The 144,179-nt window shown below is 41.6% G+C and overlaps 1 protein-coding gene and 5 long non-coding RNA genes across 7 annotated transcripts; 4 read left to right on the plus strand and 2 right to left on the minus strand.

Moving 5' to 3' along the window:
- The first annotated feature begins 23,635 nt into the window (after positions 1-23,635).
- Positions 23,636-59,519, plus strand: LOC146407130 (uncharacterized). Of its 2 annotated transcripts, XR_014825639.1 has the most exons (6): positions 23,636-23,730; positions 23,944-24,041; positions 36,284-36,425; positions 37,170-37,284; positions 44,190-44,232; positions 48,777-51,297. It is a non-coding gene; the product is annotated as an uncharacterized LOC146407130 (long non-coding RNA). The 2 variants fall into 2 exon arrangements; XR_014825640.1 differs by lacking the exons at positions 23,636-23,730; positions 44,190-44,232 and adding an exon at positions 57,461-59,519 and having other exon boundaries at positions 23,956-24,041; positions 48,777-49,390.
- LOC146407131 (uncharacterized) lies at positions 29,523-32,723 on the minus strand. The gene is made up of 2 exons (XR_014825726.1): positions 32,282-32,723; positions 29,523-32,241 (listed from the first exon to the last, which is right to left on the minus strand). It is a non-coding gene; the product is annotated as an uncharacterized LOC146407131 (long non-coding RNA).
- Positions 59,520-63,509: 3,990 nt separating the features above from the next.
- Positions 63,510-108,933, plus strand: RAD23B (RAD23 homolog B, nucleotide excision repair protein). Its single transcript, XM_001927866.7, has 10 exons — positions 63,510-63,939; positions 78,907-78,988; positions 82,874-82,953; positions 83,865-84,133; positions 89,225-89,280; positions 95,509-95,636; positions 98,429-98,561; positions 100,540-100,667; positions 101,372-101,542; positions 107,568-108,933. Exons 1-10 carry the CDS (start codon positions 63,874-63,876, stop codon positions 107,679-107,681), a joined length of 1,227 nt encoding a protein of 408 aa, XP_001927901.1. The 5' UTR covers positions 63,510-63,873; the 3' UTR covers positions 107,682-108,933.
- On the plus strand, positions 68,969-73,061 carry LOC146407132 (uncharacterized). The gene is made up of 2 exons (XR_014825706.1): positions 68,969-69,979; positions 70,904-73,061. It is a non-coding gene; the product is annotated as an uncharacterized LOC146407132 (long non-coding RNA).
- Positions 79,650-83,989, minus strand: LOC146407133 (uncharacterized). Its single transcript, XR_014825683.1, has 2 exons — positions 80,111-83,989; positions 79,650-79,790 (listed from the first exon to the last, which is right to left on the minus strand). It is a non-coding gene; the product is annotated as an uncharacterized LOC146407133 (long non-coding RNA).
- Positions 108,934-118,854: 9,921 nt separating the features above from the next.
- Positions 118,855-128,753, plus strand: LOC146407134 (uncharacterized). The gene is made up of 3 exons (XR_014825684.1): positions 118,855-119,028; positions 119,577-122,027; positions 128,326-128,753. It is a non-coding gene; the product is annotated as an uncharacterized LOC146407134 (long non-coding RNA).
- Positions 128,754-144,179: the final 15,426 nt, after the last annotated feature.

Here is a 144,179-nt window from a genome sequence, read left to right on the forward strand (position 1 = left end):
TAGGTCACAGACACAGCTCAGATCTGGCATTGTTGTGGCTGTGGTGTAGGCTGGTGGCTACAGCTCCAATTTTGACCCCTAGCCTGGGAACCTCCATATGCCGCAGGTGCAGCCATAAAAAGAAAAAAAAAAGTATTCTTAATATGTAGACTAGCTAAAATATCTCTACCGTCCCACAATCAGGGTATCAAAATCCAGAGAGCCCCATAGCCCACAACCCTTGGAAGACATGATTGCCAAAAGGTTCTATACACTGATGTGTGGCCATAGATGTGGAATGTCCTTGTTGTCTGATATTGACTGAAAGGGTGACAGGATCCTGCTTGTGCAGTCTTGGCTTTTGGCTCTGGTGAACAGAAGTTTATGCAAGGTGTTCACTGGACCATCCAGAAGTCCAGACCGAGGCTGTGACGTCATCATGCTTCCAGAATACTGTGAGCTGTTTTGTGGCTGCTTGCCAGGGAACGTCTGCTATATGGCAGAACTTGGTCTAAGACTTGCTTTCATTATAACATGGTGGTGAGGTATGTGGGAGGGACAAACAGTCTCCCACCTCAAACGTCTTTGGATGATCATGAATTCTTTTATTTAAAAAAAAAACAAAAAACACGGAATTCCCATTGTGGCACAGTGGAAATGAATCCAACTAGTATCCCTGAGGATGTGGGTTCAATCCCTGGCCTCATTCAGTGGGCCAGGGAACTGACACTGCCATGAGCTGTGGCATAGCTCAGATGCTGTGTTGCTGTGGCTGTGGCGTAGGCCCGTGGCTATAGCTGGGATTCGACCCCTAGCCTGGGAACGTCCATGTGCCGCAAGCACGGCTCCAAAAAGACCTAAACAAAAACAAAAACAAAAACAAAAAAACAAAAAAGCTGTTTCTAAATTGATTAATAGGCCCCTATGTTGCAAATATGTGTGGAGAGCAAGATGTCTTGGAGAAGCAGGTCCTTCAGAGGTGAATGGCTGACAATACGACCAGCAGAACAGATGTATAGAGCATGTGAGTATCCTCTTGATGCCCAGAATTCAGTTGGTCAGGAAAACTCAGCAGAGGAGGGGTCATCAAAGGATGGGGACTTGGGGTCATTTTCTCTTAGATCATAAAAGCAAATATGACCTGATATGGTAGTCAGAGGCTAGTGAGGCCTGGAAATCCTTAAGTCACATTTGGAATCACCGTACATTAAAAAGAAGGCTTTTGTTTGCATTTCACTCTATTTAAATATTGGTATTTTCCTGTAAAGTTCATTTTCTCAGGATAATATTGTGGGAAGAAATGTGACAAGGCTGCATTGGAGACTAAGATATAACCACTGCTAAGTTTCAGACAGTCCTGATGAGTCAAAGAAGGGGAAAGGGCATAACCAAATAACCACTGTGGAAGGGGCGTTCTGAATTATGTGGTTATTTGGAAGTAGCTAGTGGAGAAAGTTTGAAGTGTCCAAGAGTGGTGAAGATGAAATGAGGGATTTGAGGTCTGCTTAGACATCGCTCCCTGGCCCCATCCTTGGACTATGGGTCTGGTCTGATCTCTCTGAGATGCAGGCAGAATCAGAGGAGATGTAAGGATATTGTTCCCAGTGTCCTGGACTTGGGGAATGAAGTGGAACCCATATAGGAGAGGGATCATCTCTTCATTGCTGTATGGATCCAACACAAAGAAGATTCAAAGGAGTACAGAGCTAGACTGTCAGGGTTTGCAGCTTGGGTATCACTTGGAGACCAGAGACATCAGTGCTGTTACCCAAGGCCCTGGCATCAGTGACAGTACTGAAGCATGACTGCTGAGGGGTTTTTGACTGGTGGATTCTCATTGTATGAGCCAGAGAGAAAGAGATCAGTATCTGTAGACTCTAGCAAGAACTAAAAAAAATGTTGGTCATTATAGATGCTGAGCTCCACTATATCTATTTATGAGGAAACGGATTAAATTTGGGAATCTTATTAGAATTTTAGTGATTCTACATCCTCCTTCAAAACTAGAGCCTGAGGCAAGGGCTTGTGTGTGAGCAGTTTATTTGGGAAATGATCCAGAAATATGAGGCCAAGAGGGAACAGTGATACCAGAATATATTATCAAGTTGCTCACTGCTGTGTTACTAGTTTTTGACCCACAAAGACCCTCTGAGGAGCCATACAGAACTTGCCTCATTTACCCACCAGCTCTAATTCCCCATTAGAAAAGAGATGACCATTGGCTTTTACTCCCCCACCCTTTCAGGATCCATGTGCCTGAGTGGGTTTCTATAGTTGTTTCATGGTGCAGGATTAAATAAGACTTGGGGCAGGAAGATATGCCTCAGATGAAGTGGGGTGCTGTCAGGATATACTTGTACAAAGGTAGTTGCTACAGCAGTGGCTGGAGTAAAGAGTGGGCTAAGCATATGTGAGGATGTGAAGTGGCACCCACAGAGTGTCTGATATGGTGTATCTCTTGTACAGTTCAGATACACATTTGCTCGAAGTTAAGTCCCTTCATCAGACAGCCTTCAGTGTGATGGCTTTCTACAATCTCTACAAAAGACCTAATACAGGAGGCTTCCTGGAAAAAAGCTATAATCCCTGCTGATGCAACTAGTATTGCAAGAAGTGGTCCCATAGAGTCAATCTGGTACCAAGTGCCTGGCTGATACCTTCCCCATACCTTCACAAGAAAAGGAAATTGTCAACTATGTGAACTGCAATTCGGTTTCAAATAATAGATAATTGACTACAGTGGCTTAAACTAAAAAGGGAATTTATTGGCTCATTTGAGTGGTAGATTCAGATAGGGCTGGATGCAAAATATATGTGGTATTGCTGCCATGGAACAGAAGATATTGATGCAAGGCAGGAAAAAAAAAACAGGTGTACATTACATGAGTATTTTAAAACTTTGACAATTCAATAAATGAAAACAAAAATAGCATTTTTGGCCACACCCATGGCATGTGGAAATTCCCAGGTCAGGAATCAAACTCACCACTCAATTGCAACCTGTGACACAGCTGCAGCAATGCTGGATTCTTAACATACTGTGCCACAAAAGAACTATCAAAAACAGCATTTTAATTTGCATTTCCCTAACCACTGCTGGTCTGGTGGTTGAAGTGGAATTTGAACACAAATTCATATTGTGACTCAGAAATTCATATTTTTAAAACACCCTACGTGATATCCTTCACATCAGCTTCATCTGAAAACCTGAACTAGAAAAAGGCAAGAAAGAAAACACTGTCTATTATCAGATCTAGGAAGATGACAAAAGATTTAAAATTCTGCCTGGGAAAACAATGGAAATGGGGATTGTTTTCCTTTTTGCTAAATCTGTAAAGGCTATGAAATAATGTAACTTGTCAAAACCACTTAAGGGTTTAACTACTGCCCTTTACTGAAGGAGAATCATGAAAAATTCTGGAGGATCCCAAACAAGATGGTGAAGTAGAAGGACCTGAGCTCACTTCCTCTCATGAAAACACCAAAATCACAACTAACTGCTGAACAACCACTGACAAAAAAGACTGGATGCTACCAGTGGGCTGGAACCAGTCCCTCCCACCAGGAAGCATGAACAACCTCACTCACTACAGAGCAGACACAGGGAAGCAAGAGGAACTACAATCCTTCAGTCTGCAGAAAAGAGACCACAAACACAGAAAGTTATACAAAATGAGATGGCAAAAAAAAAAAAATGTTCTAGATGAGGAACAAGATAAAACTCCTGAAGAACAAGTGAAGTAGAGATAGGCAATCTACCTGAAAGAGAATTCAATGTAATGATAGTAAAGATGATTCAAGATCTTGGAAAAAGAATGGAAGCACAGATTGAGAATGTATAAGAAATGTTTAACAAAGAGCTAGAAAGTTTAAAGAATAAACAAACAGATGAATAATGCAATAATTGAAATGAAAAATACACTAAAAGTAATCAATAACAGAATAAATGAGACAGAAGAACAAATAAGTGACCTAGAAGACAGATTAGTGGAAATGACTGCCACACAACAGAATAAAGAAAAAAGAATGAAAAGAAATGAGGACAGTCTCAGAGATCTTTGGGAAAATATTAAATTACCAACATTCACATTATAGGGGTCCCAGAAACAGAATAAAGAAAGTGGGACAGAGAAAATATTTGAAGAGATAGTAGTCAAAAAATTCCCTAACAAGAAAGGAAATACAAGCCCAGGAGGCACAGAGAGACCTATACAGGATAAACCCAAGGAGGAACATGCTGAGACATATTAACCAAACTGAGAAAAATTAAAGACAAAGAGAAAATACTAAAAACAACAACAACAAAAAAATACAATGGAATCCCCATAAGGCTATCAGCTTATTTTTTAAGCAGAAACTCTGCAGGCCAGAAGGGAATGGCATGATATATTTAAAATGATGAAAGGAAAATTCTACAACCAAAAATACTCTACCCAGCAAGGCTCTTCTTCAGACTTCATAAAGAAATCAAAAGCTTTACAGATAAGCAAAAGCTAAGAGAAGTCAGCACCATCAAATCCTCTTTACAACAAATGCTAAAGAAACTTCTCTAGGTGGAAAAGAAAAGGCCAAAATTAAAACGAGAAAATTTTGAATGGGAAAGCTCAGTAGTAAAGGCAAACACAAGTAAAGGTAGGAAATAATCCACACACATACATGATATCAAAATGAGCTATTGAGAGGAGAGTACAAATGCAGAATACTGGAAAGGCATTTGAAAGTAAGAGACCAGTAACAAAATAATCTTGCATATACATAGACTTCTATATCAAAACTTCATGGAAGTTAACGAACCTGACTAGCATCCACACAGGTTTGATCCCTGGCCTCACTCAGTGGGTTAAGGATCTGGTGCTGTGGTGAGTACTGGGGTAGGTTGCAGATGCAGCTTGAATCCTGCATTGCTGTGGCTGTGGCATAGGCCAGTGGCTACAGCTCCGATTCGACCCCCAGCCTGGGAACCTCCATATGCCATGGGTGCAGTCCTAAAAAGCAAAAAAAAAAAAAAAAAAAAAAAAAAAAGAAGAAGAAGAAGAAAAAGCAATCCAACACAGTTGTAAAGCAATCCAACACAATAGTAAAGACAGGAGTTCCCGTCGTGGCGCAGTGGTTAACGAATCCGACTAGGAACCGTGAGGTTGCGGGTTCAGTCCCTGGCCTTGCTCAGTGGGTTAACGATCCGGCGTTGCCGTGAGCTGTGGTGTAGGTTGCAGACGCGGCTCGGATCCCGCGTTGCTGTAGCTCTGGCGTAGGCCGGTGGCTGCGGCTCCGATTAAACCCCTAGCCTGGGAACCTCCATATGCCGCGGGAGCGGCCCAGGATATGGCAACAACAGCAACAACAACATCAACAACAACAGACAAAAAGACAAAAGACAAAAAAAAAAAAAAAAAAAAAAAAAAAAAAAACAATAGTAAAGACAGTCATCATATCATAAGAGAAGAAAACAAAAGAGGAGGGAAGAAAAAAGACCCATGAAAACATCCAAAACAATTACAAAATGTATAAGAACATACATATACATAATTATTTAACATGTGAATGGATTAAATGCTCCAACCAAAAGACACAGACTGGCTGAATGGACACAAAAACAAGACCCATATATATGCTGTTTACAAGAGCCCCACTTCAGTACTAGGGACACATACAGACTGAAAGTGGGGGAATGGAAAAAAGTATTCTACACAAATAGGAATCAAAAGAAAGCTAGAATAGCAGTATTCATATCAGACAAAACAGATATTAAAATAAAGACTGTTTCAAGAGACAAAGAAGGACATGACATAAGAATCAAGGGATCAATTCAAGAAGACATAAAAATTGTAATAACAATTGAGGCACTCTAACATAGGAGTACCCCAATATATAAGGCAAATGCTAACAGCCATAAAAGGAAAAATAGAAAGTAATACAATAATAGTGAACTTTAATGCCCCACTTATAACAATGGACAGAGCATCCAGGTAGAAAATCAACAGAAACACAGGCCTTAAATGATACATTAGACTAGATAGTCTTTTTTTTTTTTTTTTAATGGGCCATACCTACAGCATATGGAGGTTCCCAGGCTAGAGCTTGAATCAGAGCAGCAGCTGCTGGCCTACACCACAGACACAACAACACAGGATCCAAGCTGAGTCTGCAACCTACACCACAGCTCACAGCAACGCCAGAGCATTAACCCACTGAGCAAGGCTAGTGATCAAACCCGCATCCTCATGGATATTAGTCAGGTTCATTTCTGCTGAACCACAGTGGGAACTCCTAGATTAGATAGTCTTAATTGATATTTATAGAACTGTCCATACAAAAGCAATGGAACACATCCTTCTCAATCTCACATGGAATGTTCTCCAGGATAAATCACATGCTGGGTCAAAAAGCAAGTCTCAGAAGTTCCCACTGTGGCTCAGTGGTAATGAACCCAACTAGTGTCCATGGGGTTGAGGGTTCAATCCCTGACCTTGCTCAGTGGGTTAAGGATCTGGTGTTGTTGTGAGCTGTGGTGTAGGTTGCTGACAACAACTTGGATCCCATGTTGTTGTGGCTGTGGCATAGACCCCTGATTGGACCCCTAGCCCAGGAACTTCCTTATGCCACAGGTGCAGCCACAAAAAGCAAAATAAATACATTTTTTTTTTAAAAAAGCAAGCCTCAGTAAATTTAAGAAAATGGAAATCATATCAAGCATTTTTTTCTGACCACCAATACTATGAGATTAGAAATCAACTACAAGAAAAAAACTATAAAAACAAAAACAAGTTGAGACTAAGAACAATATATTACGAAACAACCAATGGATCATGAAAAAAATCAAAAAGGAAATAGAAGCAGTATCTATAGAAAAATGAAAATGAAAACACGATGATATAAAACCTATGGGACACAGCAAAAATAGTTCTAAGGGTAAGTTTATAATATAAGCTTACCTCAGGAAACAAGAAAAATCTCAAATAAACAACCTAACCTTGCACCTAAAGCAACTAGAGAAAGAAGAACAAACAAACCCAAAGTTAATGGTTGGAAAGAAATCATAAAGATCAGAGCAGAAACAAATGAAATAGAGACCAGGAAAACAATAGGCAAGATCAACGAAACTAAAAGCTGGTTTTTTAAAAAAAGATAAACCAAACTGATAAACTTTTAGCCAGATTAATCAAGAAAGAAAGGAAGAAGGAGTTCCTATTGTGGCGCAGTGGAAACAATCCAACTATGTACCATGAGGTTGCGGGTTTGATCGCTGGCCTCGCTCAGTGGATTAAGGATCTGGCATTGCTGTGAGCTGTGGTATAGGTCGCAGACGTGGCTCCAATCTGGCATTTCTGTGGATGTGGCATAGGCTGGCAGCTACAACTCTGATTCAACCCCTAGCCTGGGAACCTCCATATGCCATGGGCGTGGGCTTAAAAAGACAAAAGAAAAAAAAAAAAAAACAAGGAAGAGGGTTCAACTCAGTAAAGTTAGAAATGAAAAGGGAGAAGTTACAACTGACAACACAGTAATACAAAGGATCTTAAGGGACTACTACAAGCAACTATATGCAAATAAATGGACAACCTAGAAGAAATGGACAAAGTCTTAGAAATGTACAATCTCCCAAGACTGATCCAGGAAGAAATAGAAAATATGAACAGACTGATCACAAGTACTGAAATCGAAACTGTGATTTAAAAATTTCCATCGGGACCAGATGGCTTCACAGGGAAATTCTACCAAACATTTAGAGAAGAATTAACACCTAACCTTCTGAAACTGTTTCCAAAAATTGCAGAGGAAGGAATACTCCTAGCTCATTTTATGAGGCCACCATTACACTGATACCAACACCAAAGACATAACAAAAGAAGAAAGTTACAGTCCAACATCACTGATGAACAGAGACACAAAAACACTCAACAAAATACTAGCAAACCAACTCTAGCAATTCAGTGAAAGGATCATACACCATGATCAGATGGGGTTTATCCCAAGGATGAAAAGGATTCTTCAATATCTGCAAATTGATCAGTGTGATACACCACATTAACAAATGGAATAAAAACCATAAGGTCATCTCAATAGATGCAGAATAAGCTTTTGACAAAATTCAACATCCATTTATAATAAAAACTCTCCAGAAAGTAGGCATAAAGGGAACCTATATGAACATAATAAAGGCCACATGTGACAAACACTAACAGCTAACATCATTCTCAACAGGGAAAAGCTGAGAGCATTTCATTTAAGATCAGGAACAAGAGAAGGATGTCCACTCTCACCACTTTTATTTGACACAGCTTTGGAAGTCCTATCTACAGCAATCAGAGAAGAATAAAAAATCAAATGAATCCAAATTGGAAAAGAAGAAGTAAAACTATCACAGTCTGCAGATGGCATGATTCTATGTCTAGAAAATCCTAAAGATGCTACCGGAAAATTACTACAGCTCCTTAATGAATTCAGTTAAGTTTCAAGAGAACAAAATTATACACAGAGATTTACTGCATTTTAATACACTAACAAAAGAAGATCAGAAAGAGAAATTACAGGAACAATCCCATTTACTATCACATCAAAAAGAACAAAATACCTAGGAATAAACCTATCTAAAGAGGCACAAGACCTGTACTCTGAAAAGTATAAGACACTGCTAAAAGAAATCGAAGATGATACAGATAGAAAGATATACCATGTTCTTGGACTGGAAGATTCAATACTGTCAAAATGACTATACTACCCAAGGCAATCTACAGAGTCAATGCAATCTCTATCAAATTCCCAATGGCATTTTTCACAGAACTATAGGAAAAAAAATTAATTTGCATGGATACATAAAGGACCCCAAATATCCAAAGCAATCCTGAGAGAAAAACAGAGCTGGAGGAATCAGGCTCCCTGACTTCAGACTCAATACAAAGCTATAGTCATCAAAACAGTGTGGTACTGGCACAAACACACATGCAAAGATCAATGGAACAGGAGAGAAAGCCCAGAAATAAATCCATGCACCTATGGTCAACTAATCTATGACATAGGAGGCAAGAATATACAATGGAGAAAAGACAGTCTCTTAAATAAATAGTGCTGGGGAAAAAGGACACAATATGAATAGTGCTATATGTAAAAAAACAAAATCAGAACATTCTCTAACCCCATACACAAAAATAAACCCCAAATGGATTAAAGGCCTAAATGTAACACCAGATACTATAAAACTCTTAGGGAAAATATAGGCAGAACACTCTTTGACATAAATCACAGCAGTATCTTTTTGGATCCACCTCCTAGAGTAATGAAAATAAAAACAAAAACAAACAAGTGGGACCTAATTAAACTTAAAATCTTTTGCACAGCAAAGGAAACCAGAACCAAAACAAAAGGACAACCCACAGAATGGAAGAAAATATTTGCAAATGAATCAATTGACAAGGGATTAATCTCTAAAATAGACAGCTCATATAGCTCAATATCAAAAAACAAACAACACAATAAAAAAATGGGCAGAAGATCTAAATAGACATTTCTCTAAAGAAGATATACAGATAGCCAAAAGCACATGAAAAGATGCTCAACATCGCTCATTAGAGAAATGCTAACGAAAACTACAATGAGGTATCACCTCAGACCAGTCAGAATGGCCATCACCAAAAAGTCTACAAATAATAAATACTGGAGAGGGTATGGAGAAAAGGGAACCCTCCTACACTATATTGGTGGAAATGTAAATTGGTACAACCACTATGGAGAGCAGTATGGAAGTTTCTTTAAAAACTAAAATACAGGAGTTCTCTTTGTGACTTATAAGAACCCAACAGGAAGATATGGCTTTGATCACTGGCCTCACTCAGTGGGTTAAGGATCTGGCATTGCTGGAAGCAACAGCATAGGTTGCAGATGCAGCTCAGATTCAGCTCAGATGTGGCTATGGTGTGGGCCGGCAGCTGCAGCTCAGATTCTACCCCTAGCCTGGGAACTTCCATATGCTGCAGGTGTGGACCTAAAAAGAAAACTAAACTAAAACACACACACACACACACACACACACACACACACACATGTATGACTAAGTCATTTGCTGTGCAGAAATTGGCACAACATTGTAAATTAACTATAATTTTTGGAATGGATTAACAATGAGATCCTGCTATGTAGAATGGGGAAATACGTCTAGTCACTTATGATGGAGCATGATAATGTGAGAAAAAAGAATGTATATATGTATGTGTAACTGGGTCACCATGCTGTACAGTAGAAAAAAAATAATGTATTGGGGAAATAAAATAAAAATAAAAAATTTTAAAAAACATTAAAAACAGAACTATCATATGACCCAGTAATCCCACTCCTAGGCATATATCTAGAGAAAACTATAATTCGAAAAGATATATTCACTCCAATATTCACCATGGTACTATTTACAATAACCAAGACATGGAAGTGACTTAAATGTCCATTGACGGAAGAATAGAAAAGAAGGTGTGGCACATATATACAATGGAATACTACTCAGCCATAAAAAAGAATGAAATGATGCCATTTGCAGCAACATGGATGAACCTAGAGATTATGATACTAAGTGAAATAAGTCGGATAGAGAAAGACAAATTTCATATCATATCACTTAAATGTGGAAACTTCAAGAAATGATATGAATGAACTTATTTATAAAACAGAAACAGACTCACAGATAAATAGACTTACAGATACCAAACAGGAAACAAAGGAGGTGGGGAGAGGTAAATTAGGAGTTTAGGATTAACATATACACTATATGTTACTACAGTATAAACTACACTGCACTATATATAAAATAGTTCCCTGGTGGCTCAGTGGGTTAAGGATCCAGAGTTGTCACTGCTGTGGCTCTGGTTACTGCTATTGTACAGGTTTGATCCCTGGCCTAGGGACTTCTCCATGCCAAAGTATGATCAAAAAAAAAAAAAAAAAGATAATCAACAAGGACCTATTGTACAGCACAGGGAACTACTCCATATTCCATAATAACCTATATGGACAAAGAATTTGAAAAAGATTGGATATATGTATATGTATAAGCATTACTTTGCTGTATACTTGAAACTAACACAACATTGTAAATCAACCATACTCCAATAGAAGGTAAAAGTTAAGTTTAAAAAAATGATTCTGACCAGCTGGCAGAAGAGGAGAGGGACTAAATTAGAGCCAGAGGGCATCAGTTTAGTAGCAACAATTACATTTCTCAACAGAAACGGTATAACACAGAGCTGGGTATAAGTAGATCAACACTGTCTACCATGCATCATCCCTGGTCATGTGGTCCTGATGGAACTGTGACCCTCCTCTCAACTTGAGAGTGGTCCTGTGGCCCAGGTTAACCTATGAATATGCTTATCCCTCTGGTCATGGTGAGTGGTTCAAAGATGGGCATGTGCTATAAGCAGAGCCATGATGAGTGACATAAAAATAGAAAGCATATGACACATTTAAGGATACCTAAGGATCTATGCCCATACCACAGAAAGGAGGGAAAGAAAGAAGAAAACAGAAGTAATATAGAGTTACCTCATGATTTTTGTGGTATGTAATAGAATATGACATGCAATAATGCAATTTTCTTCGTAGTCTAGCAAGGCAAATCTAAGTGGAGTCCTCCCTAAGACTTTTCTTGCCAGAGTAATCAGAGTACCTCTTTCTCATTGGGGTTGATAACCCCAATGGCATCTGAAGTCAGCATCATCCCTAAATTTCTAAATCACATGAGTCAAAAAATTTCCCATTTTGCCTGAGTGGATTTGTTCAGATTTCTGTTTTCCAACAAGTTTTTAACCAGTATACTAGTTCACTCTCAAATCTCTTATAGATCCATTTTATGACCCTATTTATGTAAGACACTTTGTGTGCAGAAGTAGGATGGCTAGTTGACACCTCTAGAGACGGGTCCCCTCACCAGATCCCATGGAGAGGGCAACAGAAAGAAAAATGTGTTCAGGGCAGGTGCGAGTCTCATTTCAGATTTCAGGAAGTGCATTCACTGCCCTCCCATTCCTTAAGTATGATTCCAGAACCAGTAAGTGAAGGACATTTAAGTGATTTACAACATCTAAGCTATAACCCTTTTTCCTTTGCTGCATGAAAAACGAAAAGTTGATTCCTATTTACAATCATTTACACAACTAGATGGTGGGCCAAGTGTCAGCTGTTGTGTGATCAGCAAATACAGTACTTTTTCATTTTTCTTTTTATTTATTTAGGGCCATACCTGCAGCATGTGGACGTTACCAGACTAGGAGTCAGATTGGAGTTGCAGCTGCTGGCCTATACCACAGCCACAACAACACCAGATCCAAACCACATCTGTGACTTACACCACAGCTCACGGCAATCCTGGATCCTTAACCCACTAAGTGAGGCCAGGGATTAAACCTACATCCTCATGGATATTAGTCAGGTTTGTTACTGTTGAGCCACAATGGGAACTCCCAATACAGTGCTTTTTTTTTTTTTTTTTTTTTTTTTTTTTTGCTTTTTAGGGCTGCACCCGCTGCACATGGAGGTTCCCAGGCTAGGAGTCTAATTGGAGCTACAGCTGCTGGCCTATGCCACAGCCACAGCAATACCAGATCTGAGCCATGTCTGCGACTATACCACAGCTCATAGCAACACCGCATTCTTAACCCACTGAGTGAGGCCAGGGATCAAACCTGCAACCTCATGGATCCTAGTCAGATTCATTTCTGCTGCACCCATGACAGGAACTCCTACAGTGCTTTTTAAACATTCCTTTTTAAAACTTGTCTAGTAGAGCCAATGTATCAATCAGGATGTGAATTGGAAGCAAGGCTGGAATGAAGACTAACGGCAGCTAAATTGAAGTCTTTCTGAGAGCCTTCAAAAGGTGGGGTTTCAAGGGAACAGAAAAAGGAGCTGAACTGAGACTCTGACCCAGAGGTGCTTAGGTTCCTTGGAGAAGGGGAGGGACTTCGAGCCCCAATAAGAAAGGCTACCCTTTGTGGGGCTGCTTCTCCATGCTAGGCACGCTGCATGTCTTATCCCAGTTGATGCTCACAGCTATTTTATAAAGGAGGCATTTTTAACACATGGATATTCACATGGAGACATTGAGGGTGACAGAAGTCAAGGTTTTCCCCAAGTTGTATAACTGGTCCATGGAGGATCCAAGAGTCAAGCTCATTTCAAGCTTGTCCAAGGCCTGTGGTCTTCCCAAAGCCCATATTTTGTCTACAGCACTATGTGGCCATTTATAGCTGAGTTTATTAACAGTTTTGCAGTTAAGGCATTCCTTCAAGAACTAGGCATCTAGTCAAGACCTCTGAAGGCATCAAACTATACCCAAAATTATTACAGTGTTGCTTGGTCTTCTTTTCTAGAAGGATGCTCTTCTAGAAGAACTGTTTACTGCTCTGAAATACTCGCTTATAAAATCTCACTTCAGGAGTTCCCGTCATGGCTCAGTGGTTAACGAATCCGACCAGGAACCATGAGGTTGCGGGTTAGATCCCTGGCCTCGCTCAGTGGGTTAAGGATCCAGCGGTGCCATGAGCTGTGGTGTAGGTTGCAGACACGGTTCGGATCCTGAGTTGCTGTGGCTCTGGTGTAGGCCGGCGGCTACAGCTCCGATTGGACCCCTAGCCTGAGAACCTCCATATGCTGCGGGTGCGGCCCTCGAAAAGACAAAAAAAATAAATAAAATAAAATCTCACTTCAAAGGTTGAGTGTGTCGCAATAAACAAATAGCTTTTTAATTCTCTGCCACCAGCTTAAACAGTACATTATTGTCACTCACAAGTATGGAAAGTAACATAAGGTCTTTCCTATCAAAGGAAATCTTGGTTAGTCCGTTTTGCTCCGGTTTTGGCTGAAACACCTTCCTGTGACCCTCCTCGTCTTTCCTTCTTCTCCCAGTAACAATTTGTTTCAAATTAGCCAACCGAGAAGAATGAGTGCCCTGACCTGACCAATGGGAAGGGGACAGGTACATCACCTGTGCTAGGGATAAACAGGGAGGGTCTTTTCTTTACGGGCACTTTTTGAGCACCCGCGCCCTTCTGCAGAAGTAAAGAGCCTTGTCGAGATCTCCCTGTGTTCACGTGTCTCATTTTTTGATACTGACAATCCGAGCCATGTGCCCAACGCAAGAGATCATATCTTAACCTATGGTAATTCACATGATATACTCAATTTGTACTATAGCTATTGCCCTAATTATAAGTATTCTTAACCAAAATGTATAGACAGTTGTGATGGAATCAATTTTATTAATTTTGCAGAACCCACAGATTTCCTCTCTCACCCAGTCTGTCAAAGAGATCCTGTAATTAATAACTTGCCCAGTTTTCCTCCGTAGGAGACAGGAGACGTGAGAAGATGAAAAAAGTTTCCTCTAGTTACTTTGTGTTTATTTGTGCCTTTATAGATTCAACCCTTCTCCAAGACTAAGTCACTTGGGACATTGCTTACATAGAGCTGGAGAACAACACCTGTGAAAAGCCAGCACTACACCAGGTACAGAACGACACATGCCTAGTTGCATGGTGAGGTGGGATGAATCCTGGGGCCAGACCAGCCCTTATGTGTTCTTCACAGTGCTATCAGGGGGATTATGTGAAACAATAGACATGAAAATTCTTTCCTAACTACAAAACATTGTGTAAATGTGAGCTGTTATAACCAGGTGGTGTGTGCAGTGGAGATTACCTTTAGCCAGGGGGAAGCATTTCAGTTTATATAACGCTTTGCATTTCAGGAGCCCCAAACTCTTCTGAATATTGTCCCAAGAAATATCACTCAAAATAAAATGCACATAAACAAACAGTCTAGCACATGCAGGAACCAATTATGCTGACAAGGATGAAGGTCTTAAATGAGACCGTCAACATCTTGACACGTCAACTCTCAAGGATGTTGCCACTGTAATCACAACACTTTCTGAGGGGAAAATCAATTCTCTACATTAAAGTTTCCCATCCGTGCTGACTGTTGGGTGATGGGGGAGAGGGAGAGGAACAGAAGTGGGAAAACATTTTAAAATATGAATTTTACTTCCCATGGCAGTATACATCAGAAAACTCAAACAGAAATCCATGACTCTTTCAAGAGTTTCTCTTTGTCTTCTGATGGTAAAGGAAGAGAAAATAAGCTGTCATTATCAGAATGATCAAATGCAGAGAGAAAAGAGGCAGAGGTAGGTAAAGCACCAATTACAGCGCTGCCAATCTGGAGAAGCTCCGCTGCTTCCAAACAGCAGTGCAAATGGATCTGAGGATGTGGGGAAGGGGAGGTGGGGTAGGGAAGAGAGAACTGCCAAAATACAAGACAGGGAGGTGTAGAGAAATTGCCCCCTGGGCTCTGGCAGCCGTTGTAAATCAGGCAGAGCCTTGTACGTTCCCAAGCACCGATTCCATTGTGTGCGTTCACTTGCAGATTTGGCTTCTGGCTCACTCTCTTTGTTTGGGTAGCTAGGCATGAAAAAGAATCATCCGCAACTAGAGCTCCACTTAATTCCCAATTCCTCTCTGGAAACTATCTGTTGGCATCGTGAAATGTTCTGTGTAGAAGGCCAGGCTTTGGCCAGTCAAAAGAGAAATTTCAGACCCTTCGCCAGGATTCTGGTGGATAAAGCTAAGTCAATTCTTGGAAACTGACAGAAGACTCCGCACCTCTGGAATAAGTGGTGTTGCCCCAGTGTCTCACTATTCTTGCCAGGGACAAACAGAAACCCCTGACAAATGTTCTCCTCCCTCCTGGCAAAGGCAATGATGGAACAGCTGCTTTCTCACTATAAAAAGACAGTCACTCCTCTCTGTCATTCCAGCCTATAGTTAAAGTTCAACTTACATTACTGATTTAACTACCATGTATCATATAAAGAAGTACAAAAGAAATTCACCAGGAGATGCTCTAAGATTCCTAATCATTTTCTCCGTGTCCCAGCACCTAAACCTGGGCATGTACTCACACGTTTTTGAAAGAATGAAAACTAAGGAATTTGGATAAATATTGCATTACCTGCAGTTTTCAGAAATCTTCATGCAGGGTAATCCTAATCCCTGCCTTTCATCCCCAGGGGTCAGGGAAGCCACTCTGCCATATTATAACTACTTTTATTTGCATCAAGTATGTGGGATTTCAAGGCCTCTCTAATGAGATAAACTCAAAGAGCCTCTGGTCAGGATAAAAATTACCAGACTCTTATCACCCCACCAGTCTCGGTGCAACTGTTACAAAGTCCTTGAGCCCCTCCTGGCTTCAGGACCTGGCCTATGCCCTCCTGTCCTATATTAGTAAAGGTATTTGGCCTGTTCCAACAGGGAAATTATATGCCCCTAACCAAGAGTTTTGTAAGATCTCTCCTCTCTCCTTTCCCTGGACTATGAAAACACACCGGGCACTCAGGGTTGGCTCTCCCTGATCATCAGGAAGTTGTTCCACTGCACTAGAAGCATTTTTTGCCTCAGTAAACTCTTATTTCTCTTCACCTTGCTCTAAGTCTGGAAATATTCTTTTCCAAACCACACACAGACCACAACAAAGCACTTACTGTGTTCAAGATACATTCAGGAGTGCTCTGAGAGACATAATAAAAACTGGAAGAAAGAATAAGTGAACAGACTGAAAGGTTATACACACAATATGCCTTTCCCTTGGAGTTCCCACTGTGGCTCAGTGGGTTAAGAACCTGACATAGCATCTGTGAGGATGTGGGTTGGATTCCTGGTCTCACCTAGTGGGTTAAGGATCCCACTGCCACAAGCTGGGTGTAGGTCACATGCAGCTCAGATCTGGCATTGCTGTTGCTGTGCCATAGGCCAGCAGCTGCAGTTCTCATCTGACCCCTAGTCTAGGAACTTTCATATGCCACAGGTGTGGCCCTAAAAAGAGGAAAAAATGCCTTCCCCTTCCCAAACCCCTCTAAAATGGCAGTTAAAAAAAAGAAAAAAGAAAAAAAAACAAAACAAAACATGAACCCACAAAAACAAAGAAAAGAAAAGCAGATGACAGCAGATTACAGACAGCTACAATATTTTGGAAATGGAAACCCAAGGAAGGAAAGGAAAGGAGGAGGAGCCAGCTAGAAGCAAGCCAGTTCACGCCTCAGAGCCCCTGAAAGTCTCAGGAATTGAGGAGGCCAGGTGCCTCCCGAGGAAGAATGGGAAGACTGCTGAGTGGGTTTGAAAACAGGACAACAAACTGCAAGTCTTATGAGGAGTAAGCAATCTCCCAGGCCCCTTCACCAGCTTTTTGTGGCCAGGCAGCCACAATCCTAGCCCCAGTGGAACATCAAGGCTGTCCCTCCATACATGCTGTGCAGAGGTGTCTGTACTAGGAGACATCAGACACAGCTGAGAAGGGAGAGAGGCACCACAATTAAAAGAGAAGACTGTGTGATAAATCACACAATAAACAGTCCAACCCAAATCCATCCTCTTTTTCAGGGTAGTTTTCAGAAATATCGCCATTCAAGCTTAAAACTGCAGACAGGAGAGAGAAAACTAGTCACAAAGAAGTAGGGATAAGAATTGCATTGTCTTCTCAATAGCTTGATCCTGGTTGACTCTCCTTCAATCCCACCCTACATTTCTCCACACGCTTGCTTTGGAAGCTTTGATTCATACAGACGATCCCACAAAATATTAGTGTTTGCTACTGTAGGTGCTTGGTGTGGCATATCCACACAACCCCTTCTTACCAAAGAAATGGCCTTAGTTCTCAACCTACAGAGATAATGAGGAATTGCCTTAGCAAAGAGAAGAACCAGCATGGACTGTTCCCTTGGACTCTCAGTTCTTTGGCGAGTACTTTACTCTCAGTTCCCCTTCTCCTCCTGTGTTTATAACCTAAGGTGCAATGACAGCAGCCAACTCCAAATATATTCCTGATTCCTGCAATGTAGCCAAAGACTGATGTCATCACTCTTTCTTTTTTTTTTGCTGGTGATTGGAGGAACAATTGGATCATAGGCTTGATATGATGAATAAATAAATGGCCTGGTGACATTTGGAGTGGCAGCCTTCCAGATCTGCAATTGCCATAAAACCGAAGGGACAAATAATGAGCCTGGGGTGGAAACACTGGGTTTAGGGACCATAGATTTGATATTACCTCACCATCTGATCATCAGCCTTGATTTTCCTCTCTTGGCTGCATGCAGGGGCTAAATGTCAGTTCCTTATCAACTTCATAATAGAGACAAGAAGGTGATGCTTGGAAAGTCCACCAAAGTTTATGAAGCCTGCAGCAACCGATATGCTTAACCTGTACTGTAATCTTGTTGTTCCAAGCGTCCTTTTATTATTATTATAATTATTATTTGCTTTTGCTTTTTGGGGGGGCTATACCCGGCGTGTGGAAGTTCCCAGGCTAGGGGTCCAATCGGAGCTGTAGCTGCTAGCCTACGCCACAGCCACAGCAATGCGGGATCCAAGCCTCATCTGTGACCTACACCAGAGCTCACGGCAACGCCAGATCCTTAATTCATTGAATGTGACCAGGGATCAAACCCTAGTATTGTGACTCAGTTTGTAACCTGCTGAGCCGCAGCAGGAATTCCCCAAATGTCCTTATAACTTAAAAAAGAAAGAAAAAGAAAGGAAAAGAAAAAAGAATAATCTCATCTCCTTAGGCCAATGGAGATGATCACTTTTGCTTTGAATATGTCAACAGAGGAGCAAGTCAGACCAAGGGAGGAGACCCTGGAGTTCCTGTCGTGGCACAGTAGTTAACGAATCCAACTAGGAACCATGAGGTTACAGGTTCGATCCCTGGCCTTGCTCAGTGGGTCGATGATCCAGCGTTGCCGTGAGCTGTGGTGTAGGTTGCAGACGCGGCTCGGATCCTGCGTTGCTGTGGCTCTGGCGTAGGCCGGTGGCTATTGCTCCAATTAGACCCCTAGCCCGGGAATCTCATATGCCTCAGGAGCGGCCCTCAAAAAAAAAAAAAAGGCAAAAAGACAAAAAAAAAAAAGAGAGGAGACCTTATGGTCTGAAAAGGAAAATGAGAACCTCATTCCTCTTCTAGGAAGAATTTAAGAAAGATGATTTTTTTTTATAATTTTTTTTATTTTCCCACTGTACAGCAAGGGGTCAGGTTATCCTTACATGTATACATTACAATTACATTTTTTCCCCCACCCTTTCTTCTGTTGCAACATGAGTATCTAGACAAAGTTCTCAATGCTATTCAGCAGGATCTCCTTGTAAATCTCTCTTTTCTTTTTTTTTTTAATCTATTCTAAGTTGTGTCTGATAAGCCCAAGCTCCCTCCCCCTCCCATCAGGCAGCCACAAGTCTCTTCTCCAAGTCCATGATTTTCTTTTCTGAGGAGATGTTCATTTGTGCTGGATATTAGATTCCAGTTACAAGTGATATCAAATGGTATTTGTCTTTGTCTAGAAAGATGATTTTTAAGGACTTGAATGGATACAACTCTATTGTGCCTCCGGTTCCTGGAACTTTGTGTTTTAACTTGGTCTCTGTGGCTCTTGAAATTTTTGCTGGTAAGGCCAACCCCACTTCACTCTTGAGGAGGAAATTTGTACATTTCCAAGGTTCAAATGCTTTGTGAATCAAGGAAGATAATGTTATTAACTGACATGTGCAAAAGAGGAGAAGCAGCCACTGAAGTAAAGAAGATGTTAAGTTTGTTTGGGGGCCTGGTGAGTTGGAGACACTTGCAGGACATTCATGCTGAGGTTCCTGTGAGCACTGAGAATGTCACAGGGTAAACGGAAAACTAGGACCTGTGTTCAGATGATCAACTAAGTTCAGTTCAGTAGATCGGATTCATTTGATTAGAGGATAAAGTTAAAGCTATAACCTTGAGCAAATTCATCAGGGAATAAGGTGAAGCATTTAAAAAGAAGAAGGTTGTTTCAGTCAGGGTAGAGCCAGATTATGCTGCAGAACAAACAATTCCCCAAATCTCAGTGACTTAATATCTCAAGGTTTATTTCTCATCCATGCTTTATGTCAAAAGTTGACCAGGAATTCTGTGCAATGTTATCTCGGTCTGGGATTTGGACTGATGAACCACCCCCCACCTGGAACATTGCTGGTCTCTGTAGCAGGAGGAAAGAACAGTCTTATACCAGCAATGAAATGCTAGCCCAGAAGTGACAGATACTGCTCCTGCTCATAATTCAAAGGCCAGAACTCATCACGAAGCCCTACCCAACCACACGGTAGGCAGGACTTGTCATCCAACCATGTGTCTGCAAGAGAGAAGCGCTGACATCAGGAGCTACATAAATGAGTACCTTGAGGCTGAAGACAGGCTTTGTAAAAACATGTTACTCCAGAGAGGCAAGTACTAAGAGTTGGCATGGAAAGAAGACAGAGAGAACAGTAAGGCAAAGGAGAAGGACCAAGAAAGCAAGAGTCACAGATGATGGGGAGGAAGGAGAGAGAGTGAAGAAAGGAGCAATACATCAGTGTAGAAGTTTCTAACAGAAGAGTATAGCAGGAAGAGGGGTTTAACAAGTTCAGCTGGGTCTCTCACCAGAGGCACTTCAAGATGGCACTCACTTCCTTGATGAATTTCTGAGTCACAATTTCTGTCCCTCGGCCTAACCCTAATCCCACATCTAACCTTATTTACAAGGATGCATACATAAGGCTGCCTTAGCCTGTGGCCACCAAGCACTCGAAATGTCTATCTCAAACTCCTTGTTCTGATTTCATTCTTACTATGCAAACTTCTCCTTATGATTTGCCTTTCCTTGAAGGTCTATATTCAGTAAGAGAGTGTGTTAGTTATATTCAAGCATTTTGGACCACATGACAATTCCACTGCTCATTTGGATTAATTCATTAATTAATTTTAAGCAATTTCTTTTACTGAAATGGATTCAAATCTCACTTTAATTCAAACAGCCATTTTATTTATTTATTTATTTTTTGTCTTTTTTTAGAGCCGCACCCATGGCATACGGAGGTTCCCAGGCTAGGGGTCCAATCACACCTGTAGCTGCTGGCCTACGCCACAGCCACAGCAGTGTCAGACCCAAGCCGCATCTGCAACCTACACCACAGCTCATGGCAACACCAGATCCTTAACCTGCTGATCGAGGCCAGGGATCAAACCTGCATCCTCATGGATGCTAGTCAGATTCGTTTTCACTCAGCCACAATGGGAACTCCCCACTTGGGTAAATTTAAACATCGACATTCTGATTCATCAGAGGGATAAACTTGGTATATATGAATCTCTCCTTAGATGGTCCCACCCTTGATATGCAGGTAGATGCATGATATGTAGGCAAATGCAAGGCCTATAAGCCTTATGTGTAATATCTTAATTTTTTCTACAATGAGCATTTAGAAGGAAAAAGTCAATAAAACAAACCTCATGGGAGTTCCCGTTGTGGCGCAGTAGTTAATGAATCCGACTAGGAACCATGAGGTTGCGGGTTCAGTCCCTGGCCTTGCTCAGTGGGTTAAGGATCCGGCGTTGCCATGAGCTGTGGTGTAGGTTGCAGACATGGCTCGGATCCCGCGTTGCTGTGGCTCTGGCGTAGGCCGGAGGCTACAGCTCTGATTCGACCCCTAGACTGGGAACCTCCATATGCCGTAGGAGCGGCCCTAGAAAAGGCAAAAAGACAAAAAAAAAAAAAAAAAACCTCATGTTGAAGAGAGACAGATGAAGGAGTAAAAAAAATTCAATAAAGGGAAAAGCTAGCTAATAAGGGATTAGGAAGGAAAGGAAAGAGGGAAGAGAGACTCAGAGATTGCAATTTCAGAAACCTACAGAGTTTGATGACCTGTTAACTTTTGCTGAATTTAAAAAAGGACTGCACCTGTTTACAGACTACGAAGTTGGCAATGTGGCAAATTTTAAGTTAAGGTTGTTGATGCTGGGGTGAAAATATCAAAACTGAATACATACCAGAAGCCAAATATATACTAGATTTGTCTATTTCTAGAAATAAGCAACTTGGGAATTGTTAAATAAATTACAACAGGACCAGATTATATATTATTATATTATGTAGAATATGCGTTATAATACAAAAAATTATAACAGGCTGTAATAGGAAGGAATATAGTTTTGTCACCAAAACACGATTGTTCAGGTTTTAAATAGCACAGGGAAAAAGATGGCCTCAACAGAATGTTCAGTGGGAAAACAGCAGGGTTCCTAAATGTGTGTGCATTATTATACCCAGTTTGAAAAACAGAAAAGGCTGGAAGAACTCAAGAATGAGTATGGAAGTAGTGTGTGATTATGGCTGATTTTTATTTTATTCTTTATACTTTCCTATAATTTTCAAATTTTCTATAATGAACTTAGAATTCCTTTAGATAATGTAAATGACTTGTATAGAGAAGCATGCTTCCATTAGCAACTCAGTTTTTCATTATTTTTGTTAGTTATATTGGAATTTAAAACTCATTAGATACATTAAATGTAACATATTTAAATGCTCAGGGTATATATGCTCCCGACTGCTTTTAAAATGAAATTGTAATTAGAAGGGATAAGAGAATTGAGACTAGAAAAGCTCTCTAAGGGTAGTGGCAAAGGCGTGAAATGCCCTATTTCAAATATTGTAAAATATTTACCATACTAATAGTAATCTTGTGGACATATTTCATAGAATGCAATGCATATAAATTAAGTCTTAACTTTAGATTGTCTCCTAAATTTTAGTACCAACAGGAAATTTCCAAATTTCAAACTGAGCTAAAAGTTTATTTTTACAATATATGAAAACAAGATGATAAGCAAACCAATATTGAAAATAAGATTATGGGGGGAAAATTCTACCTGCCTAAGAGAATAACCTGTAGTCAAACAGTGGAACCATCCCTTACATACTTACAATATCATGTGTGAATTAAAAATTAATACTCTTGAGTGTGGTTCTAAGCTTCACTTGGTGATGAAGAAATGTTGAAGAGTTTCCTTTCTTCTGATGAATTCGAATCTTTCTGCAAAGACCAAGGCAAGATCATCTAAGAGTAAGGGGCCAGCATGAAGTTCAGGGATCAAGGAAGGTAGAAAGTCCTAAAGTAACTTTGTAGAGAAGAGGAGAACACACCCACCAGAAAAAAAAAAAAATGTATAGCCAGGGCTTGAAGGCTGAGACCTAGCTGTGGATTAAGATTATTTCAGAGATAGAGTTGAATAATCTCATTGAGTAAGATGGGTTCCTAGGGTGCAAAGAGAAAATGACTTTATTCTTCACGTGCAACTGCCCATTTGAATACCCTCTTTGGGGTCAGCATTACCCTACCCTTTGAGTGAAATACTAGAAAAGTCTTCTAGCTCTCTGATCATCTCAAATAGCAAAATGTCCTCTGGTCCTTTCATCCCCAATTCACAGCCTTAGTTTATAAATATGCCCAGAACTACTGTAAGAAAACTTCACGGCAAGCTTAGATATGCTATCAAACGAAGGGCCTGCTGTGGGAAAGGAGGTTTTGTCTCTATTTCCCCCATTCATGTTAGTTTCCTCCACCCCTCTCCATTTCCACTGGGTCTTCCAGGACACAGCAGAGACTGAAGAAAGGCAAGGGAAAGGAAGGCCTTGTTTGACTGACACAAACAGAAGTTGGTGGAGCTTCCCTCTTGGTCTGGCTCATGTTTTGGCATTTGTTCTCTCATTTGAGCATCTGTGGCCTCCTTGGATTCCCCCGAGCTGGGCCCTTCCAGTTGGAATTCCTTCATCTCAGGCAATGCCTCGCCTCCATCCAGCCACCTACAGTCCTCTCTGGAACTTCCAACCCCTTTCTGCCGAGGACACCTCACTGATCGCAGGAAGTCCTTCAGGTCAGAATTCCTTTGGAAACAGCCCAAACTCACATTCCTTCCGTGGGTTTCACAGTTGATCCCCAAGAAAATTCACCTCTGGACTGGCATAGGCCAGAATGTGGCTATTCCCTAAATGCAGCCCTCTGCTCTACAGACACAGCTCACTTCAGTCAGCCTCTCATTAGACTTTCTCCTCTAGGCATGAATCTAATGCCTGTCTGGGTCCCACAGGCTTCAAAAGATACCTGTCAAAGATGCCTGTGAAGCTCCTACATGGCTAAGGTGGAGGGAAGGAGGGAGTGCCAGCCTGGAAGAATTCACAGCTCAAGGTAAGTGAAAGATAAAACTCAGGAAACCTGACTTTCTTCACAAGTCACGGAAAGGTGGGCCAAGTTATTTGCTTTGGAATGCAATCGTATTTGGCATCCTTGATCTTGGGGCCTCAGTGGAAACTGAACTGAGGATTCTATTTTCCTTTTATCTTCCCTCCGTGCAGTTTCTTCAGTTCTGCTCAGCCTCCCAGTTGAAGCAAAGAAGATGGCTGGGTTCATGTTATGTCAAACAGCAATGATGAGAAATACAGAAGGAAGGGGATGTGGGCTCTAGTAAGAGTCCCTGAGTTGGTGCAGCATGGACTCAAAGCTGGGGAAGGAAGGAAGGGAAGGGATCAGGGGCTACAGGGTCCAGGAAGTTGAATGTAGAAGGAACGTCTGAGAAAACGTTCTGGAAAGACTTTCAGCAGCTGATGACCAAAGGGATGGAGATGACAGAGTTGAACAGACTTTGGGGTCTGGAGCTTGTGGTCTGCCAATAATTTTGGAATCACTGGCAGGGTCAGAGGAGAGGTGGCTTTCAGGGCATGACGATGAATGCTGCTCTGAAGAAGCTGAACTTGAGAGGTCAGTGAGGCATCCAGGGACGTCGCTGGAGGGCTGGAGCTCAGAACAGCAGGGTTCGAGACGTGCCTTTCAGGGTCAGGATGAGACACTTTGGGAGTCACAGGGTTCAGTGACACCCCAAAGGAGAAAGACTGACTTCAGAGATCGAGGACCATCTGGGAAATGCATCTTGTGAGAAGAAGGGGGCATAAAAAGTCTGTTAACAGAGAGGAAATAAAACTCCGTCATCTCAGAGAAAGAGCTGTGTCTGGGAATCAGGCTCATCTGTTCTGAAGGGTGCTTCATCCAAGAACTCCTCCTCTTCCTCTCCCTTTCTAATCCCCTTTGTTGCCTGATGATGCAGCTAAATCTCCTCCACCTCTATGCTTAGTTTCCACATCTGTAAAGTCAAGTTAGCTTCTCCCTTCCAGGGCTGTGGTGAAGATACAGGTGACATGACTGGCACAGAGTACAAACCCAATTATTGTGAGCTATGCTTATTACTATCATTCTTTTTCATATTTGTCCCTGCTTGATCAATAATTACTCCTTTAGGAGTTCCCGTCACGGCTGATCGGTAAGGAACCAGACTAGGATGCATGAGGATGTGGATTTGATCTCTGGCCTCGCTCAGTGGGTTGGGGATCTGGCATTGCTGTGAACTGTGATGTAGGTCACAGATGTAGCTCAGATCCCCCATTGCTGTGGCTGTGGTGTAGGCTGGCAGCTATAGCTCCTGATTCAGCCCCTAGCCTGGGAAGAAACTCCATATGCCGCAGGTGGGGCCCTAAAAAGAACAACAACAAAAAAAATTACTCCTTCACATGATGAGTATATCAAACTTATTTCCAGGGGTTCTGATTTTATTTTTGTTTTTTGTTTTTTTGCCTGACTTTATCCCTTCCCTCTGATGCAAATGGCATGGAATTGAGAAACAGAGTAACACAAAGAGCCCACACTGCCAATGCCCTGGCACAGTTCAGATACTAATATGTTGCCATCATGATACTGGTTTGATTTTCAGATCTAATGTTCAGAAGTCACTATTTCCTCTTAGGGACTACGCCTAAAGTTTAGGCACATTGTCCCTGACTGGATGATGATTGCTGAATTATGACTTTTATTTACTGTTTTTTTATTTGTTTTCTATTGCTGTGTAACAAGTTACAATACACTTATTAGCTGGCTGGAAACACCACCCAGGTCTTAGCTCACAGTTCTGTATGGCTGACATCAGGGCACTGCAACAGGGAGAGGGGTGGGGGTGGTTCTCTGCTTAGGGTCTCGCAAGGCTGAAGTCCAAATTTCAGCTACAGTTCTCATCTGGGGTGCAGAGATGTCTTACAAGCTCACTAGTTGTTGGCTGAAGGTGGTTCTTTGTGGCTGTAGGACTGAGGTCCCTGTTTTCTTGCTAGTTTGTTGGCTGGGAATCTGTCTCAGCTCCCTGAGCCTACCCCTTTCCATTGGCAGTGCCTTGCATAGCTATATGCTTTCTTCCAGGCCAGCAGGAATGTTTCTCTCTGAAATCTTCCTTTGCTACCAGTCAGAGAAATCTCTATACTCTTAAAGGCCTTACCTGAATAGAGCAGACCCACCCAAAGAGAACTTCCCTTTTGCCTTTTAACATATCAGAATCAACAGACTGAAGTCTCATCTTATTCATATGTTCCACCCATACTCAAAGAGGAAGGGGTTATACAAAGGCAAGGATCATTGGAGGAGATCTCGGGATTCCGCCTGGCACATTCACTTATGAAGAGCATTTATGTTTCAGGCACTGCACAAAGCGCTGCAGGTACAAAGATAGATTAGATGCTGCCTTCCAGTTGCTCATCCTCTAGGCCTGTACCATTCAACACAGAAGCCCCTCGCTGCATGTAGATATGGAACATTCAAAACGTGGCTAATCCAAATTGTGGTATGCCATAAGTGCAGCATGAACACTGGATTTCAAAGAATTAGTACTCCCCTAAAAAACTTGTAAAATATCTCATTAATATTTATGTATTAATTACATACAAAATAATATTCAACATGCATTGGTTTCAATAAATATACTATCAAAACTAATTCTACCTGTTCCTTTTCACTTTTTTAAAAGTTTTTACTTTTTCCATCATAGCTGGTTTACAGTGTTCTGTCAATTTTCTACTGTACAGCAAGGTGACCCAGTCACACATACATATATACGTTCTTTTTCTCACACTATCATACTCCATCACAAGTGACTGGACATAGTTCCCAGTGGTATACAGCAGGATCTCATTGCTTATCTGTTCCAGAGGCAATAGTTTGCATCTATTAACCCCAGATTCCCAGTCCATCCCACTACCTCCCCCTCCCCCTTGGCAACCACAAGTCTATTCTCCAAGTCCATGATTTTCTTTTCTGTGGAAAGGTTCATTTGTGCATATATTGGATTCCAGATATAAATGAGATCATATGGTATTTTTCTTTCTCTTTCTGACTTACTTCACTTAGTAAGAGAGTCTCTAGTTCCATCCATGTTGCTGCAAATGGCATTGTTTATGGCTGAGTAGTATTTTGTGTACATATACCACATCGTTTTACTCCATTCATCTGTTAATGGACATTTAGGTTGTTTCTATGTCTTGGCTATTGTAAATAGTGCTGCAATGAACATGCAGGTGCATGTGTCTTTTTCAAGGAAAGTTTGTCCAGATATACGCCCAAGAGTGGGATTTCTGGGTCATATGATAGTTCTATGCATAGTTTTCTAAGGTACCTCCATACTGTTTTCCATAGTGGTTGTATCAATTTACGTTCCCACCAACAATGCAGGAGGGTTCCCTTTTCTCCATACCCCCTCCAGCATTTGTTACTTGTGGACTTATTAATGATGGCCAGTCTGGTGTGAGGTGGTACCTCATAGCAGTTTTGATTTGCATTTCTCTAATAATCAGTGATGTTGAGAATTTTTTCATGTGCTTATTGGCCATCTGTACATCTTCTTGGGAGAAATGTCTATTCAGGTCCTTTGCCCACTTTTCCATTGGGTTGTTGGCTTTTTTGCTGTTGAGTTGTAGAAGTTGTTTGTATATTCTAGAGATTAAGCCCTTGTTCATTACATCATTTGAAACTATTTTCTCCCATTCTGTAAGTTGTCTTTTTGGTTTTTTTATGGTTTCCTTTGTTGTGCAAAAGCTTGTCAGTTTGATTAGGTCCCATTGGTTTACTTTTACTTTTGTTGCTTTGGGAGACTGACCTGAGAAACCATTTGTAAGGTTAGTGTCAGAGGATGTTTTGCCTATGTTCTCTTCCAGGAGTTTGATGGTGTCTTGTCTTACATTTAAGTTTTCAAGCCATTTTGAGTTTATTTTTGTGCATGGTGTGAGGGCGTGTTCTAGTTTCACTGATGTACATGCGGCTGTCCAGTTATCCCAGCATCATTTGCTGAAAAGACTGTCTTTTTCCAATTTTATATTCTTTTTTTTTTTTTTTTTGTCTTTTTCTAGGGCCTCATTCATAGCATATGGAGGTTCCCAGGCTAGGGGTCTAATCAGAACTGTAGCCGCCAGCCTATGCCAGAGCCACAGCAATGCAGGATCTAAGCTGCATCTGTGACCTACACCACAGCTCACAGCAACACCAGATCCTTAACCCACTGAACGAGGCCAGGGATCGAACCCACAACCTCATGGTTCCTAGTCGGATTCGTTAACCACTGAGCCATAAAGGGAACTCCTCCCATTTTACATTCTTATAAAAATATGTATTTATATTTTTTCCATTCTATATTTTTGTGATCTTCCTTTGTTGAAGATTAATTGAACATAGGTGTCTGGGTTTATGTCTGGGTTCGCTATTCTTTTCCATTGGTCTGTATGTCTGTTTTGGTACCAGTACTACACTGTCTTGATTACTGTGACTTTGTAATATTGCCTAAAGTCTGGGAGAATTATGACTCCTGCTTAGTTTTTGTTCCTCAGGATTGCTTTGGCAATTCTGGGTTTTTTGTGGTTCCATATAAATTTTGGGATTATTTGTTTTAGTTCTGTGAAAAATGTCATGGGTAACTTGGTAGGGATTGCACTGAATCTGTAGATTACTTTGGGTAGCATGGCCATTTTTACAGTATTAATCTTTCCAACCCAGGAGCATGGAATATCTTTCCATTTATTTGAATCCTCTTTAATTTCCTTGATTAATGTTTTATAATTCCTCAGCATATGTCTTTCACCTCCTTGGTCAGGTTTTTTCCCAGGTATTTGATTTTTTGGGGTGCAATTTTAAAAGGTATTGTATTTTTGTATTCCTTTTCTAATATTTCATTGTTAGTATACAGAAATATGACTGATTTCTGAATGTTAATCTTGTATTCTGCTACTTTGCTGAATTCATTGATCAGTTGGAGTAGTTTTGGAGTTAATTCCTTACAGTTTTCTATATATAATATCATGTAATCTGCAGACAGTGACAATTTTACCTCTTCTCCTCCAATGTGGATGCCTTTTATTTTTGTGTTTGTCCAATTGCTGTGGCTAGTACTTCCAACACTATGTTGAATAAAAGTGGTGAGAGTGGGATTCCTTGTCTTGTTCCAGATTTTAGTGGGAAGGCTTTCAGCTTTTCCCCAGTGAGTATTGTATCTGCTGTGGGTCTGTCATAAATGGCTTTTATTATGTTAAGATATGTTCCCTCTATACCTACTTTGGTAAGTTTTTATCATGAATGGATGTTAGACTTTGTCAAATGCTTTTTCTGCATCTATTGAGATGATCATATGGTTGACTTTTGTTAATGTGGCATATGATGTTGATTGCTTTGCATATGTTGAACCATCTGTGTGAACCTGGGATGAATCCCACTTGGTCATAGTGTATGATCTTTTTTATATGTTGTTGGATTCGGTTGGCTAAAATTTTGTTGAGAATTTTTGCGTCTATATTCATCAAATGTATTGGCCATTAATTTTCTTTTTTGGTAGTATCTATGTCTGGTTTTGGTATTAGGGTGATGGTGGCATCATACAATGTCTTTGGGAGTGTTCCTTCTTATCTTTCTTCTTCAACTTTTTGGAAAAGTTTAAGGCGGATGGGTATAAGTTCCTCTTTGTATGTTTGGTAGAATTTGCCTGGGAAGCCATCTGGTCCTGGACTTTTATTTGTAGGGAGTGTTTTTATTACATATTCAACTTCATTTCTAGTGACTGGTCTGTTCAGTTGATCTATTTCTTCTTGGTTCAGTTTTGGTGGGCTGTGAGTCTCTAGAAAGTTGTTCATTTCTTCTAAGTTGTCAAATTTGTTGGCATATAATTGTTCATAGTACTTAAGCTCTCTAAGGCAGCACCTTTTTACTTTTTTTTTAAGTGTCTACAGTCGACTCATGAACAGCACAGGTTTGAACTGCACGGATGCATATGGAAATTTTTCAGTAGTAAGTATAACAGTAGTGAATGGTCTGTGGTTGGCTGAATCTATAGATGCCAAGGAACCTTGGAAAGGGAGAGCTGACTATGTTATACACAGATTAACCCCCTGATGGTCAAAGGTGTACTGTACTTAAGAAAACCTAAAATCACAATGTAGCTGGCACTGCTGGATGGTACTGATCTAGACCAAGAAGACAAGCACTGCCATGTGTCCCAGGTGCCATGGGAGGAGAAGCCAATGATGTTTTGGCACAGTCGAAGGAGCAGTCAGTTGAGGTGGGGAAGAGTACAAACAGGAAAAGCTTCCATTGCCTGGTTTCCCACTCGCAGCAGACAGGGAAGAGCACATTTTCCTATACACGAGTTCTTTTCCAATAGCTGGGAATTCCTTATGTAAAACTGCAAAGCTAGTACTAGGGACTTTTTAATTCTAGAAGACACACTTCAGAGCAAGATTTTAAAACAAATGCAAATGCCCAATTACAAGTTAATCCTTTTCTGACAAACCCTTAACTGTCCTCCATCTACCTGAGCCTCCCCCTTTTTCTTGGACCCTGGCAGGCAGAGCTAACTTTCTCTCTGAGCTACTTTGCAGGGTCAAAACTTCAAGGCTGTCAACACTGAGAGAAGCCTGTCTTCAGCTATTCTCACAGCCAATGATTCTCTGGCTTTTGATCTCTCCAAGAGAGGGCAACTATTACCAGCTAAATTAGAGAGCAGTTAATTACCTCCTAGCCCTCCTAATTCATTCAAAGAGCTCTTTTTGGTTTCCTTGACTTAACAACAATCAGAAAAAGAAATCCTGAAATGGAATCTACAAAGCTTTTTCTAAAACAGCCCTTATTCCCATGGGAGATACCCTGTCAATTATCTTTTTAGACCAGATCCCATGTCCCATATTGTTTACTCATTAGACAAATACTTTCATATGCAAATAGCTAATACTCGTTAAGCACACTTGTTAGGTATCAGAGGTTGTGGCTAAGCACTTACATCATCTCATTTAATATATACAACTTAAAAAGGTAGCAATAATAAGATGATACTAACAACTGCTGAGTGTTGCTAGGTGCCAGGTACTTTTCTAATCTCTTTTTATTTGTGGCAAAGTTAATTTAAGGATTAAATGAGATAAAATACGGGAAGTGCTAAGAATAGGGCCTGACACTGGAAGAAGTGCTCAAAAAGTGTTAACTAATATTTAATCCTCACAAAGGTCCTGTGTGATAAATATTATTGTTATTCTTTCTATTGTAAAAATAAAGGTAAGTCAAGTGAGCTTTAGAAGGCTTAAATTCCTTGCCCTAGATCGGTGTGTACCAGAATCACCTGGAGGGCTTAACAAAGATCGCTGACCTTGAGGTTCTGATACAGCGGGTCTGGGGTGGGGAGTGGGGAATGTTTCTAGTCAGTTCCTAGGGAGGCTCGTGCGGCTCAGGGATCACACTGCTCTGGCCAAGGGTCCAGAAAGACTTCACCCCAGTGGCCCACCCTCTTCACTACTCAACACTGCCTCTTTAACGAAGCTTAAAGCGTCTAAAAATCAAGCTAAGGTCAGAACTTAGACAACTTTAAACAGATTACAAGAGTTTTAAAAAGACAGTATAAAATGATTGACTCACACTACCTCCTGGAAACTCCTGAACCAAATAGAATATCCATTCTTCCAAGGACCATGCCATTCATAAATCCTCATTCGTAAGGGTCTTTGGCTCACTTCCAGCCACCCTATATGACAGCAAAGATGAGTACTATCTTGTCTAAATATGCATGTAGATGGGCCTTTCCATGCAAATTATGGCTTGTTCTTAAAGAGAAAGGATACATACCATCTTCATGATAAGAATTTTCTTTAGAGAGGAAAGGAGAGCTATGAGATTGAGAGGAATTTGTAAAGGCTTTAATTAGAATACCACTGTTTTTGTTCTTTTAAAAAATGTGAAACAATTCTGGCAAAATGTTGAGATTTGTTAGAGCTGGTTGATAAGTACCCAGGTGTTTATTACATTATTCTCTACAACTTTTCTGAATCTTTGGATTACTTTCTAAATATATGTGTTTAAAAGACTCTGTGCCTACTCATTAGTATAGAAATCACATGGAGGAAAAATAGACACAGCTCCACTCCTACAGGAGTCACTGCCAGTGAAGAAGGTGGCCCGGAATCAAACAATCGTAGATAGTTAGAGAGTTACAAACTGCAATTTGTTTCACAAAGCTAAGGTTTTAGAGTGCAAGGAAAGCTTTTAACTCTGGAATCTGAGCTAGACTCCGGAGTCAGGGAATGTGGAAATCCAGCTCTGAGCTTAAGGACTTGTAAATGTTAACTAGGAGCAGGTGGCCTGGAGCACAGAGAAAATCATAGAGAGTCCGAGTGTTGAGAAGGAGCAAGGAGTCTGCAAAGGAATGAAAGCATATCTGTGGTCTGTGAAGGCGGGAGCAAATAAAAGGATGCCATAAGACAAAGCTTATGAAGTAGGCAAGTGCCAGACCATGCAGAACCACATTTCGGATTCTGGACTTGATCAGTGCCTTAGCAGAATGTAATGAGCCTTCATGGTCACCTGCAAATTGGCTGAAACTAAAGTGGTATGCTGGCAACCTGGCTTTCCAGATTTAAAAAATAAATAAACAAAAAAGTCCTGGTTGACATGCTTGCTGATTCCTGTGGATACTCCCACATGTCTGATTTCTTTTTTTTTTTTTTCTTTTCTTTTTTTATTGTTATTTTCCCCAACACACTTTTTTTTCCCACTATACAGCATGGGGACCCAGTTACACATACATGTATACGTCACTGTCCTGCTGCATTTTAAGTATCTAACAGAGTTCTCAGTGCTACACAGCAGGATCTCATTTTTTTTTTTTTTTTTTTTTTTTTGGTCTTTTTGCGTTTTCTAGGGCCGCACCCACGGCATATGGAGGTTCCCAGGCTAGGGGTCTAATTGGAGCTGTAGCTGCCAAGGCCAGGGCCACAGCAACACAGGATCCAAGCCGCGTCTACACCACAGCTCATGGCAACGTAGGATCCTTAACCCAATGAGCGAGGCCAGGAATCGAACCCGCAACCTCGTGGTTCCTAGTCGGATTCGTTAACCACTGAGCCAGACGGGAACTCCAGGATCTCATTGTTAATCCATTCCAAGAGCAAGCAATAGTTTGCATCTGTTAACCTCAAACTCCCAATCCCTTGCACTCCCTCCCCCTCCCCCCAGGCAACCACAAGTCTATTCTCCAGACTTTCTTTTCTGTGAAAAGGTTCATTTGTGCTGTATATTAGATATCACATGTCTGATTTCAAGCCACCCATGTGACATTACAGAGCCTGGAGTTGGGAAGTAATGTGTAGACGAAGCTTGATATACCCTGGCTTCTGTTCACCACTAGGACTCAGTTCTAGACACATTCTGAATGAAATGATAGTGTGTACTTTGGTATTAGTGAGAAACAAACGGTTATTGACAGCAGAGAGAGTAGAGTACATTTTTTTTCACAGAGAATATAAGATGTTCTCCTCTCCTATTTTATGAAAAGTCACCAGGATGAATTTCGGGTTCTGTCACTTTACGTAATCAAATCAGAACTGACTTTTGATTTCAATCTAACCTTGAGTTTATAAGCCTCATTCGTCCTTTGTTTCCTGATGCATAAAATGAGGAATCCCTTGAAAGATAAAATCTTTATTATTTTATGAAATGAACTCTTTTATAACCAAGATCTAATTCATGTCCATTAAGGGTTATAGCTTTCCAGTTTTCATTGTTCGGTGTGGGGACACAAAAAAATCAACCATCTGCTGCTTACTAGTGGTTTCTGACTCACAAAATGAAAGTTCTCCCACTTCTCTGTATTGTCAGAGAATCACCACTGAGGCTGGTTAAGTGATTTGACTTTACATTTTCTTTTTTTTTTGTCTTTTTGTTGTTGTTGTTGTCTTTTTGTCTTTTTAGGGCCGCACATGGAGGTTCCCAGGCTAGGGGTGGAATTGGAGCTGTAGCTGCTGGCCTATGCCACAGCCACAGCAACTCAGGATCCAAGCCACATCTGCAACCTACACCACAGGTCATCGCAATGCCTGATCCTTAACCCACTGAGTGAGGCCAGGGATCGAACCCACAGCCTCATGGTTCCTAGTTGGAGTCGTTTCCACTGCGTTAATGATGGGAACTCCTGACTTTACATTTTTAATACCTAGTCGACCTCCTATGAGGATGCATCTAATAGGTCAAATGTCTGTATAACTAATATAAACCTTCTGTATGTCCAAAACATATTCCACCAGAACATAGGATTAACTCTACAATTAAAATTTTAGACATCTGATTTTCTATACCCACTCTCAGCGAGGGACTACTGTGTATGACATCCTCTGGAATCCATGACTTTCTAAAGAAGTTAAAAAAAAAAAAATCACTATTATCTCATGATCTCAATTTGATGAACCATAGGTGATTTCAGTACCTTTTATAAGGCAGATTATGCAGAAGGTTGAATTTCCTGTGAAGTTGTTTTTGTTTTCTTTTTTTTAAGACTGCAATAAGAGTGGTCTACTTAACAAAGGGTAAAGACAGGATCTTCCAGCCTCATTGGCAAGGGGCTACTATAATTTCCCTTAGAAAATATTCCTATATGATTCATTTATCACATGAAATTAAAATGAATGGTGGCAGATGCTTCCATGGAATACTGTTTGAAATCTCTCCTAGGATTGCTATTTCTTTAAAAACACTCCATTAGAAGTTCCTGTTGTGGTGAAGCAGAAACGAATCTGACTAGTATCCATGAGGATACAGGTTCGATTCCTGGACTCACTCAGTGGGTCGGTGATCCGGCATTGCCATGAGCTGTGGTGCAGGTTGAAGATACGATGTGGTTCGGATCCCCTGTTGCTATGGTTGTGGCTTAGGCCAGCGGCTGAAGCTCTGGTTTGACCCTGCCTGGAAAATTCCACATGCCACAGGTTCAGTCCTAAAAAGCAAAAAATACATACATACATACATACACTCCATAACAATCATTTATCATGAAATCTTACTAACTCACGCTTGCTTCAAGGGCTGTACTTGGATCCATAAAGAGCCAACGCAAGAGCACGTGGCCGTGGAAAGGCCATATTGCCGAAAGGTTTTCTAAGTTTTTATTACGGACATGAGTGCTCACACACACACCCCACATTAGGGAGAATAATAAAATGAATTACTGTGTACCTATCACCTAGCTTCAATAATTACCAATTCAGGCTGATCTTGTTTTATCTTTACCCCCCAACCCCTTGTCATTCATCCAACCCCACACTAAATTCCTGAGAGCTTTCAGAGGCATCTTAGCCTGTGGCAGTAACAACTGTTCACATTCCTTCCCGGAGACCAGACTTTCTTGTAACCTTACAGTCTGAGCACAGCCATCAAAGAAGGAATGAACATGTTTTTCCAAGGCATTCTATTTACATGCTCAGGGTTTTTCATCAATCATATAAAAGAGTGACATTTTCAGTTCAAATGAAAGTGACTCACCAAGCCAGAGGGTGGGTCAGTGAGGACATATGACACCTTCCAGTTTAACCTGCTCTTTGACTATGAACACCTGTACAGTCATCTTGCCATAAATCTCTCCCCAAGGCCTCTGTAATGAGAGATACCATTTACCAAATCCTGAGCCTTACTGGTACAGTAAGAAATGATTTCAAAAATTTATTGCAGGAAATTTCAATTTCTGGAAAGTTTAAAGTTTTTTTTTGTTTTTGCCTTTTTTTCTTTAGGGCCACACCCACAGCATATGGAGGTTCTCAGGCTAGGTGTCGAATCAGAGCTGTAGCTGCCTGCTTAAGCCACAGCCACAGCAACGCAGGATCTGAGCCACACTTGCAACCCACACCACAGCTCATGGCAACGCCGGATCCTTAACCCACTGAGCAAGGCCAGGGATCAAATCTTCGTCCTCATGGATACTGGTCAGATTTGTTTCCACTGAGCCACGACAGGAACTCCGAATGGGTATCTCTGAATAAACCTGCTTTCACTTTACTATGGCTCACTCTAGAATTATTTCCTGCCTGAAGCCATGGACTCTCAGTTAGTGCCCTATCCCAGGGATTTGCTCAAGACCTGGGGCATAACACTCTCGCTTCCACTCTTCTCCTGCAACACTAATTTATGATAGGCATTAATCACTAAAACTTTGCAGTTTCCCCCATTATTCCTAGTAAACCACTGTGTTTATAAACTGTTAAAAAAAAAAAGTAAGGTAAGATGAAGTCATACATTGTTTCGAACTATATTTGTTGATTTTCTATTGACCTAAGGCCTATACATCAGTATGAAGTGACTTTTATCCTATGGCCTGGGAGCAGTTTACACCTGAAGCAAGCAGAGAGACAAGCACAACGCTTGAAATCCTGGGCTTTCAAGTTTCTATACAAAGCGAGACCTTCGTAAACAAAACAAGTAAGCCAGCTGATTGTCCTATTGGGTGAATATAGAAAAACACACAAAAACATTTCATATAAATCTCTGGATAGTTCATAAAATTGTAGGGGCCTTTCTGCCTTAATTGATAAGATAACAATTTTTCCAGGTACCAGTTTTACTTGTGCTCTGTTAAGGCGGCTGGATTTACCTTAGAAAAAGTAAGTCACCAAGACATCACACTTCCAGGCATTTGAGCCTGCAATGAGCCTTTCAAAACATGACTATAACCATACAAAATGCAGTGAGGATAAATCAAAGATACAGTACTCACCACATCAGAGCCTCTGTGGACAAGGGTGTGGTGTTATGTAACTTGCTCCTGCTGAAAAACTCAACCACAGCCCCTGTGTGCAGGAAAAAGAATAGTCTGGAATTGGATTTTTGTGATCCCATTTGAGTCCTCCAAGGCTCCAAATTGTTTAACTGACTAGAAAATTCTGCTTGGCTTCTAGTACTGGTCTGTCCTCCCTGGCCCTCTCAACTACAGGCCTGAGCTCCATTTGGGGTAATTAAGTTCTGTCCCAAGTTCATCCTCTATCCCCAGTGAATCTCTGCCCCATCAGAGGGTGGGCTCCGGAATGGGTCTCCTGCCCTGTGGCCAGATGGGGGCAGGGAGCAGGTTTCTCAGACATCTGTTTTGGTTTCCTAACTGCTCCCCTGGTCAACACCTAGAGAGAAGCCTTCTGCTCTCAAACTTGGCCTTTATCCTTATTGCTCTAGTAACCACAGGCTGAGGTGCCTGAAATAAGGGACCACCTGGAACCACACTGCCCCCTGGTGGATGCCATCCTTCCTGCCTGGAGATCCCTGCAACCAGCCCACTGGCTCACTCCAGGTATGTCACCCAAATATCTCCTTTAGTGGGGATTAAACTGTAATGTGCCCACCTGTAAAAAACATAATGAGAACTGTGGGATAGTCCTCGGTGGTGTATCAACTGATAAGTTTTTAGGCTTTTTACCAGTAAGACTGTTAAACACCACCAGGACTAAAATTTAAATTGGGTAAACTTAAAATTACCTTACATTTTTTAAAAAAAGCCATAAATACTCAAAACTCATCACTTCTTAATAATCTTACTACATTTTACTATTGTCTATGCTCGTGAGTTATTTATATCTACTGTTATCTGGATAGTGGAAATTACTTGCCAAATCATGGCTGAGTTGTAACCATAGGTTGGCTAGGATACAAGAGTTCAGCAAAAATCATTGAAAGCATTCAACAAGAATCAATTGGCTATATGGAATTTAAAATAAAGAATACTGTATATTTTATTATTTTATTATCATTTACAAATTGTGTGCTATGCACCTTTTATATCAGTAAAATTTATGAATTGATATTTTTTTCCCAGAGAGGTAACATTTTGAGACGCACTACAGTGTCCCTTCCACCCACTCCAGGGCCAGTCCTATATTCCCGTTAGAGTCTCTTAGTTCTGCTCACATCCCATTACTGACGTTAAGAGCTGGTTGTACTACAGATGTGGTAAATTCATTTGAGTAATAATTAAAAAAAAAAAAAGCCGGTTGTAGGGTCTTAAGCTCATATCCATTTATTTATCATTTATCTTGCCTAGGTGTGGGGACATCCATTAGCATAACACACCTAACCTCTTCTGCTTGCAGACACATACCTTCCCTGGGGAGGTGAACTGACTTACTTGTTTGGTGAGTTTAGAAGGAGAAAGAAATCATGCATGGCCTAGCTCCTACTTCTGTTCCTTTTCTTAGAAGCTCCCACAGCAGGGCATCTTTCCCCACAGGGCAAAGCCTGACAAATTCTGGTGTTTTCTGAGGCTGAGGAGCAAGTTGGTCAAATTCCGGAGTTTGGTTTTTGTTTTCGTTTTGGTCTTTTGCCTTTTTAGGGCTGCACCTGCAGCATATGGAGGTTCCCAGGCTAGGGGTCTAATCGGAGCTGTAGCTGCCTGCCTATACCACAGCTCACAGCAATGCCAGATCCTTGACCCACTGAGCGAGGTCAGGGATCAAATCCGAGTCCTCATGGATTCTAGTCGGATTTGTTAACCCCTGAGCCATGATGGGCACTCCCTGATGTATGGTATTAAGAATTCTACTTTCTTGGAGTGGCTGAGCCCATTGTGGCTCAGTGGGTTAAGAACCCAACATTGTGTCCATGAAGATGCAGGTTCAATCCCTGGCCTTGCTCAGTGGGTTAAAGATCTGGCATTGCTACAAGATGCAGTATAGGTCCCAGATGTGGCTCGGAATGGCATTCCTGTGGTGTAGGCCTGCAGCTGCAGCTCTGATTCTATCCCTAACGTGGGAACTACAATATGTCTCAGGTGTGGCTGTTAAAAAAAAGAAAAAAAGAAAGAAAAAAAAAAAGAATTCCACTTGCTCAAAGATAGAAGCTATGCCCTGTAAAGTAGCACTGTAAAGTAGCCCTGATCAGTAATGAGGGCCATATATTGGCCTCTCTTTGCTAACTCCTTTGTCTTATTTCTCTTTGGTTCAAAAATTGAATGGGGCAGCTCCCTGTTGGCTCAGTGGGTTAAGGATCCAGTGCTATCGCTGCTGTGGCTTGGGTTACTGCTGTGGCGTGGGTTTGATCCCTGGCCCTAGAATTTTGCATGCTGTGAGCACAGCCAAAAAGAAAAGTTAAAAAAAAAAAATTGATTGGGGAAAAGGAATGCTCTTTATTGGATCCCTCAGAAACTCCAAAAGGCTCCTCTTCCATCGGCGTTTGTCCCTGAGGTCACAGAATACCCTGTAGCTGTGTTCATTTGTGTTGGGAAGCACAAGCCTTTTATGAGAATATGTGACTGGCAAGTTTACCAGATTCTAATTCCTTTTCTTTTTTTTTAACCAATATGTGTATGCGAAATGATAGTGCTTACACAGTTGAGCAACTTGTATGTGCCAGATATTGTACACAGGGATAGAGACCTTGGAAAACAAGTATTATTAATAACCTAGAGTGTTTAAATAACTTTCCCAAGGTCACAAAGTAACAAGCTAGCTGTCCGATTCTGAGGCCCCTGCTCTTTCCAGTACATTTTCCCTTGCTCCCCTTTTCTTCATCTTTCCTCCCACCCCACGCTCTCTGTTCTCATCCACTCTCTCTTCCTTTCACCAATCCTTCCACTCCTACTCTCCCTCATTTCCACATTTTCTAGCCCTTTGAGACCACAGGAAACTAAAACGATATTTGAAATCTCTTAATCTCTCAATATTTTAAACCCCTGAGATTTCAAACATGTATATATGTTACATAATGTTAGAATGTAAACATACAGTTTTATATATATAGTTCTAAATATATATAATTACTTATACATATTATAAATTGATAATATGTATGTGTAACTATGTATATAATTATATATAGTTATTATAGTTATAACTATATATATAAATCCTAAATAATAATTATAATAAAACTAAATAAATCAAAACTCTACAAAAATCTTACCTTAACAGCTGGGCCCTCAAGAAACTTGGCAGCAGGCAGTAGGAAAACCGCGGCTGTCTTTTTAGTGCCACCTCAGGTTTCTCATGAGGAATGTGCAGCATCCCATTCAAGATCCTGGGGGAGGAGGTCAAAAAGAAATCTGCATTGAGAGAGACTACAGGACTTTATCAAGCGAGGGTCTGTGCAGGCTTGACCTGGAGGCTGGGCTCTACGTGCAAAATGAAGCCTTTTCTCCAATGGAATGTTTTCTGTTACCTCCACATCAAAGTTTCTTTCCCTGAGGTCAACAGTTGTGTAATAGGTTCAGGGATTGAATAAACAGTGTAGAAATGACTTGGGGAATGACTATAGGAAGAGAAAAAAAATGTATATATATATATATATATATATATATATATATATAATGCATTCTCAATAGGGGTAATATCACACCCAAGGAGGTGAAAATTGGTTCTCAGGGGAGAGGGTGAAAAAAACTCATTCTTTTTATACGTAAAGCATGGCTAATAGGGACATACATATAGTCCCTAAACAAATACACATACATATAGTCCCTAAACAAATATTTGTGGTATTAAAATTTCATGCAGGGGATATTAAGAAAAACATGTCTAAAAAGGCTCCTTAGGGGAGCAACAATTTTTTTTAAATAGTTGAAAAACAATTGAGTATATAAAGAGCCTAGCAGACTACGTGACAAAACATGGGAACTATAGTTGCTATTATCCTATTAGTTGTTCTTAGGATTGTCCTACAAACTAACTAGAGATCATCCTGTCATGGTCAGGGTGGAGAAGGGGGGACTATGGTAAGTTCCCAGATGAAGTTAGTTTAGGGTGGATCCTGCATGAGAGAGATATCCTCAAAAATAAGCAAAGCAGATTCTTGCCCTCCCTCCCCCCAGGATGAGCTCTAGAGTGCTCAGAATCACTAGTGCAGGATGGTGTTAACACAATCCAAAGAACAAGGCATGGCACAAACGTTTGTGAGCAATGCACAAGCTACCACAAAGCCCATTTTAATCCTCTGGGGAAGGGACATGCTCCCATATTCAGTTTCTTCCTGGCCAAAAACTCCACCACCACGTTTTATGCACCTGCCTTTGTTTCTCCTTAAAGAATCTGGCTTCTGGGAGGCACTCAACATTCAGTTAACATGGGGTTGGAGCAAATACCAAGCAACTTCTCATATATGCTGTGTGTGCTCTGCAGGTTGGAGGAAAACCAAATTATTCAGTGATTTTTTTTTTTTTTTTATTTTTTGGCTGCACCCACAGCATGTGGAAGTTCCTGGGCCAGGGATCAAACCTGTGCCACACAGCAGCAACCCAAGCCACTGCAGTAACAATGCTAGATCCTAAGAGAATGGCACAAGAGAACTGCACAAGAGAACAAGGAAACTCCCAGTGATTATTCTTAAAACCTCTACTTGTATTACTTTGAGTGCACAAGGTGGGGTCACATAGAGGATCTTATTAAATCATCATAAACTTAGTAAGGTCAGTATTCTATCCCTACTTGAAGGATAAAGAAGCTGAGGCTTGGAAAGTTCACCTGTTTTCATTATTTGTCCTCTCTGGCTGCCCAGTAACCAGCAGCAGAGCAAGCCTCCATTCTACCACGCTCCACCACCACTGATATTCCTTTCTCACAGAGGAGGAACATCCACGAAGTGGTAAAGCTACAGAGGAAAACTCACATGCTGGAATTTGGGGTCTCCCAGTGAGGGATTCAGTAATGTCTGTGAATTGACACAATCAAGCCGTGCAGGATGGGGAGTTATCTTCACGGAGTGTGAATCTAGTGTATGGCAGAGCCTGCTGGATCTGGTCAAAACTATCAACCGCCAAGTTACAGGGAGATGAAAAGCCATCAAAATACGGTATGGAAGCATCTCAAGATGCTGTGAAATTTGGAACATAAAATAAGACTGAGGGCACAAATGCTGAGAACAAAAATATGATCTGAAAAATGAATGACTAGGTACACACTTGCTACAAATTTTCAATTCAGGGCCACCGCTTCAAATGTAGGAATGACAGATATTTGACAAAGAATGGAGAACATTTTTCAAAGACTGAAAAGAATGTGTTTAGTCAGAGACCAACTTATCTGGCCAAAAGGGCTGTAAATGGAAAACAGATGGGAAGGGAGAAAGAAAAAAAAAAAAAATAAAAAATAAAACAAAAAAAACCCACCTAGATAAAACTGAAATGGGTTTCCATAGATGATATTAAGGAAGGCCTGGGAAGAATTTCAACAGTGAGGGAGGTGCCGAGTGATTCAGTGAGAACACAATTGGGAAGGACATCAGAAACAAAACGTAGGCAGCAGATGTCCAGATATTATGCGCAGAACATAGTAACCTTGAGATTACAGCACAGGGTGACAAACAAGACCTCACAGATACCAGGAGAGTTGGCGAGACGGAACAGGTCCAAGGGAACACAGTGATAGAAGGGTGTGCCGAGCACAAAAGACCCATTGAGAGGAGATGGGGCAGCGTTGCAGGCTGTAATAACAATAGACTCAGAGGAATCCCTGAGCACTTGGATGAAGATGAAAGGAGAGAGGAACAGAAGTGATGTTTTTATGGAAACTGAGCTGAGCCACATGGGGGAAAGCCACAAAATTGGCAGAGCACGCACACTGAGGATAACACGCTGGATATTTCATTCAGATAAAAGCAGAGTTTTTCACTTGCCTTCCCAACAATTTCATGTCCTAGAAGGTACAGGAAGGAATAAAAATAACTGTGCTCTGATTCATTCCAACCGATGGGAAGAAGCCATTTGTCAGAGTGGAAGAGATGAGACCCTGGGAGAATGTAGCATGTCACCTTCAAGGGAGGACAAGGATGAGCTGGACAAAATGTGCAGAGACGACTTTAAGAAACTAGACTTCAGGAGTTCCCAGGGTGGCGCAGTGGTTAACAAATCCAACTAGGAACCATAAGGTTGCGGGTTCAGTCCCTGCCCTTGCTCAGTGGGTTAACGATCTGGCGTTGCCGTGAGCTATGGTGTAGTTTGCAGATGCAGCTCAGATCCCGCGTTGCTGTGGCTCTGGTGTAGGCTGATGGCTATAGCTCCAATTGGACCCCTAGCCTGGGAACCTCCATATGCCGCAGGAGCGGCCCAGGAAATATCAAAAAGACAAAAAAAAAAAAAAAAAAAGAAAAGAAACTAGACTTCAGAGATCCCACTGTGGCTTAGTGCTAATGAACCCAACTAGTATCCATGAGGATGCAGGTTCGAACCCTGGCCCCACTCAATGGGTTAAGGAGCTGGCATTGCCATAAGCTGCAGTGTATGTCAAAGATGTGGTTCAGATCTGTCATTACTGTGGCTGTGGCATAGGCACCAGCTGCAGCTCTGATTTAACCCCTAGCCTGGACACTTCCATATGCCGGGGTACAGCCCTAAAAACAAAAAAAAGAAACCAGACTTCAAAATTTTTTAAAAAACAGGTATAATTCCACAAGTTTCCAAAAGAATATAGTACCAGGAAGTGCTCAAAAGCATGATTTTGGGCAATTCCAATGAAGAGAAAAGAGGTGGGCAGATTCTTAAAGAATTTAGAGTGACAGCACAGAGCTCTTTAAAAACACAGAATGAACATTCAAAAGATAGAGGCAGATGATAAACAAAAAAGTTTACTGTATAGCACAGGGAATACTTGTTTTCCTTTTTGTCTTTTGTTTGGGATCAAACTTGGTGATCCACAGTCTATGGATCAAGAGGCATTCATTTGCCAAACTGGAGCTGCAGCTACCAGCCTAGACCACAGCCACAGCAGCCCCAGATCTGAGCCACATCAGTGACCTTCACTGCAGCTTGTGGCAATGCCAGATCCTTAACCCACCAAGTAAGGCTAGGGATCAAACCCAAATCCTCATGGACACTAGTTGGGTTCTTAACCCACTGTGCCACAGCAGGAACTCTGTAGCACAGGGAATATTAAAAAAAAAAAAAGACAGAGAAGTTCCCGCTGTGGCACAGTGGGTTAAGAATCCAGCATTGCCATAGCTGCGGCATAGGTTGCAGCTCCAACTTGGATATGATCCCTGACCGGGGAACTTCCATATGCTGTGTGTGTAGCCAAAAAAAAAAAAAAAAAAGATGGAGGCAAATGATAATTCTATGAGAGTGACACAGAACCCCACAAATAGTAGAAGGGATGTTAAAATCCTGATGGAATCAAAGCATGCAAAAATGGCAAGGACCAGAGAATATGTTATGGGACCAAGGGAATTATGATAATGGATGGAAGAAAAGATGATCTATTTCTCAAATTTCTCTTTTAGGTTCTGAAAAACCTAGTCTGTGGGGGTGAAAAGACAAAAGCAGGTAACAGTATGTTGAAATCCAAGTATGGAAAAGATGTTACTGATTCCTTTTGAAATCTACCCTGGGATCAAATTTGGGAACAGACGGGATCAAGCAGCATTCATTTGCCTATCTCCACACTTTCTTACTTATAGCATATTAGCAAGTTGCTCTCCAGATTCTTTTTTTTTTTTTTTTTTTTTTTGGTCTTTTTAGGGCTGCACCTGTGGCATATGGAAGTTCCTAGGCTAGGGGTCAAATCTGAGCTGTAGCTACCAGCCTAGACCACAGCCACAGCAATGCTGGATCCAAGCCACATCTGCAACTTACACTGCAGGTCACAGAAATGCCAAATCCTTAACCCACTGAGTGAGGTCAGGGATCAAACCTGTGTCCTCATGAATACTCGTCAGGTTTGTTATCGCTGAGCCACAACGGGAACTCCAATCTCCAGATACTTGGAGAAGCTTCGGATTACCTTTCTTTTGGATCAGAGGAACTGATTCCATTTGGATCATCTGCATATTCTCTTTTTATCAGGTTTTTTAATTGAAATATCTAGTTCAAGAATTAAAACTAGGAGTTCCCATCATGGTGCAGCAGAAATGAATCTGACTAGTCACCATGAGGATGCAGGTTCAATCCCTGGCCTCACTCAGTGGGTTAAGGATCCAGTGTTGCCGTGAACTGTGGTGTAGGCCAGCAGCTATAGCTCTGATTCAACCCCTAGCCTGGGAACCTCCATATGCCTTGGATGCAGCCCTAAAAAACAACACCAAAAAAAAAAAAAAAAAGAAAACTAGCCAACTAGTTATAGAAGGATGGTTTCTAAGTTCTTAGTGGGATCCTGTTTATACTTTCAGGAAAGAAATCTTTTCTTCCTCTTCCTCTTCCTCTTCTTCTTCTTCTTCTTCTTCTTTTTTGTCTTTTTAGGGCTGCAGCCGATGATGCATTTGAACATTCCCGGGCCAGGGGTCTAATCAGAGCTGCCACTGTCGGCCTACACCACAGCCACAGCAACATGGGATCCGAGCCATGTCTGTGACCTACACCACAGCTCAAGGCAACGCCAGATCCTTAACCCACTGAGTGAGGCCAGGGATTGAACCTGCATCCTCATGGATACTAGTCGGGTTTGTTACCACTGAGCCAAAATGGGAACTTCAAAAAATTTTTTTTTCTTTTTCTTTTTTTTTTTTTGTCTTTTTGCCATTTCTTGGGCTGCTCCTTCGACATATGGAGGTTCCCAAGCTAGGGGTCTAATCGGAGCTGTAGCCACCAGCCTACTCCAGAGCCATAGCAACGCCAGATCCTTAACCCACTGAGCAAGGCCAGGGATCGAACCCGCAACCTCATGGTTCCTAGTCAGATTCGTTAACCCCTGAGCCACGATGGGAACTCCCAGAAATTTCACCTTTACTAATGCAAAATGTGTTGGAGTTTTGTAAGAGCTGTGTAGAATGGTTTCTCTTGAAAGAACTTGGAAAACTGTCATTGTCTCATAATAATTATGGAGTTAGTCCATAATCCATACATCATTTTATGAAATCGAAGAACAGGCAAAAGGGATCTGTGGGGAGAGAAATCGTAATTGTGAGTTTCTGGGATAGAAAGAAGAGGGATAGAATGGAGGAGAGACTGCAGAGAACCTCCTAGGATGATGATGTCCTCAGCTGGAATACTGGCTACATGGATATCTGCATTTGTCAAGGAATGGAAAAGTACAAGGAACTAGATAGCAATTATATAATAGACTCTTGTAGAGAATCATTCAGGGATTTAAGAAAAAGGGCTCTTACAGCTGATATTGTAGATAACGAAGATCACTTTAGAAGTAACGTTTAAGAACAACCATAGATTGGAAGCATAATTATAAAGAAATACCTTCTGTTTTCCTTTTAGCTATTCTGTTTATGTTTTAAAAGTAATACATTATTTAAGGAAATCTAAAAAACCCATCACACTGTCACTGTCACTGTCACTGTATGCAATTATGAACCTATAATATATACATAAAAAGTATATAACAGGGAGTTCCTCTCATGGCCCAGCAGAAATAAATCTGACTAGTATCCATGAGGATGCAGGTTCGATCCCTGGCCTCACTCAGTGGGTTAAGGATCCAGCGTTGCCATGAGCTGTGGTGTAAGCCAGCGGCTACAGCTCTGATTTGACCCCTAGCCTGGGAGCCTCCATATGCTACAGGTGTGGACCTTAAAAAATACAATAACAAAAAAAGTACATAATAAATCTGGGCAGTGATATGAAGGGAAAAAGAATGGTTTTCTCCCATGACTTGACGGCAATCAAATGAAGTTAAGAACATTAGGGCATCAGAGAAAAGCAGTCTGTTTCAAGCAGTTTGAAATTAGCAGTGCTCCCAAGGAGATTTAGGGAAAAGTCAGTCTTACCAACACCCATGACCTATTAATTTTCTACTGGCAAGTCTTTCCATATTGTGGAAAAGGGGCACCACTACCCTTTATCCAGGTTCCACTGGAAACAAGTACCACTGGCTCCCAGACTTCCATGCACATAAATATCACCTTGGATGCTTGTTAAAAATGCAGTCTCTGGGTCTGTATCTGAAGGTTTTGATGCTACAAATCTAAGTTAGTGTCTAGGAATTTCCATTTTAGTGAACATACTTGGTGAGACTGATATAGGTAGCCAACGGACTTATACTTTGAGAAACACCTCATTAATAATCAAATCATAAAACTAGTTCCTGCTTCCTCTAATTTCAGGCTCTCTGGGTAACCTTCTAAAAATAGAGCCTTTATGCCTTCACAAAGAAAACATGCTGTTTATAGCAATATGTGTATGTGACAGAATCTTTTCTCATTCTAAAAAAGGAATAGGCATCGGTTTTGTACCTCAATCTGATGATCTTGATAAATATTAGTTTGTCCCTTATAAAGGGATGTGCTTACCATGTGATACTGAAAAACCATACTTCTGGGATTCTGGGACAGAAATGGGCCAAATTTATGCCAAATTTACTAAGATAAAGAGTATTTCCAAAATTCTCTCCTTAAAGAAATTCTATGCTTGACATTGTGAAGGTTGTTATGTTCTTTTAAAAAATTAATTAATAGGAGTTCCCGTCGTGGCGCAGGAGAAACAAATCCAACTAGGAACCATGCAGTTATGGGTTCAATCCCTGGCCTCGCTCAGTGGGTTAAGGATCCAGCGTTGCCATGAGCTGTGGTGTAGGTCACAGACGTGGCTCGGATCTGGTGTTGCTGTGGCTACGGTATAGACCATCGGCAACAGCTCCTATTAAACCCCTAGCCTGGGAATCTCCATATGCCGTGGGTGCAGCCCTAAAAAGACAAAAGACAAAAAAAAAATTAATAATAAATCATTGAAAGTTTTTCTTTTAAGAGCAGTTGTAGGTTCACAGCAAAATTGAGTGGAAAGTACAGAGAGTTCCCATAAACACCGGGCTCTCTCCCACACACAACCTCTCCCATGATGGACATTCTGTACCACAGTACTGTACTTGCTATAACCAATGAAACTACACTGACACATCATTATCACCCAAAGGCCACAGTATAAGTTAGGATTCACTCTGTATTGTACATTCTACGATTTTTTTTTTTTTTTTTGTCTTTTTAGGGCCGCACACACAGCATATGAAGGTTCCCAGGCTAGGGGTCAAGTCAGAGCTACAGCTGCCAGCCTACACCACAGCTCACAGCAACACTGGATCCCTAACCCATTGAGGAAGGCCAGGGATCAAACCTGTGTCCTCATGGATGCTAGTCGGTTTCATTAACCCCTGAGTCACGATGGGAACTCCCATTCTATGAGTTTTAACAAATATTATGTTCTTGGAGGTCCTGTTGTGGCTCAGCAGTTTATGAGGTTCAATCCCTGGTTTTGCTCAGTGGGTTAAGGATCTGGTGTTGCCGTGAGATATGGTGTAGGTCAAAGATGCAGCTCTGATCCTGAGATGCTGTGAGCTGTGGTACAGGCTGGGGGCTGCAGCTCCAATTCAAACCCTAGCCTGGGAGCCTCCATATGCCATAGGTGAGGCCCTGGAAAGCAAAAACAAAAAACAAAAAACAAACAAAACAACAAATGTTATGTTCCTTTAAGCAATTAAGCTTAATGACAAACATGTAAATATAATCTATTCATTTTAAACTTAATTCAACAAATGTTGAAATAATTTGTGTGGTGGTTTAGTTTTCTAATTCTAAATTAATGCTCATTATTGACATTTTGAAAAAACAAAAACATATTTTAAAAATCACAAGTTATTTTACTACCCTGGGCTAACCACTGTGAAAGTTCTGATTCTTATTTTCTTCAAATCATTGTTCTGTCTTCATGCACATGTATTTATTGTGGTGGTGGTAATGGTGGTTATTTATTTCTTTACAAAACTGGGATTATACTAGATAAACATTTCCTAACACTGTATCACTCATTGTATCATTTTTTTTACCAATATTAACTTTCCTATGATTTTATTTTTCTTCTTAGCATTTATCACCACCTGACATGTTTATTTGCTTTTTTCTTTTCTGTCCTTCCCTGAATGCGTGTTCCAGGACAGCAATTGTTCCTGAAGGGAGTTCTGTCCTGGACTGACAGATGTTATCCAATACATGTTTGCAGAATGAACAAATGAATGAACGAGTGGCACTTCACTGTGGAGTAAATAGGTTTCAAAGTCATGATTTAGAATGACTGAACAATGGAGCTTGCGTTGTGGTGCAGCAGAAACGAATCCAGCTAGTATCCATGAGGATGCAGGTTCGATTCTTGGCCTCACTCAGTGGGTCAGGGACCCAGCACTGCTGTGAGCTATGGTGTAGGTCACAGACTCAGCTCGGATCTCTTGTTGCTGTGGCTGTGGGCATAGGCTAGCAGCTGCAGCTCTCATGTGACCCTTAGCCAAAAAAAAAAAAAAAAAAAAAAAAAAGATGAAGCAAGTCTATCACTTATATACAATGAGATTCAGAGACAAGATGGCAGAGTAAAAGGACTCAAGCTCACCTCTTCTCAAGAAAACACCAAAATTACAACTAACTGCTGAACAACCATCAAAAAAATATACTGGAAGCTACCAAAAAAAGATATCCAAATGCAAAGACAAATAAGAAACCACATGGAGATGATAAGAGGACTGCTTTTATGATATAAGCAAACCCATACCCGCCAGGTGAGTGACACACAGACTGGAAAATAACTACCACAGAGGCTTTCCCACAGGAGTGAGTTCCAAACTCCATGTTAGGTTCCCCAGCTGGGGGTCTGGCTTTGGGAGGAGGAGCACCCGGAGCATTTGGTGTTGAGGCCAGTGGGGCTTGAATGCAAGAGCTCCACAGGACTGGGGGAAACACAGAACCCAATCTTGGAGGGTGCACTCAGGAATCCATGTGCACTGGGTGCCAGAGCAAAGTAGGGACTCCATTAAATTGGGGTCAGGCCTACCTACAGGTGTTGAAGGGTCGCCTGAGAAAGCAGATGATGGAGATGGTTGGCTGTGAAGGCAGGATGTTGGAGGCAGGAGGTGCCAGGGATAATTATCAGTGTGAGCTCCTCTGGAGGCTGCCATTTTTAGAAAAATCTAGCTCCATCCATCAGGGCTGAGAAGCCCCAGGCCAAACAACAAACAGCCCCATGCAGCAGCAAACAGGCTGCCTAAAGTCCTCCTGAAACTGACAGCACTAATGGCCTAAACCCAGCCAAAACCCAGATTGGGACTTGAACCCACGGTTTTAAATTAGAACTACTCACCCCATGTCTGGACTCACTGAGGTTCAGGTTCTTTATGCCTCTGTGCAGAAGGAATTCAGCGAGAGATAAAGTGATAGGCAAGAAACAGATTTATTAGGATAGGACACTTGTGAAAGGTGCAAGCAGGCAGGCAAGGAAGCTCTGCCCCGAGGATCTGGTAGGCCACAGTTTTATCATCCAAGGGGAGTGGGGGTTGGAAAGGTCCGCTTCTTCCTTTCTGGAAACAGTATCTCCTTCTTAGTATCCAGTAGTATGTATTCAAATCAGCTGAAGGGTGGTCTTCAAACTTGCCCTTGGCCTGAATCTGAATGCAGGCCTCATCCCATCCCCCACCCAATGACCTGAGGCAATTCTTGCACCTCCATTAGTCAAGAAAGCCTGCCTTATTCTGATGGCTTTCTTGAACTTTCAGTGGTCTCCCCATATCCCCTAGGTTTCCCTCTTTGTCTATGATCCCCTATTGGGACGTCTACAACCACCTGTTCCTACTCCATCCCTAGCGCTCCTAGGCACACAACTGCCTCTAATCACCCAGAGACAAAGTCCCACCCACCACAGTGAAAAGACTCAAGTCCACCCACCAGTGGGCAGGCACCAGTCCCTCTCATCAGGAAGGCTGCCACAAGCTTCTGTATCACTTCACTCACAAGGGGGCAGACACCAGCAGCAAGAGAGGCTATAACCCTCTGGCCTGCAAAAGGAGACCATGCAAAAAGCTATACAAAATGAAAAGGCAGAGAAATACGAGCCAGATGAAGGAACAAGACAAAACCCCAAAAGGATAGCAAAGTGAACTGGAGATAAGAAACCCACATGAAAAAGACTTTAGAGTAATGATAATAAAGATGACCCAAGATCTTGGAAAAAAACTGGAAGCAAGGATGGAAAAAAAGTTAGAAAAAAAGTTGAACAAAGAAATAGAAGATTTAGAGATTGAAGAAAAAGAGATCCAAAATTCAATAACCAGGAGTTCTCACTGTGGCTCAGTGGTAACGAACCTGACTAGTAACCATGATAATGCAGGTTCAATCCCTGGACTTGCTCATTGGGTTAAGGATCCTGCATTTCTGTGGCTGTAGTGTAGGCTGGCAGCTGCAGCTCCAATTCAACTTCAACTCCCAGCCTTGGAACGTCCATATGCCACAGATGTGGCCTTAAAAAAAAAACAAAAAAAACAAAAAAAACAAAAAAAAAAAACCCAAAATAAAAAATTCAATAGAAGGAACCAACAGCAGAATACAGGAGGAAGAAGGACAAATAAGTGAGGTGGAAGACAGACTGGCGGAAATCACTGACATGGGACAAGATAAAGAAAAGAGAACAAAAAAAGTAATGAAGACAGTATAAAAGAAATCTAGAACAACTTTAAAGGCACTTACATTTGCGTTATAGGGCTGCCAGAAGGAGAAGAGAGAGTGAAAGAGCTGGAGAAAATATTTGAAAAGATAACAGCTGAAAATTTCCCCACATGGGAAAGGAATTACTCACTCAAATCCAGGAAGCACAATGAATACCACACAAAATAAACTCAAGGAGGAACACCCCCTCCTCACCCGAGACACATATTAATCAAACTGACCAAAATTAAAGACAGAGAAAATATTGAAAGCAGCTAGGGAAAAGAAACAAGTAACATACAAGAGAACCCCAATAAGATTATCAGCTGATTTTTCAGCAGAAACTCTGCAGGCCAGAAGGGAGTAGCACCATATATTTAAAGTGATGAAAGCAAAAAAACCTACAACCAAGAATACTCTACCCAGCAAGGATCTCATTCAAATTTGAAAGAGAAAGCAAAAGCTTTACAAACAAGCAAAAGCTAAGAGAATTTAGCACCACCAAACTAGCTTCACAACAAATACTAAAGGAACTTCTGTAGGTGGAAAAGAAAAAGCGGCAACTAGAAACAAGAAAACTACAAACAAGAGGGCTCATTTGAAAAGGTAAAGGCAAACATAAAGTAAAGATAGGAAATCATCCACAAACAAATATGGCATCAAAACCAGCAATTGTAAGATGATGAGGGTACAAATGCAGGACACTGGGGATGCATTTGCAATTAAAAGACCAACAACTTAAGTTCTCTTTGTGGCTCAGCAGTTAACAAACCCAACTAGCATCCATGAGGATGCAGGTTTGATCCCTGGCCTTGCTCAGTGGGTTAAGGATCCCCGCTGTGCACTGTGGTATAGCTCACAGATGTGGCTCAGATCTTGCGATGCTGTGGCTGTGTTGTAGGCCAGTGGCTGCAGCACCTAGGCGATCCCCTGGGAACCTCCATATGCTATGGGTGTGGCCCTAAAAAGACAAAAAAAAAATAAAAATAAAAAAATCTCATGGTAACCGCAAGCCAAAAATCTGCAATAGACATATACACAAGCAAGAAAAAGCAATCCGAGCACAACTCTAAAGACAGTCATCAAACCACAGAGAACAAAAGAAGAGGAGAGAAAAAAGACCAACAAAACCAAATCCAAAACAATTACCAAAATGGCAGTAAGAACATACATACCCATAATTACCTTAAATGTAAATGGACGAAGTGCTCCAACCAGAAGACATAGACTGGCTGAATGGATACAAAAACAAGACCCATAAATACACTGTCTGCAAGAGACCCACTTCAGTTCTAGGGACACACACAAACTGAAAGTGAGAAGATAGACAATATTCCATGCAAACAGAAATCAAAAGAAAGCTGGAGTAGCAATACTCATATCAGACAGAATAGAATTTAAAATAAAGATGGTTTTACAAGAGACAGAGAAAGTCATTACATGATGATCGAAGGATCAATCCAAAAAGAAGGTATAACAATTTGTAAATATATATGCACCCAACACAGGAGCACCTCAAGATATGAGGCAAGTGCTAACAGCTATAAAAGGAGAAATCGACAATAACACAATAATAGTGGGGGATTTAACCACCCCACTCACAGCAATGGACAGATCATTCAAACAGAAAATCAACAAGGAAACACAGGCCTTAAATGATGCATTAGACCAAATGGACTTAATAGATATTTATAGAACATTCCATCTGAAAGCAGCAGAATAAACATTCTTCTCAAATGTATATGGAACATTCTCTAGGATACATCACATGCTAGACCATAAATTAAGCCTCAGTAAACTTAGGAAAATTACAATCATATCAAGCATCTTTTCTAAACACAATGCTATAAGACTAGAAATCAATTGCAAGGAAAAAAAATGCAAGAAACACAAACACCTGGAGAATAAATAATATGCTAGTAAACAACCAATGGGTCACGGACAAAATCAAAGAGGAAATTGGAAAATACCCAGAGACAAATGAAAACAAAGACATAAGGATCAAAAACCTATGGGATACAGCAAAAGCAGTTTTAAGAGGGATGTTTATAGTATTAACAAGTCTACAAATAACAAATGTCAGAGAGGGCGTGGAGAAAAGGGAATCCTCCTTCACTGTGGGTGGCAATGTAAACTGGTACAACCACTATGGAAAACAGTACAGAAGTTCCTCCAGAAATTAAATATAGAACTACCATAGGATCCAGCAATCTCACTCCTGGGAATATATCTGGACAAAACTTTCATTAAAGAAGATACATGTATGGAATTCCCACTGTGGTGCAGCAGAAACGAATCTGACTAGGAACCATGAAGTTGCGGGTTCAATCCCTGGCCTTGTTCAGTAGGTTAAGGATCCAATGTTGCTGTGAGCTGTGGTGTGGGTCGCAGATGTGGCTCATATCTGATGTTGCTGTGGCTGTGGTGTAGGCCAGCAGCTGTAGCTCCAATTTTGCCCCTAGCCTGGGAACCTCCATATGCTGCAAGTGCAGCCCTAAAAAGCAAAAAAAAAAAAAAAGATACATGTACCCCTTTGTTCATTGCAGCACCATTCATAACAGCCAAGACATGAAAACCACCTAAATGTCCATTGATAGATGAATGGATTAAGAAGATATGATTATATATATAATGGAATACTACTCAGCCATAAAAAAGAATAAAATAATGCTATTTGCAACAACATGGATGGACCTAGAGGTTATCATACTAAGTGAAGTTAGTCAGTGAAAGACAAACATCATATATCACTTATATGTAGAATCTATAAAAAGGATACAGATAAACCTATTTGCAGAACAGAAACAGACTCACAAACTTTGAAAACAAACTTACGGTTGCCAAAGGGGATAAGTGGAAGAGATAGACTGGGGGTTTGGGATTGGTATGTGCTCTCTGCAGAAGAGTATTTCGGGAAGAGAGAACAAAAGACCAGTTAGGAGTGGACTTGGTCAATTTAGGGGACAGCAAGGAGGCCAGTGCAGCTGGAACAGAGTGAACTTGGGGAAACATGTGGCTGATGATGTCAGAAAAGTAATGAAGGAGTTCCCATCGTGGCGCAGTGGTTAACGAATCCGACTAGGAACCATGAGGTTGCGGGTTCGGTCCCTGCCCTTGCTCAGTGGGTTAACGATCCGGCGTTGCTGTGAGCTGTGGTGTAGGTTGCAGACGCGGCTCGGATCCCGCGTTGCTGTGGCCCTGGCGTAGGCCGGTGGCTACAGCTCCGATTCAACCCCTAGCCTGGGAACCTCCATATGCCGCAGGAGCGGCCCAAGAAATAGCAAAAAAAAAGACAAAAAAAAAAAAAAAAAAAGAAAAGTAATGAAGAGGAGGGAGCCCTGTAAAGATGCGGGATTTTACTGACTGAAGTGAGGAGCCAGTGTAGGTTTTTAAGCATGAGTGAACTGATGATTTGTCTTTTTTTTTTTTTGGCATTTCTTGGGCTGCTCCCACGGCATATGGAGGTTCCTAGGCTAGGGGTCCAATCGGAGCTGCAGCCACCAGCCTATGCCAGAGCCACAGCAACGCAGAATCCGAGCCGCGTCTGCAACCTACACCACAGCTCACGGCAACGCTGGATCGTTAACCCACTGAGCAAGGGCAGGGACCGAACCCGCAACCTCATGGTTCCTAGTCGGATTCGTTAACCACTGCGCCACGATGGGAACTCCAATGATCTATATTTTAAAAGCATATGGCTATTTACAACAGACTAAAAGGAAGTAAGAGTAGAAACATGATGGGCACACAAAAGGAATGACCATGGTGACAGAGATGGAGACTATGCATGGCCCTTAGCATGAACTCTCAGTAAGGCTGATCTAGCTACCATCACCTGTCAAAGTCCAACCTGGCAAAGAAAGAGACCAGTGCTGAATTCCTAAAACAGTACTATTCATTGAGAGATCTACTAGCCACTTGGTGACAAGTTGACTTCTCTGGGCCCTTTGCATGCCGGAAGGCCAGGCAATTTGTTCTCACAGGACGTTTATTCCAGGCACAGGTTTATATTTCCCGCCAGCAGAGCTTCAGTCTATATCATATAGAGGAGTTTACAGAGTGCCTGATCCATAGACCAGAATCCCACCCATCAGAGCATCCAATCAGGGGGAACCACTTCACAGACAAGGAGGTTGGGAGTGATCCCATGACCATGGGACCCACTGCTTTCATCACATGCCATCCTCCCCAGAAGAGCCATCCTGGGAGAGTGATGGAAGGATCTGCCAATGAGTCAGAGGAAGCATGGCTCAGAGGCAATGCTGCGCAATCATAGGGTCTCATTCTGCAGGGAGCAATTTACAGACGGAATTTAAAAACCCTATAGGGTGCTGTGTCCCCCAGGAAGATTAGCTGGGTCAAGGAATCAAGGCAGGGAAGCAGGAATGGCTCCATTTACTACTCACAGTGACCCACCAAGGACTTTCTGTCCCTACAACTCTGGGACCTAGGGGGTTAGAAGTCCTAGTCCTCAAAGGGGGAGCACTTTGCCAGGGGTCATAGAAATGGTCCCACTGAACTACCTGCTGTAGCTGCCACTGCTTATAGTAAGAGACCAAGAAACAAGAAGAGTTATCAACTTGGGAGGGGCAATTGATCCTTATTAGCAAGAGAAGGCAGAACCATGCTTATACCTCCAAACATGAAGGAATACCTGCGGAATTGACTTGGATGCCTCCTGCTACTCCCTTGTCCAGCTATGACTGTGAATGGATCAGTGCTTCAACGCAAGCCTGGGAAGAGTAGAAACACCAGAGGCTCATTCTGTTCAGGAATTACCACTAGGTAATGCACCAAGACCAGGAGAGGTGACGGATGAGAACACCTGGTACAAGCAGATGCCTATTTAGGCCAAAAAAGTGCACTGCTTGAATGGCCCTTCAAGAAAACACTTAACCTGTGAGAAATACGATTAGCTGACAGCTCTTTCTGGGTAACCCCTAGCCATTGAGCATGGCACAGACAGCAGAGTCCAGCAGTTTTGTCCAAAGAGTGATTGCTCTGACGGGTAACTTACACCATTGACTCCCACTGGGTTGGCTGATAATGTCATCAGATCTACATCACAGTCTGCGGCTTTCTCTACCCATCTGTTTCCTTCTCTCTTTCCTTTCAGAGCAAACATATCAGCATTGTGGTCCGAAGGCTTTCCTTGCCAAATTCTGCACACTCCCCTTTATTTTTCATAGTTGAGACCCACCAAAAAAACCTCTTGTACTCCTAACTCCATTTCAGTGTCTGAATTGACATAGTGACTGAACAGTGAATGAGACTCATGCTGAGAAACTTGGCATTGGGGAGGCAGGATAGAGGATGAGTACATTATGGACTCAGTTGTTATGGGCTGAAGTTGTTTTTAAAGTATATTTAATTACAAAAAGAAATACTTTTAATAAAAAATTTAAAACTTAAATTATAGTAAGGAAATACTTGTACCAATTTATAAACATCTAGAACTTAGAAAGAGGGTCTATTAACATAAAACATGTCATAAATCACCAATACATTTTATAAACAATGAAAATGGGAACTATGCATCTTGCCTATGGAAGGGCTTAAGTCAAGCACTGCTATTTTTTTCAAAAGGGTCCAAAATCAGTCTTCGTCCATTACTGTGTCTCCAACACAATGCCCGGCCGGCACAGAGTAGATGCTCGGAGAACATTTGCTAGGTAGGCTGGTGTCCTAAAGAACATCACCAGTCAGGATACTCTCTTGAGTGAGGAGGACCGGAAAATTTCAAGGAAATTTCCTAGTGTGAACTCAGGTGTGGTGAGCCTCTTTCTTTCACACCCCGCATCAACTCCATCAGCAAAGCCTGTTAGGTTCTACCTTCAGTAAATCCAGAATCCAACCCCTTCTTACCACTTGTAAAGCTTTCAGAATAATACAAGTCACTGGTCTCTTCTGGATTATTGCAATAACCTCCTAATTGGTCTCCTTGTACCCATCCTTGCCAACCACCCACTCCACACCAAGAAGCTCTCCACATAACAATTAGAGAAATCCTTTTAAAACCGAAGTCATATCCTGTCACTCCTCCACTTTGAAATTTCCATGTTACTCCAGATAAAGACCAGTCTTTACAGTGGTTTTGTGCTCCCTTTCCCACTTCCTTTACATCTCTAATGCCATCAACTACTCTCTCCCCACAGCTTCCTCAGTTCCTTCACCTGACTTCCTGGGTATTTCTCCAATATGCCAAAGATGGTTCTACCTCATGGTCTTGAATCTGCAGGTAATAAATGCTATGTAAGTACGAACATTCATGACTACTATGTTGTTCCCTCAACTTAATCTCCTTTAATTCTATTCAATATCTGTATGTCTGGCTTCCCCACTTCTCTCTACTCTGATACCACCTATCAGGAAGACGTCCTTGATTAACCCATGTACCAGTCAGAGTCTCAACAGAAAAACACACCACATTCTAATGATGTATTGTTACAGGTTGAATTGGGTTGCTCCAAAAGATATGCTGAGAACCTAACCCCCAGTACCTCAGAATGTGACCTTACTTAGAATCAGGTTCATTAAAGATGCAATTAGTCAAATTAAGCTATACTGGAGTAGAGTAAGTCCTTAGTCCAAAATGACTGATATGAAATCCTAAGATACACACATGTCTCTGCCCCTAGTTCTTGCTAGCTGTGACACAGGGCTCTCCAAAATTCTTCTAACCTCCTGAATGATAGCAGTATCTGATACAGAACACCCAAATATCTTGGAATTTCCTGAGTAATAGGAATGTCTTTTGTTGCAGTGAGGGGTGGCTCTTGGTGGGCTCCTGGATGGGAGCTGGTCACCTGAAAGGCTGAGCCATGATCGGAAGGTTATAACTCTCAGCCCAATCCCCTATTCTTCAGAGAAGAGGAAGAGGCTAGAAATTCAGTTGATAACTGATCATGCCTGTATGATGAAGCTTCCATAAAAATTCCCTAAGTATGGATTTGGGAGAGTTTCTGGGTTGGTGAACACATCCACTTGCTGGGAGGGTGGGGCACCCCAACTCCACAGCTCCTGCAATTGGACACCATGTATCTTTCCATCTGGTTGTTCACCAGTATCTTTATCATATCCTTTACTACATAAACATGTTTCCTGGAGTTCTGTGAACTGTTCTAGCAAATGATCAAACCTAAGAAGGGGGTTGTGGAAACTCCAGTTTATAGCCGGTGAGTCTGAAGTACAGGTGACAAGTTGGGACTTGCAATTGGCCTCTAAAGTGGGGGAAGTCTTGTGGGACTGAGCCCTTAACCTGTGGGATCAGATGCTAACTCCAGGTAGTGTCAGAACTGAATTGAACTATAGGACACTTAGCTGGTGTCTGCAAAGAAGTGGAGAATTACTTGGTGGCTAGAAGTAAAATATTGAGAGTAGTAATAGAGTGGTGAGCAGAGAAGAAACAACAGAGTTTATCTTATTCTACACGTTTCCTTTTAAGAAGAGACACAGAGGGACAGACATACAAGAGAACATCATGTGATGATGGAGACAGATTGAGGTGGCACGGCAGGCCAAGGAATGCCAATGACTGTCAGCAAAGCACCAGAAGCTAGGAAGAAGCAAGGAAGAATTCCCTGTGATAGGTGTCAGAGAGAGCACTGCACTCCCAGCACCCTGATTTTGGACTTCTAGCCCCCAGAACTGTGAGACAATACATTTCAATTGTTTTCAGCCACTCAGTTTCTGGTACATTGTTTCGGCAGTTCCATGAAACTAATCCAGGGAGATGCAATAAATGGACTCTTCACAATGATGGAGGGAAGCATAAAGGGAAACTACAAACACAGTGCAGCACCCTGGAGTGAGAAGTAAAGGCCCTCCTCGAGGGAAGGGGCAAGGTGGGGAGTAGGTGCCAGAACCTGGAAGGAGAGGATTGCTTGGAAAGCCCAGACACAGAAGCAAAGACCCTGTATCAAGAGCACTGCCAAACACAAAGAGGAATACATTCCGTATCTTCACTCTCCTCCCTCACTCCTATCTCCTCCAGGACTCCCCAGGAAGCCAACTGCGGTAGTCCACACAGGGAAGCCTTCATGAGACCAACTGCTGGGTGGTGAAGCGGTAAGAAAGAAGATAGGGAGGGGAATCAAAGATACCTAGCACATTCTCTGTAGCAACTCTATTTCTTCTGAGCGCTACTGATCTTCGTAGGCTTTAAAAAATAGCACTTATTAGCAACCCATATATAAAGAGCTTTGATTTTTAGTTTATTATTTGTATGTCTATTATCTCACTGGAATATACACTCTATGAGGGCAGGGACTATGTTCCCTACTGTATCCTCAGCACCCAGAACAGTCCCTGGAGTGGAGAGGGTCTCAAAAACTATTTGATGAATGCATGTCTTGAAGTCTGCCATTTTTACCCTGGTATTTTCTAAGTCAGCACTTGCTGCCCTTCTGCTTGCTCATCTTCTTCCCTGAAATCATTTGACTGATTTCCAAAAATGCAAGCAAAATTCTCTGGCTTGATAGCAAATATTTGGAATCAACAACTCCCTCCCATCTTTTAGTCTTGGCCCAAAAGCTCCTGAAGAAGCCCAAGGCTTATCCTACAGAGCCTTGCTCATAACCAACCTTACCCCAGTGGCCATTGTGTTGGGGGGTTGAGGGAGTCCTAACATCTGTCATGTGAACTGTGGGATTCTGGGCAAAGGCACTTACATTAGACAAGGAGGCATACAGCCCATAGAACATATACTATTGAACCAAGAAAATAAAAAATAGTAATTGTGGAGTTCCCACTGTGGCTCAACAGGTTAAGAACCAGACATAGTCTCCATGAGGATATGGGTTCAATCCCTGACTTCACTCAGTGGGTTAAGGATCTGGCGTTGCTATAACCTGTGGCCTAGGTTACAGATATGGCTGGGATCTGGTGTTGCTGTGGCTGTGGATGTGGACCTGCAGCTGCAGCTCTGATTCAACCCCTAGGCAGGGAACTTCCATATGCCATAGGTGTGGCCATAAAAAAAGAAAATATTTAATAATACTTTCAGTTAGATCCAAGAAAAAATCTAAACCAGGGCACCGTTGTAGCTATCTTGAAGAGTTCTCTGGGGCTTAAATGAGATTATCCATGGAAAGGGCCTACAATGGTGACTTACCTAGCACTAGAGTAAAGGGTTAATGTATATTTACTATATACTGTTAATGTTGTTGGAGCAACATGGATGGATCTAAAGCTTATCATACTAAGAAAAGTAAATGAGAGAAAGACAAATATCATACAATATTACTTATATGTGGAATCTAATTAAAAATGATACAAATGAACTTATTTACAAAACAAACTCACAGATCGCAAAAACAAATTTACGGTTACCAAATAGGAAACATGGGGGGAGGGATAAATTAGGAGTTTGGGATTAATATATACATACTACTATATATAAATGACCAACAAGGACCTACTGAATAGCACAGGGAACTTTACTTAATAATCCACATGGGAAAAGAATCTGACAAAGAATGGATATGTGCATATATATAATTGAATCATTTTGCTGTATGCTTGAAATTGACACAACATTATAAATCAACTATACTCCAATAATTTTTTTAAAAAAGTTGTGGAAGAAGTCCTCTCTGAGGAAGGAAAACATGACTGGGGCCCTGAATAATGAAAAGGAGTTAGTGGTTTAAAGATTTGAGAAGGCAGTTTCAAGCTGAAGTAACCTCTACTGCAAAGGCCCAGAGACTAGAACCATCTTGGCCTGTTCAAGGGATGAAAGGAAGGTGGGATGACAGGGAATGAGAGAGAGAGAGAAGAGATGAGGCCAAAGGGTTTGGCAAGAGTCAGATCATGTGAGCTCCCCTAGGCCAGGTAAAGAATTCAAATTTTATTCTCAGAGTATAATTAGGTATTAGGAATAGATGCGACATGCTTTGATTTATATTTGAAAAAAGACCACTCTGACTGCTGGAGAGGTTCAAAGTGTAGAAGTGGGGAGGCCAGTTGGGAGGCAGGTGGAAGATAACAATGGATTAACCTAGGGTTGTGGAAGTAGAAATGGTGAGAAATGGTTGATCTGGGGATATAATTTGGAGAATAAAGTTGACAGGACTTGATAATGGATTAGATGTGGTGGTCAGGGGTGGTAGGAGGAAAGGAAGGAAGAAATTTATCAGGGATGATGACTAGATTTTTGGTCTGAGCACCTGGGTGGATGGTGGTGCCATGAATTAGGAAGGGGTAAAACTGGGAGAGATTTCAGGGGGGGAAGGGAGGTCCAGAAGGAATCAATGGTGCTGCTTGGCCGTGTCAAGTTTCGGAGGTTTATTATATTTCTTCTTTTTTTAATGGCCACACCTGCAGCATATGGAAGTTCCTGGGCCATGGGCTGAATCTGAGCAACTGTGCCCTATGCCACACCTGCAGCAACTGCCAGATCCTTTAACCCACTGCGCTGGGCTGGGGATAGAACCCATACCTCTTCAGCAATCCAAGCTGCTATAGCCACAGCTGCTGTGCCACAGCAAGAACTCCATTATATTTCAAGTAAAGATATTACGTAGGCAATTGGCTAATTCTATCTATAGCTAAAGGTCCAGGCTGGAAGTATTTCAAAACAAAGGACGTGATGAGATCACCTGGTGATTAACAGTAGATATACAGGAAGACGGAAAGCCAAGGTTTAGATATGGAATTATAACACAGGGAGATACGTGTTGTGAAGGGGGCAGTGGGACAGCTGAAGGAGAGGGAAGTTGATCAGGCAAAGTTCCATGGAAGAATTATACCTGAGCTCTTACAATCTACAGAAAACCAATCAATGACATTGTATCAGTGAAGATGCTGCTCCAGAGAGGTCCTTTGCAATTAGTCACACAGCTAGTGACTTAATTGTAACTTTACACTTGAACTACTTTAAGTCAAATATGCAAGATGGCACTTTATTAAGAGGCAGAACAGCCAGGCACTTAGGAGCCCAGGGTCTGGAGTCATTCGGCTTGGGTTCAAATTCTGGACCCGCCACTCACCAGGTGGGTGATTCCGGGTACTACACTTAAGTTTTCTTATCTGTAAATGGGCATACTACAAATAGCTATCTCTTTATGAACTGCTTACTATGTTCCTGCCACTAAGATTTTTACTGTATACATTGTTCAACACCTCTTCTCCAATAATCAATGAAACTGAGTGCTGTTATTACTCTCAGCTTACTGATGAGAAACAGAAAGCATATTTACCCATTCCACACATATTTACTGTGTGCCTACATTACATGCCAGGCATGTTTCTTCGTGCTGGGGGTACATCAGGCAATATAACAATACCCTTGCCCTTGTGCAGCTTGTCTGTGTTTACAGAAGAGAGAAAGATAATAAATCTAATAAATATTACATTTATGGTAATTAGAAGATAAATGCTATAGAAAAAAAACAAAACAAAACAAAACACACAGCAGGGTAATGTGGTTAGGGAAATTGCGGTTTACGTTGAGTATCCACAGCAGACCTCCCCGAGAAGGGAGAGACAGTGAGCCACCCAGGTACCTGGGGAAAGAAGACTTAGGGACGGAAACAGCGAGCGAAAAGGCAGGCCCTCAGCTGAGTGCATCTGCCATGAGAGTCAGGATATATGCGAGGAAGTGGCTGTGTATCCAGTCCTAAGAACTTTTACTTTGGGTGCGATGAGTACCCACTGGACAGTTCTGCCCAGGGAAGTGATATAATTTGACCTTGTATTTAGCCCCAAGGTCCATCAAGGCAGTCTGGTGCTGAAGTCAGCGCTCTCAGGATAATAGAATCAGTGGCCACACAGCAAGCGCCCAGTAAACGCCGGCTCACTACTGTGGCTGTTTCATTTAAACCCCGCCCTGACCTACCGCCCTCTAGTTGCCCAGCTCCAGGGCTCTGCATCCACTTAGTCCGGTCTCCACGTAGCGCTTCCTCGGCTACAGATTGCCCAACTCAAGCTACCGGGCGGAGTCTGGACGTAGGCGGAGCGGCGGAGGGCGGGAGAACGCCCCCGGCAGCCGACGCGACAGGGAAGCCCCGAGAGCCCCCGAGGCGCCCCACTGACTACGCCTGCGCACGCGCGATCCAGGACGCCGACATTCCAGAGCCGTAATCCGCCCCGCCCCAATTCCGGGGCGGAGTTCTCGGCTGCGCCTGCGCACAGGCTCGCCGCACCCTACGCCTGCGCGCTCCGACAGTGCGGCCCCATCCCCCAGGTTTTTCGGGTGGGGGAGGGGGCGCGTCTCGGCGAGTCACGATGATGGCGGCCACCAGTCTGTGGTGAGCTAGCGGGTTCTCTGCTGGTTTCGCATAGCCCCTTGAACCTCCTGTAGACCTTGAGGCTGGCGCCAGGCGTGTGAAGAAGCACTGCAGCCCGAGCTCGCGAGGAAAGCCGCAGTCGCGGAGGCAGCGGCGCGGCCCAGGACCAGGGCTGGGGGAGAGGCCGCTCTGCAGGGCGAATGTGACAAGCCCCCACCCCCACCGCCTTCCTCCCGAGTGCGCGAGGAGCGCGGGCGACCCCAGGGCCCCGCCAGGCCACAGACCCCGCCCAGCGGCCAGCACCCGGAGCAGGCCCGGCAGCGGAGCTGCGCGGCGGCACCATGCAGATCACCCTGAAGACCCTCCAGCAGCAGACCTTCAAGATCGACATCGACCCCGAGGAGACGGTGAGAGCAGCGGGGAGCGCGGGGCCCGGGACGCGGCAGCTGCGCGAGTGGCCAGCCAGGCCTAGGCGGAGGTCGGCGCTGCGAGGCCTTTCGTGGGGTCCCGGCCTATATCAGAGCGGGGCCCGGCGGCGCGCCCGAGCTGGGAGGGTCCCCGGTGTACTCGAGAGGGCGCGGTGAACGGGGGTTCGGGCCCCCGACGCTGGCTGAGGCCTGCGGGCCCGGGCGCGGGCAGGGCCCCGGGGCCCTGCGGCGTGTGGCCGACCGGACCTTGGGAGTTGGCTCTGGGCTTTGTGTCAGGAGTAAGGGGAAGCAGTGGCCGAAACTGAAGCCCTGGCGGCGTGGAGCACATGCCTGCAGGGCACCGGAGGCTTGGGCCTGGGCCCTCCCGGCAGAGGGGCTTGAGGGGGAGGGAAGCTTAGGGCTGCTTCAGCGGTCTAGCCGAGCTCCCTGGTGTGGATGCACAGGTGGGGGAGGGAGATTTAGGTGTCGCCACTATTTCTGCGTGGATCTGGTTAGGCGCTAAGGTCTAGGAGGTGCAGACCGGCGATAATTAACCTTAAAAAAAAAGTGTCAGGTTCCGTTTGCCGCAGAGCGAGAGGTGAGTGGTGAAAATGCATTCTTTGCCCCCTTCCCCGCAGAATTGGGGGCGCTTTTATTTGCATATATTTTGAGTCGTTTCGCTGCAGGTCTCCCGCCATCGAACCCACACCCACATGTAGATTGCACTTTGAGGCCTCTTTGGTGGTGAAGATAGTTGTATTAGAGCCCTTCAAATCCAGGTTCGAACTCAGCTCTAGATTAACCAGTCCCCTCTGTTAGAAGTCTTGAATTTGTAGGAGTTGGAACTCTGCACCCTCCCCCAACCCACAAATAGCATTTCAGGAGAGGAAAAAGGAAGATAAAAACTTTGATTCTCTTCTGTAAACTCTTGAACATCTCAAAAGTTCACGTGTTAAAAACTCTCCTGTCATCGTCTGTATTTGTGACTGCAGAAAGCCACTGTGTTGAAATCAGTACGACTTTATGCCAAGATCTAAAAATGCCGTTCAGTGTAAACTTAGTACTTATGTTCTGGAATTGTGATTATATACATCGCTATGATTGTCATAATGCTGTGTTTAAAGCAACAACTTTCTGCCTATCTATATTTTTAAGAATAGTTGATTGTGGTTTTGGTGGCGATTAGGGGTCTTGGTGTTAATTAAGAAAACCTGAGCTCCCATTTGTCGCTCTAATTTATTTGCTATATGCAAAGATGTGAAGATTAAATAGTATTTGATTGGTGGTCAGTGAGTGAAATTTTATTAATCAATGGATAACTTTAAGAGGATAGAGTGTTACGTTTTATCTATATCATTTGACCTTAAGTTTTTACATCTTTAAATATTTAAATAGTGTAGTTCTCAACCTTTTCAGAATTGTGGCTAATTTTAGTTCAAGATATTTAATTACATGTATAAGTATGCTGTGTGATAAATTCTTAAATGTGCAGAGAGATAGCAATTTTAGATGAGAAATGCATTGTCCTCAGAAGTAATTAGAAACTCCCTGTGGATTGCTGTGACTAACAAATCAAATCTTCCTGAATATTCCTTTACTATTTAGTGTGTACTTATACATTAAAGGATGAAAGTTAAAAAGCGGCTATAACTTGAAGAGGCTGGTATAGAAACTCTTGTGAGCTTGATAGGAGCAGTAGCGAAAAGTAGTGAAAGAGAGGCCCGAGAGATTTGAGGAATCCTGGGAATGATTAATTTGCTGAACTAGTAAGTGTCCAGTGAGCTTTGACTGGCAGAACTGGGGTACAGGGACATGCAGGCTGAGGTCTGGGTCTTCCTGGGAGCCATACTGACAATAGTCTTAGTTTGGTCAGTGGCTATAGAGTAGGAGATGGACAAATTGGAAAAAACAAGAGGATTTGTTTTTAAGGTGTTTGTTTGTATTTGCTTTAGTTTTTGAATGTTGAAAGTCTTCTTCTGCCTTTTTTTTTTAAAAACTAGAGAACTTTCCTAACATTTATTTGCTGTTTTGTAACATTTACTTGATCATTACCATGCTCTGCCTTTAGTGTTAACCATTACAAAACAGACTTTATTATTATGGTAATGGTAATGCCTTTCTTCTTAGAAAATAATGAGGGAAAAAAACCAATAGAAAGTTTGAGATGAGATTTTTAAATGCACAAACTGAAATGGGAGTTTATTATTGTATAAATGACATCAAAGTTATGCGTGGACGTTTTTTGATAAGAGAATTGTGAGGATACAGTAGTTTTAATTAATACAGACAGTACGTTTTGTGTATTATACAGTAATTTGCAAAGAATTACCTCATTCTGTGGTTTATTTGTATCATGGTGATTGTGCTATAAAATACCAGTTGAGTACTGGTTCTGTGCATGGGATTTGTTAGCCATCATTTATTAGCAAATTGTTCCTATTGTGGCTTATTGTTTTTTTTGGGTTTTTTTTTTTTTTTTTTTTGTCTTTTTTGCCATTCCTTGGGCCGCTCCCGCGGCATATGGAGGTTCCCAGGCTAGGGGTCTAATCGGAGCTATAGCCATTGGCCTACGCCAGACCCACAGCAACGCGGGATCCGAGCCACGTCTTCGACCTACACCACAGCTCACAGCAGTGCCGGATCCTTAACCCACTGAGCAAGGCCAGGGTTCGAACCTGCAACCTCATGTTTCCTAGTCAGATTCGTTAACCACTGCGCCACCACGGGAACTCCGGCTTATTGTATTTTAATATAGTTGGGCTGGAGATAGTGCCAAATTATAGAAGTGCCCTAGATTATTAAAACACTAAGTAATAAATGTATTGAAACATTGTATTACAGAGGTGAAATTTAAGGTTTCTTGGCATATTGATGAAACAAAATACTAGAAGTATCTGGGGAATCTGGTACAGTTTGTGCCAGACTTTTGTTTTTTCTATACTCGGCACACAGCAGGCACTTACTTTATTTTTATTTATTTTCAGCTTAATTTTTTTCTTTCTTTTCTTTTTAGGGTTGCACCTATGGCATATGGAAGTTTCCAGACTAGGGGTCGAATTGGAGATGCAGCTGCTGGCCTACGCCACAGCCACACCAGATCTAAGCCTCATCTGCAGTCTACACCACAGCTCACGGCAATGCCGGATTCTTAACCCACTGAACAAGGCCAGGGATTGAACCCGCATCCTCATTTTCAGGGTCATTACTGTTGAGCCGCAACGGGAACGCCTCTGAATTATTTTTAGTATAATATTACTTAGTTGTACACAGCTATGCAATCAGATGTAAGGTCCTTATGCTATAACTCTTATACCAAATATAAGAAATGGATATTTTTTAAAAAATTTATTTATATTGGAGTATAAGTTGATTTTATAAATTGAGTGTTAAGTGTTGTGTTAGTTTCAAATGTACAACAAAGTGATTCAGTTATACCTAAACATGTATTTCAGATTCTTTTCCCATATAGGTTATTACACAATGTTGAGTAGATTTCCATGTGCTGTACAGTAGGTCCTTATTGATTATTTTATATATAATAGTGTGTATATGTCAACTCCAAATTCCTAATTTATCCTTACACATGCATTTAATAAAGATTTCTTGGGAGTGCTTGTCATGGCTCAGCGGTAACAAATCTGACTAGGAACGATGAGATTTCAGATTCAGTCCCTGGCCTCGCTCAGTGGGTTAAGGTTCCGGCATTGCCTTGAGCTGTGGTGTAGGTTGCAGATGCAGCTCAGATCTGGCGTGGCTACAGCTCTGATTCAGCCCCTATCCTGGAAACCTCCATATGCCCCAGGGTGCCACCCTAAAAAAGCAAAAAATAAAATAAAATAAGTTAAAAAAAAAAAGATCTTTTGAATGAATTAAATACATTCTCTTGGTGAATTGTCAAGTCAGTAATCCCTCAGTATTTGCATGTTGATTCATTTGTTTAGTGTTAAATATTTCCTAAAAATGTCAAGTCTTGCTGTCTTGGTACATGCACTATAGTGGACTAAATCAGTTGAAAAACAAATTTTAAAAACGAAGTAATGGTAAGAGTTATGTAGGAATCGAAATAGGGTTGAGGTAATGTGATAGTGCATGACTGCGTGGCTACTTAATGACTGGTCACAGAAGGTCTTTCTAAATAAGGTGACATTTAAACTGAGATTTTGAATAATAATAAGCACTCAGAGAAAGGGAAAGTGTTTTCTATAGGGAAAGACCTTTAAGAGTGTATTTTGGGAATCAGAAAAGGCCTTTTGTTGATCTGGTAGGTGAGGGGGAGGAGAGGTAAGAGATTAGAGAGTTAGGCAAGGGGCCAGGGCCTGTAGAGTTTTGTAAATAAGCTGGGAGTTTTCAAGGTAAAATAGGAAGCCTTTGGGGCCTTTAAGTGGAGGAGAAAAATTGTTTCTTTTATGATTTGAAAAGGTTACTTTGACTCTTTTGGAAGTTTGATGACCAGTTAGGAGGCTTGTTGTGGTAGTCTTAAAAGAGTTGAAACTTGGAGGAGGGAACTAGGAGTGAGAATGCGAAGAGAGGTGAAAGGATTTGAGATATAGTTGAGAAGGTTGAGTTGAAAAAATCTTTTTTTATTATTATAGTTGATTTACAGCATTGTGCCAATTTCTGCTGTATAGCAAAGTGACTCAGTTATACATATATATATACATTATTTTCTATATTCTTTTCCTTCATGGTCTATCCCAGGAGATTAGATATAGTTTCCTGTGCTGTTCAGTAGGACCTTGTTGTTTTGAGATAATTTTTTGATGAGGTGGAGTGGGGAAAATTGAGAAATCAAAGATTAAATATGGATTTTGGTTGTATAGTTTGTGTGAGATGTGGAGGGGTGGGAAAGGGGCAGGTTAGGGGTTGGGGGTAGGAACTGAAGACTTAAATTTAAGGTGCCTATTAAACGTTCTAGTCGAATGACAAGGAAATTTGTTATGAATTTCACTTCCAGAGAGAAATTTGGGCTGGAGCTAGAGACATGACAATAGGTAGCATATATGTTTTAGCTCAATTCATGGGACTGGATGAGGTCATCTAGCAGTCTTTTTCAATGACCATTCCTTGAGAAAATTGAACACTTAGGCCTAAATTATCCCCTATATGTAATTAACTTCTGTGATACTAGAATTGAGGAACCTTGGTGAAAATGTAATGGAGTGGGGCTTAGGGCCGAAAGCTGGGATGCTCTAGCATGTGGAGTTTGAATAGTGAAAAGGTCAGCCAAGGAGCAGTATTTGAGGTAGGAAGAATCCAAGAGAAGAAAAATGTTTCAAAGACAAAGAAAGGGAAATATGTGTCTACTGAGAAATCAAAAGTAAGATACACATAGGCAACAGGACTTTTGTTTTTGGCAACTTGGAGGTGATTAGTTACCCTGATGAGTACGCTCTGTGGAGTGTTGGTGCCACAAGTTAGATTTGTTGTGAGCCACACGGGAAGTCCAACCACAAGTTAGATTTGGATGGATTGAACAGTGAATGGGAGATGAGAGAGATAAGTAGCTGTGGCTGTAAAATGTTAATTATTTTGTGTTTTTTTTAAATTTTTATTATACTTGATTTACAGTGTTCTGTCAGTTTCTGCTGTACAGCAGAGTGACCCAGTTACACATATGTGTACATTCTTTTTCTCACATTATCCTCTGTCATGTTCTATCACAAGTGATTAAATTTAGTTCCTGTGCTGTACAGCAGGATCTCATTGCTTATCTTTGATATTATCCTTTTTTTCTGATGTAGCTGCGTTTAGCTGTGGGTTAAAAACATGTGAAAATGATCACAATAATTCTGAGCTTCACAACATGTGGTAGGCATTGTCCAAAACACACACACACACCAGAATTGTGGAAAATATTTAATAGTGTATGTTTTTAAAAAGAAGAAAGCTGGAGTTCCCGTTGTGGTTCAGCGGTTAATGAACCTGACTAGCATCCATGAGGAGGTGGGTTCAATCCCTGGCCTCTCTTAGTGGGCTAAGGATTGGGCTTTGCCCTGAGCTGTGGTGTAGGTCGCAGATATGGCTTGGATCCTGCATTGCTGTGGCTGTGGTGTAGGCTGGCAGCTACAGCTCCAGTTTGACCCCTAGACGGGGAACCTCCATATGCCAAGTGCGTGGCCCTAAAAAGACAAAAAAGAAGAAGAAAGCATGGTTAGTAACTTGCCTGGGGTCACATGGTCATTGACTGCAGTAGTTTCAATTTCTGAGCGTGAGACGGTCTAGCCCATGCTCTAACCCTCTATTTCTTAATCTCTCACCCAGTAGTGACTTTGCCTCTACTCTACGTCAATTATTCAGACCCATACCTAGTAACTAGTTCTTGTCACAACCAGTAACTATATCTCTTCCCCCACCATCCACAGTAATCTGTTTGTAGTATCCCATTTTACTTATTCTATTCCATTCCGTTCTTCTTTTAGGCCACACATGCAGCATGTGGATGTTCCTGGGCTAGGGGTTGAATTGGAGCTGCTGCTGCCATCCTGCGCCACAGCCACAGCAACACCAGGTCTGAGCCGCATTTGCAACTTACACCTCAGGTGCAGCAACACCAAATATTTAACCCAGTGAGCATGGCCAGGGATCAAACCTGCATCCTCATGGATACTAGTTGGGTTTGTTTCTGCTGAGCCACAGTGGGAACTCTTAGTATCCCGTTTTAACTTTCCTCTGATTACAGTTCTAATGAAATTTATGATCCATTTGATCCATACATACTGCTTTTCACTAGCCCTCCCTTCATGGTATCACTTCCACTTTTGCCCAGCTAAAATAAAGTCAGTAATTATCACTCCCATGCACGAGTCAGGTATAGCATATCTCTTGAGCCAGGCTGCCTAAATTTCAGTTCTGGCTGTAGCACTGACTATGTGATGTGACCTTGGGCAAGTTACCAGATTTTTTTTTAGGGCCCAGCCTGTGGCATACGGAGGTTCCTAGGCTAGGGGTCGAATCTGAGCTGTAGCTGCCGGCCTACGCCACAGCAATGCTGGATCCAAGCCACATCTGTAACCTACACCACAGCTCATGGCAACTCCAGATCCTTAACCCACTGAAGAAGGCCAGGGATTGAACCCGTGTCCTCATGGATACTAGTCGGATTTGTTAACCACTGAGCCACAGTGGAAACTCCAAGTCACCAGATTTTGTACCTGTTTCCTCATATACAAAATTAGGGTATCATGGAAGTACTAACCTCAGAGGATTGAAGGTTATATGAGTGTGAGATAATACACAGAGTGCTTAGAACCAGGACAGTGCTTGATAACATGGTCCCACTCTCACTCCATTGGTTTTGCTTGGTAAATCACAAATATGGTTAAATTCAATTCTGTATTTGTGCTTGCTTCTCTGCAGCTAGATAGCAAACACATAGCTCCCTTATCTCACTTAAATTCATGAACAATAATCATAATCAGGCCCTTCATACCGCCTGACAGTCCATTTACTCTCCCAATGTTAAAGGCATATTTCCTATCATCTCCTCTCTTTATTTTCAGCTGTTGCCCCTCTATTTTAGATTTGATCGAGAATATAGAAACAATCAAGACAGAACTTTTATGAGGTCCTATCAGAGCTACCTACTGTTACCTCCTTTTGTTGTAGAGATGGTTGTGTATTGTGAATGCTGCTATCTAAAGCTAGTCCCGCCACTTTTCTGCAGTGTCTTATACTCTGTCACTCATGAAGGAAATCACTCCATTAGTTCTCCTTTTTTGCATCATTGATATTTTCAGTTTCTGGAGTATCAAACGTTTTCCCCACCTTAATAAAACTCCCTTGTTGCTGCATTTGGCTACTGCCCCATTTCACTGCTCTTCCTTAACAGCAGAACTTGAGTAGCTCTTGAGTCTGTTTGCTTTTTTCAATGTCTTGCTGTCTTCCAAATACATCGTACTATTTCTAAACTAGAAGAGTTTTCCACCTTGTTCTTACCCTTGAGCATAGTACTTAAATCTCTTCTTGTTAGTAAAATGGGAGTAATAATAATTTACCTGCCTTCCTCATAGAGTTGATATGAAAATCAGGTAAGACCATAGATACGGAAATTTTTTTGGTAAATTGTGAAGTTAGAAATAAATATGCAATATTTTAACAGATCCTGTTTTCATAGATTTTCACTATCCTTTCTCAAAAATGTTTGTGTGAATGAGATTCTCATTTTCTCAGCTTGATATAATCAACAACTTGAAGCAGTGTTCTGCCTTTTTTAGCTTGGAAATTGAGATTATGTGATAGATAATGATACAATTTCTTCTGCTTTTGGAAAGAAAAGTGCTAAATTTAAGCCTGTAGAGAACAGTGAATCCTGCTGAAAGATACCGCAATGTCTGTTGCCTGTAAGTTTGGATAAGTACATTCCTTATGTAGTGTCTCAAAGCTAATTATATAATGACATAAACTTTATAAACCCTTTAAACATATCTATCCCAGCAGAGGAAGTAGACCAGCTTCAAATGACTAATATTTATGAATAGGTCCTAGGTGTTTCATCAGGTAGATAAAAAATTGTTATTTGCCACTCCCTCTGCCCTCTCCCACACACATTTCTAGTTGAATTAGGTAGGTTTTCTTGTAGTGCATTAGATCCATTTTCTGCCTATATAGAAACTTTAAAATTTACATGTAACTTGGGAGTTTCTACTTTGTATTTATTCAGTCTTCAAAGTCTGTGTCTGTTTTGATCTTGTTGAAATCATATTGTTAGGAATATATTTGATAATAGAATAAAGTGACATAAATATGTAGGCTTAAGAGCCTAATACCATAGTTTCTTTGGAAAAAAATGGATTCTGGATTTCAGATTGTATTTAAAATAGTAGTCTTTTGGATCATAACCCTAATTTGAGAATTAGTTGCCTTTGTTCAGTGCCTATACACACATTAATACTGTTGTCCCAGTTATTGTTTCAGTAAAGAATATCTCTTGTGTTATATTTTTTCATTCTTTGGGTCTAGTGGGGAGATTTTTCCTGTTTCACTGAGGTCAACTGACATCTTTCTTCATAATCAGTTCTATTTTTAGAATTAGCAGAGACCTACCTGCTTTGAGGGAGAGATTCAGGAAATACTCCTTGGTCCCTGCACCAGCTTCTCAAATGGAAGCAACCAAAAAAGAAAAACTAACCATGTTGAAATGTATGAAATCTTTTTGTAAATATATTTGACTTTGAGTCTCTCTCTCCTTTTACTAGTGGTTAATTGCCAGAACTTATTTGCTGTTACTATCATTATTATTATTACTACTATTTTTAATGACCATACCCGGGCCAGGGGTTGAATCTGAGCTGCGTCTGTGACCTATGCCATGGCTAAAGCAGTGCTGGATCCTTAACCCAATGTGCCTCTCTAGCCACCGGAGCCACTGCAGTCAGATGCTAAACCCACTTGCCACAGTGGAAACTCTACTCCTTTTTTTAACTTACTTGGCTATGTAGTATTAGAACTACTATCCAGAATTTTCTTTAATGAAATCTCTTGAATTGCAGAGGGGTTTTTTTTTGGTTGGTTGGTTTTGTTTTCTGTTTTTTGGCTTCGCCTGCAACATGTAGAAATCCCCAGGCCAGTAATCAAACCCGCACCACAGCAGTGGTCTGAGCTGCTGCAGGACAATGCCAGATCCTTAACCTGCTTTGCAACAAGGGAACTCATAGTTGCAGTATATTCTTATGTAATAATTGGTAAACAATGGTTGGGAGGGGGTGTACAGTGAAGTTTTTTTTCTTTTACACTACTTAAATTTTCCCTTTAATTTCTAAGATGATCCCAGCTTTTTTATAGTAAGTAAAGTAGATAAAGTTAAAAAGTGAAAGGCTCTTGTATTAAAGTAACCACTTTTGGACTCTATATATGCTGCTAGTCATTTTCTTTAAATATGTAAATATAATAATACAAACAGAACACTATGTTTTTAAAAATCAGTTGCTTAGCAACCAGCTTTTGTCCCTTAAAGATAATTGTAAAGATTTCATTCAGTCATTTTTAGGTGCATTCATTCAGTGATTACCTTTGATATGGTCATCATTCCTTTTATTTTATTTTAGGACTGCACCTGCAACATATGGAGATTCCCAGGCTAGGGGTCTAGTCGGAGTTACAGCTGCTGGCCTGTACCACAGCCACAGCAACATGGGAACCAAGCCGTGACTGTGACCTACAACACACCTCACAGCAACGCTGATCTTTTAACCCACTGAGCGAGGCCAGGCAGGGATTGAACCCTTGTAACCTCATGGTTCCTAGTCGGATTGTTTCTGCTGCACCATGACGGAACTCCTGGTTATCATTCTTAATGTATTGTGAAAATATTCCAATGAACACATGAAAAATAATGTATTTTGCCATTCAGCATTACAAACAGTATTACATTCAGTATTACAAACAGTAGTGTAGTGGACATGTTTTGTTCATATATCTTTGAAGTATTTATGTGAGTATCTCTTTAGCATTGACTCCTAGATATGGAATCATTGGCTCAAAGGCTGGCAGATTGCCTCAAAAGGCCTGCATCAGTGCTCACAAATACCAGCTTCTCTCTGAGTAGCCAGTAAATGGAATTCTAGCACAGAATAAATGAGTTAAATATTGTGAAGCTTTTTGGACGCTGCCCTGGCACGTGGTTATTACTCCTTCAGTCTCCATATTTCAGTGCTTCCCATTAAAGCTTGCATAATTCTTTTTCCTGTACATATATATGTATAAGGAGATCTGTAAGGAAAGTAGTAAGGAAAATATACTGTAGCATTGAGGAAGCTGGGTGCTAATCTCATCAACAAGCAATAGTCCTAGAAATCTTATGCAAAAGTGAAGAAAACTGACATGCAAAACATCATACCACTCTAGAACTATAACTTATTTATTTTTATTTTTTTCTCTTTTGGCCGCCCTATGGCATCTGGGGTTCCCGGGCCAGGGATCAGATCTGAGTCACAGTTGTGACCTAAACCTCAGCTGCAGCAGTGCCGGATCCTTAACCCACCCTGCCAGTCTGGGGATCGAACCTGTGTACCAGCACTCCCAAGATGCTGTGCCACAGCAGAAACTTCTAGATACATAATTTATAAGACATTGTTTTTATATGTGAAATATGCAGCTACATTCGTTAATGTGGAAACAACTCTGTGTGTTATTTATGTGTGCATATGAGTATGTGTTATTGTGTTTTCTTCTTTTTTAATTTTTGAAATTTTATTAGGATGTGCCTGCAGCATGCAGAAGTTCCCAGGCCAGGGGTTAAACCCAGAGCACAGCAGTGACAATGCCAGACCCTTAAGTCACTGAGCCACAGGAGAACTCCGGAAACAGCTACTTTTGAAATTGTTGTTCCTTTTCTCCGGTAGCATTTAGGAGAATGGCTATAAATGTGGATAGGTAGCTGGTTAGATAGTAAAGGGAGAGTTGTTAGGTAAGTAAGGTAGGAGACTATTACACTACAGAGTGGTTGAAGTAGATTTTATGTTCGTACTGACAAATAAATTCACTTGTGTTGGCACAGTTCCAGAATTTTGTCTGGTGGGAGCAGCAGAAGGACAACGAAGTCTGTAGTGTAAGGAAGAAAGTGATAGCAGTGGCACTGTTGTCTAAGCTGAGTAGAGCTGGCAGTAAATATCAAAATGAAAGTAAGGGCTCAAGAGACCAAAGTCTTAATGAGATGCAAGACCAGGTTTAGGGAATAGTTACTGAGAGAGCTAGACTGGTACTTACTATATAATTTCTAAGAGCAGTTGGGGATGATGAAGTCTAGTGCACTTATTTTGCTGAGTTGAATCCTTTGGCCCCGCCAAAAAGATGTTGAGTTGTTTTGGCATATTGCCCACAAACACTTTATCACTAAATACTTATTTCTGAGAGCATATCTCTTCACACTTAATACCAAAAATTATTCAAGACAGTCTTTTCCAGTATGACCATCTATTGGATTAATGGTGTCTGGGGTTAAAATCTGTGCTTTTGGTTACTGTTGAGGTCGAGCTTTTCCTTTTATTAGCTGTGTGATTGAATTGCCTGCTCCTGTCATTTGTCCATGTTTCTGTTGACACAAGAACCATTTTCTACCATTTCTCTTGCTTTATTTGCATTTTTCCATTGGGTATTTTTCTTCTATTTGAGTTGCATTCTTAGTTTATTAGTTTTCCTTCTTTGTTTAATAGTAAACACATATAGAGTTGACCTGTGATTACTTTTTTTTAGCCACATGGTATAGGTATTGATGTGTATAGAGTTCTCATTGTTATGCTCCTAATATTCTTTAATCACAGTTTTTATTTCTTAGAAGCAAGTGTTATTTAGTAGTAAATGATTTGGGGTTTTTTTGGTTGGTTGTCCTATTTTCCTTAAGTTACTAGGTTTTTTGGTTTTTGCTTCTCTTTTTGGATCTGTGAAGCTACAATGTGGCTTTTGAAAGTCTTGAAATGTTCTCTGTGGCTAAACTTTAAAAATATATATTCTGTGGAAATTATGTTGAATAGAAACATGTATAAATTAAATCTGTCTTAATTGCTTGCTCATCTTGATCTGTCAGGGAGTGAGATTCCTGCTTATTTCTGTTTAATTTCCTTTTTTCTTCACGTATTTCTATGCTGTGTTAATTTACTCACTCAGCAAGTGATAAGTGAGTACCTATTATGTGATAAATCACAGTACTGTTGTGAGAACTGGATTCACTCATAGTGACACATGTGGTCTGTAACTCATTTGTGATTTTCATGTAGCAATCATAGTTATAAATATTGTATCTCTCACCTCTCTAAACAAAGAAGTGTGGAGGGAAATTTATCATTCCCCATAGGATGCTCTCAACCATTCTGCCACCACTTGACTTTGGGAAAGCCATGTAGCATTATAAGATAGCAATTCTCAAACTTATTGTTTCCAAGACCCATTTACACTTAAAAATTATTAGGACTCCAAAATAACTTTCGTGTATATACTTACATTTGTTGATACTTGTTGTATTAGAAACCTAAAACTGGGAAGTTTTTTACAGCAGAAAATTGATAGAATACTATAAACGAACTATAATGGAAAAAATAAAAATCATTTAAAAAAAACTGGGAGGTTTTTTAATTATTCTCTTAAAATAATAAATCCATTAAATTTTATAGTTAATATTTGTGTAAACAACAATAATAAAAAGCATTGAGAAGACTGACATTGTCTTTGTTTTATCAATCTCTATAATGTTTGGCTTAGTAGAAGATAGCTGGAGTCTCATCCGCTTCTGCATTCAGTCTTTTGTCATATCACATGCTTTGTAGCCTCTGGAAAACACAACTGTATACTTGTGAGAAAGTAGGAGCAAATCTTGCAGCCCATCTAACAGAGTCTTGTGAATCTCCAGGACTCCTGGACCACACCTTGGAAATGGTGTGCTGGGCCTTGCATCTAGAAGGAATACAGGGGTTTAACTAGATGGTCTTTAAAGGTTACTGTCTCAGAAATTTAGGTAATATCTTTTTTTTTCCTTGTCTTTTTAGGGCCGAACCTGCAACATATGGAAGTTTCCAGGCTAGGGGGTGAATCAGAGCTGTAGCTGCCAGCCTATACCACAGCCACAGCAATGTGGGATCCGAGCTTTGTCTGCAACCTACACCACAACCCATGGCAAGGCCAGGTATCACACCTGCATCTTCATGGATACTAGTTGGGTTTGTTACCACTGAGCCACGACGGGAACTCCAGAGAATATCTTTTATTTCCCACTCTTAATCATAGAGTGGGTTGAGATTCTTGTAATGAATTTCCACTTTGGGAAACATCAGAGTGGCAGTGAGTGATGCTACTGACCCACTTCAGTATAGCAAGGGTGATTTATGTGGCGCTTGTTAAATACTTTGGTCTAATTAGAGCTTGGAGTCAGAAGAGCTGGTTTTGGATTTCAGCTGCTACTTATAGCAGCAATGTGATATGGGGAGGAACCTTCCCTTTGTATCCATGTCATGACAGTTTTCTACTTAAAGTTCAGAACTGTCAACTTAGACAATTTTCAAAAGTATTCTGGCAAAGTGATGGAAATGGAATTTTTCTCCCTTGATTTTAAAGTAGTGAAATTTAGTTTCATTATGTCTCCTTGCCTTTTTTACTTCTATGTCAGCCTACTTCAGAAATTGATTGGACTCATTTTCTAAATACGTAATGAACCTGTTGTCATGTAATTTTAGGAATTGAAGAGAGCATAAAGATCATCTATCCCAGTCCCTCTTTATAGATGAGACTTTTGCTAAGAAAAACCAAGCTACTTGTTCAAGATGTTTAAGTAATTCAGCCTCAGCCAAACTTTGGAACCAGCTGTAAAGCTTTTTAAAAAACACTGATGTCCAGGGAGTTCCCGTCGTGGCGCAGTGGTTAACGAATCCGACTAGGATCCGTGAGGTTGCGGGTTCTCGGTCCCTGCCCTTGCTCAGTGGGTTAACGATCCGGCGTTGCCGTGAGCTGTGGTGTAGGTTGCAGACGAGGCTCGGATCCCGCGTTGCTGTGGCTCTGGTGTAGGCCTGTGGCTACAGCTCAGATTAGACCCCTAGCCTGGGAACCTCCATATGCCGCGGAAGCGGCCCAAGAAATAGCAACAACAACAACAACAAAAAAAGACAAAAAGACAAAAAAAAAAAAAAACACTGATGTCCAGACCCCACCTTCAGAAATTATGTTTTAAGTTGGTTTTCATAATGCTTCCTCAGGTGATTATAATGAAACATAAACACTTTTAAAGTGAATAATTTGCTCTTTAACATTCATATTTAACTTTTATTGTTGTAGACACAACTACTTTACTTCTTAGACCTTTTAAGTTAGAGAGTTTACTTTTATGGAGAATTTACCTTTATGAGTCTTTTGATATAGGATTATAAAGACATGATATTTTAAGCTTTAGAATCATTAATATGTATAAACATATTACATCATTCATTCAGATTCTGGATTGTCATTTGTTGTTTAGACTTTTTCAGAATTTTTTTATTTTTCCAATAGGTGAAAGCACTGAAAGAGAAGATTGAATCTGAAAAGGGGAAAGATGCCTTTCCTGTAGCAGGTCAAAAATTAATTTATGCAGGTATGAATTAAATACTGAAATTCAAATGCCATTTTCTTGCTTACTGTGACATTATTTTATAGAGATTGCCATCTTGCAGACTGTAATATATACAAATTGATTCTGTCAAACACATTATACAGATAAAAGCAGAGAATGAACAGTCATTTGAATGTTACTAACCTTCGGTCTTCTTTTTACTCACTTTTGCTTTATGTATTTCTCCATCCAGTGATGCTTGTTTTATTTATTATTTTTACCTTTTGTAAGCCTTATATAACTGGCTGGTTTTGTTTTGTGTAAGGTATACAGGGTATTATTAATGCATATATAGTACTATGATTGCCAATAGTGATGTTTATCACATTACCTAGTTATAGTACACTATTGTTTGTATTCCTTATGCTGTGCATTAGATTTCTTTTCTTTCTTTTTTTTTTTTTTTTTTAAGGTTTCTTGGGCCGCTCGCTCGGCATATGGAAGTTCCCAGGCTAGGGGTTCGATCAGAGCTGTAGTCGCCGGCCTGCACCAGACCCATAGCAACATGGGATCCGAGCCGAGTCTGCAACCTACATCACAGCTCACGGCAACGCCAGATCCTTAACCCACTGAGCAAGGCCAGGGATCAAACACACAACCTCATGGTTCCTAGTCGGATTCGTTAACCACTGAGCCACGACGGGAACTCCTGTGCATTAGATTTCAATGGCTTATTTATTACTTGTTACAAGTTTGTACCCTTAAACACCATTACTCTTATCTCCCCCACACCCTAAACCCTTGGTAACTACCAAGATGAAGGACTCTGTTTTTACAAATTTAACTTTTTGGGAGTTCCCGTCGTGGCGCAGTGGTTAACGAATACGACTAGGAACCATGAGGTTGCGGGTTCGATCCCTGCCCTTGCTCAGTGGGTTAACGATCCGGCGTTGCCGCGAGCTGTGGTGTAGGTTGCAGACGCGGCTCGGATCCCACGTTGCTGTGGCTCTGGCGTAGGCCGGTGGCTACAGCTCCCATTCAACCCCTAGCCTGGGAACCTCCATATGCCGCGGGAGCGGCCCAAGAAATAGCAACAATAACAACAACAACAACAACAAAGACAAAAGACAAAAAAAAAAAAAACAAAAAAAAAACAAATTTAACTTTTTGGATTACACATGTAAATGATATCATACAGTACTTGACTTATCTCACTTAGCATAACATTCTCAAGCTCCATCCATGTTGTGGCAGATGGGAGGATATCTTCTTTCTCGTGGCTGAATTATATTATGTATATGGGTCACATCTTTTTTATTCATCTGTTGATGGGCATTTGGGTTGTTTCCATATCTTGACTATTGTGAATAATGCTGCTGTAGACATGGGAGTGCATATGTCTTGTAAAAATCCTGTTTCCATTTTCTTTGGGTATATACCCAAAAGTGGAATTCCTGGATCGTATGGTTTTAATTTTTTGAAGAACCTTCAAATTATTCCCTGTAGTGGTTGGACCAATTTATGTTCCTACCAATATAAGGATTCGTTTTTCACCACAATCTCACCAGCTCTTCTTGTCTTCTTGATAATAGCCATTCTCAGAGGTGTGAGGTGGTGATAACTTGTTTTGGTTTGCATTTCCCTGATGATTAGTGATGTTGAGCGTCTTTTCATCTGGTGACCGTTTTGATGACCTCTTTGGAGAGACAAGTGATTTGTCTGCCCAGTTTTTAGTCAGATTGTTTGGATTCTTTTGTCGTTTTGTGTGTTTGTTTTTCTTTTTACAGCATCTGCGGCATATGGGAGTTCCCAGGCTAGGGGCCGAATCAGAACTGCAGCCACTGGCCTGTGCCACAACATGCAGCAATGCCAGATCCTTAACCCACTGAGAGAGGCCAGCAGTTGAACCCATATCCCCACAGACACTATGTTGGGTTCTTAACTCACTGAGGCATGAGGGGAATGCAAGTTTTTGTTGTTATTGTTGTTATTATTGAGTCGACTAAGTTCTGTATATGTTTTGGATGTTAACCCCATATCTGAAATATGGTTTGCAAGCATTTTTTCCCATTCTGTAGTTTGTCTTTTCATTTTGTTGTTCCTTTGATGTGCAAAAGCTGTTGAGCTTGATGTAGTCCTTTTGGTTGATTTTTGTTGGCGTCATGCCAAAACAATTACTGCCAAGACCAGTATTGCTGAGCTTCTTCCTTATATTTTCTTCCAGGAGTTTTATGGTACCAGGTTTTATGTTTGAGTCTGGTCCATTTCGAGTTAATTTTTATGAATGATACAAGATGGGTCCAAAATCATTGTTCTGCATGTGTTTCTTCAGTTTTCCCAGCACTATTTGTTGAAGAGATTATCCTTTCTCTGGCTTTTGTATTTTTAATCAAGCTGAGCATCTTTTTTCATCTATTGAAATGAAACCACTTTACTGTTTATTAATGTACTTAGAATCATTCTTGTGAAATTAAATTCCAGTTTATCTGATTTTTACATAAAATACCAAAATTGACTGAAAAAATATAGAGAACTCTATGTCAAAAGGCACTATAAATAAGTGACATAAAAGAAAATATTAATATTCAGATTATAAAAAGAGGTCTTACAAGTCAATAAGGAGTGGATGGCCCAATTTAAAAAGCAGTAAAAGATAGGAATAGAAAACTGCAAATTTAGTTAGCCTCACTAACTGGGAAAATGTTTGTTAAAAATAGGCTCGAGTTATCTTGTGGCACAGCAGGTTAAAGATCCAGCTTCGTTACTGCAGAGGCTTAGTTTGCTGGAGTGGTGCAGTTTGGATCCCTGGCCTGGGAACTTTCACATGTCACAGGTGTGGCCAAAAAAAAAAGAAGATGAGAACAAGACTTAATATGCACATTTTGTGGAAAAAAAAATTGTTTTCTTTGTTCTTAAGAAGAAATACTGAGGGCTGGCATTGTAGATATCAGTACTGTGGATCTTTAGATAGAAATTTAATAGGTTTTTGTTTTTTGGGAGGGGGTTTATTTTGGCTGCACCCATAGCACGTGGAAGTTCCCAGGCCATGCCGCTGTTTTGATGTGTGCCACTGGATCCTTAACCTGCCACACCACAAGGGAACTTCTGTGTGGTATTTTCTTAACTGAGGTGGTTTAGAGGAGATACTAGCCCTGGGGTGAGCAATGCTAATTTGAAGAGGCACAGTTAGTTGGTGGCAGATGTAAATCTAGAATTTCAGGTTCCTGGTCTTGGCCTGTTTTCTCATTCCTATACCAGTTAGAGGCACTATTCTTTTTTGTCTTACTACTTGCAGCTTTTGAGTCAGTAACTTTAAAAATGGAAAACTAAATTCAAGGAAAAGGAAACCTGAAGGAATCTTGACCTCACATTAGACTTTCTGCAAGATATTCCCTGTGCCTTACTCAGTTCTGTACCATTTTGCCATTTCTGTGTACCACATCATTGTGAGTATCTTACTTTTGTAGCAGTGGAACATTTATGTTTTGCAGATATCCATTATTTGGGAGCAGGAGGTTCTTTTCTCCTTCCATCAGGAAGGATTATAGCTTATACCCTAGATTATAGCTTATTCCTTTAGCATCCCAGTATTGAATTTTATTTGTCTTTATGATCTCCCCTTTCTCAGAACCTAGGTAGTATTTCCTTACCCAACAAGTCTTTTTATTATAAGTAATAATTTTAAGGATTGAGATTGTGAGGGATCTGTATTATATATGTTTGCTATCATTTAGTCAGATGCCTTTTCCTTCTTAACTAATTGTGTATCTATTTATATTTGTCTTTATCTTGGCTGATTGGTTAATGCTTTTCTTTGGCAAAAGTTTTGATGGAATTGATATTGGTGATTATTTTAACCTCAATGTAGAACAAAAGTTACTGCATCTTCAGTAATGTATGTTGTTTTTTTTCCCCTTAATATACTAGGCAAAATCCTCAATGATGATACTGCTCTAAAAGAATATAAAATTGATGAGAAAAACTTCGTGGTAGTTATGGTGACAAAAGTAAGTTCCAGCCTCATTCTGTGTATCTTTATGCACATGAGTTTTTAAAAATTGATCCCAGTTCTTACTTTTACACTTTTAAATGGAAACAGTTTATACACATCTGTAGTGCCATGCATTCAGTTGTTCTTAAAGGTTTTAATAGTTTACTTTGGGTTACTTATAAAGCTAATAATTATATATATTGCTGGTTTGAGTATAATATTTTTTCCATTAGGGCTGCACCTGCAGCATATGGAAGTTCTCAGATTAGGGGTCAAATCGGAGCTGTAGCCACTGGCTTACACCACAGCCACAGCAGTGAGGAATCTGAGCCATGTCTGTGACCTATACTACACCTCATGGCAACGCTGGATCCTTAACCCATTGAACGAGGCCAGGGATCAAACCTGTGTCCTCATGGATACTAGTCAGATTCGTTTCTGCTGAGCCACAACAGGAAGTCTTATAACCAAGAAATTTGAAGTTTATAAAGTTTAAGGGAGAGAATTATGTGGTTCTTTTTTTTTTCGGTTAACATCATGCATATTTTAGAATATTGGCTTTTGCTTCTTTTTCATGTTAACTTGATAAAAAGACTGAAACCATTGGCTAAAGCTAATTGAGGTTGATAGTATATACTGGCATCAGCTTTGAAAGAGTAACATAGTAATTTGGTTGTGATGATTGTTGTACAACTATAAATGTAAAATTCATTGAGTAATTTAAAAAAATAAAAAAATTTAAAACTTTAAAAAAAGAGTAACATAGTGATGAGATTGCTACTATTAATCATTTATTATGTCACCTTTGCAAAATTATTTTCAAGTAACAAATTTGTATTAGTGTTACATTTGTTTGTAGCTTTCAGAGATCATGTCATAATGTAATATTTTGTCATAATGCATTATTTTACTTTGTAATATATTTAGCCCAAAGCAGTGACAACACCAGCACCGGCTACAACTCAGCAATCAAATTCTGCCACCACTACCACAGTTAGTTCCTCCACAGCACCAGCTGCGGCTCAGGCCCCAACCCCAGCCCCTGCTTTGGCTCCTACTCCCACTCCTGCATCCATCACCCCAGCATCAACGACAGCATCTTCTGAACCTGCACCTGCTAGTGCAACGAAACAAGAGAAACCTGCAGAAAAGCCAGCAGAAACACCAGTGGCTACTAGCCCAACATCAACTGACAGGTAAGAACTGGGTGTTAGGAAGTTGTATCTTGGAATATGTTCAGTATAAGAACTTCATGAATTTATTTTGATTGTTTTTTTTTTTTTTTTTTTTTTTTTGGTCAAACTAACTTTCTGTCTACTATGTTAAACATTTTCTAAACTCTGAACTCCTGACTGACTAAAACATTATGCCTCTGTTTAAATTTCCATAATCTAGATTTATATACTCTGCATCATTTCCCCTGCCGCCCTCCCCCTGCCCCCTGGAGGGAAAAGAGAAAAAGGGTCAGAGTTGTTATTCATTTCATATACAAAAGTTAGGAAATGACCAAAAAAAGAAGTATATGAGTTCCCCTGTGCCTCAGTGGGTTAAGGATCCAGTGTTGTCACAGCAATAACATGTGTTCAGTCCCTGGCCTGGGAACTGCTGCATGCCACCAGTGTGGCCAAAAAAAGGAAAGAGGAATTATGACATTATATTATAGCTTGGCATAAATAACTTGACATCATCCCCCAGTCATTATTTATATTGATCTATATTATTTCTGACCATTGTCGTGTATATATATATATATATATATATATAAAATAAACATCCTTCTATGTCAGAATTTTTCCATCTGCTACATAGTTTTGTGTTTGGGGATGACATTTGTTAGATCTTAGGAAAGAAATTAATATCTTTGGATTTTCTTCTTCGTCTGTAAAATGTGGATATCAGCAGGACTTACTTCATGGAGTTGTTCTAAGGATTAAATAATAAGTATGAAAGATGTGAAGTAGCGCATGGCACACAGTAAATGCTGAGTATATTTTTTTGTGAACTTGTGTAGAAATTTATGTTTTTGCCCATGTAGCTCTTCAGAAACAAAAGAAAAAGTGCTGGGACATTTTGGGAACAAGAAATAAGTTCTTGTGGGAAGGTGGCAGTTAGGATTATTGAGTAATTTATGACAAAGATTTTTTCCCCCTAATGATAAATAAAATAACCAAAGCAAATGCTTCAGTTCTCCTGGCTGGAAATCGTACAGGGGAATCTCTTCTATCTGAGAGCATGAATTGTATTCTTTCCAGAGTGAGCTGGCACCGAAGCTGTTTGTGTTTTATGGCTTTGGTGTAGCACAGGACCTCAATGGCAGTAAAGTCCTGGAATCAGAACCAGACATAGTGGAAAACTATGCAGCAGTTGGAAACATGGACACAGAAGGATGTCTGTGATAAATACACCAATCAAAAAACTTCAGTCACGATCCTTCATTTTAGTGTTTTGCCTTTGAGTGAGGTTGCGTCAGCTTTGTTGAGAGGGGTTTGAGTCACCTGGTTCATTGCTCACTCAGGCCTCTTTTCAAGGAATTAATTGCCTAAGAGGAGAACACGGATTCAGGTGATAAAATATTTTCCCTGTGTCTGCCTGCTGCACTTTGCTTTAGGCATTCTGAGACACCATTGCCTAACTTGATACTTCTTGCAGGTACAGCTAGAAATGCACACAACACTAATTACCTAGGGGGAGACAACCCAGGGTCAGGTTATGCTATTACATCAAAAGGCTATTACATTTGTTCTGTGTCTGGGAGGGAACTTATAAATTTAGCAAATTGGTTTTCCAAATCATTTAAATATTGTAAACTTAATTAAATATGTCGAGTTGGTTCAGTATATCTTCTTTTCTTTAAGCTCCTGTTAAAAACCTCATATCATGAGAATTCCTGAATTGATCAATACCTTTTAATGTGCTAATAGCATCAATTCGGTTATCATCTCTTATTTCTTATTGAGGGTTCAGTTTTATTTACCTGTTCTCAAGCATCATGAACCTTTTCAGACCTATAGAGGTTGCATAAGGGAGTTGATGATCAGGAAAGCAGACTGCAGAGTTGCCTCCTTACTTGAGCTTTGTACACCATCCCTTTACTCTTATTCCCCAGAGTTATACACCTCAGAGAAGGATAGCACAGGAAGGGAAGGATGAAGGAAGCTCAGAAAACTAGCTGCTTAAATGTACCTTAGTCACTTCATTTGTGCTGTAAAACATTTAATGTCTTGTAAAGCACAGAACTCAATGAGACATGCCAATGTGAATTTGAGGAGTGTCAAGAAGTTTTTTTTACCACCTGGCCTGACATTTCATTGTTAGGGATTTGTTTCTCTAGGTCAGTTTTGTCTTTAAAAACCACCTATTACAATGCAGATTTCACTTGTTGATATCTGTGTTAGAGAAACTGCACTTTTTTGCACTAGGGCTGTATTGTTTGTAATTGAAGACAAATTGGAATCAACCTAAAGATCCACTAATAAGGGAATGGCTTGATTTTGTGATTTGTTCATATTGGGGAATTGTGCTATTATTCATAGTGTGGTAGTAAACAAACAGTATCAACATCACAGGGAGTTTGATGTTTGAAATTAATTCTTAGGCTCCCTAGAATTATCTGGGGTAGGTCCCAGAAGTCTGAATTTTAACAATCTCTCTTGGTGAATTCTTAAGCTTTCTAAAGTTTGAAGAGCTCTGATATCCAGTAATAGAAGGCAGTTAAAGTATGCAGTACATATTTCAAGGCTTTGTTACCAAGTGAAAAAAGCAGATTTGCAGAACAATACAGGCAGTAACCCTAAACCAAACAAAAGCCACATAACATCATTGCATATTTTCTGTGGTTAAGCATATTAATATGTAGAAAAACAGTAGCAGAGGGACAGCACACTAACTGATAAAGTGGTTTCCTCCGCGGACAGGGAAGGGAGAAGTATTGAGGCAAAAGAATCAAGATTGAAGAATGGTGGTTAAACATCATTTCAGTCTTATCTGTAATGTTTTAAAAGAAATTCTAAAACAAAGTGCAAAAATAGCACAAATTTTCTATAAAAGAACAGTAATGAAGGGGACTATTTCTGTGAGATAGAATTAATTATTAGTACTATACATGGTGATGATTACAACTTAGAATGGCTTTTGGAGTTCCCGTCATGGCGCAGTGGTTAACGAATCCGACTAGGAATCATGAGGTTGCGGGTTCGGTCCCTGCCCTTGCTCAGTGGGTTAATGATCCGGCATTGCCGTGAGCTGTGGTGTAGGTTGCAGACGCGGCTCGGATCCCACGTTGCTGTGGCTCTGGCGTAGGCCAATGGCTACAGCTCCGATTCGACCCCTAAAGGAACCTCCATATGCCGCTGGAGCGGCCCAAAGAAATAGCAAAAAGACAAAAAAAAAAAACAACTTAGAATGGCTTTTGGGAGAGCTTCTGTGCCTGCCCACTTGCATCTCTCAGAAGAATTCTATCCTAATAAATCTATTTCTTGCCTATCAAAAAAAAAAAAAAAAAACAGAATGGCTTTTGGAAGAAAGACTGGTGAAATGGTAGACTAGAAACAGACCAAAATACGTACAAAGTCTTATATAAAGATGTAATTTCAGACCACTGTGAGAAAAATACCATTGGGATAAATGTCTAGCCATCTGGAGGTTAGAAAAAGATGGATCACCATCTTACACTCATAAAAATAAATTCTAGATGGAGAAAGATTAATGTAAAAGTGAAACCATAAACTAAAGGAGAACATGGGAAAAATAATTTTAAACCCAAAAGGGTCATAAAAGGAAAGACTGATAAATTTGACTACAGAAAGAATTTGAAGGTTGGAATCCAAACTAGGAATTTCTTAATGAGAATTTGATTTGGTCACTTAAGTGAAATACTACCCATCTTTGGGGAAAATTGAGGCACTTGTAGCTCTGCTTACATGCGTTAATTGTTAAAACGCACAACAACAAGACACTAGTCAATATGTAGAAACTGGTAGTGGTTGTCTCTGGGTAAAGGTCTTGAGCAGGAGAATTCATTTGCAGATAGATAGTTCTAAACACCATAGTGTATAGTTCTTTTTGAAGTTTTGCCTTTTACACATGTTGGTTTTACTATCTAGTTAATGAAGATACTTTAAAAATTATACCAAAGGGAGTTTCCATTGTGGCTCAGAGGGTTACGAACCTGACTAGTATCTGTGAGGACTCAGGTTCAATCCCTGGGCTTGCTTAGTGAGTTAAGGATCCGGTGTTGCCAGAAGCTGTGGTGTAGGTCGCAGACGCAGCTCAGATTCCGTGTTGCTGTGACTGTGGGGTAGGCCGGCAGCTACAGCTCCAATTAGACTCCTAGCCCTAGCCCAGGAACTTCCATATGTCGCAGGTACAGCCCTAGAAATAAAATAAAATAAAATAAATAAATATAAAAATTATACCAAGGGATTTTTAAAATCATAACAATCATGTTGGGTGTTATGATGCTACTAGGACTTTGCCAAGCACTTTACTAGCAATAATGCTACCCACAGCACCTGGGGATACTTGGGTACCATTGTTGACCTCATTGTATTGATGAAGAAACTGAGGCTTACAGAGTAATTAATGAATTCAAACTTAGGTATTTCCATTGCTTTTGCTATGCTGTAGGATTTTCTCAGAACTGAGGTGTACTGTTTCTAAAATTGGGACAGATATGTACGTGTGCTGTGTTGTGTGTATGTTTTAATTTACACTGCCCACTGCTCCTTTTATGCCTTGGGTTTATCCTGCCTCTGCTTTTTTTGTTTGTGCTTTGATCCTTGACTTGAATGCCTTCTTGCAGTTTCAAAACTTACCTATAAGATCTAACTGAAATTCCACTATGTAAAGACTTCCCAGGCCTTTCTAGTCTAATGCATTTTCAACATAGGCTGTTTATCATGTATAGCTTTTGATATTTCTTTTACTGTGACTTGACTTAAAGATTATATAACTTTTATTGTAAACTTTTTCAGTGAAATAGTTGTGTGTTATCTTTTTTGTATGCTTTAAATGGTAAGCTATCTGTAAGGATGTTATTTTATACCTTTGGACATTTAAAATGATGGATTTGCAGAACAGAATAAGTGTTAAGATTGAAAATTCTTCCCAAGCCGTGAATGTTATGGATGAAGCTTTGGGGTTTAATCTGGAAGCTTTTAAAAACACTGTAGCCAGACTCTTACATTGAATTAAAATCAAAGACTCCCTTTACATATTGGACAGTTATTAAACTTTAATATAAATTTTACATACTTTCTGATGCATGATTTTCTAAAAACATTTTTCAGTACATCAGGAGATTCTTCTCGGTCAAACCTTTTTGAAGATGCAACAAGTGCACTTGGTAGGTATCTAAGTTGTTAATAACCTTATGAGAGGTAGGGGAGAAGTTGGTTTCATTTTTGATGTATTCATTTTCATGATTGCTTATAATCAGGCTGCTAAATGATTTAGATAATGCAGTTAATGTTTTGTATATTGAATCTTTTAAATTATACTGTTAGAGTTAAGGGTACTCCTTTCCTTAAAGTAAATGATTTTCCATTTTCCAAATTTGGGGTTTAATGAGGTTTTAACGAAGTTCGATCTGTATACAGGTTTTTTTTTATAAAAATATCTTTGAAATGAGTATAAAATGTTACTAAATCTGTCTCACATTTCATCTTTTTCAAGCCCTTGTTCTGGCTTGTAGCCATGTAGGTTCCCATCTGCATCTTGTTGCTTATATTGTTCTTGCAGTGAAAATGCGTTTTTATTCTGACTTTTAATTTCACCTGTTGAATAAGTATCTTTCCATCTCCTCTTCACACTTGATCTGTCAAAGTCAGTTTTGGGTTTATTGCCCATTTTCCCACTGTAACTATTGCTGGTACTGTTGTTGCTATAACCGCTCATTATTAAGGACATTATTAATGGATCATGTAGTACTGTAGTAGGAATTTATTGAAAAAACTGTTTATTAGTGGGCCTACACAGTTCAAACTCATTGTTCCAGGGTCAACTGTACTGTAAGGATTCCCCCAAGTTGTAACTCCAGTCCCCGACTCATTCTTTAAATTGCCAACTAGGAGTTCTCTGGTGGCCTAGTAGTTAAGGATTTGATATTGTCACTGCTGTGGCTGGGGTTCCATCCCAGGCTGGGGAATGTTTATATGCTGTGGGTGTGGCCAAAAAAAATTAGAAAATAAACTGCCAGTTGGAAAACTTATAACCTCCACAAACTCCTTAGGTTCCAAATTGACCAAAGTTCTATTCCCTCATCTGATTCTTCTCCTTAGTTCCCTTCTTTGGTGCGTCATCATCCACTCTCTACCAAAGAATTGGCATCAACCTTGACCTTCTGCCTCTCTTGGCCCAGGGAGTCCAGGAATCCTATTTATTCTCCTTCCTAAAGTCTGGAGTATTTGTTTTTACTGCCACTTAATTGCCTTAATTCATGCTCTCATGTTCTGACCTTACTGATACTTTTGTATTATACTCTTCTAACTGGTTTATCTCTGCCATAATGGACTTTGCAAAAGGCAACATTAAGTGAGGTCGTTGCTACCTTTCATAGTGCCTCCGAACCGAGAAGATAAGTCCAAAACTTATTGTTAAAGACATATATAAGGTTCATCATTACTTGTTTAGTCTCATTAGCTCTGGCTCTGTATTATTTTGTCCATTGTCCCTAGTTTTTCTACGAGTCATTTCCCTTATGCTTTTAGGATCTAAAAAGTACTAGATCTTAATGGTATTTATTTTGAGTTTTTATAACTTGACTACTTGGGAAGCATGATTTTAAGAGGCATAGCATGGTGATTAGGTGTGGGAACTCTGGAGTCTAGACAGCCTATATTTATGTCTTTCCACCATGGCTTACTAGCCATTGATCAAATTATTAACCTATCTAAGCCTCAGCCTCATTATCTTAAAAGGAGAGGAAAATAGACCTCATATAGAATTTTTGTGAGAATTAAATGAGAAACACTAAGTTTAAAAAAGTATAGTTCTGATATGCCAGCTCTTAAATTTGTTTATTATTAATGCTAGTTTCTGTATCTGGGAACTCAATTACTGAAAGTATATTGGTACTTGAGTGCTTTGTGCTAGAATTGTATTAGTGGATAATTAAGGAAATAAAAATATCAGATTTCCCGTTGTGGCGCAGCAGAGACGAATCCGAGTTCAGTCCCTGGCTTTGCTCAGGGGATTCAGGAACTGGCGTTGCCGTGAGCTGTGATGTAGTTTGAAGATGCGGTTTGGATTCCATGTGGCGGTGGCCTGGGCCGCAGCTCTAGCTCCAATTTGACTCCCTAGCCTGAGAACCTCCATATGCCGCAGGTGTGGCCCTAAAAAGCAAAAACAGGAAAGAAAGAAAATAAAAATATCTTAAGTATTCTATGGAATGGGAAAGGAAAAATTATTACTCTAAACAAGATACCAAATGCTGATTACTCAGTGATACTTAGTTTTTTAAGCTATACTTTTATAGCTATGAGAAACCTTTATTGAAAATTCTGCTGTGAACAAAGTAGAAAAACAACAAGAGACTAATATCATGCAATGTAAGAACTCATACAACTTAATAGCAACAAAGAAAGATGAGAAAAACAATGAAAAAAAAAAAGAGCTTAGAACCTGAAAAAACAATGAAAATAAAAAGAGCTTAGAACCTGGATAGATATTTCTCCTAAGAAGATGTACAAAAGACCAACAGGTATGTGAAAAGGTGCTCCATATCACTAGTCCTTAGGAAAATGGAAATTAAAACCACAATGAAGTAATCTCCTCATGCTTGTTAAAATGGTTATTGTCAAAGAGATAAAGATAACATTCTGGTGAGGATGTGGAGAAAGGAAACCCCTGTACACTGTTGGTGGAAATATAAGTTGGTGCAGCCACTATGGAAAACAGTAGGGAGGTTCCTCAAAAATTAAAAATAGAACCATATGATCCATCATTTCTACTTTTGGGAACATATCTAAAGGAAAAGAAAACACCTGAAAAGGTACCTGCATCCCTGTGTTCATAGCATTATTTATAATAGCTAAGACATGGAAACAACCTAAATGTCCATCGATGGATGAATGGATAAAGGCTGTGTGTGTGTTTGTGTATGTACACATAATCGGATATTGTTCAGCCATAAAAAGGTTCTACCGTTTGCATCAACATGCAAGTTGAAAAAGGAAAGTCAGAAAAAGGCAAACACTGGAGAGTCTCACTTGTATGTAGAATCCTAAAAATAAAACAAAAGAAAAAATTCCAAAAACCCAAACTCAAAGAAAGAGAGGTCAGACTTGTGGTTTCCAGAGGTGAAGAGGGGAGGGGTAGGAAATTGGAGGAGCGTTCTCAAAACATACGAATTTCGAGTGTTAAGATAAATACTAGGGATGTAGTGTACAGCATGATGGCTGTAGCTAGCCTTACTGTATGGTATACAGAAAAGCTGTTGAGTAAACCCTAAGTCCTCATCATAAGGAGAAAAAAAATTTTGTTGTTGTTGTATCCATATGAGAAGATGGATATTAACTATTGTGGTAATTATTTTACAATACATGTAAACCAAACCATCGTACTATATGCCTTAAACAATGATGTATGTCAATTATTTCTCAATAAAATTGGGCAAGGGGATAGAAGAGAGTTTATAATATATATAAATATATATAATAGAGTATATGAAATTAAAAAATTCTGCAGAGGGGTTCCCGTCATGGCTCAGCAGAAACAAATCTGACTATTATCCATGAGGACACAAGTTCGATCCCTGGCCTCGCTCAATGGGTTAAAGATCTGGCATTGCCATGAGCTGTGGTGTAGGTTGCAGACGTGGCTCGGATCCCGTGTGGCTGTGGCATAAGCCAGTGGCTACAGCTCCAATTCCACCCCTAGCCTGGGAACCTTCGTATGTCGTGGGTGTGGCCCTTACAAAGACAAAAAAAGAAAAATATTCTGCAGGAAAATAGTCATTCAACTTAGATTGTCTCTTATATGTCAGGGTGAAGCTAAATTGGCACGGTCCCTTGCACAATTGAACCTGTGTTCAAATAGGGGGAAGAAAATAGATTTAAACATAAATAATTTGCAAATCATGATAAATGTCATTAAGAAAATTAATGGCTTCTGTAAAGAAAAAGGCACTTAACACTTTGTTAGGCAGTACTTCTTTGAGACTGTAATGTTTAAATTGAGAACTGGAATATTTAAAGAAATTGACCATCAAAGAAGCCTGGTGTGTGTAAAGGCAAGAGAAGCTATGCCTTGTGAAGTAAGCTAGAGATCAGTGTGGTTGGAATGTGGTGTGTGGAATGTTGTTGAGGGTTGAGAGCCCAAAATGAGATTGTTTTCTGTTTTAAAAACTCACTTCCCATGTGGCCAAAAAATGAATTGTAGGCTTGGGTGCAGAAGAGAAAGGATGTAATTCTGACTGGAGATTGTTGTGGACTGACCTTGAGTGAAGGCAAGGAGAAAGAGGAAACTAGACAGCTTTGGGATATGTTTTAGAGGTAGGACCTACCAGGTATGCCAGTAGATTATGGGGAATGGAATTGAAATCACTAAGGTTTCTGGTTCAAGCACTTGGATGAATAGAGATGGCTGTTAATTGAAATGGAGATGGCAGATAATGGTTTGAGACAGAAATCTTTGAGATCCAAGGTCACATGCTAATGCTGGTTTTAGTGAGTGAATGTGAGGAAGTAGACATAGAAGTGAAAACAGCTATGGCTGTGAAGGGAAGAGAGCAGACTAATGGACTAGTTCCTGAAAGAGGATTGGGATGCAGTCAGGGGAGGCATGTTTTCGTTTTTTAGGATGTCATTCCAGGGGATAGTTAACTGCTGATCAGGAAAATCAGATGGACAGAAAGAAGTGCGGGATGGACAAGAGAGGATAACCAAAGGGTGAGGCTCTCTGAGGAGATGAGCAAGGGAATGAATGGTACCAGAACACAAGGGGAAGAAAACATGGTTTACGTGTGGTAGGTGTAAGTTTAGTGGGAGAGGTGGCTTTCTTGAAATCAGAATGTTCTGACATTTCCATGGAGAGAGAGTATGGTTTCGAGAGATCCTATGGGAAATGACAAGGATAATAAAGCTTGGGACATTGTACCGGTTTTACATGATATGAGACATTCTAACTCCCTAACTTCCAACCTCCTTTTCTCCTCTGCTTTGATAATAAATGTCAAAGGAAAACTGAGTTTATTACAGCACAGTTGATTGCTTAAAATGTCCCTCCTACTTGTTTTCAAAGACCAGTTCATCTGTCTCCTCTTCCAGGTTTCCTTCCCTGCCTTGCTAATTCTGTTCTATATTTGTGCTACATTTGTACTTGACATTTTTATTATATTTATTAAGCATGCTATATTTGCAGTTCCCCTTGTGGCACAACGGAAACAAACTCAACTAGTATCCATGAGGATGCTAGATGTGGTGGCGAGAGTCCCCGTTGTGGCTCAGCAGTAACTAACCCCCTGGCCTCACTCAGTGGGTTAAGGATCCAGCATTGCCATGAGCAGTGGTGTAGGTTGCAGACACAGCTCGGATTCTGTGTTGCTGTGGTATGGTATAGGCCAGCAGCTGTAGCTCCGATTTGACCCCTAACCCTGGAACTTCCATATGCCGTAGGTGCGGCCCTTAAAAAAAAAAAAAAAAAAAATTAGTTTTCTATTGCTGCTGTAATAAGTTACTACAATGTAGTGTTATAAAACAACACATTTAGCTTAAATGGTGTTGTTAGAAGTCTGATATGGGGGTAGCTGGGCTAAAATCAGTGCTGCATTCCTTTCTAGAGACTAGGGAGAATTCTTTCCCTGTCCTGTCCAACTTCTAGAGGCTGCCCACATTTCTTGGCTCAGAGCCCTTTCCTCTATTATCAGGGGCAGCAGCATAGCATCTCTGATCCTGCTTTTGTCCTCTCTTCCTTGTCTCTGTTTCTCTAACTCTCTCATCTGCTCCCCTTCTACTTTTAAGGACCCTTATGATTATAAAATTGGACCCAGCCAGGTAATCTTGATTCTTCTTATGTTAAAGTCAGCTAGGTACTTAGCAACCTTAATTCCTTTTTGCTTTATAACCTAACATTTATTGTTACCAGAAATGGGAAAGGGGGTGGATTATTCTACCTACCATATATATATATATGTTGTAGTTAATAACTTATTTATCTTTCTATTCCTAGCACTGTAGTGCCTGAAACATTGGGTACACACACACACACACACACATATATGTATACATTCAAGAAATTATGTGGCGGGAGTTCCCGTCTTGGCTTAGCAGTAACTAACACATCTAGTATCCACAGGGAGGCGGGTTTGATCCCTGGCCCTGCTCAGTAGGTTACGTTAAGGATCTGGTGTTGCCTTGAGCTGTGGTGTGGGTCACAGGTGGGGCTCAGATCCAGTGTGGCATAGCTTGTGCCCGGAAGTTGTAGCTCCAATTGAACCCCTACCCTGGGAATGTCCATGTGCCATGGGTCTGGTCCCCCCACCAAAAATAAATAAATAAATTAAGTGGAGAGTGTTTATTTATTAAATGTTTTTTTTTTTCTTTCCCTCCTTCCAACCACACACACCTTTTTTTAGTGACAGGTCAGTCCTACGAGAATATGGTAACTGAGATCATGTCAATGGGATATGAACGAGAGCAAGTAATTGCAGCCCTGAGAGCCAGTTTCAACAACCCTGACAGAGCAGTGGAATATCTTTTAATGGTGAGAAACATTTTACTTTCTTTGTTCTAGTTGTTTAAAGCAGAAATCTCAAAGAAACATTTTTAAAGGGACAGAAACAGTTCTTTGTAGAATGATAATATATGCTAATTTACATAATGCTTTTATTTTTCTTAGTAAGTTAATGTGTTAATAAAATACAACCTCTTCTAAAAGATTTTGATAAGATTTTCAGTTAGAAAATAACTGGCTAAATGGATTGTAAAATTGGTTGTCCCCTTGGAGGAGTACTTTCTACTCCAGTTATGTCATCCCCAAAGGATGACAGCTGGGATGGGAGGGGATTTTAAATCTAACTGAATCCAACAGTTTAGATGGGTTTTTTTTTTTTTTTTTTTGGCTTGCCGTCATAATCCTGGATGTACTATTTCGAGCAAAAGTTTCAAGTTGGAGGCCCATGCCAAATTTTGTACTATGCATAAATTTTTGTAATTAGTTGCCAGCTTTTGAAAATTAGGAGATTTCGCTTAAAAATTTCAGACATCTGGTTTATCTGGACAACTCAGATCCCAGATTGTCATAAAGGTTTAGGAAAAATTTTAGATTTTAGACTCTTTAAATCATTATTTTCTTGATACCATTCCCTGTTACCTGACATAGCATCATGTATTTAATTTAATGTGTGATGTTATGATTGGTTTCTTTGGCATTTGAATTTGTTAGCTGGTTTATAGTTGGTAAAAGTTGAAGGGATTTTGAGTTAAGTCACTGTTTTCTAATAAAGGTTTTTGAGAAATAGATTGTGGGCGTGGAGTGAAACCTTTGATCTTTTATGACAGTAAATGTCTGTTAGTTTTATACAAATGACATGAATCAGAAGTAAAGCATAGAACTTCACAGTAACATGGATTAACTTTTTTTTAGTCTTAACATTTTATTTTATAATTTTCTTTGGTGTTTTAGAGTAATATCAAAAGTCTGAATTGCCCTAAATATTTGTAGAAATCCACGATACTACCTCCTTGGGGATACCATCCACAGTTTAGCCCTTTTCTTTGTTTCAGGATGTACCTCTGTTAGAAACTCCTTTTTCAGAGTGTAGTTTCAGAAGTCACAGTCTCCAGCAAAAAACTGTGCTCTTCCACAGTTATTTGCCTGATGTTGATGAAATATTTTCTTTATATGTATCATTTTATCTTTTGAAATGTTTTTCTCATTGTCTTCTTGAGGAGAGTCTTTAAAATGCTGGTAATTCATTTATTTATCAGTTTGGAATTGAGGGGTTGATAGTCATTGTAGATCTGTTTGTGGTTGCCCTTTTACCCCCCCCCCCCCCAAAGTACATTTTACGTAATAGTATTGCTTTTCCTTTTATAGAATGGCTTTATACCAGATTTGGAATTTTATATAAGTTTAATAGTATCAGATATTTTGATCTAGTAGATTTGAAATTTTGAGATATAAAAAAACTGAATCGCTGTTTTCAAAATCGCTACTACTATTTAGTATCAAATGCAAATGAATAGATGAGAGGTAAGTTCATGAAACAGTTTAAAGTATATTTTATATATTTACTGTTTGTTTCACAAACTAAAAAGGGGGGGCTACCTTTAACAGTTATTAGTTTTTGACACATCTGCATGAGTGTGGGTGAGTGTATGGAAAGAAGAAATAAAGGTTTAATAAAAGGCTAAATATTTGAGAATTTGAAGTAGATCTGTAGCAGTGGTGAACAAACTTGTTTGAGGATTTGATGGAGGCTTTCAGACCTTCAATCTGCATATAGTTTGTCAGCACTTAATAGCTCCCTATCAAAGGGTTTGAATTGATACACTCTCTCAAAAACATTTGTTTGCAGTGCCTAGAGTGAACATCTGATATAAGCAAGCATTACCCTGCTGTTCATTACCCTTCATTCTTTATGTTTATGATTTTGGCTTTGATTTACTTTACTGGGAAATGGAAGCAATTACTCTTACCATCTCTTACTCAAATACAATATTTTCTCCTTTATTCTCTTCCAGAATCTATGAGGATTTCATAAAGACTTTAATAAGTTGTATGTGAGAAGCCTTATAAATCATTCACATCTAAGTAGGGTATTCCAGATGTCTTAGTGCAATTTTAAGTTATAATGACTTCAGAAGATAAATGCCATAAACTTAGAAAAAGCATCACATAAATACTTAATTTTTTAAGACTCTTGGGTTTGTTTTGTTTGTTTGTTTGTTTTGGCTGTGCCCTCGACATATGGAAGTTACTGGGCCAAGAATCAGTTCTGAGCCACAGCTGCAGCAGTGCCAGATCCTTAACCCACTGCATCATAGTGGGAATTCCCATGACTTAATTACAAAATTCTTGACTTGTTAAATTACAAAATACTTTACCTTAGATCTGTACTGTCTACTGGGGTAGCTATTGAGTTCTGTTAAATATAAGAAGCTATTTAAATTTAATAAAATTAAAAGTAAATTAAAATTTTAAGTATCTTAGTGTCATTAGCTACATTTCAAATTTTCAGTAGCTGCTAATGGATATTTTATTGGGCAGCATAGCTATAGAGCATCCCATCATCATGGAAAGTTCTGTTGGACAGTGCTACTTTATATTATAGTAATATGAGTTCATCTATACCACACTGAGGCCATTTCAAACTTAATTTGGATATATGCACATTTCAGGTAAGTCTTGATCTTTTAGTTTTAATTGGAGCAGGCATCTGATGCTTTTAGAAATTAGACAAGGATATTAAATAGATTCATGAAGCTCTTACTCTAAGATTTAATCACCTTTGAATGATGAGGTTTTTTAAAACTTGGAAAATTGTGTTACAGGGAATTCCTGGAGATAGAGAAAGTCAGGCTGTGGTTGACCCGCCTCCAGCAGCTAGTACAGGGGCTCCTCAATCTTCAGTGGCTGCAGCTGCAGCAACTACGACAGCAACGACAACAACAACAAGTTCTGGAGGTAAAGTGGACTCTTTCTATGGGGAGGAAATGGCCCAAATTTTTAGTGTAAAATAATTTAATCTGATACAGTTTTGAGGTGCAGTTGATTCCCAAAGCATTTTGATAACTCTTTAAAAAGTTCTCCTCTAATGTTACAGAAGGGCCCAAAAGAAATTATACCAAGTGGATATAAAAGATATTCTTCTTTTTTTTTTGGTCTTTTTGCCTTTTCTAGGGCTGCTCCTGCAGCATATGGAGGTTCCCAGGCTAGGGGTCCAGTCGGAGCTGTAGCCACTGGCCTACACCAGAGCCACAGCAATGCCAGATCCGAGGTGTGTCTGCGACCTACGCCACAGCTTACGGCAACGCAGGATCCTTAACCCACTGAGCAAGGCCGAGGATCGAACCCTCAACCTCATGGTTCCTAGTCGGATTCATTAACCACTGTGCCATGACGGGAACTCCCAAGATATTCTTGCTTATATTAAAAATGATTGCTACAGTTTTGGCAAAGGGCATATTCTGTTTAATTTATTCTAAAGAAGAGATGCTTCCCAGTATACATTTAGTGTTATAATCTGAAGCCATTCAGAATGGTTTGCTCACTGTGTCTTTCCCTGTAAATGTCATAAAGTATGTATGATTTCAAAGCCAGTAGAATCTTAGTTGGTTATTATAGAACCCAGGAAATAAAACCTAGGAGGTTTAAAATCTTTCTAGAAGTGAAGCAAATCATGAATGTTCAAGTCTTTTTACTGGTCAGCATACACACTTCCATTGGCAGAGGTTTGACTAGAAGGCAAAGCCTGGAGGCTGTGGTAGGCCCAGGAATTATTTAATGTTCTTCTTCATTCTTTTCTTCTGTAAAATTGATAAATTAAACTTTTAATTTTGAAGAGGCCCCTCTTATATGTGTTTCCTAACTCTAATTATGGCAGTCAGTTCTGATTGACAAAAGTCTCTAAGGACTTTGTGTGCAGTTTCCTGGAGGATAGGCTTTCATTCATGACATCAGCATGGGAGCGGAACGAGGAGGCCATAGCTTGAGGTCAGATTTGGGTGCTGTTCCATTCAGCAGCACTTATTGGGAACTTAGTCTCTGTGACTTATTTTCTTTTCTTTTTTTTTTTTTTTGTCTTTTTGTCTTTTGTCTTTTTGTTGTTTGTTGTTGTTGTTGTTGCTATTTCTTGGGCCGCTCCCGCGGCATATGGAGGTTCCCAGGCTAGGGGTTGAATCGGAGCTGTAGCCACTGGCCTACGCCAGAGCCACAGCAACGCGGGATCCGATCCGCGTCTGCAACCTACACCACAGCTCACGGCAACGCCGGATCGTTAACCCACCGAGCAAGGGCAGGGACCGAACCCGCAACCTCATGGTTCCTAGTCGGATTCGTTAACCACTGCGCCACGACGGGAACTCCCTGTGACTTATTTTCTTCATCTGTAACACTGATGTTACATAAAGAGGAATAAATAGTCATGTGGTTATTTTAATTTGAATGATAGTCTTTAATAATTTAGGAAATGACAATATCTAAAAAGTTCTCGTGACTCATCATTGACCTTAAAAAGCGTAATTCTTTTGTATGCAGTTCAAATAAGTAGTTTTCTTTTTGTTTTTGTTAATCCTGGCATATACGTTTCTTAGGAACTTTTGAACATCAGAAACAACTTTTAGTACCTTTTATTTTGATAGAGTGCATGCGGGGCACAAGTTCTTGGCATTATTTGATAATATTGAGTGTCCAGGGCAAGTGTAGGAAAACTTCATTCTTTTAGTGTTCTGCCCCTCCCTACCTTAGCTAATAAGAGTAATTTCTGCAGTATAAGGCTTGCAAGCTGGTACAGTTTGAAGATTTTGTCCTTACTTAATTCATTTTATATACCTCTGAGAACTCAAATCATAAGTTTTTCTTGTCAGTGTTTACTATCTAAATTATGATTGTATATGTATATATAGTTGCTGTTTTTGCTTAAAAATGTTCATGTGTGTTTTAGGACATCCTCTTGAATTTTTACGGAATCAGCCTCAGTTTCAACAGATGAGACAAATTATTCAACAGAATCCTTCCCTGCTTCCAGCATTGCTACAACAGATAGGTCGAGAAAATCCTCAGTTACTGCAGGTGACTGTTTAATCAGTTAATTTCAGAAGCGGTTTTAGAGCATATCACATTTTGTAGAAGTACATGAGCACCCTTTCCCCTCTGCCAACTCTATAAACCATTCTTCTAAGCTGCACTCAGTAGAATATGCTCTGGATAAATGTACTGATAAAAAGAGAGCTCTGGGCAGCGGGGTGGTTAATTTAGTTGTATCCTAAGTTTGGGAAACACTTTATGTGAAAGAATCTGAGAAACTAGCAAAAAAGTCCATTTAACTTCCTAAATCTCTTTTTCCCAAGCTTATCACTAGTGATACATTGCCTCGTAGAAAACATACCCATGGGCTTTTTTAATGCTTAGGCCATGAAATATTTTTGAGTTTTGTATAGCATTCTATTTCCTATTAGCTTGGAAAATAATATATGTATATACATATATTTTTCCTTATATAGCTGTCAAATAATTTTTTAACAATGATGGAGGGTGGGGAGTTGATGAAAGAGAATTTGATTTCTTTTCATTCTTGTTTACTTCACTCAGAACTTTCTTTAATAATGTACAAGGAGTCATATCTTTTTAATGACTGAATAATCCAGAATCATTCTTAAGTAGTACGGTTGCAAAGTTACAGCTTTCTCTCATGTTTGTATTAGAATTCTTACTTTCCTGAAGATACTTCATTTATATCAATATATTGTTTCTCTTTGTCCTTGAAATCACTACAGCAAATTAGCCAACACCAGGAACATTTTATTCAGATGTTAAATGAACCAGTTCAAGAAGCTGGTAGTCAAGGAGGAGGGGGTGGAGGTGGCAGCGGAGGAATTGCAGAAGCTGGAAGTGGTCACATGAACTACATTCAAGTAACGCCTCAGGAAAAAGAAGCTATAGAAAGGGTGAGTTTAAGTAAAACTTAAAAATTCAGCTCCTTAGTCCCACTAGCCGCATTTCAAATGCTTAAGAGTCGCATGGTGCTAGTAGTTCCTGCATTGGGGTAGCCCAGGTAGAGGGCATTTCCATCATGGGAGATGGCTCTTATGGGCAGAGCCACATGGAGCCCTGCCTGGGGACTGTAGTAGAGACAGTCTCTTCTCAGCTCTGCTCTCCATTATGTTCTTTGTGAAGCCAAGGGACTAGCAGGGAATATCAGTCTAGCATGAACCTAGTTATAAACATACTAAGAAACTAAAAATTTCATTGATGTTTTAATACCCAAGAAGAAAAAATTGATCTTAAAGTATATGCCTAATTCAAGATTTTCCATTTTTTAATTTATATTTCAAATTTTATCTTACTGTTGTCTCTGAAATGTAAAATAGATATGTAAATGAATTGTATAAAATGTGTATACAGTAAACATCAGAACCTGGTATCATGATTCTCTTTTCATCCTTAGCAGATCAACCTGTACAGGTTGTGGCACCGCAGTAACCTAGTTTTTATGATACTGTTAACTAGTCTTCGTTTTCTCTGGGCCCAATTGTTAACATTTGTAAATAGGGAACTGTAGTGCTTGCCCTGTCTTATCTTACAAAGTACTTTGAGATGGAAATCAGGAAAAGTGCATTCTAATAATTAGAAAAGTCACCTGTACTATAATTTGTCTTTGTTTATGACATAAACATATCAAGTATTCAAGGTTTATAACTGTTTCTTAAAAGATACTTATATATTGTGCTGGGGCTTTTTTTTTTTTCCCCTCAAATAATAGAAGTGACAGTTAACATTTGCCTCAGTTGTCTATATCAACCTTTTTGTGAGGTTGGATGATCAGTTCTTGATTTCTCTGTTGGAGAGGGTTTTTTTTGTTCTTGCTTTTGCTTTTAGTCATAGAAGAGAACATTGCCTAACCTAAGGTCAAAAGTTTTAATCCTGTGTTTTCCCCCAAAGAATTTTATAGCTCTTACTACATTTAGGTCTGTGATCCATTTTGAGTTAACTTTTTGTTTATGGTGTAAGGTGTAGGAATCTAACTTGCATGTCTTTTCCTGTGTATATCCTGTTGTCCCGGCACCATTTATTGAAATTACTGCTCATACCCCATTAAATGATCTTGTCATCCTAATTGAATAATATGTTGACCATAAATGTGAAGGTTTATTTTTGGGCTTTTTCATTGATCTCTATGTTTATCCTTACGTGATTCCTTTATTTTCTTGATTAGTTTGGCTTTAGTAAGTTTTCAAATCAGGACGTGTGAGTGCTCCATATTCGCTCTTTCTCAAGATTGTTTTGGCTGTCTAGGCCCCTTGCATTTTTTTGTATCAGTTTTAGGCTTAGCTTGTCCAATTTCTACAAAAAGAAAACCGATTGAAATTTGATAGATACTGTGTGAATTTTTCTGTAGATCAATTTGGGGAGCATTACCATGTTGGCAGTTTCTTTCAGAAATTTCTTATTTTTCTTTTTTTTTGTCTTTTTAGGGCCATACCCACGGCATATGGAGGTTCCCAGGCTAGGGGTCTAATCGGAGCTATAGCTGCCAACCTACACCTCAGCCACAGCAATGCAAGATGTGGGCCACGTCTGCGGCCTATACCACAGCTCACGGCAGCACTGGATCCTTAACCCACTGAGCAAGGCCAGGGATTGAACCCGCATCCTCATGGATGCTAGTTGGGTTTGTTAACTGCTGAGCTATGACAGGAACTCCCCAGAAATTTCTTTACTCTTTGATTTGTACTTCTTCCTCCCCCAACCCCCCTTTTGGCCACTCCACAGCACATATAGTTCCCTGGCCAAGGGTCAGATCTGAACCATGGTTGTGACCTATGCTGCAACTGCAGCAGTGCAAGATCCTTAACCCACTGTATCAGGCCAGGGATCGAACCTGTGTCCTGACACTGTAGAGTCACTATCAATCCCATTGTGCCATAGCAGGAACTCCAATTCGTACTTCTTTTGCTAAATTTATTTCTAAGTATTTTTATTCTTATAACACTGTTAAAGTTGGAATTGTTTATTTTTGCATTGCTCATTGCTAGTTGTATATAGAAATACAATTTAATTTTGTGTCTTGCAACATTCCTGAACGTATTTATTAATTCTGATAATTTTTATGTATATTCTTAGGATTTTTATGTTTAAGGTATCATTTGTAGGTAGACATAGTTTTAATTCTTTTTTAATTTGGATGCCCTTTATTGTATATTTATTTGCCTAATTGTCTTATCTAGATCCTCCTGTGTATTGTTGAATAGAAGTGGTGAGAGCCAACGTCCTCATCTTGTTCCAGATCTTAGGGGAAAATAAAACAGTCTTTCACCTTTAGTATAATGTTACCTGTGGGTATCATTAGTTAGATTCCTTTTATCAGGTTGAGGAAGTTCCTTCTATTCCTAGCATGTTGGATGTTTTTATCACAAAAGGGTGTGGGATTTTGTCAAATTCTGTGTTTATTGAAATGATCATGTGGTTCTGTCCTTTTTTCTGTTAATATGCTTTATTATATTGATAAATTTTTGTATGTTGGACCAACATTGCTTTCCTAGGATGAATCCTTCTGATCATATTGTATAATAATTTTTATATGTTGCAGGAATTGGTCTGTTGAGGATTTCTGCATCTATATTCATAATACTGGTTTGTGATTTTCTTGTGATACCTTAGAGTAATAACTGGCCTTAGAGAATGAGTTCCTCCCTCACCTATTTTTTGGAAAAGTTTATGAAGAATTGGTATTTAATTTTTCTTTAAATAGTTGGTAGAATTCACCGGTGAAGTTATCTGGCCTTGGCTTTTCTTTTGGGGATGTTTTGTGATTACCAATTCAGTTTCTTTTTATAAGGCTATTCAGATTTACTGTTTTTTTCTTAAGTCATTTGGAGTGGGTTTTGTCTTTCTAGGAATTTGTTTCATGTACATTATCTAACTTACTGACATACCATTGTTCTCAGTATTCCCTTGTAAAAATTTTTATCTCCATAAAAATTAGTGGTGGTCCCACATTTATTTTTACTTTTATTTTTGCTTTTTAGGGCCGCACCCGCGGCATGTGAAAGTTCCCAAGCTGGGGTCAAATTGGATCTGCAGCTGCGGTCCTACATCACAACCACAGCAATGCTAGATCCGAGCCACATCTGTGACCTCCACCATGGCTCATGGCAACGCCAGATCCTTAACCCACTAAGCGAGGCCAGGGATTGAACCTGCATCCTCATGGATACTAGTCGGATTCATTACTACTGAGCCACAGTGGGAACTCCCCCACATTTATATTTTGTTTTAGTCATTTGAACCTTCAGATTTTTTTCCCCGTCAGTTTAGGTAAAGGTTTGTCATGTTTCTTTTTTGGGTGTTTTTTATGGCCACACCTGAAACATATGGAAGTTCCCCAACCAGGAATCAAATCTGAGCCATAGCTTCAGTAATGCTGAATCCTTAACCCACTGCACCACAGTGGGAACTCCTGTAATGTTGTTGATTTAAAGAAAAAAAACCAAAGGAATTACTGCTGTGGCTCTTTGGCTTAAGGATCTGGTGTTGTTTCTACAGTGCTTTGGGTCACTGCTGAGGCATACGTTTAATATCCAGCCTGGCATAGTTAAAGATTCAGCATTTCCACATTTAATCCCAGAAGCTTGCATATGCCACGGGTGCAGCCCCCCAAAAAAGAAGCAACTTTTGGTTTTGTAGATTCTCTCTATTGTTTTTCTAGTCTCTGTTTTATCTCCTCTGCTTGCTTTGGATTTAGTTTCTTCTTTTTTTCTAGATTCTTAAGATTAAAGCTTAGATTATTAATTTAATATTTTTCTTAATACATAGGCATTCCTCTTTTTATTGTGCTTCACTGTATTGCACTTTTCAGATAATTGCATTTTTTATACATTGAGAGTTTATGACAACACTGTGCTGTCAGATGGTGGTTAGCTACTTTTGGCGAATTTTTGGCACATGAAACCAAAAATTCATGTGACTCACTTTATTGCGATGTTAGCTTTATTGTAATGGTCTATAACTGAACTTGCAGTGTCTCTGAGATAGGCTAGATACTTTTACTCCAAGCATTGCTATAGCAGAATTCCATAGGTTTTAGTGTGTTGTAGTTTTATTTTCGTTCATCTCAAAAGTATTTTCTAATTTTGCCATTTTTTTCTTTGATCCATTGGTTATTTAGGCCTATATCACTTTCTACATATTTATGAATTTTCCAAATTTTCTTCTGTTATTGATTTCTAAGTTCATTCCTTTGTGGTCAGAGAATATATTTTGTGCAATTTTAATCCTTCTAAATTTATTGAGGCTTGTTTTATTACCTAAGATGGTCTTTGTGGAATATGTTTTGTGTATACTTGAGGGTGTGTAATTTGCTATTGTTAAAGTGTGTCTGTGAGGCTTAATTGGTTTATAGTATTGTTCAAGTTTTTTATTTCCTTGTCAGTCTTCTACTTACTTGGATCCATTATTTCTCCCTTCAGGTCTGTCAGTTTTGTTTCATGTATTTAGGGGCTCTATTGTTATATATGCTTATTATATGTTTGTAATGAAGTCTTTCTGGTTGTTTTATCATCATAAACTTCCCTTTGTTTTCAGTAACAGTTTTTATCATAAAATCTATTTTGTCTGATATTAAAGCCACTTCAACTTTCTTTTTGTAACTGTTTGCATGGTATATATCTTTTCAGTCCTTTTGCTTTCACCATATTTGTCTTTGAATCTAAAGTGTGTGTCATGGGAGCGGCCCTAGAAAAGGCAAAAAGACAAAAAAAAATAAAGTGTGTGTCTTATAGAAGCACATGGTTGGGTTGTGCCCCATCTATCTTTTACTTCAGCTAGCCCAGCTGTAGTCTGGACAAAGCCTAGGTAACAAAATCATTTTTGAGCTTTTTCCCCTTTAATGGATGAATATAATCGTGCCAAATTGGAACTTTTGCCCAATTCTTTTTTTTTTTTTTTTTGCTTTTGAAGGCCACACTCGTGGCATATGGAAGTTCCCAGGCTAGGGTTGAATTGGAGCTGTAGCTGCTGGCCACAGCCACAGCCACAGCCACTCAGGATCCAAGCCTTGTCTGAGACCTACCCTATAGCTCACAGCAACGCCAGATCCTTAACCCACTGAGCAAGGCCAGGGATCAAACGCGCAGCCTCATGGTTCCTAGTCGGATTTGTTTCCGCTGCGCCGCGACCAGAACACCTGCACAATTCTTAAAGTTTATTTTTTCGTATAGTCTAAGGCAGGGCAATTGAGATAGTTGAGGAAGAGGCTCATAAATAATATTTGGCTGACAAATGTAGGGTACCTAGGGAACTAAATAATTGACCTGAGTATTTAAAGGCTTTTAACAGCAGCAATTATTGAGTCATAAGTGATTTTTAATAGACTTGGAGAACAAAATTAAGTGGCTCGTATCACCATCTAATGTAAAGGGAGTTCCTGCTGTGGGATGGGGGGTTAAGAATCCTTCTGCAGCAGCTTGGGTTACTGCGAAGTTTCCTGGCCTGGTGCAGTGGGTGAAAGGTTTTGTAGTATGAAGTGGTTCATAAGGCAAGGAGGTTGATATTTGACCTTAATGAAAAATATGGCTTTCTTTACAAATAATTAGATGATGTAGTTAAACTCGCTTCCACTTGCTTTCATCCATATATTCACTAGGTATTAAAAGCTATTTGATTTACAGATTTCTGCAGGGTCGTTTATTTTTAAACCACCACAGCTGCTAATTTTTAGTGTTAATGCCAATAAATGTTATCAAAGTATCTGTTAGCCTAATAACTTTAACAAGAAACAAAAGTTTTGTAGGTGATTAAAGGAAAGGGTCTAGTTTCTGTCTAACTCCTTGGATTGGACAGTGAATTCAGATAAGGGTGAATTCATGTGAAACTCTAGAGCTTTTTTGTGTCCTTCGTAGTATGTTTTCAACTGATGATCTGTCAGTAGTGCTATGCTAGACTCCATAATATGTTTTCTTTCTTTTCTTCCAGTTAAAGGCATTAGGATTTCCTGAAGGACTTGTGATACAGGCATATTTTGCTTGTGAGAAGAATGAGAACTTGGCTGCCAATTTTCTTCTACAGCAAAACTTTGATGAAGATTGAAAGGGACTTTTTTTTTATCTCACACTTCACACCAGTGCATTACACTAACTTTGTTCACTGGATTGTCTGGGATGACTTGGGCTCATATCCACAATACTTGGTATAAGGTAGTAGGTTGTTGGGGGTGGGGAGGGAGGGATCTAGGATATAGGGCAGGGATAAATACAGTGCATGTCTGCTTCAATTAGCAGATGCCGCAAATCCACACAGTGTGTAAAATATTATACAACCAAAAATCAGCTTTTGCAGGTCTTTATTTCTTCTATAAAACAGTAGGTAACTTTTCCTAGGTTTCACTCTTTTTAGTATACTAGATCCAGAAGTGTAGTGTAATGCCCTGCTTTATATTTCTTTGACTTAACATTGGTTTCAGAAAGAATCTTTGCTACCTAGAATCTACAGTCTATTTCATGGCAACACTGGATAATGGCTTTGTGAAATTGAAAAAAAAAAAAAAAAAATTGGAGCAACGGTAAACAGAAATGCCAAATTATTGATGGTTATTGTTGCTGCTTCAAATAAGTATAAAATTAATGTGTAAGAAAGCCCATTCTTTCATGTTAAATACTTGGGGTGGGGGGAGGGGAGAAGGGGAAACTTTTCTTAAAATGAAAATAATTACTGCTATTTTAAAATCTCTTGATCATTGAATGTGAGACCCTTCTAACATGATTTGAGAAGCTGTACAAGTATAGGCAGAGTTATTTTCCTGTTTACATTTTTTTTGGTTTGTTTTGGGGAAAAATTGGTAGGTGTCTAATTACTGTTTACTTCATTGTTATATTGCAGTAAAAAGTTTTAAAACCACGGTTGCATGTTTGCTTTTGATGTATCCCTTTGTGGAATTAGCACTTTGGGGCCAATGGAGAAATGCAGCATTCACTCTCCCTCTTTTCCCCTTTCCTCAGCAGAAATGTGTTTGTCAGCAAGTCGTGAATTTCAACTGCTGCCTTTTTTAAAACCCACAAAATGCTGATTAAGTTCAGAATTAATGCAAATGTCTCAAAACTGGGTTTCTGATATTTGTAAATGTTTTTCCTTATTAGATAAGAATGTATGACCTTTAAAGTCTTTAGGATTATTTGCTTTGAAAAAGAGAAGGTGGACAGAACTATAATCCAGCATCTTTTATCGCATTGGAAAGACTGGCAAAAATCTTTTGGAAGGGTTGGGAAATGTGGCTGGAAAAATACTTTGGAAAATATACAATCAAGATATCTCATGGCATATTAAAAGAAAAATCTTAATAGCACTGTTGGCTTTTATTTGGATTTTTTCATCTCAGGTTTTTCTTTGAAACCTCCTTCATTGGCATTGTTACTTGATCGTAAACGGGGGCAGGGAAGATGTCTACTTGTTTAGTTTTTCAAATCTATTTTCCTGAATATAGAAAATACTATTTAGAGAAATATTTTTTCCTGCCATATGATACTGAGTTAAGAAGATGAATTCGCATAGATTTCTTCCTGAATAATTTCTTAATAATCCTTAGCACAGTTTGATGATGACTTTTAAGCTTTTACGTCATACTCTCGTAACTATCTCTTATGAAAATAAATTAAACCATTTTTCTCCCCATGGTGTTATCAAGTAGTTCAATCTTCATGTGTTTATTCCATAAACACAAAAATGCCTTTGAACTTTGTATCACCTGTATGTTTTGTAATGGATCATGCAAAAATGTCTCAGGAGAATAAAATGAGGATTTTTAAAATATCTTTCAAAGCACAGCAATGAGTTGGGAAGAGGGGTGGTGATTTTGGTCAGATAACGGGATAGTTTCCTTTATTTTATTATATTCTTATCTGCTACCTAATTGCTCAGAGCATAGCAAAAACTGGAAACGGGGAAGGAGGAAACAACCAGTAGCAGCCTTTTCTTTTCTCTGGAAAGTGACAGCAGCAGGTGATGGGATGGAGTTTTTGTCCTTGGACAACGAAACTACAAATAGTAGGATTAATAGTTACCAGAAGACAGTTCAGGCCAAGTTTTGACCATTCTTTACCTTGTTTATTTGCTTAAAGAATCAGTCATGATGCAGAGTTCCCACTGTGGTGCAGTGGGTTAAGGATCCGGTGTTGCCACGGTTGTGGTATAGGTCGCAGTTGTGGCTCAGATTCGATTCCTGGCCCTGGAATTTCCATATGCTATAGGTGCAGCCATTAAAAAAAAAAAAAAAAAAAAGTCAGCCATGGCCTTTTGTCACCTTTTGCTGTTATCTTTTAACTTACAGCCTTTTGTGAACTTTTGTGGTTATCTTTTAATTGAAAAACAGTTTTGGTAAATCTTAAATCTAAGTGGCTGTGTGACTTTGGAATTTTGCATTTGAGGTATTCTGTTGTCTGTTTCTTGAAATATATTTATTGTCTAGTTGCTCTGTGGAAAATGTGAGGAAGCTTAAGTTTATATTTGAATTCTTATTGCCATTCTCTAGTCAAATATGTCTTTACATTGTTTAAAAATATTGAAGTGTTCCATTATAAAATTTTTTGCTGTATTAGATGGCTAGGATTCTAGAGAATTAATTATAAAATATTTTCAATATATGCAGCATTGCATTTCTCATTTTTAAAAATGATTTTACCATTTAGAATCTTAGATTTGAAGCTGACTGTGCCTCTGTCACTTCTGTTTTCTTTAGTAATTGGCGAATGTTGCATGTAGGAGGCCAGGTACTGGATTGACTTTATTGGGTCTCCTGTTTGTGTTTTCAACCAAAACAGCAACACAGAGATGGGATACTTGACAGAATGTAAATCAGAGTTCATGAGAGCTTTTAGAGAGTTCAATGAATTCCCACTTTTCCCATATCGGCCAAAGATAGCTACAGACCATCCAAAAGTAAGCAGTTTCAGAGTCTTTCCTAACCACACCTGTATTCTGCTGAGTTCTCTAGCCACGCACCTTAGGTACAGCATGTCCTTCCAGTCCACTGTCCATCTTGTTCCACTTTGTTCTAAACAGAGGCTGGCAAAAAATAAAGAGTTCCCATCGTGGCTCAGTGGTTAATGAATCCGACTAGGAACCATGAGGTTGCAGGTTCGATCCCTGGCCTCGCTCACTGGGTCAAGGATCCGGCATTGCCGTGAGCTGTGGTGTAGGTTGCAGATGCAGCTCAGATCCCACGTTGCTGTGGCTGTGGCGTAGGCCAGCGGCTATAGCTCCGATTAGACCCCTAGCCTGGGAGCGTCAATATGCTGCAGGAGCGGCCCTAGAAAAGGCAAAAAGACAAAAATAAATAAGTAAATAAACAAACAGAGGCTGACAAACTACAGCCCCATGAGCGAGCTCTCGCTCACTCCCTGTTGTATGAGCCGTAAGATAAGACTGGTCTTTAGAAGTTTCAGCTGTGGCACAGTGGGTTAATGATCCAGCTCATCTCTGGAGGCGCTGGTTCAATTGCCGGCCCAGCACACTAGGTTAGGGATCTGGCATTGCTGCAGCTGTGGCATAGGTCACGGCTCTGGCTCCAATTCAGTTTCTGGCTCACGAACAGTGTTCATAAACAGTCTTATTGAAATACAGCCATGCTCATTTATTTACATATTGTATGTAGTGGCTATTTTTGTACTGAGGAGATTTGCTGTTGAATAGTTGCAACAAAGACCTGCAAAGCCTAAATAATTATTGTCTGACCTGTTACAGAGAAAGTGTGCCATCCCTGTTTTGAATCGCAGTTAGGCCCATCATCTGTTAAAATGATGCCATTTCCCCTTCTATTTGACAATTTTAGCCACTTGAAGTCTTAGCTTCACTTTGCCTTGCTGTGACCATCATGGGTTCTTTCCAGAGGGGTGGGACCACTTTCACATCTCCACTGTCAAAGGAAGGAGCGTTGTGTGCCTGAGGTGCTAAGCTAGCATGGATACTGTATCTAGGGTACCACTTTGAAATTATTCTTTGCTGTTGCTACACTATTTTTAACTCTTCCAGTAAGATAACTAAGTTCAGCACTAAGCACACTCAAAAGTTCCTGGTATAGTGATGAGTCAACCAGAACAGAAAAGTCAAATGAATGCATCTGAGAATTCTTGGGCCCCGGGATCAGAGTTGGGGTGATTGTAGGAAGCATGTTAACCGCAGCCGGAAGAGAGCAGATGGAAACCTGGAGGGAGCAATATAGCAGTTGGACCTGTTGGGTGACAGATGAGTCTCCAGAACTGTGTGTGGCCAGTTTGGGGATGGGAGGGGCAGTGACAAGGAGGCAGGGAGTAAAGGTTAGGACTTGCTGAGAAAAGGTGCAGCACTGTGGACTGATATTTGGGGAACCACAGAAACCCCGAGAGTGACAAATTGGTTACTGTATTACGGTATAGTTAATATGGAGAACAGTGGTCTCTCAGATAGGGTTTGCACTCTGGAGAGGAGGCTAGGAGGACCAAAGAAGCTTCAGTGATGACAGCTTTGCTTCATGTGTGGTACTGTGGATTCCAAAGTGAATGGAGACACAGCTTGAAATACTGTGACAGAGACCATTTGAATAGTAATAGATTCTTCAACAGCTACAGTATAACTTGTCTTCTAGGAGCACGAATTAGAAAATTGTCATCCCAGACTTCTGCCTCAGGTCTCACTCAAACTTTTTTTTTTGGTCTTTTAGGGCCTCACCTGTGGCATATGGAGGTTCCCAGGCTAGGGGTCTAATCGGAGCTATAGCTGCCAGCCTACGCCATAGCCACAGCAATGCAGGATCCGAGTCGTGTCTGCAACCTATACCACAGCTCACGGCAACAATGGATCTTTAACCCACTGAGCAAGGCCAGGGATCAAACCCGCAACCTCAGGGTTCCTAGTCGGATTCTTTTCCACTGCGCCACGATGGGAACTCCCTCAGTCGAGCTTAATTTTCAGTTCTTGTTGATCTAGGCCCTCATCCTCCCTTCTTAACCTGGCTCAGAATGAGTGACAGATGTTTGTAGCTAGTAATCCTCCCAGACCATGAGGTGGTTGTCAGGGCACCTGGGGAAGCTGGCCTCCTACCCTAACCTCAAGCCTCACTCTTTCTACAGTGCTTGGTTTAACTAATTACGTTTTCTGTGATGAAAATGCTAGGCTGCACTATCTGTACTAGCTCTCTAAATGGTCTTCCTGTCAGTGGCCTTCCACACTGCAAGCATTTGTCTGCCAGTACTGGTTACTGCTTATTGAATTGCCACCTTAAGGTTCAAAAGGTGTTTGATATGGATCCTGGCTTTGGTTATTGACAGCTTCCACCTCTATAACAAACTTCAAAATTGCCTCAAAACTCTTCTTCAAGTGTTTGGCTATAATTTATAGAGGTCAACTTTTTTTTTTTCTTAGATTCTTATTTCTGTTCATTTTTTAAAATGTTTTAATTATGGTTGATTTACAATGTTAGAATGTCAGTTTCTGCTGTACAGCAAAGTGACCCAGTCGTGCATATGTATACATTCTTTTTATATTATCGTCCATCATGTTCTGTCACAAGAGATTGGATATAGTTCCCTTTGGTATACAGTAGGACCTCGTTGTTTATCCATTCTGAATGTAATAGTTTGCATCTACTAACCCTAACTCCCAGTCTGCCCCACTTCCTCCCTCTCCCCCTTGGCATCCACAAGTCTTGTTTCTGTTCTGTAGATAGGTTCATCTGTGCCATGTTTTAGATTCCATGTATAAATGATATCATATGGTATTTCTCTTTCTGACCTAAGAATAAGAAACTGGCTGCATTCAGTTGCTGCAGATGGCATTAATTTGTTCTTTTTTATGGCTAAGTAGTATTCCATTGTATAAATATATCACATCTTTTTCCATTCATCTGTCTATGGACATTTAGGTTGCTTCCATGTCTTAGCTCTAGTAAATTGTACTGCTATGAACATACGGGTGCATATATCTTTGAATTAGTTTTCTTCGGATATATGCCCAGGAGTGGGATTGCTGGATCATATACTAACTATAGTTTTTTAAGGAACTTCCATGCTGTTTTCCATAGAGATTGTACCAGTTTACATTCCCACCAACAGTGTAAGAGGGTTCCCTTTTCTCCACATCCTCTTCAGCCTTTATAGCTTGTAGACTTTCATGATGTTCGTTCTGACTGATCACACTGATATCTTTAATTCTAGTCCAACGCCACAAGCTTCATTCTAGCTTCTCCTCATTATTTCTAACTCCTTTCTTGGACAATGAGAGACTTAGCTTCTATTATGCTCAGTTTGTTTACTTGTCACCTCCTTTGTGTAACCCATCTTTCTTGGGTACTCAGCTGGCTCAGTGTGTTTCTCGTGCTAGTGGGATAAGGGAGACTGCCCAAGGAGCAGACTAGTGGAGGGGAATGCACCCCACATGCTGGACTATTTGCGGTTCCCCGAAGAATTAGTTTTTTTGTTTTTTGGGGTTTCTGTTTTGCTTTTTAGGAGTTTCCCAGGCTAAGGGTCGAATTGGAGCTATAGCTGCCGGCCTACGTACCACAGCCACAGCATAGCATCTGAGCCATGTCTGACCTGCACCACAGCTAATGGCAATGCTAGATCCTTAACCCACTGAGCAAGGACGGGGATCAAACCTGCACCCTCATGGATGCTAGTCAGATTCGTTAACCGCTGAGCCTCAACAGAGAACTCCTACCCCAAGAATTGTGTTCTGTTGTATCTTTGTCTTGGCACATGCTACTTCCTTGATTCATTCATTTAGCAACTAATGAGCAATTGCCTAAGGCCAGGCATTTTATTTGGAGTTGTTCCCACCTCCTCTGTCTTGCTGATTCCTCACTGTCCAGAACCATACAAGGCCCCTCTTTCAGGAAGTCTTCCCATGACCCCCTTTTCCCTCCAATTTGGGCCAGAGACCTCTTTATTCCCTCAGCCGCTTGTAAGGATCTATCATAAAAATGAAAACCCTGAATTGAAATTGTCTATGTCACCCATTCAGCTGCAGTGAATGAGAGAGCATCTGACAAGCTCTTTAAGGTCTGCCTGTGCCTGTCATCCTCAGAACAAGTGAAGGGCAGAGATGCCCAGTCAGTATTAGATGGATAAACAGGCAGTGAGCAAACAGTTGGGATGTTTGTCATCTTTACTGGGGCTTCAGACTCGCCTTACCTTGTTTGCCATTTCTTCATTTCTAGAAGCTGACTATGAAGGAGCAATCAATGGGCAGAGTCCCCAAATGCTCTGATTCTCTTTGCTTGGCCCAGGCGCCTTGGCATCAGATTTTGAAAGACCTGACCCAGAAAAGAGTGAGCTGACCGGTTATAGGGAGAGCAACATTCTATTGACACATTCCAGATGGGTCTGCATCTGAGACTTAAAAGGACAGCAGGCCAACAGCTGCAGTCCCAAGAATCATGCTGGGGCCAGGTCAGAGGGGCTTGGGAGTCAGGGCTTGGACTTGGTCAAGGCTGGATTTCTGTCTTTACACCTCACACCAGCTGTGTGATTCCAGCCGTGTCACTGTACTTCTGTGTTTTGGTTCCCTCGTCTGTAAAGCAGAGCCTGCCTCTCAGCTTGCTGGTAGGGGTTGAGTGAGAGTGATTGGAGAACATCTTCCCCAAGGCCAAGTTTTCTGACGTGACTGCAGATTGCCTGTCCTGAAGGCTGGGAGTTCTCTGCCTTTCTGCAGTGATGGGAAGTGCCCCGTGGAGGACCAGGAGTGTGGCAGAGTTTTTCAGTGGTGCTAAGTGTGTCTCTGGTCTCCCGGGCACCTTTGTCTTCATTGCTAGCACCTCGGCATTCCCAATGGGCTGGTGGGCCTACACCCTCACCTGGGCAGCAGCATGGCTCACACATGGGCATTTGGGGCACAAAGTTTTAATGTCTCTGAACTGTTTTCTGAGCAATGCTGAATTTTCTTCTGTCAGTTTCTAGGCCAAGGAATTAGCAGCCACACCTCATTTCTGGATCAAATTTGGCAGAGAATCTAGCAAACCTGCCTGACATAATGCCCACTACCCTTTTCATCCATCTCTGGGGGCTTGAAATTTCCTTTTGATTACCTCTGGCAGTCTTTCCAATGTGCCAGAGGCATGGGGACTCAGATTGGGAAGGGCTTGTGGGTGCCAGCCTGTGACCAAGCACAGGGCCTCTTTCATGCCTGCTATCCAACCTCCACTTGAACACTTGTAGTGACATGGCCTCACTACTGCCAGCTCAGACTTCCCACATTTCAGACACTCCAGAGATTGTCAGTTCTGCCACATTCTTCTCATTGAACTCCTTCTCCACCTTTAAAACGTACCTCTCCCACTCTGTGATGGCTTTCCTGCCCAGGAGCCAGCAGAAGACTGCTCACTCTTTCTGCTCTCTAAACGTGCAGTGCACTAACTGGTGCCTATCTGACCATAATTGTATATTTGCACATTCGTTTTATGGACAGCACATCAATGCCAAAAACAAAATTTGCCAAATCAGTCAGCAGCAGTAGGAGCTCAGCACCCATGGCTGATAAGGGAACTGGAAGGACTTGTGCTTTGAAGTCAGTCCTAACTACAGGTTTGGGGGGCGGGGGGCAGGGGAGGAAGGCTGGTCTGGCATTATAGTGGGAAAGTAAAGTGCAAAGCCCAAGTGAGTGATGGGGAAATGCCAGGACCTGACCCAGCAAGCTGAGAAGTGAAACTGCTCTCCACCAAGCCCGAGTACGCCCCCTTGTGGTGAGGGAGAGCTGTGCAGGGTTTCCCATGGGAGCGCAGGGTGGAGAAAAACCAGGCAGGTGAGGGGGAACCAGCGCCTCTGCATCTTGGAAGAGTTGAAGGCACCCTCAGGGAATCTGGCTCAGGGGTAGAGGGGAAGATGCTGGTCTAGAAAAGCCAGCCCCTACTGGCCCTCTGTTGTCCAGGCTGTGCAGGGGAAAGGAGGAGAGGGAATTAAAACTACAGGACCTAGAGCTCTAAGCTCTATTTACATTATCTTGTTTAATCTTGCCATGCAGATGAGAAACTGAGACTCAGAGAGGGTGACGTAACTAGAACATAGCCCAGGCAGGATGGGGACCCTGCTCCAGGCCACCCCCATGTCCTCCTTTAGGCCGATTTTCTGATTATTAAAGCATTGGGATCCTACTGGGAGACAGTGGGATTTTCTTCAGATGAGATGCTCTCGGACCTTTAGCCTCCTATGGCATTCCTGGCAGGAGTAGCGCAGGGAAAACTAGGATTTGGAGTCGGATGGGTTTTTTTCTCCTTCAGATTTATATTACTGTACATGGAGTGGGGTGGGAGTGAAGAAGATTCTCCCTTTAGAAGAATCAGTCTGTTCACCTTCAAAACCTATCCAGACAGACTGGATCTTCCAGCCTTCTCCAAGGGGCTGTGAGGGGGACATCTTGAGCTGAACTGTGTCACCGACTGAAGCTCCCTGCTGTCTGGCCCTGACAGAGTTTCTGTGCTGCTCTCCAGCTGGAGTGCTGGCCCTCTCTTAAACCATGTGCATTCTTCGGCCAGAGGTCCCTGCAGCCATAAGTAGTTCCTGAGCACATACTCTATTCCAGGCACAAGGAGGAGGCAGAACAGACCACCTGCCTGTAAAGCTACACTGTAATGTGCATTTGAGGCTTCTGCAGGTCGGTCTATTATAGGGGGAAAATTAGGGCTATTGGCTAAAAAGAAAAAAGTCTGTACTCTTGCTTCATTAGGTAGCACTGTAGGTTTTATTTTTTCTTGGTGGAGGTTGGGGATAATGTCATTTATTTATTTATTTTGAGAGAGAAGACAGATGTGGTCAGACCTATTCTCAAAGGGATAAAGGTAATGACATGACTTATCAGCCTTTCCTTGGAGCCACAGTGCAGGAAACAGGAAGACACTGCCCACTAAAGTGGGGGCTGTTTCTCTGGAACCTGAGCTCAGGACCAGTTCTCTTTGCCCTGCTGGGTGCTTCCAAGGGAAGACAATAGTGGCAGATAATGTGGCTTCTTTCTCTGATTCCAGGAGCCAAAGGAAATGTCAGTTGCCTCTGGGACGGAACGTGACCTCCTTTAAGTTTGGGAGCATGAAACCAATGCAGTCAAAATATCACCCCAACCCCCTTCTGTTCCCTGGGAAAGAGACAACTCTGAGAATAGCCTGGTGAAAGTAGAAAGAGCCCAGTCTTTGAAACAGTGCAGACATGGGTTCGAATCCTGGTTTGGCCATTTATTAGCCCTGTGATCTTGGACAACTTACTCAAATATTCCAAGCCTGAGTGTCCTCATCTGTAATGATAATTTTTATACCTACCTCACTTAGCAGTAAGATGTATTACAAAGCCATAGCCCAAGAAGCAGTAAAGAACAAAGCAGACAAATGGAAGAAAATAGAAAATCCTGAAGCAGATCTAGGAATCTATGATAGTTTGATATGAGAGGGAGGTGACATCAAGAATTGGTAAACAAAGGACTGAATATTCAGTAAATGCTGCTGGAGAGACTGGCTTCTAACTGGACCAAAATAAAGTCACTTTATAGGTATGTGTGTCTTCATGTCTTCAGTTATCTTTGGTTGACTAAGACCTAAATGGGAAAAGGAAAACTATAAAAAGAGAAGAGACTTGTGGTTGCTGGGGGTGGGATGGACTGGGAGTTTGGGGTTGATAGATGCAGACTATTATTGTATTTGGAGTGGACAGGCAATGAGATCCTGCTGTGTAGCACAGGGAACTATATCTAGTCACTTGTGATGGAACATGATGGAGGATAATGTAAGAAATAGAAGGTAGATGTATGTATGACTGGGTCACTTTGCTGTACAGGAGAAACTGACAACACTGTAAATCAACTATAATGGAAAATATTAAAATCTTATTTAAAAAAACAACTAATAAAATGGTATTGGGCCTCATCATGGTCAACATCCAGCCCCAATAAGGAAAAGACAGAAAAGTTTGCCCCAGGAGCCAGGACATCTACAAAGGCTGTTGGTGGACCTGGACAGTTTCTGGCCAGAGGAACCATCTCCACCTTCAACCAGTTTGTGCTAAAGAGGTTTTTCACGAGTCGCACTGACTCCCCACCTCTGTCCATGTCCTGGATGATCCAGAGGATGAAGCTCGCCAGCCGGCAAGACAGAACGGACAACGCCCCTGTCCGGGAGGCGCCTACACGAAGGGCTGGCGCTGCGCGGGAGCAGCCACACGGGGGCAGCCTCGCTGGAGCCGCAGCCTCGCGAGGACAGAAAGGGACAACATCTTTCTCCTAGGCCAGCTGGCGCCCCACTGCTGCGGGGTGTGGCCCTCGCAAGGTTCAGAGCTGGCACAGCCACACCAAACCCTCCCAACGCTCCAAGGGCCAGAAGTTCAAGAACGCCCAGAGACCACGGACACTAACGCCAGATTTTGCCTTGTTACTGAAACAGTTTTGGATACTATGGGGGGAAAACTCATAAAAGAACATCATTTTAACCTCAGGGAAGGTAAGGATTTCCTAAAGGCGATCCCAGATGGCTAGATGTGGGCTCTGGGGGCAAGTGCTGCTGTGCAGAAAGGGGCTTCTGAACTCTTGGGGGGCGGGGCGGGCTGGACCCTGCTTTCTCCTCAGAGGGTTCAGTGGAGTCTGGGGAATCGACACTTTCAAGGGCATCTACACAGGTGTCCCTATCCCATTGGTCAGGACCTTGACCTGATGGATTTGCCCCAGTGAGGTAGTTAATGGTCTTTGAAGTTCAGCCACTCTGGACTGTTCTGTCTTGGGATTGTCTTGGGTTCATTCCCCCTTCCCTGAATAGAAGATGAAAGTTGCCTTGTGTGCAGTTTAAGAGGCTCCTGTGGCTTCCATTCCTGACTTTCCACTGGCTGCTGCTACACTTAGCTGTTCATTATCTTTCAAGGCAGGTATCCAGAGTACTTACAAAGCACATGGCCTTTTAATACTGTTGTCTTTTAGTGTTGCTATTACTCCCACCCCTCCCAGAATCTTAAATGCCTGGTACATTCATGGCCCATGGGCACCCTCCACCCACAGGTGCACCACGGCTACAAGCTTCAGCAGTTGGTAGCCACCTGGCGCTCAGGCCTGCCTGTGCTTCACCTGCCACCAGAGATGGGGTCCTTCTGGCCGGCTGAGAGGGGAATAATGCAGTCCCAAGCTCCAAATAACCACGTGCTTTCTCGGACCAGTCCCAGCTGCCACAGGTAAGGTCCTCAGAAAGTAAACACTGAAATGGAGTTCCAGGGATAAGCGGTTTGCTCGGGACCACTACCTAATTGGGCAGAGGAAGAAGGCCACTGACAAAGCCTTGGCCAGTCTATAGGGAGACCAGGAGCCAGCCTTGCTGAGCAGAGCTGTCCCACATCTGGCTGAAGTGTCTGGCTGGTGTACTGCCCCCGCCTCTTCTCCATCACTCGGTCATCAGGGGTGGCTGCCCCAGGAAGGGCTGCTCTCTGCAGCTTGGCAGCAAGTCCTTACACAAAGTGGTCCCTTTGTCCACCACAGATCAGAAATGTAGTTTGTGTGTGAAGGCAGACTGTGTGCGTGAATGATAGCCAGCGCATGCTGAGTACTGTGCCAGATGAGGCTAAGTGCCATTTATACTCTGAGTCAGGGACCATTATTGGCCTCATATTTGTGTGCCCAGATGAAGAAACTGAGGCATGAAAAGTGAAAATGACTTAGTCAAGGTTGCATAGCATGGAATGGAGTTGAAGATTCCCTCTGGAGATTTTTTTTTAATAAAATTTGCTTGGAATAATTTTAAACCTTCAGAAATGAAGAGAGCTCCTCTTTACCCTTCTCCCAGTGTGTCCTTGATATTACAATCTTACATAGCTATGATTTGTCACAACCGAGACTGTAGCACATGACGAAATCACTGACTTTGTATGGATTGCCACTAATATCCTTTTACTGTTATAAGAGCAAGTCTGAGATTTGTCTTGCCTTTAGCATCCCTGAGATTTGGACCCTGAGGTGTGAACTTTTGACCTGTCTGCCCTACTGCTCTTCCCACGAAGGTTTCGTGGCTATAAACCGTTCAGGTGCTGCTCGCTGCCCCAGGTGTCTGTGGGCGGCCCCAGAATGTGGCATGCTGACTAGCTCACTGTTTTCTCTGTGTCTCCTTTCTGCTGGCGTGTGGAAAAGAATGCAACCCGGTGACGGGCTTGTGATTTGGCCCCTCTGACGTTTGCTGGTGCTCTCTGGTGTGTACGGGGGTGGGTGCTGTCCCAGAGCACCCAGAGCCGTGTGAGGCTTGGCCCTGCTCTCCGGGAGCTCCCTATCCCCCCACTCTGACCCACCCACCACCCTGGCTCACTGGCCCTGAGATCTGGCATGAAGGGAGGGGATCTCACTGAAAACCGTGGCCCTCTGAGCCCACTCCTTTACACTGTGAATGAAAGAGACTGAACTTTACTGGCTGGGAAGTCAGGGAAAATACAAATTATTGCACTGCCTACCCTACCCCTAGCTTTGCCACTTAGTACTTGTGAGGCCTTTGCCTTAGTCCCGGTTTTTTCATGGAAATCAGTAGTGCTGCGTCTGGTTTAGTGGTTAAAGAAGGTAGGCCGAAAGCCAGATGATTTGGGTCTCTGTTGTTTATTAGCTGCGTGACCATTGTCATGTTACTTAACCTCTCTGTGCCTTACTTTCCTCATCTGTGACGTGGGAAGAATAGCATCCACTCTACAGGGCTCTTATGAAGATGGAGAGAATTAATAAATGTACAACATCTAGAACTATGCCCGGCATGGATAGCTCTCAACAAATATTAGTTATTATCATCCAATTCACATGGATGTTTAGAGAGAATCAGATGAGATCATTATGGTAAAAGTGCATTGTAAATGGCAAAGCATGCTAAAAAAGGACTGGTGCTATTATTTTTTACTTCCAATTTTATTGATGTAATTGACATTTAGCACTTGTAAGTTTGGTACAGCATGATAATGATTTGACTACATGCATCATGAAGTGATTATCACAATAAGTTTAGTGAATTTCCATCATCTTTTATAGACACAAAATAGAATTTTTTTCTTTGAGATGAGAACTCTCAAGATTTATTCTCTTAACTTTCATTATAATGTACAGTACTGTTCATTATTCTTACCATGTTATACATTATTTATCTTATAACTGGAAGTTATACATTTTGACTGCCCTCCCTCCCTGCCATCCAAGCCCTCTCTCCCCCCACTGCCACCTCTGGTAACAACAAATCTTATCTCTTTTTCTATGAGGTTGTTTGTTGTTGTTTTGTGTGTGTGTATGTGTGCGTCTTTTTAGGGCCGCACCTGCAGCATATGGAGGGTCCAAGGCTAGGGGTCGAATTGGAGCTACAGTTGCCAGCCTACGCCACAGCCATAGCAATGCCAGATCTGAGCCACATCTGCGACCTACACCACAGCTCACGGCAATGCCGGGTCCTTAACCCACTGAGTGAGGCCAGGGATCAAACCCACAACCTCATGGTTCCTAGTCTGATTCGTTAACCACTGAGCCATGATAGGAACGCCAAAGTTTGTATTCTTAATCTCTCTTACCTACTTCTCCCCCCCCCCCCACCAGTGCTATTATTCTTTAAAACTATTGTATCAGGAGATACAAGTAGTCCATAGGAAATCATTGTCCATCCAGGTTGGATGACCATGGCCAAGTACAACTGGAAAACATAGGAGTTCATGAAGCCTCCCATTCTTTGTGGAGTCCCTATTAAGTGTTACCTATAATTTTAGGCAGGTTTACTTATATTTTCTCATTTACTCATCGTAACCCAACTGGAGTGGCTGTGTTTATCCACATGATGGCTGTTTAAATGAAGCCTCAGATATGTCCCATCCCTCCAGAAGCAGGGATGACCTCAATCAGTGGATATTTACTGGAAGCCCCTTCTGTCTAGACACTTCTAAGTGCAGGGGAGTAAACATGACAGGCCCCTGACCTAAAGGAACCCGCACTCCAGGGCAGTTCTGTGAGGTGGGGACCACTGTGCTGTCCTTTGCCTGTCTGCCCAGATACTTCCTTTCCTCCCCCTGCCCCCCTGCCCCCCTGCCCCACGCTGCACCATGGAGGGCTTCCCTGGAAAAGTCCATTCTGACTGCATTTCAGGACTTGGGCTCATGGGCTCAGACTTCCAACCCACCAGAGCCTGGTGGGGGTAGAGCTGGAGTTGCTGCAGCCCGGAGTCTTCTTGGGTGAGGTCAGCAGTCGCGCGGAGAGAAACTGAGTCTTGCTGATGTCATCCTCCACTTGAGCCCAGCTGCGCCCAAAGCTGGGTTTTCCAGGGCTAACCAAGTCTCCTGTCTGAACCATGGCCTGAGACCGTCCTCACTGATTCACCGCCTCCCCAGGCTGCTGTGGGGATTAAGTGAGGAGTTAGCGCAGTGCCCGCACCCAGGCACCAGCCGCAGCCAGCTTTCAGGATTCGTTTAATAAAGAGCAACTGCTCTCATTTCTGTTGGCTTTGCTGTGGCTGTCGGCTATGTCTGGGTGTTGCTGGCTTGCAGATGTGGCCCAGGCAGAGCTCCAGCTGCAGAGATCTGGGGTAGACGAGGTAGGCGGGCCCCCCAGGGCTGCATTTGTTTGGAGGCAGCCTCTTGGTGTGCGTTCACAGCAGCTTCCCTGTGCGCGGGTAATGCCGTAATTGCAGTCTTCCCAGCTGTCGGCCGTGGAGACGGCCCAGAAAATGAGGTTGGCTCCGTAAATATTGAACCAAATTATGCAAATGAGCTCCATGAGAAACTCAGCTGCAGAGATGTGGTCTGATTGGTGGGTCCTGGCCCAGCTTGCCGAAAACCCCTCCTCTTCCCCTCGACTGCTCTGTCAGCCAAAGGCAGCCACCTGGGGCCCACCCAAGGGAGGCTGGGGCTGGGACAGGTCACCCCCCGCCCGCTCTTGCTGGCCATAGGAGGTGAAGATTAAACAGCCTTGTGGGGGAGGTTGGGGGGGGCAATGAAGTGGGAGTGAGGGGGGTGTCAGGCAATGGTGTTTACGTTCTACCACATCCTCATCTCACCTCTTGGCAAATGAGTCTTTGAGGACACCAGTCTGGCTGAGGCTCTGACTCCTACCTGCTCAGTGTGGCAGCTACTACAGGTGGGAAGGGGGCTTATGGGAACTGCCCCCCATCACCAGCCCCAGAAGTAAAGCATTGCAGTGGTTCTTCCCTGCTGGCAGGCCAAAGTCCTGAACCCACCTCCCCCCTGCCCCCCGGTTGGCCAGGTACACGTGGAGGAAGTTAGGCTTCTAGAAGCATGAGTTAGGGAGCATGTGGGAGAGAGAAAACTGAAGCTCCTTTATGCTCATGGAAGAGGGTCCCTTAGCAGGGGATGCAGATATATCTGGGCATGTCTGGCACCATGGGCTTGTGTTCAGGGGGTTCAGGTAGGGGAGGGTATTTGGCTGAAGGAGGAAGGCAGGTTGTGGCAAGAGCCTTGGGAGAGCCAGCACAGGACAGATCCCAAACCTTCCCCGGAGACCACATCATAAGGGGTTGGGGGTGCCAGCTGGAGGTGTGGAACAAGAACATGAGCAACACTTCCAGGAGACCAGAGGCCCAGGTGAAAGACTAACTGGGGAAGGAGGCTTCTCTCAGCCCCTTCATGGATGAGGGCAGGGTTTGAAGTGCTGAGGACAGCAGGGAGAGAGGGCCGCTTTGGAGACGCAAGCATCTGATGCTCTGTGTGTCCTGCAAGGTGACCCCTGGGGATGGGCCTGGGTGCTCTCGGGACACCTGTGGCAGTGGCAGTGGCAGAGCATGGCCCAAAGGGGACCCAGGCATCCCAGGTCCCCAAAGGAGCCGGAGTGGAAGAGTGTGAGGTCGGTGTTTATAGGTTCTCGGGAGTCAGCTGGGGACGCCTGTTCAGAATAAACTCTGAGACTGGCGGTGGGTGGAGAGGCCTCAGCTCCTGGGTCAGCAAGTAAGGGCATTATATTAGTTCCCCATTTCAGCTGCTACAAATCGCCACAAAATTAGCAGCTTAAGACAACACAGATTTATTATCTTACAGTTCTGGAGGCCAGAGGGTCTCAAGGGACTAAAATCAAGGTGTTGGCAGTGCTGTGTTTCTCTCTGGGAGAATCTTTCCTTGCCTTTCCATCTTCTAAAGGCTGCCCACATTCCTTGGCTTGTGGCCACATCACTTTGGCTCCTGCTTCCAATGGCACATCTTCTTCCAATGATACTCCTGTCTCCCTCTCATCTGGTCCCTTGTGATTATCCTGGGCCTACCTGCATTATCTCCTTGTCCTAACATCAGCTGATCAGCATCCTGAATTCCCCTTTGCCACGTGCCCTAACAGAGTCACAGTTTCCAGAGATTATAGGACATGGACATCTGGGCTGGGGATAGGCGGAGGGCATTATTTTGCTTATCACGGGCATAAATGGAAAAAAATTGAGTTATTACTGTTCAGTGTGACCCCAAGACTACCCACAGGTTGGCAAGGCCTGAGGAATCTAGGTTATGCCTAGAAGTATGTTTATGTTCAAGAAAAGAAAACAATGAAGATGGCATGTCAAACAGCGCAAGGGCTGATACAGGTTGTATAGGTGCAATTAGAAATTTGGGGTACCGAGTTCCCATTGTGGCGCATCCGAAATGAATCTGACTGGTAACCATGAGGTTTCGGGTTTGATCCCTGACCTTGCTCAGTGGATTAAGGCTCTAGCATTGCCGTGAGCTATTGTGTAGGTCACAGACATGGCTTGGAGCCTATGTTGCTGTGGCTCTGGCGTAGGCTGGCAGTTGTAGCTCCGATTCAGCCCCTAGCCTGGGAACCTCCGCATGCCATGAGTATGGCCCTAAAAAGCAAAAAAAAAAAAAAAAAAAGAAAGAAATTCTGGGTACCGTGTTGTTTTTTTCTGGGTATCATCTCTGATTTAATATAAACTTTGAAGAATTTTTCTGTTTTTTTTAAATTTATTTTACTGACGTATAGTTGATTTACCATGTTGTTGGTTTCTGGTGTACAGCAAAGTGATTCATTTATACATATGTGTACATTCTTTTTCATGTTTTTTTCCATTATGGTTTTTCACAGGATATTGAATATATTTCCCTGTGCTATACAGTAGGACTTCATTGTTTATCCACCTCCTCACCGTTTTAGTAAGAAGCTTAACAATTTGTTTTGCCATGTTGCAGACAGGCCAAGCTAAGAGGAAGCTCTTTTTTTTTTTTTTTTTTTTTTTTTTTTTTCTTGTGTTAGTCTTATCCTTTCTTCATCCCAATAATCAGAATCTTTCTGATTTTTACAATTGAATATTCCTAAGTGTTTCTACTCCCAAATTCCTAAGAGATCATCTTTATTTGAAGTTCCCCTAGCAGGGGGAAGGGTGGACTGGTATATCTAGGGAAAACAGAATTATCTGTAAGGAACTTGCAGTTGGGAAGAGAAACAGAGCAGTTCATCCAAAACAAAAATGCCGTTCTTACTGCTAATCAGGTGTGAGGTAGCCGGAAGTACCCACGAAGTTCCGAGGTTTTTTTTTCCATCCTGCCTAAAATAGTCTCAGACTTAGAGGTCTGGTTTGACCCCGTCATGGATCCCCCAAGCCATCAGCCCCTTTTGTTACTGACTTCCCTCCTGCACCAGTCCCTCCTTACCTCTCCAGGCTTCTCTCTCCCTATGCTCCCTCAGGCTACCTGCAAGGTCCGGACGCATGGGAAGAGCCATCATTTTCGGGAAACCCCAGCACCCTCACACCTGCTGGTCTTGGCAGCCTCTCCCTTGTTTGTCTGACTAGTCACCCTTCAGTGCAGAACAGCGCCCCACACTCAGAGATAGGGAGTCTAGGCCTCTGTCTGACGGGAGCAAGAGAGGAGAACTGGATCTAATGAGTGAGGTTTTGAATCATTTTCGATGGCCGTGACTACTCACGGTCCAACCAAGCCCTGAGTTTGGTCCCAGTTTCTCGTTTTGTTCTGTGACCTCACAAAGACCTTCGGAGTCAGATTTCAGCATCTCCGCTTTTCAGCTGCGCAGAGTTTAGAGTGATCGGGATCGTGCCCTTTATGATAGAGCTGGCAAGTGCAAAGACAGGCCTCAACGCCCGTCTGCTGCTCCCCAGGCCTGAGACTTCTTCATAGTACTGCCTGTACGGTAGAGGCAGAAGCCAAGCACACGGGCGGTCCGTGGAGGTGGCCTGGTAGGGCAGAAGAAAACCTTGATTTGAGTCCCAGTAGGGCCACATGCATGCTGTGGCATATTAGGCAGGTCACTTGGCATCTCTGAGCCATGCTCCACTTCCTCATGAGCTTGTTGTGAGGACCAGGTGATCTTTCTCAACCGAGCGTTGGGGAATTTTTATCAAGAGACGTAGGGAAAGGCCTCCCGGCAGAGGTAGCACAACAGACACAGAAAGAGGCAGCCTCTGTCCTGAGGCCCTGGGGGCAGACACCGGGCAGAGAGAGTGAAGGCACAAGAGGAGGCCCAGCTGCACAAGCACCGGCCTTCCCAGGAGATGCAGCTGCAAGGACGTAGGTGGGACAGCCCTGGGCCACATCCTGCTGCTCAGGGAATCAGCTCTCTCTCGTAAGGGGGAGAAGCCTCTGGGGAGAGAAAGGGAGCCTTGCCAATGTGATCAGTCAGTGGGAGAGGTCCATGCTACTCTAGAGAAGGGTTTCTGATTGGTTTCCTTCAGTGCATAGAAAGCCAGGTGAGTAGACCTGGGGTCTGACCAATGGGGGTCCTGGGCCAGGTCATGCTTAGCCCCTTCATCTTGCCATCTCAGCTTCCTTGTTTTTAGGGGTGGAGGAGTAAATGGAGTAAAGAAAATCAAAATTATTTATCATCTGCCAAGTACCTACACAAGAAACCAACAACAGGGGTCTTCTATGGGTGGGGAACTGAGCGGCTGGGAGATAGGAGCAGGAAGGGGACTTTTCCCTGCATGCCTTGTATATGATTTGATATGTTGAAACATGGGACAGCATTTACTACTGAAAAAAAATAAACTTAGGAAAAATTCAATAAGAAAGTCAAAACCGATAAATACAAATCATAGTTATTATCATCGGCATCAACATCATTATTTATTGATGGAGACAATTTATTTATCTCACAGACATGGAGAACAGACTTGTGGTTGCTGGGGGGGGCAGGGAGTGGGATGGATTGGGAGTTTGGGGTAGTAGGTGCAAACTATTACATTTGGAATGGATAAGCAATGAGATCCTATGGTACAGCACAGGGAACTGTGTGTCTAATCTTCTTGGGATAGAACATGATGGAAGATACTATGAGAAAGAGAATATATGTATATGTATGACTGGGTCACTGTGCTACAGAGCAGAAAATGGCATAACATTGTCAATCAACTATAATTTTTTTTTAAAAAAGGCTCTTTTCCCATAATCTTCCTTGTTTAGTCTCACCTGGAACTAAGGAAACTAGGTCCTCGGTCTCCAGAATTCCTGATCTCCCCTTTACTGCACTGTCCTCCCAGTGCATCTTGAGAATTCTTCCCCATCTGCAAGAATCTGAGTCCTTGGAGAAAGTGGGTGGAGACATCTCAACTTAATATAACCTGCCATGGAATTTTTTTTTTTTTTTTTTTTTTTTTTTTTTTTTGCTTTTTAGGGCCCCACCCACGGCACATGGAGGTTCCCAGGCTATGGGTTGAATCAGAGCTGTAGCCCCTGGCCTACACCACAGCCTCAGCAACGCCAGATCCAAGCCGCATCTGCAACTTACACCACAGCTCATGGCAACACCAGATCCTTAACCCACTGAGCGAGGCCAGGGATCGAACCCTCAACCTCATGGTTCCTAGTTGGATTCATTTCTGCTGTGCCGAGATGGGAACTCCCTACCATGGACAATTAATCAGCCATCTGAAAAGAGCTGGATCCCTTCCTGTTGGCGACCTGGAGGGATTTCCAAGTACTGCTGACAAGATGTGAGGAAACTAATTGATGATCTCATTTTCTAAAACAAAGGCTGATAGATAACAAACTGTTTAGGATTGTAGGGTGTGGAGAGGAGGGAGGACATGCTCCAGACTGGGGACAAGGATCACCTGCGGGGGGTGGGTTGTAGGGGATGGGAGTAGAAGGTATCGATTTAGAAGATTATTGATACTGGAGTTCCCTGTTGGCTCAGTGGGTTAAGGATCAGGCATTGTCACTGCTGTGGTTCAGGTTTGATCCCTAGCCAAGAACTTCCACATGCGGGCACAGCCAAAAAGAAAAAACAAAAAAACAGCACCAAAAAAATTGTTGACACTTCATCTGAAAATTTATATCTACCTGCGTGTATGTAACTGCATAGAGGTGCAAGAAAGTGGGCAACCAATATTAATAGTGGTTAGCTTAGAGTGTGAGGTTCAAGGTGACTTTTTTGTCCAGATATTTATATAAATAATTCAAATGATTGAAAATCATCATGTATCATTGATGTAATCATAATGCAAAATCTAATTTCAATGTGAAAAATAACCAAAACAAATTAAATAACTGATTATGTACCAGTTTAACATCTGGGGTTACAGATAAAGTCAGATTTCTTCTTTTTTTTTTTTTTCTTCTGCTTTTTAGGGCTGCATCCACAGCATAATTTGGAGGTTCCCAGGCTAGGGGTCGAATCGGAGCTATAGCTGCCGGCCTATACCACGGTGGGGGATCAGAGCCATGTCTGTGACCTACACCACAGCTCACAGCAACACCAGATCCCTAACCCACTGAGGGAGGCCAGGGATCGAACCTGCATCTTCATGGATACTAGTTGGTTTCATAACCTGCAGAGCCACAACCGGAACCCCCAGATTTCTTTTAAAATTCAAATGGAATGATTCCAGGAGTTCCTGTCATGGCTTAGTGGTAATGAACCCAACTAGTGTCTATGAGGATGTGGGTTCGATCCCTGGCCCTGATCAGTGGGTTAGGGATCTGGCATTGCTGAGAGCTGCAGTGTAGGTCATAGACGCATCTTGGATCCTTTGTTGCTGTGGCCATAGCTATGGCCAGCAGCTGCTGCTCCGATTTGACCCCTAGTCTGGGAATCTGCCACACCTGCAGCCCTAAAAAGTAAAAAATAAAAAAATAATGAATGATTCTGAGACTGGCTGTAAAGAAGCCTCCCCCTTTACTCTAGTAAATTCACAATCCCAGAGGGGTGTTTGTGACCCAGCAGAGGCCCTAGAACGTTCTTACAGCCATGGGTGCTTGCCTCTTAAGTGAGGGCTGCAGGGAGGGCTGGTTGCATGTGGCCAACCACCTGCCTCTGCTCTCTCTTGGTCCAGCACCACCTCGAAGTTCTCAGAGTTGAGCTGAGGCATCCATTGCTGACTGCTGCCACTGATGCTCAGTCCTCAGGCTGTTCCTCAGAAAGTATGGCCATCTCTCTTCAGTGTCACTCTCAGGGCAGGGACTGCTGAAGCCAGCTTCCAGGGAACAGTGCTTTAGTGGTGGGCTCTTTAATTCACACACACACACACACACACACACACACACTGATTTCTTGTCCCCCACACCTTCCCATCAAGTCCCCCAGAGGAAGTCCCTGGTCCAGCACCAAGGGCACTTCATTATCTGCCCCAGGATGAGCGGCAGCTGGAACACCTACTGCTTTGTTGCTGTGGCCCCAGTGATAGGAAGATAAAGCAGGGTGACAGTTGACATTCCTGAGGTCCTTATTGTTTAGTCATATTCCTGTTGGATGAAGGGCTGAATTGATCTTTGGTCAGCTGGTTGTGCTAAACTTTTAGGGAAGGGAATGCTTTGCATAAGCCACGTTTTATCCACCTCGCAGCCCAATGGAGTAGGCATTGTTAAAAAAGTCTGAGGGGTGGAATCTGAGAGGTATCACATCTTGGCCACAGAGTCTTGGCCCAGGTCTTTGTGATGTGACTTCATGCTCCTTAAACTATGTTATGTTCTTCCTAGAAGCCATGAAAATCCCACTGAAACTGCATATGTGAAATGCTAGTGTGTATTTATGAGAAAGACGTGAAATGCGTGAAAATTCGCTTTACATATGACTCCTAAGGAGTTGCAAGGACAGAGGTTGGACTAGCTGGCTTGAGGCTACATCTGAGAGTCCTATGCGAAGGGGAAACTGGAACTGTCTGTGGCTGCTAATGGCGTTACAGTGGGCAGCGCCTCCCCCCAGTGGACATGAGACCTTGCGATCCAGCTTGCAGGGATCCTCCTGGTCCACCCTCTTCTGCACTTATCTGTGTACCTGTCTCCCACCTTCCGGCACTTTGACTCTGGGTCCCACACTGCCCCTGGCATTTGGCTGCAGCGTGTGGCCCCTTGTGCACCCTGAGCTTGGCCCTCCTCTGGTCCTACCCCACTTCTGGTGGCTGCAGCTGGTACCTCTTGCCTTTAGCAGGAGGAGGGATCCCAGCAACCCTGACTCCTGCACGGAACTGCCTGAATGGCTGCCCATCTCCTGTCTTATCAAGGCTGCATCTCCTCTAGATCTCCAAGGTGGTGGTCCCTGCATGCCTTGCTGAGTTGTGATGTCATCCTCTCCAAGAGCTGCAGAGGGGGAGAGCTCAGGGCCAGCCATGAGAAGATTTCCAAGGGGAGAGAAAAATGTGGCTGCCACCGGCACTCCCGCTAATGTGGTTGACTTGCCCAGGATGGTCTGAACCCCTGGTCTCAGGCTGAATCACATGGCTTGGGGGTCTCTTCAGCGGCAGCAGTAAATCTTGAGCCTCTTGAAGGGCCTCATCATGAATCCCATTGGATCCTGCTCTGCCGTCTTGGTTTAAGGATGCCCAGATTTTGTTTTAATTAATATAAGACATGCAGACCTGAAAATAACTGCCCTGAGTGAGGAAGTTTATACCAACAGTGCCCTACAATCAGACATGTACACAGACAGGGCCACATGGGGAAGAACCTCATCTTCCTTTATTCCTCAGCTGTAGACAGGGCAATGCCATGACATGGAACAAGGGCCTCTCCTTCAGCCTGGATCCCAGGGCTATGGACAAGAACCAGGCTCAGCCAGGAGGCAGAAGGAGCCAGGGAAAATGGAGATGGGGGTCAGGCAAGGCAGGGAAGGCAGGCTTAGGATTGGCTAGTCTGAATAATTTCAGTGACTGTCCCTAGTTCCCTGATACCTGGCTCTGCAGTGATGTAGGCAGGTGGCTAGTGGCCTGGATGGTAAGAGCCTGATAGAAGTGGTGATGGGGTCTGTGGGCTCAGCGTTGGTTGGTTTGCATCACACGCACAGGTGAATCCTTCACTATCTCTAGGAATTAACTAGCCTTGCTTGGGAAGGTCAGCGAGTCCCCAAGATGTCAAAGCATCAGAAGTATACAATCAGGGAGTTCCCACTGTGGTGCAGTGGATTAATGATCCAGCTTGTTGTCTCTGTGGAGGCACCAGTTTGATCCCCAGCCCAGCGCAGTGGGTTAAGGATCCAGCGTTACTGCAGCTGTGGCGTAGGTTGCAGCTCCAGCTTGGATTTGATTCCCTGGCCCAGAAACTACCATAAGCTGTGGGGGCAGCTGAAAAAAGAAAAACATAAACCCCAGAAAATACAGAATCAAAAGACATTCAGCAACTGTGATTCTGCTCTGCCTTGAACCAGTGATTCATTCTGTACTGGACTTTCTCCATGAAATTTTACCAATCCTTTACTAGTAATGGATCTTCACAATGGAAGCAATGAAAAGTGACCATTGAGTGCTTTCTGCATGCCAGGCACTTTGCGTGTAGGTGACTGAGTTCTGCTCAATACAAGTGAAAGTGGTTTTAGGAAGCGTGAGTGAAGGAAGGGGATGTGCTCTTTCTCTTTTCTCTTTTTATGTGGCTGGAATGTGGATGTACCGATTGGGGCCTGAGCAGCGTTTCAGTTAAGAAGGAGGAAGCCTCTGTTAAGAACGGCCGTGCAACGAGGCAGAAGAGATCCGAGTTCTTGATGTTCATGGAGTCACCATATCACCCTTGAGCCACCCTCCTCGACTTTACATGAGAGTAAAATAAACGTCTTTGTTCAAACCACAGTGTTTTAAATTTTTTGAAACACACAGCTAAGTGAGGTCTTTAATAATACAGATAGCTGCTGTAATTTTGCCACTTTTATAGATAAAAACCAGGCTCGGAGAAGTTAAATATTTTGCTCGAGATCACTGCGATCGATTGATTGTATTGTTGTTAGAGTATTTGAACTCTTCCCTTGCAGAGCCCCTTCTTAAGGAGGATGGCGCTTTCTGCCCCATTGATGTCGGATGGGTCCGTGTGACTTTCACTTTGGCCAGTGAAATGCAGGAAGAAATGACACGCGCAGTTTCAAAGCAAAAATGCTGTTGCACGTCATGTCATCTTCTTTTATTCCTCTGCTGCAGAAATGGCAACATCCCTGATGGGGGCTCCTCCTTCGACCTGGATCCCAGGGCTATGGCCAAGAATGGCCAGCCCAAGCATGAGTACAAAACAAAACAGTCACCATTGTAAGCCACTGCAGTTTGGGTTATTTTGTGACCACAGCATAAGCTGACCCAGGTTGACCAATACAATTGCATGGCCAGAAGAGTGATGCTGAGATTTAAACCTGTACCAGTCAGGTCCCAGACAGGAGACAGAAGCTCTGTGGGCTGCTGTAACCAAATACCATAGACTGGGTGGCTTAAACAACAAATGTTTATTTCTCACAGTTCTGGAGGCTGGGAAGGCCAAGATCAAGATGCTGACAGATTCCATGTCTCCTGAGGGCTAATTTCCTGGCAGAAGGGGGTAGGGAGCTCTGTGGGGTCTCTCTTATAAGGTCATTAATCCCACAGATGAGGACTCAACCCTCATGACCTAATCATCTTCCAGAGACCCACCTCCTAATCCCATCACATTGGAAATTAGGGTTTCAGTGTATGAATTGGGGGGTGGTGGGGGTGGGGGGCATATTCAATCTATTACAACATTTCAGACGTGAAGAGAGTGAATTTGACACAAAGAATTGATAACTGGGTAATTGAAAAGTAAAAAGAAAACTAAGGAATTACAGAGGTAGCAGTTGCAGGAAGCAACTGCGAGAGTGGAATTCTAGCATGGAGGGAACAAAGGAAAGATGCTGTAATTATTAAAACTTCACAACTCAGAAGAAGGACCCCAAGGAGCTGCCACACAGATCTCAGAGCAGGGAGTGCCGGCCAGCTGGTGCTGACACGCCTGAGGTGGACACAGTGGAGCTGGACCTGCACATGTTGGAAAACTGCAGCCCAGGTGCAGGGGCTGCCACAGGAGGAACAGTCACTGCTGGGGTGCAGAAACAAGGCTGGGGAACTCACAGGAGCAGGAGACAGAGCAAGTCCCTCCTTCCTATAGTGCCCCCTATGGACAGGATTTATCATTGACAGAACCAACTGGCAAAGCAGAAATGAGGTAGGTTTGTAGCCTCCCAGCCTCAGCATCATGAAGAGGGGAGAAGGGTGGGTTGGAGCTGAAAGACACAATAGCATGAAACCTAACTCACATGGTTCTTCATGTCCCTCGAGGAACATCGATTTCCCAAAGGCTCAGAGCTTTCACAGAGATACTACCCTGTCCATCCTTAGGCAGTTTATCCAGAGCAGAGGGAAGGGAATGAGCTTTCTGCCAATTGTACAGACTGGGAGGCAGAATGGCCAGCCACAGGCCCTGGACCCCCAGTATTTTCCTCTCTGTTTCATCAGCAGGTGCAGCATCAACCTCAGACCCAGCAGGGCATGCCCTGCTCTGAGCCCCAGGCTTCAGTGGGCACTTACTAAAGAACACATGGGTGCCTCTGTCACTTGGGACCTGGTGCTCACTGCTGTCAATGTCTGCTCTCATGACTGTCGTCATTCAGTCTCCAGGGAAATGTGTCTTCAAATTCATTGGTCTATGTCCTCAAGTCAAAAGGAAACCAAGTCCAAATATTGTGAAGGTTTATAATGTGCTACTGCGGATACTGGACATTGACAGTGCTCTGGATATGGGGAGGATATGAGTGGTGAAACTGCCTAGATAAAAGGTGAATGAATTCACTTTTAAGAGCCTTATTCTCTTGCTGTGTGCAAGCTTTTTAGCCTGAGGTAGGCTCACTTGTTGATTTGTGCTTTTGGTATTTGTGCTTTTGGTGTCATATCCAGGAAACTCTTGCCAAGACCAGTGTCAAGGAGCTTTTCCTTATGTTTTCTTCTTGGAGATTTATGGTTTCAGTTTTATATTTAAGTCTTTAACCCATTTCAGCTTAATTTTGTGCATGGTGTTAGCGGCCAGGTTTCATTTTTCTGCATGTGGTTGTCCAGTTTTCTCAGCACCATTCAGTGAAGAGACTCTCCTTTCTCCATTGACTATTCTTGGCTCCTTTGTCAAATATTCATTGGCCTTATATATATGGCAGGGGTTTAATTCTTGGCTTTCTATTTTGTTCCACTGGTCTATGTGTCTATTTTATGCCATTATTATACTATTTTAATTAGTAAAACTTTGTGATATAGTTTGAAATCAGAAAGTATGATGTCTCTGGTTCTATTCTTCTTTCTCAGGTTTGCTTTGGCTGTCAACAAGCAGGATTACATCAATCTAAAAAGCTCCTGCACAACAAAACAGACCATCAACAAAATGGAAAGACAACCCACAGAATGGGAAAAAGCATTTGCCAAACATATATCAGATGAGGGGTTTATATCCCAAACATAAAAAAAAAGCGTACAAGTTAATAACAAAAGCCAACGGAACAAGTCAATGAAAAAAATGGGCAAAGGAACTGAATAGACATTTTTCCAAAAAGATATAGATATGGGCAACAGGTACATGAAAAGGTATTCCACATCACTAATCATCAGGGAAATGCAAATCAAAACCACAGTGAGCTATCACCTCTCACCTGTTAGAATGGCTGTTATCAAAAATAAAACAGGTAACAGGTGTTGGCGGGGATGTAGAGAAAAAGGACACCTTGTTCACTGTTAGTGAGAAGATAAATTGGCATAGCTACAGCGGAAAACAGTATGTAGGTTCCTCCAAAAATTTAGAGCCCCCGTATGACCCAGAAATTCCAGTTCTGAATATATAGTCAAATGAAATGAAAATAGGGTATCAAAAAGTTATCTGTACTCTCATGTTTATTGCAGCATATTCATAATAGCCAAGAGAGAGAAACAACCTAAGGGGTCACCAGAGGATGAATGGATAAAGACAATGTGGTATATATGCAATGGACTATTATTCAGCCAAGAGAAAAAGGACATTCTGCCACTTTTGACAACATGAATGCATCTTGAGGGCATTATGCTAAGTCAGAAAAAGACAAACCTGTATGATTTAACTTATGCGTGAAGTCCGACAAAGCCAAACTCCAACAGAGAGTAGGATAGTGGCTACTGAGAGCTGGGGGGTGGGGGAATTGGAGAGATGCTGGATCATTCTGATTCTGTTTTGAGAATAGATTGGGCAGAAGAGGGCAAAGGTAGAGAAATGGTAGTATCAAGGGGACTAGATAAGAAGCTACTTAATACTTTAACTAAGAGATGCTGGATCAAGGTGATAGGACTAGAGGGGGAGAGTGGTTGAATCCTTGATCTTTTCTGAAGGTGGAGCCAACAGCAGTTCCTGGTGGTTGAATGTGGAGTATGATGGGAAAAGAGGCATCAGAGTTGATTCCAAGGTTTTCAGCTTGAGCAATTGAAGGATGGTATTCCTGTCAACTGAATTGGGAAAAATCTGTTGGTGGAGCAGATTGGAAGAAGAGCAGTTCATTTTGGTCATGTTGAATTTGAGAAGTTATTAGCTGTCCAAGGGGAGACGTCAGAAGGTTTGCCGAAGAGTCTGGGCTGAAGATAAACATCTGGGAGTCATTAGGTTAGAGACGATATTGAAAATAAGATCACAAAGGAGCGAGTGCAGATAGAGGAAAGAAGGAAAAAAAAGTACTAGGCCCTGAGGCCACACCAAGTAAGAGAGAGAGGAGAGGGAGAGAGAAAGAGAGAGAAAAGCAAAAGAAACTAAGAAGGAGTTACTGGTGAGGTAGGAGGTGGAAAATGAGAGTAAGATGACCCAAAAGCCAAGTAAAAAAATACATCAAGTAAGACGGAATAAGTAACTATGTCCGGGAGTTCCTGTCGTGGCTTAGCGGAAACAAATCTGACTAGCATCCATGAGGACACAGGTTTGATCCCTGGCCTCACACAGTGGGTTAAGGATCCAGCATTGCTGTGAGCTGTGGTGTAGGTCACAGATGTGGCTCAGGTCTGGCGTTGCTGTGGCTGTGGCATAGGCCAACAGCTACAGCTCTGATTCGACCCCTAACCCTGGAACCTCCATATGCCCATAGTGCAGCCCTAAAAATAAATAAATAAGTAAATAACTAAATAAAACTATGTCCAATGCTGCTGATAGGTTAGGCAACAGGAAGAACGAGAATTGACCACTGAATTTTGCAACTTGGAAGATGTTAGGGATAAGGATGTTTTTGCTGGGGCAACGGGAGAGGAAGTCTAATTAGGGTTTATTTGAGAGAATGGGAAAAGCGAAACATGACACAGCAAGCATAGATGTCTCTTGCAAGGAGCTTTGCCTGCAAAGAGAAAGGGGGACAGGGAAATTTTTTTTTTCAAAGATGGAAGAACAGCATGTTTTTATGGCGATGGGAGTGATCCAGTGGAGCCTGTTAAACTGGTCATGTCAGAGAGAGGGCTCAAGATTCGCTAGAGTAATGTCCTTGTGGTGCCTGAAGGGAGAGACTGCGCCTCAGTCATCCAGCGCCTTCATCCTCAGAGTTGTAAGGTTCCATTGTTTTGACTTATTCAGGGTCATGGAGCCAGCTGGCATTTGAGTGCTGGGTCCATGGGTCTATTTCGGATACCTCCACCCTGATAGGAAAGAATCTGGGAACTTGGAAGACAGTTTGAAGAAGGAAAAGACACGCATAATTTTCCGTAGTACTTGCTTATGCACCTGGACACGCTGTCTTAACTCCTTAGGCGCCTCTGTGCCGGGTTTGCCAAGCTCTTGGTTTACGATCCGTGGGATTCTGTCTAATTCCCAGGAAGCAACCTCACTGGGCCCCCAGGTTGCAAGTACTACCTCTAATTACTGGTGGTGTCTCCCTGCTGTCATCACAATGGGATCATGTAACCTTGAAAAAGAGTGAGATGCCAAGAAGGTAGGATGAGAACCTTGAGAGAAAGGTGTGGAGACCCAGGGGAGTGAGTTTCCTGAAGAATGGGCTGATTAACAGGAGACTCTCAGAAAGAGGTCAAGTGAGATCAAGACTGAGAGGCACCCACTAGCTTTGGCAGCAGGAGGCTACTGACCTTTGTCAAAGCAGTGGAGAAACTGGGGAGGAAAGCAGATTGCTGTGGGTTGAGGACGCGTGGAAGGTGAGGAAGTAGAGACAAAGTGTGAGGGCTGTTGGTTCAGTTTGTTTGGCTGTGAAGGGAAGGAAGAGATGTGATGATGACTTGTGGGCAGGGCAGGGTGCAGGGAAAGTCATTTCAGGATGGGAGATATTTGAACCCAGAAAAAGGACCTAGAGAAGGAAGAAAGGAAAAACAAAGACAGTAAAAGGGAGAAGTGGAGTTCCTGTCGTGGCTCAGTGGTTAACGAATCTGACTAGGAACCATGAGGTTGCAGGTTCCATCCCTGGCCTTGCTCAGTGGGTTAAGGATCCGGTGTTGCCATGAGCTGTGGTGTAGGTCGCAGACGCGGCTCGGATCCCGCATTGCTGTGACTGTGGTGTAGGCTAGTGGCTACAGCTCTGATTCGACCCCTAGCCTGGGCACCTCCATATGCCACGGGAGCGGCCCAAGAAATGGCAAAAAGACAAAAAAAACCCACAAAACACGGGGGGGGGGGGAGTCGATGGAACAGTTTTGAAGGAGATGGAAGCGATTCAGAACTCAGGGAAAGGGAAAGAAAGAAAATAAGCAAAATCGCAGAGTTGCTTGGAGATGGAGAGAAGTTGGGTATTCACTAGGTAGAGAGGGAGACAGAGTTCTGTGGGATGAGGGACTTTAGAAAAATTTGGGGGGTGAGAAAAAGGCAAAGCTTTTTTTTAAAATGACTGTACCTGCGGCATATGGAAGTTTCCAGGCCAGGGATTGATTCCAAGCTGCAGCTGTGACCTACACTGCTGCTGTCCAACATGGGATCCTTTAACCTACTGTGTCAGGTTGGGGATCCAAGCCGCACCTCTGAGCACCCCAAGCTGCTGCAGATGGATTCTTAACACTGCCCCACAGCGGGAACTCTGAGGCAAAACATTTTTGAAAGGCTAAGCAGCAGAGAGGCAAGGACTAGATAAAAGAATCTTGTGGCGACATCCTGAGCCCACTGACTCTGTCAACATAAGTTTAGAGCTGGGTGATGTTCCCTGCTCCTCCAGAGAGGAGGCAGGTGGGTGTGGAGAAGGACAAGGAGTGGTGACAAAGGGTCCGTGGATGAGGATTAATCAGACTAAAGAAGCTCTCCCTCTGATGCAATGGGATCATCTTGGGAGCACTGGGATGCCGGTTCATTCCCTGGCCCAGCACAGTGGGTTGGGAATCCAGCTTTGCAGAAGCTGTGGATTGGGTTGCAACTGCAGCTTGGATCTGATCCTGGCCTGGGATCAGACCAGGGACCTCCATATGCTTCGGGGCAGCCAAAAATGAAAACAAACAAATAAATAACACTATAAATATGGAATCTGTCAAGTATTCTGGATGCATTTTTACCCACCCAGAGATGGTCCCTTAGAATCAGGGTTACCACTCTTTCTCTCTCTGACCTGTCAAGATGTGGTGGAATGATGGAAACTCAGCTTCCTCTTTCCATCAAAGAAAAAAATTGGGGAATCACAGAGAAACTACTTAGACTAGTTCCAGATGGCCCAGTCAGAAAAAAAAAATCAGCTAATATGGGGCTCTTTGTAATAGAAATTGGCCAAAGAAGTTTCTTTGAGCACAATAATGCCAGGGCTATAGCTAGGGTTAGTATTTTCTTTTGAGGGGGTGATTTTTACATTTAACTTTTATTATTTTACATTGGATTATAGTTGATTTACACTGTTGTGTTAGTTTCAGGTGTACTGCAAAGTGATTCAGGGGTACATATACATATACCCATTCGTTTTCAGATTCTTTTCCCATGTAGGTTATTATAGAATATTGAGTAGAGTTCCCTGTGCTATACAGTAGAATATTTTCTTAATAGAAGAAATATATCTTCACCCTACAAGATGAGACTATTACCTTTTGAAGAAAGTTAATGGTTTCAGTGGTGAGGGCTGTTGCTCTCAGATAATTCAGAAAGAACTAGTGAAAACTCTGTTGGGGACTTTAACAGTAATTGGAGCATTCCAAACCTTCCCAGCCCCTCCTCATCCCAGTCCACAGGGCTGATTCGGAAAATAGGTAGAGGGGAGTGACTGCTGTGGTGCAGCAGGACTGGCAGTGTTTTGAGAGCACTGGGACTCAGGTTTCATCCTGGCTGGGCACAGTGGGTTAAGGATCCGGCGTTGCCACAGCTGCAGCTTATGCGCCAGCTGGGGCTCTCGGATCTGATCCCTGGCCTGGAAACTCCATATGCCCTGGGGCGACCAAAAACAATAACAACAACAACAAAAAAAGCCAAAAACCAAAACAAACCAAAACAAAAACCAAACAGGAAATAGGTAGAGGAGCTTTTCTGATAACAACTGATGAATTTGAGGTTCCAGAATTTGGGAGATGAACTAAGCATCAGGATTCTACAAAGTGAGGATGATAGAATTCTCCACGTCAGGGAGGTGAGGACGCTGGTTGAGGGGGTGCCTTAAGGAAGGTATGTGGGAGGAATTAGACAATGAGGGATTGAAGAGCCAGAGAAAGACAGGGACTGAGTGTGTTCTTATGTGGATGGTGGGTCAGCTTCATGGGCCTGAAACCCCTGTTGATGACATTAGGTTGTTTCCATGTCTTGGTTATTGTAAATAGTGCTGCTGTGAACAAAGGGGTGCGTGTATCATTTTGAATTATGGTTTTGTCCAGATATATGCCCAGGAGTGGGATTGCTGGATCATATGGTAATTCTGTTTATAGTTTTTTTGAGGAATCTCCATACCATTTTCTAGAGTGGTTGTACCAACTTACATTTCTGCCAGCAGAGTAGGAGGATTTCCTTTTCTCTAAATCCTCTCCAGCATTTGTTATTTGTAGACTTCTTAATGGTGGCCATTCTGAGCAGTGTGAGATGGTACCTCATTGTAGTTTTGATTTACATTTTTTCCAGTCATTAGCAGTGTTGAACATCTTCTCATCTGCCTATTGGCCATCTGTATGTCTTCTTTGGAGAAGTGACTATTTAGTTCTTTGGCCCATTTTTTGATTGGGTTATTTGTTTTCTGTGGCTGAGTTACATGACTTGTTTGTATATTTTGGAAATTAAGCCCTTGTCAGTCACATCGTTTGCAAATATTTTCTCCCGTTCCATAGGTTGTCTTTTTATGATTTCCTTTACTGTGCAGAAGCTTATAAATTTGATAAGCTCCCATTGGGGTCTCTTTTATAAGAGCACTAGTCCTATTCATGAGGGCTCCACCCTCATGACCCAATCATTTCTCAGAAGCCCCACCTCCAAATGCTATCACAGTGGGGATTAGGTTTCAACATAAAAATTTAGTAGAGACACAAACATTCAGCCCATAACATCTTATAAGTGGAATCAGCATGTTTGTCTTTTGTGATGGCCATATTTCACTTAGTATAATGTCTTCATGGTTTATCCATGTTGCAGCATATGTCAAAATTTCTTTCCTTGTTAAGATTGGATAATATTCCATTGTATGTATATACCACATTTTGCTTATCTGTTCACATATAACTTTTTAAATAGAAAAAAGTTAATGGGATCATAATGCATGTAATGTTCTGAATCTTATTTTTTAACTTCATGACACCTGTTTTCATTATAGCTTATTATGTCAATCTATGCAATTTTTTTGTGTATGTGTGTATTTTTATGGCTGCACCTGCAGCCTATGGAAGTTCCCAGGCTACGGGTCAAATCAGAGCTGCAGCTGCCAGCCTACACCACAGCCACAAGCAGTGCCAGATTTGAACTCTTTCTGCAACCTACACCACAGCTTGTGGCAACATTGGATCCTTTAATCCATTAAGCAAGGCCAAGGATCGAACCTGAAACCTCATGGATACTATGTAGGGCAGTGAGCCACAATGGAAAGTCCTATGCGATTCTTTTTTAATAGTAGTCTCTTATATTGAGTAGATGTGCCATAAATTAATCATTCTATTTTTGCTCAATATTTAGGTGGCATACAGTAAATATTATCAACAATCCTACTACAAGTGTTCTTTTTTTATTTTTTATTTTTTTATTTTTTTTGCTTTTTAGGGCTGCGCCTGTGGCATGTGGAAGTTCCCAGGTTGAATCAGAGCTGCAGCTGCTGGCTTATGCCACAGCCACAGCAACACCAGATGCTACACCACAGCTCACGGCAATGCCAGATCCTTAACCCACTGACCAAGGCCAGGGGTCAAACCTGCATCCTCATGGTTTTTAGTCAGATTCCTTTCCACTGCACCACAGCGGAACTCCTGGGTATTCTTGTTCATATCAGTTATGTCCATGGGCAGATGTTTTGTCAGGAAAAATGCTTCAAAGAGGAATTTCCAGATCCTAGGTTATGCTTATTCTTCAACTGCCAAGTTAAAATTCAAAAAATATTTACTAGTTTCTTCTCCCACCAACAATGTGTGAATGTGCTCCCTTCCCCAAATCTTTGCCAATATTTGGTATTGATCTTTCATTTTTTCTCTTAGTATTCATTTTGCTGATTACTGGTAAAGTGGAACATCTTTTAATTCATTCGTTGGCTGCTTGACTCCTATGAATTGACTGTTTATATACTTTACACATTTTTCTTACTTTATCCCAAAACCCACAACATAATAGTATGAGGGAGGTACTATTATTATCTCTATTTTACAGGTAAAGAACTGAATATTCAATAGCCAGAGAATGATAAAGTAACTTCCACTTGACAGTAAAACATAGTGGGAAGAGCTCACCACTGGAGTCAGAATGGCACTTTTGGTGGTGTTACCTCAGATAAATTACTTAACCTCTCCGTGTTACAGTGTCCTCATCTGAAGAATGGAAATACTATAAGAAAGATAATAGTATCTATCTTATAAGATTATTGTGAGGATAAAATGAGAAAATCCATGATAACATTTGAATTATGTAATATCATGGCATAGACCCTCAATATTTGCCAGCTATTATTAATATCGTAGAAAAATATGCACATCTGGAGTAGCCTGGAAAACATTTTTGACACAAGAGGAAATGCAAAAAAAAAAAAAAATCCACACAATATTATAGATTTTGTGAGAACTATATATGCTCATGGAAAAAGACTTGAAGGAAATATGCATATGTGAACAGAATTTCTTTGTTAGGGGTTGGGATTATGGTAGTTTTTTAAAATTTTCTTTTAATTCTTTTTTTTTTTTTTTTTTTTTTGGCCATACCCTCAGCTTGTGTAAGTTCCTGGGCCAGGGATCACCTCTAAAGAACACATCTCCGATGTGCCTGAGCCATATTAGGCTAACTCACCATGCTTTCACCTCTCCAAAGTCTGCCTGATGACTTTGACTCTCTAAATTACAAACAGCAGTGCCTCGTCTCCCTGGTCACTCATTCATTCATTCATTCATTCATTGAATAGGTATTTATAGAGAGCTTCCTAGGTGCTAGACACCATCCTGGGCACTGATATGCAGTAGTGAACAAGAAGGTCTGGATCCTGATTTATAATGAGAAATTGAAGACAATAAAGCAACAAGTATACAAACAGGAAACAATCAGATAGTAATAAGTTATCAGCAAAGGATTAAAATTCAGGGCTGTGATGGTGGCTGACGGTGTTGACTGCTTTTGACTGGAGGTCAAGGAAGGCCTCTCTGAGGCGGTTGCACTTCAGCTGATGGCAAGAAGGTACCAACCTGGGAAGATCAGGAGAAGAATACTCTGGAGAGTGGACAGCATGTTCAAAGGCTCTCAGGCAGAAACATGTTTGGTGGGAGTGAGATATGAAGGGAGGCTCGTGTGGCTGGAGTGTGGTGGGTAAGGGTGAAAACAGGATACGTCAAATCAGGCAGGGCTCTGGGAGGGACGACATGTATTTTGGAATTCATTCAAAGTGAGATAGAAAATCACTGGAAGGTTTTTAGGTAAGAAAGTGACGATCTGATTTGTGTTTTTAGAACGATTCTCTAGCGGCTGTGTGGCAAAGGGATGGCAGGGAGATTGGAAGCAGGAACATTGATCCTGGTGTTCCAGTGATCCAGGCAAGAGAGGCTCAGGGGTTAGGTTAGGGTGTTGGCTGTGGAGAAGGAGAGAAATGGATGTTGGGGTATCCTCAAGAGGTAGAGGTTATAGGACTTGCTGAAGGATCGGGCATGGGTGTAGTAGAACAGAGGAATCAAAGATAATTCCTAGATTTTGGGCTTGGGGAACTTGATGCTCTTTACCTTGATGAGGAAAACGGGAGGAGAAGCCAATATTTTAGCAGAAAAATTAATAATTCTATTAGTAGTCTAAGTAGAAATGTCAAACAGAGAATCGATTATGTGAGTCTGGATTTCCAGAGAAGTCAGGCAAGAACTGAAGATTTGGAAACCTCCATACGTGAAGGTTGATGAGATCACCCAGAGTGTAGACAGATCCA

The sequence above is a fragment of the Sus scrofa genome, chromosome 1 (assembly GCF_054392235.1).
Source record: "Sus scrofa isolate SSC_HxYL_T2T_F1_AM1 chromosome 1, Sscrofa_HxYL_maternal_Yorkshire_Landrace_v2.0, whole genome shotgun sequence".
Taxonomy (NCBI): Eukaryota; Metazoa; Chordata; class Mammalia; order Artiodactyla; family Suidae; genus Sus; species Sus scrofa.

Excerpts from the sequence above, each read along its gene's own strand:
- RAD23B (XM_001927866.7), top strand. The coding sequence starts at position 63,874 with ATGCAGATCACCCTGAAGACCCTCCAGCAGCAGACCTTCAAGATCGAC. Across the intron at positions 89,281-95,508 it reads AGATGCAACAAGTGCACTTG|TGACAGGTCAGTCCTACGAG; the intron begins GTAGGTATCTAA and ends ACCTTTTTTTAG. Across the intron at positions 95,637-98,428 it reads CAGTGGAATATCTTTTAATG|GGAATTCCTGGAGATAGAGA; the intron begins GTGAGAAACATT and ends ATTGTGTTACAG.